This window comes from Sarcophilus harrisii, chromosome 2 (genome assembly GCF_902635505.1).
Source record: "Sarcophilus harrisii chromosome 2, mSarHar1.11, whole genome shotgun sequence".
In the NCBI taxonomy this organism is placed as follows: domain Eukaryota; kingdom Metazoa; phylum Chordata; class Mammalia; order Dasyuromorphia; family Dasyuridae; genus Sarcophilus; species Sarcophilus harrisii.
Window position 1 is genome coordinate 242,284,953 of NC_045427.1, and position 144,179 is coordinate 242,429,131.

At 36.0% G+C, this 144,179-nt stretch overlaps 1 protein-coding gene across 4 annotated transcripts; it reads left to right on the forward strand.

Moving 5' to 3' along the window:
- Positions 1-36,176: 36,176 nt before the first annotated feature.
- Positions 36,177-109,329, forward strand: SLCO4A1 (solute carrier organic anion transporter family member 4A1). 4 transcript variants are annotated; one of them, XM_031951729.1, is made up of 13 exons: positions 36,177-36,279; positions 47,993-48,041; positions 69,790-70,761; positions 74,828-74,918; positions 82,979-83,100; positions 84,070-84,181; positions 97,578-97,732; positions 100,249-100,444; positions 102,151-102,316; positions 102,423-102,595; positions 103,142-103,206; positions 104,318-104,466; positions 107,734-109,329. In XM_031951729.1, exons 3-13 carry the CDS (start codon positions 69,942-69,944, stop codon positions 107,896-107,898), a joined length of 2,214 nt encoding a protein of 737 aa, XP_031807589.1. In that variant the 5' UTR covers positions 36,177-36,279; positions 47,993-48,041; positions 69,790-69,941; the 3' UTR covers positions 107,899-109,329. The 4 variants fall into 4 exon arrangements, with proteins under 4 accessions (XP_031807589.1, XP_023350233.2, XP_031807592.1 ...); XM_023494465.2 differs by lacking the exon at positions 47,993-48,041; XM_031951732.1 differs by lacking the exons at positions 36,177-36,279; positions 47,993-48,041 and adding an exon at positions 51,320-51,651.
- The last annotated feature ends 34,850 nt before the right edge of the window (positions 109,330-144,179 follow it).

Sequence of the window (144,179 nt, forward strand, 5' to 3'; positions counted from 1 at the left end):
TTTTACAACACCATGTTGATTCATATTGTTTGTTATATCACTACTCACATGTATAATTCATGTTTGTTATACTACGTTGAGCCTGCACTGGTTGTGGGGAGGGTCGGCACTAATAGCCTCTGTGTTATTGCTTTGTGCTTATGTAATACCTCCCATGCTGATGGGTTTGTGCATACCTGTTTCTAGTAAGACCCTTCAGCCCAGAAACCTGCTAGCAATCCCCACTTCCCTTTGATGCTTTTCATCTCCCTTCCTGAGAAGTCAGGATGGCATAACCACCTGTGTTCTAAAACAAAAGAAAGCAGGAGTGTAAAGGGTTGAAACTCTTGAGTCAATGCACTGAGGTTGGACCCATGAATACTTAAGGCTAACTACTGTTTGGACAATACTCTAGGGGCATATGCTTGGAAAATGGCCCTTCCCACTATCCTGTGCTAGCTCTATAATAGGTGTATACAGAGAATGGTAGGAAGGACTAGGGGATGGAGTAAGACTAGCCAGAGTCAATTCTGGGTGGGAGACGAAGAAGGAAGGTTGCAGAGATTCTGCTTCCATCCAATTCAATCCTACCTCTAAAGACCAAGAATAAAAACCAAGGACTTGCTTATCCTGGCTCTGGCTGATTCTAAGGTATCCAGGGTGCTAATGCGGTCATCACAATCTTTGCCTATAAAAGAAGAAAAATAAATTGAAGGAATAAGAAGAGACAACAAGGAAACAAAAATTTCATTTTCTGCAAATGATAGTATAACTAGAGAACCTTAGAAAGTCAAATATGAAAAAAGTAGTTAAAACAATGAATTACTTTAGCAAAATTATAAGATATAAAATAAACCCTCACAAATCATTAGCCTTCATATATATTGTCAATGAACCCCAGCAGGGAAGGATAAAGAAATTCTATTTAAAATAACTGCTTGAGAATCTACTTGCTAAGATACATGTAGAAGCTATATGAACACAATCGTAAAACACTTCATACAAATAAAGACAGTAAACAAGGGGAAAAATATTCATTGCTTATGGGCAGGCTGAGCCAACACGATTAAAAGGACAATATCACCTAAATTAATTTATTTATTTAGAGCCATGCTAATTAAATTACCAAAGGATTATTTTATAGAGCTGAAAAAACATAATTTATTTGGAGGAACAAAGGTAAAGAATGACAAGGGAATCGATGGTGGGGAGGGGAGGAAGTGAAGGAAGGAGGTAGTAGTACCAGATCTCATATCATACTACAAAGCAACCATCACCAAAACAATCTAGTATGCCTAACCTAAATAGTGGTTGATCAATGAAAAAGCTTAGGTGTACAAACTATAAAAGTAAATGACCAGAGTGACCTGATAAAAACCCCAAAATCCAAGTGATTGGGGCAAGAATTCACTATTTAACAAAAATTACTGGAAAAAAAGAAGTTTAGTGGTAGTTGCAAGAAGTCTTTTGTAAGAAAATATTTATAGTAGTCCTGAAAAGCCAAGTTCTTGATGATTAGAGAATGCTTAAAAAATTGCGAATGTAACAAAATATTATTGGTCCATAAGGAATGATAGATATGAAAAATGCAATGAAATGTAAATTAAGTAGGAGAGAAAAAGAGAGGCAGAAGCAAAAAAAGATTACTATGTCATAATTTTATCTATATAATGGAAGAGAAATTCAAACAACGAAATTCATAGTAAATATATGGAGCAATATTGGTGCTACTTTATTAAAAAAAAAACAATGTATATGGTCTTCATTTCTTTTATCAACTGGTAAATTTTTAAAGGGTATAGTTGAATTAACACTCATTCACAACTTGCTTAGGTTGTATTTATGAAGTATAAGTTTATATTGTTTATTTGTTTTGTTCCTTCTTTTATTGATTTTTGGAGGGAACATGGATGTGTATGTGAGGGAGGGGAGGTAAAAATAGAGATATATGTATACATGTTAAGGTCTTTGCTCTTCTTATATTTTCACAGAGATTATCTTTAATAATGTGCATAGACCATGTACCTAAAATGTTATAAAGATTATAAAGTAAGCATTTAATTTAATATTTTCTCAAATAAAACTTTTTGGTAATAATGCCATCCATGATTTTTTTCCATTCTTTTGGAATCTTCCTTTTTGAAATTCCTTGAAAACCAATCTCTGGGAAGCTTTAAAATTTTATTTCTTTCTAATGGAATAGTATTGTTTTATTAAAAAAAAAAATAATGAACAAGGTAATTTTAGAAAGACCTGGAAAGATTTATACAAACTGATGCTGAGCAAAACAAACAGAACCAGCAATACACTGTACACAGCAACAACAAAATTATACAATGATCAACTATGACAGACTTGGTTCTTCTCAGTGGTTCAGTGATCCAAAGCAAACCCAATAAACTTTGGATAGAAAATGCCATTTGTATCCAGAGAGAGAACTATAGAGACTGAATGTAAATCAACACATGCTGTGTTCATTTCTCTCCCCCTTTTTTCTTGTTTTTTTTCTCTTGTGGTTTATCCCTTTTGTCCTCATTTTTCTCTTCCAACAGGATTCATAAAGAAATATGCATTTAAAAATTAATGTACAGATAAAATAAAACAATATAAAAATTATTACTTACCCTGTTAAATTTTTTTTGCTTTATGTATAATTGTTCAAATCTAGTCATTTTTCCAGAATTAATCCCCATTAAGTACTGTTACTCATTATTTCCTCACATAGGCACTGGATACTCAGATGACTAAGCACTATTGAATTGGTTCTGACTATGATTGCTGATAATATGTTACATACAATACTACTAAATCTTTTTTCATCTCATTTCCATTGGTTGCTGCTTCTAATTTAAAAAAAAAAAATTCTTCTTCTTCTTCTTCTTCTTCTTCTTTCCTCTCTCTCTCTCTCTCTCTCTCTCTCTCTCTCTCTCTCTCTCATATCAAGTGTTGGCTGACTGAGATATTTTGGTTTCATCATTTTTTTCAGTTGTTATTCAAATAGTTTAATTTTGAGAAATGGTGAGAATAGCAGTCAATGTCTTTATTTTTGTTCATTTCCTATTTTTAAGTCAATAGTTTTTTTTCTGTTTTTAAAAATCTATTTTATCTATTGCTCCTTTAATTTTGCATTATACTTTGCATATGCCCAGGCACATGATAGTTTATTATGGATAGCTAGGGGGCACAATGGATAAAGTGCCAGAACTGCAGTCTGGAAGACCTAAATTCAAATTCGAACTCAAGACACTAGCTGTGTAATCTTGGACAAGTCACTCAATTTCTTTCTATCTCAATTTCTTTATCTGTAAAATGGGGATAAAAATAGCACCTATTTCCCAAGGTTCTTCTGAGGATCAAATGAAATAATAATTGTAAAGTGCTTAGTAAAGCGGCACTATTATAAAGGTTTGCTGATTCTCAATTTAACATCATGAAATAAAAATAAAGTGAATTACTATTTAATGCCTCCCCCCAAAAAAATATAACGACAGAGCTGTGATCTCTTGGATTTTTTTTCTTTTGACCTCTCCCCTTTAGAATGATAGCCTTACCAGCTTACTACTGAAGCCATAAGGAATGGTTCAAGAGAAGATAAACACAATAAAAATTAAGTCAAAATAACAGTTACTCAATGGCCTACAGAATTCAAAAGTAAATTAGCTGAAATATTACAATTTGGGGGTTTCATTTTGTTTTAACCTGATAGTTGTTGTGTATACAGAATTGATATTCATAAGTATCTTTAAAATACCATATTCATTCAAAATAAAATACTTAACATTTATTAAACAAATACATTTGCTATTATCACCTAATATGGGATGTCACCCCCAACTTGTCTCTCATATGGGAAATGTCATAATGCTCTCAGGAGAAGACATTCTACATTCCTCTACCATGTGGGTATGAACAATCCTTTTCCTCTTTAAAATAACCACACTGAGAAAGTCTATCTCTATTTCTACTAGCATCCAAAGGGCAAAGGTGCTACTCATGAAGCTGGGTGAGAAGCAACTTTTATTTTCCTTTTTAGACTCTATGGCCCTGAGAAATAGGCTGGAGGGTTTGTTCTATTTTGCTTGTCCTTTTCAGTTTTAGGTTCAGACGGTATATACCCAGATTCAGATCATGATAATCTTGAAGGCAAAGTGCCAGGAAGGATGTGGCAGGCAGCCCAACAGGGAAGCCCTGAAAAGTTAAGAGTACACAGGTTTCAAGTTCAGGAAGGGCTTGGGAGTTGGGACTTGGTGGGACTAAGTGATGTGGGGACTGAGTTAAACTATGAACCTAAAACCCTCCTCTCCCCAGAGACCAGAGGTAGAGTGGGGGAGAAGGAAGGAGTAGGTTATCTTCCCTACAACTTGGGGCAAGGATCTCTATGTGTGTTCTTGCTACAATTTTGAAGTAAATGTTTCTTTGTAAAAATGAATTTTTTAAATATTGGAACTGGAATATAGGAAATCCCTAAAATTGGGGGAATATAATTGTAGTGGTCTATAGTAAATGGCAAAGACCATTAATTTTTAAATAATAATATCTTGGGCAAAACCAGCTGACCTCTCTGAGTTTCTTTTCCTTTATCTATAAAATAGAAAGGGTTGGAACTTTAAGGCACTTTCAAGCTCTCAATCCTATGATCAAAAAGATATAGTTTCTATCCCCATGGAGCTTACTGCATAGGAAGAAGGTACACAGATAACAAGGTAGAATAGGAAAAGTACCATAAGAAAAGAATAGGGTGCAATAAGATATCAGAAGAGGGAGACAGTGTTGGGGGTATCATTAAGACTATGATAAACTGAATCTTGAAGATTGGGCAGAATTCCAGGTAAAGATCAGGAGTGGGGGAAAGAAGGAATTCCACTCCAAGAAAACCATGTACATAAAGGTAAGAGCTAAGAGGACAAGAGCACCGGAAAATTATAGAGATCCTAGGATAATTCCAAATCCCATTTTCCCATACATGATGGGGAAGATGTGATATTCCCATACACAAGTTTGAACCACTTACAAGAAACCACAGATTAACTGAGCTCTTTCTGTTTGTAACTGCCCAAGTGTCATTGCCAACAAAGAACTCTTGAAAGAATTCACTTCTAGAGGCCATGGCCCAAGTATTTTTGGATAATCTTTACACATTTTGCAGGCATTGGTTAGTATGAATAGACAAAAACTTTTATAAACTGTGGTGACTTAGTGGTCTTAGAACAATGATGACTCAGACAGTTCAGTTGCTGCAAGGAAATTAAAACCAGAGGCACAGGGGTGGGGAGAAGGAGAGGGAGAGGAAGCTATTTAATTGAATGATCAATAGCTGAATAGAAATGACTCTTTGATTTAAGCCCTGCCCCAGGCCCTGCCTGAACACTAAAGCCAAAGATAGATCCTCTGAGGTCAAGTTTGCCTCTCATATATTCAGTTTATTCAGTCGATGAGAAAATCTACATTACAATTTCCCGGCTTGAAGTCCTCTATCTTCAAAAGTGCTGAAGCAGTTGAGCTTATGTGAATACAAGAATCTTTCACTAGGACAATCCAATGAACTACATTGTACAAGTAAACAGCTGTTCTTATTTCAATAAGAGTTGAAAGGGAATATTAGTTCAATCAAAATCAAAATAGGTAAATAAAATCCATACAAGCTACAGAACCAAGGAACTTGAAGAAATCAAGAATTAGAAAGGAGTTCAAAGATTGTCTAATTGAATCTGAACAGAGTACAGTAGAAAAAATTAATGATCTAGGGTCAAAGGGCTTGGATTCAGCTTCTACTGATTATACTATTCAGATGATCTTGAGCAAGTAAAATACGTCTCTAGGTTTTCATTTCTCCTTCTGTAAAACCAAAGATGGCCTCTGTTCCTTCTGGTTTTGGGGCTGTGATCTTATAACATAACTGGCAAATAATATTTCAATCTTTGTTCAAAGATCTTCAGTGACTGAAAACTCATTTGTGACAGCTCATGTTGCTTTGGGATAGCCTTAATTTTTAAGCATTGTTACTTCATGCTAAAATTATTTTTAAGATCATATATAATGGTTGATGCAATTCTACAAACTTGTATTAAGCATTTTTAAGCTTGTAATACACTCTGGAATGTGCTAAAGATTCAATTGTATGTTCCCACAATGAATTCACATTTCATTGCCCAAACACAATTTTTATTCTATAGAGAGTCACAGTTCTCTAATCACTGCAAAGTACTGACCTTCCCCACCTCCTTAACATGTGAGTAGTTTGGCTGATAAAAGGGGCAAAGAAACTTTAATAAATATTGTTTTAAAATCCACATATAAACATGGTTTTCAGATAAGATTTGAGCACTCTCAAAAGAGGCAGAAAATGGGTTTCTGTATAAATAAAAAGATTTAAATAATCTTGTAAAAAATAAGTTCCCTTTGAATGTAAAAAGTTTGGAGACTCAAAAGGGGCAGAAAAAAGAACTTTTATATACGAATAACATAAAATGAAAATCTGAAGAAACCCAGTGTTCAGAGGTATAGAGCATTAAAAAGTCCTGCTTAAGAACTAAGAAAGCAGTGTCTACAAGGCATTTGGTTCTTTGTTCATTTGCATGTAACTGTTCTTTAGACTTAAGAGAATGATGTTTACAAAATGATAAAACAAATAACTCACTCCGAGCAGGGGCCCTCAAACTTTTTAAATAGGGGACCCGTTAACTGTCCCTCAGTTTGTTGGAGGCCCGGATTATAGTAAAAACAAAAACTTTTGTTTTGTGGGCCTTTAAAGAAAGAAACTTCATAGCCTTGGATGAGGGGATAATCGTCCTCAGCTGCCGCATCTGGTAGTTTGAGGATCCCTATAATAGGTGATGACAATATAACATCCTCACTCTTTTTCTTGTTGTTCACTTGCAATTGTTTTCTTACTCATTTTCTTTCCTTTTTGATCTGATTTTCCTTATGTAGCAAGATAATTGTATAAATATGTTTACATATATTAGATTTAATATATATTTTAACATGTATAACATATATTGGATTGTTTACCATCTAGAAGACAGGATTAGGAGGAAGGAGGGGAAAATTTGGAACACAATGTTATGCAAGGGTCAATGTTGAAAAATTATCTGAATATATGTTTTGAAAATAAAAAGCTTTAATAAAAATAAATAAAAAGAGATTATAGGGTGATGAAATAAGGACTTTGGAGTTTATGACTAACTATAAATAAAAAACAAAAAAAAACTTTACTATACTTACCCAAGTTTCCCACAGGTAGTGCTATTTTCTCTCTAAGTTTTTGTAATTCAATTTTCTCCTGATTCTCTTCCTGTCTATCTGACCACTACTTGGAGTCTCTGGCTGGATCTTCAACCAGCTCACACTCACTAACTATGGCTATTTCACACTGCTCTGTCTTGGATTCTTTTCTCTTCTCCCTTTTTATTATTTCACGTGTAATCTTATCAGCAACCAAGAATTCAATTTCTCATCTCTATGCTGATGATTCTCAAATCTATTTAAACTCCCAACCAATCTCCAGCTTCTCATCTTCATCTGCCTATTTAGACATCACAAATTCAATATCTAGTAGATATATTAAACACAATATAAATCCTTCTTCCTTCTTAACTTCTCTATTACCACTGAGTGCACCATCATCCTCGGAATCCCTTAGGATCACAACCTAAATATGATCCTCAATTCCTTACTCTCTTTCTCACCCTCCAGATCCAATTCCTTGCCAAAATCTGACAATTTTATCTCTATAATCTCTCTTGAGTACATCCCTATTTCTCTTCAGAAATCTTAATCACCACCTTGAAATAGATTTCATCACTTAAAGTCTCTCCCTACTCCACTTAGCCTTTTTTCGACTCAATTCTAAAGTGATCTTCCTAAAGCACAGGTCTGACTATGTCTGTCACCTTCTTACAAAACTCCAGAAACTATTTATCACCTTCAGTATCAAGTAAAAAAATCCTTTTTTTAGCATTCAAAGTCTTTTAATAATGTAGGTATACAACCACTTACCCACCTTTCCAGTCTTCTTACTTCTTATATCCTTCCATATAATTTTGATTCAGTAACAATGGCCTCTTGGATATTCATCAAACTGGAGACTCCATTTCCCAACTGAGTATCTGGAATGTTTTTCCCCTCATCTCTTCTTCCTGTCTTCCTTCAAATCTCAGCTAATGTCTTATCTTCTATAAGAAATCTTTCCTAATTTATCTTAATTCTAATGCTTTTTCTTTGTCGTTTATTTCTAATTGATTCTGTATTTCTAATTTTTCTTACTTCATTATTTATGTTATCTCCTCCATTACACTAAGAGGTCCCCAAGACTAGGGATTATCTTTTACCTTTCATGTCCCTAGCACTTAGCACAGTTCCTGGTACATAATAGGCACTTAATAATGTTTTCAGCAGAGGCAAGAGTCACTCTGCTAACTCCAAATCCAGCATTCTTTCTTTTTTTAAAAAAAAAATTATTACTATTATAGATTTTTATTTACAAAACATATGCATGGGTAATTTTTCAACATTGACTCTTCCAAAACTTTCTGTTCCAACTTTTCCCCTCCTTCCCTCTACCCCCTTCCCTAGATGGCAGGTAGTCCATATATGTTAAATATGTTAAAATATATGTTAAATCCAATATGTGTATACATATTTATATAGTTATCTTGCTGCACCAGAAAAATCGGATCTAGAAAGAAAGAAAAAACCTAAGAAGGAAAACAAAAATGCAAGCAAACAATAACAGAAAGAGTGGAAATGCTATGTTGTGGTCCACACTCATTTCCATAGTTCTCTCTCTGGGTGTAGCTGGTTCTCTTCATTACTGGACAACTGGAACTGGTCTGAATCATCTCATTGTTGAAAAGAGCCACGTCCATCAGAACTGATCATCATCTAGTTTTGTTGTTGCCACAGATAATGTTCTTCTGACTCTGCTCATTTCACTCAGCATCAGTTCATGTAAGTCTCTCCAGGCCTCTCTGAAATCATCCTGTTGGTCATTTCTTACAGGACAACAATATTCTATAACTTTCATATATCATAATTCATTCAGCCATTCTCCAATTGATGGGCATCCAAACAGTTTCCAGTTTCTTGCCACTACAAACAGGGCCACCACAAACATTTTGGCACATACAGGTCCCTTTCCCTCCTTTAAGATCTCTTTGGGATATAAGCCCAATAGTAACATTACTGGATCAAAAGCTATGCATAGTTTGATAACTTTTTGAGCAAAAGCATCGTTCCAAACTGCTCTCTAGAATGGTTGGATCCTTTCACAATTCCGCCAATAATGCATCAGTATCCCACTTTTCCCACATCCCCTCCCACATTTGTCATTATTTTTTCCTGTCATCTTAGCCAATCTGACAGGTGTGTAGTGATTTCTCAGAGTTGTCTTAATTTGCATTTCTCTGATCAATAGTGATTTGGAGCACCTTTTCATACCAGCATTCCTTCTTAATGTATCCAAAACTTTTTGCAAATCTTCAAGCAATACAAAAATACAGTTTTTATTTTTCTTATTGTTATTGTGGAACATTGCTATCTCATGCTATTAAATCTATAAATTATTAGGAATACCCTCTTAATTTTGAAAATGTAATGTTTTAATGGCCACTATAAGATAACATATATAAAGTATTTCATACATTGAAAAGTTGTGTATAGATTAAGAAATTGTTATTGGATTGTTATTTGTATTTTATAAAAGATCATAGATCCAGAATCAAACAAGACTTCGTATATCATTAAGTTCCCACCCATTTATAGGAAATAGAAGCCCACATTGGTTAAGTAATTTGTCCAAGTTCACATTGGTGGGAAATAGTAAAGGAAGGATTGAAACCCAGGAAAAAAATACAATTTTCTGTGCTAATATATATATAAAGCACTTTGTAATCTTTTTTTTTTTTTTTTTTTTTTTTTTCCTGAGGTAATTGGGGTTAAGTGACTTGCCCAAGGTCACACAGCTAGGAAGTGTTAACTGTTTGAGACCAGGTCCTCCTGACTTCAGGGCTGGTGCTCTATCCACTGCACCACCTAGCTCCTCCCACCCCCAGCACTTTGTTAATCTTTAAAGTATTGTGCAAATGCAAAATTCTACTTATTATTATTGTTAAAGAAAAATATTATCCCATTTTCTAAACCTATGAATCATTAAAAAATAAAATTTCTATATGGCCCTTTGAATTAAAAAAAAAAAAATCACAAACTTGAAAAGCTGAATCTCTACTGGCCTCACATTTTATAAGCATTTACCTGTGGCTATTCTCTTATGCCAGTGCAGGCCTGTTAAGCTGGTTTGGGTTGTTCTTTGTTCCACCAATTAAGTCTTATGCATTTTATCCAGTACAGAACTGTGTGTGATTTTCTGAATGATTTCTCAGTTGAAACACTTCCTGACCTTTTCAGGTACTAATAATATGTAAAAATATCTCTGTGTGCTTGTTAATGCTAATATTGAGAATTTCCAAACCAGTAACTTCATTAATCCATAAAGAAGTATTTGTATCTATTTTCTATAGTTAGGATAAGGATGCTGAGATAAAAGAAATAAGTAGTTAAACCAAAAAATGGGTTAGGGTTTCATTGTTTTTTATTTTACAACTTTGATTTCTATGTTTCTTAACAGATTTTTTTTTAATTTGCAACTAAATTTTATTGTTTTCACTTACCAAGCATTCATTTTTAATCCTGCCCATTTCTCTCATCTCCCCCCACCCCCAGAAAACAAATAAGGATAGTCAACCAAAATAAATTCTCATATTAGCCATTAAAAAAAATGAATGTTTTATTGCTCATATTTATTCAACCACCTCTATGTCAGGAGATAGGTATCAATCTTAATCATTGTTTCCCCAGAATCTTACATGATTATTAGGTTGATTAGAGTTCTTAAGTCTCAAAAATTGTTCATTTTTACAATATTATAATATTAATTATTCCTCTAGTTCTGTTATTTTATTCTGCATCCACTTAAATAAGTGTTCCAAGATTTCTTTGAATCCATCCCTTTCATCATTTCTTATATCACAATAGTATTACATTACATTCATATCATAATTTCTTCTGTCATTCCCCAATTTATGGGCATACCCTTAGTTTCTCATTCTTTGTCAATACAAAAAGAACTGATACAAATATTTTTGAATGCATAAGAGGTTTTCTCCTTTCTTGAATTTCTTAAAAGAATATTTAACTTGAATGTGAGTATTTAACAAAATAGACTTAATTATGAAGGTGACTTTTTCTAAAGGATTTTTGGTTACTTTACATTTGTCTTTCAGACTAGATATGGTCTGCAAGAATAGTCTTCCTATTTCACACATTTAATCACATCATTTATCTTTTTAAAAAAATAAAATAAAAGTGATGCTCCCCTGCCTATAGATGAAAGTACAGATCCTTAGCCTGCCAGTTCAAGCTCTGTCCAAACTGATTTCCACTTAGCTTTCCAGGCCCACTCCCCACATATACCCAGCTGGCATTTCATTTTGCTGTTCCTCCACTGTGCCTTTCTAGGTCCATCCCCTGTATTTGGAATACATGCTTATTTTCTAATCTCTGCCTATATTACTTCTCTTCCCAAACCTTAACAACCGACACAAGAACTATCTCCTCCATAACATCTTTCCTGAATATACCAGCTACAAATGAAATCTCTTCCTTTCAATCTATCAGCCTGTTCTGTTTGACCTCTCCTATATCTAATCACTTTCAACCTGCATTATAGATACTCAAGTAAAAAGTCTTACTTTTCTAATTAGATTGTAAGCTCTAAGGCCATTTTTTTCATCTTTGTATCACCTAACACAGATCAGGTACATAAAAAATATTTGAATGAAATTGAATTCTTAGTTCATAAATGGTCTTGTCCAGTATCACCTAAGTGTAGCATTTTCCTTTAGGGTTCAGTTTTTTTCTCAGTAAAATGGGAGTAATAACACCCACCTCACAAAGTTAGTCTAACTCTTTTATTTTATCATTGAGAAAACTGAAACACAGGTAGGTTAACTGAATTGTTTAAGATCACACAGTAGACATCAGAGGTGAAATTAAGACCCAAATCTTTGGCTCCAGAGCCACTTAATACAAAGTACTTAGCACAAAGCACAAGCACTATTCTATAAATGTATTGTTATAATTTGCTGTTCTTTATTTGTTGTCTAATGTTTGGTTGGTTGTTTTTCGGGTTTTTTGGTTTTTGGTGTTTGTTGTTATAGCAATGCTCTTTGGGGGCAAAGTGTTCTTGTTGAATCATTTCAATTATGAATCATTCAATATTAGTCTTCATGATTCCATTTGGTTTTTTTTTTGGAAAAGATTGGAAGATCAGAAAAGCGAACATAAAGTTCACTTTTACAATGTCAGTGTGCATTTTAGAGCAGACCCTAGTCCACAGAGTTTTAAATTGGGAAGATAAATGATTTAAATAACCATTTTTGCAGGCCTACTATTTCCTCCCAAAGATCAGGAAATTTAATGCTTACCATGCCCGAGGATAGGCATTTTATTGACTTTGTAATTTTCCAAAGTAGAACTTCCCTAAATGGCATGAGGAATATTCAGGTGTGCCAGCTCAACCATAATGTTTTCTGTTGAACAAACAGTCATTACCCCAATCCATTACAATATTCTACTGAATATTGGGAGGCAGCATTTCACAGTAAAAAGAATAATAGATTGGGACTAAGAAAACCTGGATTCTCTCACTAGCTGCATTACTATTAATTTAGTCTTTCTGAGGTTTTGTGTTCCCATCTATAAAACAGGAATAATAGCACTTGTATTACTTAATCACTGAGGCAGTGTTGCATAGAGAATAGGGAACCAATCAAAAAGACTTCAGTTCAACCAGTCTTTAACAAAGCTTGCCAACTCTTGACAAATAACTTTATCTCTCACTGTGAAGGTCGAATTGAGAAGGCCTAACAACTAGTTGGATAAGGAAGATGAGAGAGAGGGAAGAATAAAATATGCTTCAGAATTTGTGAACCTGTGTTATTGGATGGTAATGGTTCTAAAGAGGAAATTTTGGAGTTATGGATTTAGGGAAGAGGATAATGAACTGTGTTTTGAACACAATGATTTTAAGATACCTACATGTAGTAAAGAGGTCAGTTAGGCACTTTGAGATGCGAGGGAAGAAAGGACATATCTTTGTTGATTGAAAAAAGAATAAAGTTTAATTTTTAAAAATATGAAATAATACTGTAGAAAAATAACATATGGAAACAGTTATTTATCTCTTAAATTAAGGACTAATTATTGAACTAGGACCAAGGTTTTCCTCTTTTTTCTACTTCCTCATTCAGATATCAAGTTGTGTGATCTTTCTTAAAGATTTACCCAAGCCAAGAGCTACTCAGACAGTAAATTCTAAGAAATTCTAAGTTTAAGCTAATGAGATGATTCCTGCTCATTATGTTTACTCAGACAGGTTTGAGGAAATGTTGCTTCTCCTTTTTGTCAGACAAGTGATATAGAAATTGATATCCTTTGACAATATATGGATGATCTAAGTCACATACCCCAAGACCCTCACTGTAATATAGTCCACCCTCTTGTTGTAATATCCATCTTCTCATTGTTTCCCAGTCAGAGTTGATTGCCACCCTCAGGAACATCTACCTTTTTTCTACTAATAGCTTTTTAATTTCAAAATATGTGCAAAGATAATTTTCAGCAATCATTCTTGCAATCTTGTGTTCCAAACTTTCTCCCTCCCTTCCTTCCCCCTTCCCTAGACAGTAAGTCATCCAAAATATGTTAAACATGTGCAGTTCTTCTATACATATTTTCATATTTATCATGCTGCACAAGAAAAATCAGATCAAAAAGAAAAAAAAGGGAAAAAAAAAAACAAGCAAACAACAACAAAAAAGGTGAAAATACTATGTTGTGATCCATGTTCAGTCCCCACATTATTCTTTCTGAATGCAGATGGTTCTCTGGAACATCTATTTTTCCCAAGGCATATAAACTGAACTCTCTACCACAAGGGTCTTTGGTCTAAGAGATATGGCCAAATGACCATTCTTTTATTAACAAATATGCTGGCGTTATTAATAAAGTGATTAAATCACTCAGAAATTATGTCTCTTGAACTTTTGAAAACACCACAAAACTTATCCCTCCTTATACATGTCTAACTCTGCAGTCTTCAGTTCCACAAGAATTACACTTCCATGTTGAATGATCAATATTTTGGTCAACTAATTGGCACAAACATTTTCTCAGCAGCTATAAAGAAAGAATCTGCTCTACTATGTACTACCAGCATTCCTAAAGGATATTTTCCTTTGATCTGTTTAATATCAACCAAAATCAAAGACAGAGAACATTTTGAGTTTGGCAGATTTCCAATAATTACAAGCTGCACTCCTAGGAACAACAGGAATATCATTATCATCACTGTTCAAACCTGTGCCAGGGGTGTGGTTAGAACAACCTGGTGTTAGTGCCAGGAAACCAAGAAGGGAAAGAAAGTCACATGCTGTTTTCTATATGAAGCAGGTTGGATTTTGAGAATACTAAATATTCATGGGTACAAAAAAAAGACAGGAAAAATAGGTCAATCACTATAGCACCCAAAGGCCTTATAACAGGTATTTTTTAATTTCATCAAATCAGCAGGAAATGTCATGCTCCATTAGATATATATCTATGCATGAACTGTGGTTTGAATGATGCAATTCTACCAACAGATGAGTTCAAAGATCATATGCTTCTACCAGTTCTCATCTCTTAGTTACAGCAAGAATCTCATGTATCAACTCAAGCCTTGTACTTCTCCAGTAGCACTACCCTCCCCTCCAATTTTGCTAAATCTGGAGTTAAGCATTGTTGGATTTTTGACCTTGGCCAAAGAAACAGCATGCCAGATCTGGTCTTAGTCACTATGGATTCTATTAATTATACCATAGCTAAAGGGCAAAGTTCAATCAACATCATTTTAATGTGTATTAGTAGTGCCTATTTCACAATGCACATGGGTAGCCATTGTCTACCAAATATATCAACTAGAGATGTTGCACAGAGGCAAGTTGCATCACTACTGACAGTTTCCTACTCTGTCTTTTCATTGCCCAATTCCCCAATCTGCTGTTCCTACTTATCTAAATTCTCCAGCAAGTTCCACTGCATCTTTTTGTAATTATCTTAACCCCTTCTTCCACTGCACTCCATTCACTCACTTGTTTTCCCCCCAAAAAAATCCATTAGACCAAAAATCTTTTTTAGAAAAGACCAAAGGAACTCAGAAAATTTAGTGTTTGGCTTTCATCAGGTAATATTAGCTTTAACTCTGAAACAATTGCATTATTTTAGAGATATGGTGATGGAATAAAGTTATAGACAAGCCATTCCCCAATATATATATATATGTATATATATAAATATATATATATATATATATACATATATATATATATTCAAAGAATATGCATATGTAATTCTCAAGGGAAGAAATTCAAGCTCTCTATAGTCATGTAAAAAAATACCCTTATATCACTAATAATTAGAAAAATGTCTATTTAAGCAATGCTGAGTTTCCATCTCATACCTATCAAATTGGCAAAGCTGTTGAAAATGGAAAATGACAAATATTTGAGGAGCTTCAAGCCAGTCTAGAAAGCAAACTGGAACAATGTACAAAAAGCTGCTAATTTACATATATTCTTTGATCCCACAATATAATGACCAGGCCTATACCTTAAGGAGATCAAAGAAAGAGGAAAAGTTCCAAGATGTACCAAGAATATTTGTAGCAGTTCTTTTTGTGGAGGTGAAGAACTGGAAACTAAGGTGATACCCATCAACTGGGGAATGGCTAACAAATTATGGTATAAGTGCAATAGAATAGTGTACTTATAGCATCGGTATCCCATAAGAAAGTAAGAAAAAAAGAGTTGGAAGAATTGTATGGACTGATGCAGAGGGAAGTCATCAAAACCAGGAAAATAATTTATACCATAATATCAAATTTGTAAAAGATAAACAATTTTGACAAACTTAGTCAATCAATCCAGAGAGCATTCATAATTTCAGAGGACCAATGAGAAAGAATGCAATCTGTCTCTTTATAGAAGGGACTTTAATAAAATGAGACACCAGTTTCAGACTTGGCCAATGTGGGAATTGTTATGCTTGACTCTTTTAGAGAAGAAAGATTAATTTTTTCTTCCTTTTTTTTCTTTTTTCCCCAATGGGGAGAGAAGTGAAGGGGATACAAAATAAATGCTTGGGAATTTTTTGAAATAGGCACAGATATCAGAATTTTAAAACATGAAGACTCTTCAAATATCATTTTATCCAATCTCCTCATTTTACAAGTTAGGAAACTGAGACCAAGACAGTTGAACTAATTCTGCCTGAAATTATATAGCTATTTTGCAATTAAGCTAAAACTGACTCTTGTTTAGGTGTTTTTTGTTTGTTTGTTTTTTAGAACTTAAAAGGTTTATTTGAATGGTATAATTCCATGATTTGTAATCTGGTCATTTTAAATGACCAGCACATATGAAAAAAAGGAAAGCATTTCTCTCATGAGACAATAAGCTAAAATGACTTAAAACAGGGTTGTGAGACAAATGAGATAAAAATAATATAAAGGACAATTGGCTCCTCCTAAAATAACTAATGAAGTTTGTGATGAAATATATTAATGTTCTTGGGGTTTTTTCCATTTCCTGGACCTAATAATGCCAGATGTAACTCATTAGTCATTTTTTGTTGTGTTAACCAATACTTACCAGTTTGACTCCATTACTATGCTCAACCATGTAGCAAACTTTAAGTATAGAAACTATGTCTGATAGAATATTCCAGACTGGGTAGTAGGTACACAGTACAGGGACATAAAATGTTCAAAACATCACACTTAGCATCTCTAATTCTGGATTAATATCTTAGAAGCCCATCAATGACAAAATATATTCATTCATTCATCCATGCATTCAAAAAAAAAAACAAAATTTGCTTTTATTACACCTATAACACTGTACAACTTACAACTATAGCACTGAGGGCCAGAAAAAGAAAGCATAAGACATTGAAAAAGTATGGGGAAGTGGTAAGAACTCTGGATTCAGAGATAAAGGGCCTAGGTTTGAATTCTAGATATGCCAAGTGATGTTAGGGGGGAAGTCAGCTAATCACTCTGGTCCCCAATTTCCTTAGTCAATGAAGCAGAAGAATGGACTATATATCTATAATCTCTTTCAGCTAGCTCCAAACCTAGGATCTTATAACACTAGTAGTAAATAAATGTACAAATGGAGCAGATAAAAATGATATTATGTACTAAGGGACTTTGAACTAAAAAGAAAACTTGCATGATGAAAGATGAATTGGATCATTCTTCCTGGACAAAAGCTAATCTGACCAGAATTCCAGAAGAAGATTCGAAGGTAATAGAAGGTTCTGATAAGTGGCCAGAACAGAAAAGAACATTTGCCAGGAAGAGGTAGCATGAGCAAAAGCTTAGAGCTGAAAACAGAAAGAGTGTGTGTGGCGTTCTCTTCTTTTTCTAAAATATATGATGGTTCTCTGGGAGCAAGTTTCTCCGGGAGGTTCTCTGGAGGCAGCCTTAATTTCAGTTCCATGTAATAATCACCTCAAATACAGCCAGCTGTAAAATCCAAACGTTTATTTTCTCCTTCCAAATCTTGTCTCTTTCCTTGGGCCCAAGAGCTCTTGCAGCTTGTCCTTTGTCGCCTCCAGCTCCCTCTGAATCTTGGTTCTGAATCTTCACCACTGTCGCCTCCACTCACTCCTGGCTCTCAATCTCCCAGAGTGCTCTTTGGCCCTGAGAGCTTCTTGCTGATATGCTGTACACTGAGTACACACCAATCATCATATCACTAGGAAACCATAATTTGTTGTAGGACTAAATCAATGCTAAACTAGATTTAACCATTGTCTCCTCCATTCCACTTAGTACCTTTTTTCAAGTTCTGGCCCATAACATCTCCTTGTAGGATTAAATCAATCATACTTAATGAACCATGCTAATTAGATAACTATTGTCTCTATCAATTCTAAGGACAACACTTTGTAAGGATTCCAACAAGTGTGAGGGGAAAATGTCTTGCTTGAAGAGAGAAAACACTGAGAAATGTAGGTGGATAGAGAAGGTGTGGTCAGTGATAACAGTTATATGGCTTAAAGCTGCATTAATATCTTGGAGACACCCTGTTTGGGTGCTTTACAACAACCCTGATGGGAAGTTTCTATTATAATTCTAATTTTACAGATAAGAAATCTGAGATACAAAAAAGCTAAATGACTTGCTCCAGCTTCACATAGCTAGTGAGTGTCTGAGAAATACTGAACTTAGGACTTTCTTGACTTTGTGCCCAGCATTCTATCTACTATGCTATTTCAGCAGAGGAGAACTTGACTTAGAAAATCCAGCTGAAGAGCTTCATCTTTCTCTTTTAGACAATATGAAGCTTGGGAACAAGGGAATGATCTGATGAACATTTACTTCTCTAATGGGGCAGAAAAAACAAATTTTAATATTCTCTACAGATTAAAAAAAAAGTTGATTATATTACCAGGATATTAATTTGTTGCAGAAATCCCTTTTAGGTCTCTATGTTTCTGCTTTGGGATTGTTTTGTTTTGTTTTTTTAAGTAGATGATTCTATGTCCTTTTTCCTAAGGCAAGAGTATCAAGTTTATAGGGGAGAAACTTAGAAAGAATTTTAAAAGAGCTGTGGGCTTGAGGGCATTTGTTCCCTGCTAATTCTGAAAGATGAAAAATTGGGCTCAGATGGGTCAATTGTACTGAAATTTTCACCAGTTTTCTTTTCTTTTAATAGCTCTCATCCAGTAAATCGATATTCATAGAATTGCAGAGTGGAAAGGAACTCTAGAAATAGTCCAATGTATTTACATTTTCTGTAAAACATAATTTCTATTTAAGATGGTTAAATCAGTAAATATATTTAGGCATGTTTCAAGAATAAGACCAGAATGAACCATAGTGCATAACCATAATTTCAGCTACAACAACAAAGGTAGATAGTTCACTTGAGTCCCAGAATTTTGTGCTAAAATAGGGCTAAAGGCCATAAGATGTCCACAAAAATCTAACATCCAAGTGGTCCCTCAAGGTAGGGGACCAGCCTAAGTCAGAGAAAGAGCAGGTTAAAGCTTCCATACCATTCAGCAGTGGGATCTAACCATGGTGAAATAGGAAGACTTGGTTTCAAAATAAAGAAAAAAAGAAAGGAAAAGAGAGAAGGGAGAAAAGGAAATGAGAATAAGACAAGAAGAGAACACCAAGATGATGTGACATAGTAGGTAGTATACTGGACTTGAAATTGGGAAGACCTCAGACCCTTGCTAATGTGTGATTCCAGGCAAGTTACAACTTATCTGAATCTCAGTAGTAAATATGTAAAATAAAGAAGTTGGATCCTGTGAACCAGGTTTGCCATTTGCTATCTGTGTGATTTTAAGTCGATTCTTTAACCTCTATGGGCCTGTTTCCTCATATATAAAATGAGGGCACTGGGTCAGATGACCTAGCTCTAAAGTCTCTTCCAGTTCCAAACTCTATGATCCTGTAAAGTTCTGGGTAGAATGTATCTCATTCAAGATGGTAGAAATACTAGAGACTTTTCTCGAGAGAATCCCAGTGGGAATGAAATATTGCACTCTGAATTAGAGTTTGGGATTAGTTCCTGATTCATTTCAATATTATTTATCACATGATTTTGGTTACTTCCATGATTAAGATGTGTTTTTTTTTAAATAACAACAATTAATTATAACCAGTGCTATATGTGAACTTTCAGTTTTGCTTGAAAGTGAGTTCTCTGAGATCTTTCCTTCCTTTGAAGACCTAATGAACTTTGCACCATTCAAATGTTACCTAGTCTATTCTGCCTTATAGTTATCTCTGTAAGAATCTTATTTCCTCCATTAGACTGCATGTGCCTCTCTCCCCTACCTCAAGACTTCTCACAAAATTCTATACAAGGTATAATAAACATTGATTCATACATTTTTATAGCTGAAAAGGCCCTTTTTAATGTAACTCCATTTTGCAGATAAGAAAACCAAGGCCCAGGAAAGTTTAGTGACTAAGTAACCATGGCAGTAAGCAACAAAGAAAAGATTTGAACCCAGGCCTTTTTTGGCTCCAGAATTAGTATTTTTTATTGTATCATACCACCTCTTATTTGCTGCTCTGAGCCCTGTAATATAAAAGGCAGTAGTGGGTAGCAGATGGAAAACTGATCTCAAAATCCAAAACGTATGAATTAAAGTTTGGCTTCTGACATACTGGCTCTTGTGATCCTGGACAAGTCATTTGACTTCCCTAACCTCTCAATGCCCTCAGGAATCTCTCCCATTCTATAAGTTGCAATTCTGTATTAGTTAAAGAAGAGGGTTTTCTCAGGAGGAGATCCTTATAGCAATAACATCAGTTCTGGACCAAAGCAAAAACACGTAACACATCTTCTATTGACTGCAGTACTGACAGAAACATCACCATTAATAGGGTTTTCCATTTGCTTTTAAAATTTGTTAAAAGTTAAATTTTCAATAGAAAATACTATCTGCATTCAGAAAGAGAATTGTGGAGACAATGTAAATCAATACATACTATGTTCACTTTTTTCTTTTTTTTTTTCTCTTGTGGTTTTTCCCTTTTGTTTTGATTTTTCTCTCCCATAAAGATTCATAAAGAAATGTGTATTAAAAAGTTAATATACAGGTGTAATTGGAATAAAACGATTAATCTAGTTTAAAATCTGTTAAAAGAAAATAATATGCATATGGACCATATTTGAAATCTGTCATGTTCTCTCATACTCAGTGATAGGTACAATGGAATACAATAACTTTTCTGTAAAGGAAAATGCAGAAGCTGCAGAAAATTCACCTAGATTTCCAAAGAGACTTATCTTGCCAAAACACATCAGTTTAGCTTATGCATACTACACCTTTCCCAAGAAGGAATGCAGATAAACCTCTCTGATAGTGGGGAGCCAACTCTACAAGAGAGCAAAGAAGAAAAGTGAGACACAGAAGAAAAGGGATTGGGCTTTGGCAAGGTCTTTTTATGACTGAAAGAAAAAAAAAATGGTTAAACCTATTTGTTTTTATATGATATTCAGTTATAAGTTCTACCTCCTTTGCTTTCTGGGGTCCAATCAGAAAAGTAAGCCTCATCAACCCAATTCACATTAACCAAGTGTACCTTGAGTAACAAAGGTGTTGGGAACTCTGGATTGGGAGTTATAGGAAGGATCCTTCCCTTTAAATGTTTAAAACTCAGTCACTGATGTTTTACAATCTAGCTAGGGAAATAAAACTATTGAAATAGACTTCTGCTTAGTCCCTGCCTTAAGGATATCCCCATGTAATTCTTCCTCCAATTAACTGCCCAAGTAAACTTCCTAAAGCATGGCTAGGACCTGCTTGATGACTCCCTGTTACAATCAGAATTAAATGTAAAATATTCTGTTGGACTTTTAGAGTTCTTTATAACCTGGGTCCCTTCTATCTTTCCAATTTTCTTCTTTGTTGTTTTCTCCATGGGTTCTACACATGATCTATTATCTCCAACTTCATGCCCTCAATCCTGTAGTGCTCTCCTTCCTTATTTCTAGCTTCTTTGGCCTCTTTCAAAACTTTTCTCCATCCTCACAGCTGCAAAAGGTCTTTCCCCATTCCCTACCAAATTAATACTTTGCTTCTGAGATAGCTTTATACTTATATTGTATATATCTTATGTATACTGTTTTTTAAATCTAATCTCCCCCATTAGAATATGAGTTCCTTGAAAGCAAGGATTATGTTTTTGCCATTTTTGGTGTCCAAGTGTCTGACACATAGTAACTACTTAATAAATGTTGTCTAACAAGCCCCACAATAGCTAAATAATCATAAAGGAAATTTTGTTTTACACTTTTTGAAGAGTGGTACAAAATGTCATAAGAACTCAAAGGAAAAAGTCAGTATGATTTGTCCTAGTTCATGAAGCTTTTCATAATAATTACTATTGACATGATCAGGGTTTCTGTGAAAACTTGTTTCTATCAAATTATAACTTTGGAAAAGATAGTTCTTGAAATACTAGAACACATGAATTCAGCCTAATCAACTACTCCAATTAGCCTTATTTTTAAAAAATTAAATTAAAAATAGAATCATTGAGTATCCCTCAAAATGAAATACCTTGGGAATCTGTCTAATAGCACCTCTTGATGGTTATTGCTAAATCTCTGGCACTTTAAACTACCTGCTCCTCCAAATCTAATCAATTGCCAAGTCCATCTGTTATTTCTACCAGTGTAACATTCCTTGTATGTGACTTCTTTTCTCCTCTGACCACTCTGGTTTAGGCCTTCATCACCTTATGCTTGGACTATTGCAATATCTTTCTGGGAGATGTCCTTGCTACAAATCTCTCCCATGACAATCCATCCTCTACTCAGTTCTTAAAGCGATCTTCTTAAATCTCAAATGTGACCATGTGGCCTTACCACCAACTCCATTCAGTAAATTCTAATGGCTCCCTTTTGCCTCCAGGATCAAATATTGAATCTCTTTTATTTCCAAAGCTCTCCATAATCCAATCCCCTTTTATCTTTCCAGTTTTCTCCATCTTACTCCCCTCCATATATTCTGCCAACCAGGGACACTGATCTCCTTGCTGTTCCTCACATTCCATCTTCCAGCTCTAGGAATTTTCACTGTCTCCCATGTTTAGAACTTTCTTCCCCTTTATCTCTGCCTCCTGGATTTCCCTTCAAGTCTCAGCTCACATTCCATCTTCTTTAAGATGTCTTTCCCAATGCCCCTTAATTTACCCCATATCTTATTTGATGTAGTTGTCTACAAGCTGCCCCCAGAATCCCACTTTATACTGTGAGTTTCTTTAGGGTAGGAACTGTCTTTTGCATTTCTTGATATCCTTAGAGCTAAGCAAATACTGGCACATAGATAGATGATTGATAAATGCGCGCTGACAGACTGAACTGAGTGATAATTATCCATGTCAAAAGACAACGTATAAGATTCCATTTCCATTAAATTTCTCCAGCAAAACCAGAAGGACATACATAACATCTTACTAAATAAAAGGACATTTACTTAAAGTGAATTTGAGATAGGAAATGAGTAATCAAATTAAGACTCAAGAACTCTCACAACTTATTTCTCAAGGCTTTCCATCTCTCAAGGCTCCCAGAACTTCAAGGGTTGGAAGGTGAAAGTTAATTCAACCTATATTATTTGATGGTCTTTGACCCAAAAAGAGAAGAACACAAGCAGTTTCACTCATATCTACCTTTTTAAAAAGTGAGCATCCATAAGTGATTCCACTTCTTCCTTTTTCTTTGCTCCTCATTCACTTCTCAGCATAGTATTACAGGCTGGTGAATGGTAATGCTCTGAAGTCCCTGAATTTGCAAAGAACTACTTCCTCAGATGGAAATGTTGAAGTTTTAATGCCTTGCCATATGCAAAGTATCATAAAATGGTGGAACATGGCAGTTAGTGTTGTTTTCTAGGAAAAAGAGCAAAACAAGCCTCTTACAGTTTCTTCTACCAGGGTACCTTGCCCCTATTTTATACTAGGTAATATATACTTAGATGCAGTTCTTATTTTCTTGTCTTTGTATCTAGCTCTGCTATCATCTCTTACATGTCTCATCCCTCCAGGAGAGAATTTCCATGGACTTTTGCTTTTTGTTCGTTTGTTTGTTTTTAACCAGATGCATGAAAAGTATTCATTTCCAATCAGAGTTTATTTTGAACATCATTTCCTGTCAAAGATCCTTGGATGTTTCACTTCCCCCAAAAAGCATACATTTGTGCCTCTTATATAAGGATTTGGATAGGTAAATAGAAAATAGAAAAAATAAGTAGAAAATAGGAATGGGTGATAGGAAAGAAAGGGCATTACAAAAATGGAAAATGACATGATACAAAGGCAGAAAAGTGATCAAAGTTTTATTGATTAATTCATCAACCAGCCAGTTAATTAGTTTTCTAATTAGCAAAATTGAGATTATCTGTGGCACAGTAGAAAACTAACATAGCGGTGCTGAGGATTTAAGTTAGAGAATACAAGGGTGACTTGGATAGAAATAAACTTAGGATAACTTAAGATAAAAATAAGCTTAGCCAAATTGTTGAAGGTCTTAAAATGTCAGTTTCAGAAATCTGAATGATAGTGGGAAGACACAAAAGACTTTTTGGTTTGGTTTTGTTCGTTTTAGTTGGAGAATGAAATGATAAAAAGTAGTCTTTAAGGAAATATAAGTTTTCCTAATAGTTGATAAGGCACATAGGTTTAAATCTCATCTGAGACTTGTATTACCTGTGTGATTCTGGGCAAATTGCTGAGTCTCTCAAGACCTCCTCCTTATCTCTAAAATGAGGGGATTCATCCCAATAGCTTTTAAGACTCCTTCTAGCTCTGACTCTGTGATGTCACTAATCCCTTCTTGTCCTGACTCACCATATTGTGAAACTGGCTCTGGTTATGCCAGTGGAGTCCCAAATCTGGTATTTATCAAGTTGGAAAGGTTGAATATGAGACCAGCAACAAAATGAATATCTATTGATGAAAACAAGCTTGGCTAAATGCAGAGAGGTCCAACACCAAAAAGTTGGCCCTGATGACCATATCTACATATGTGATGATGACCATATCTACATATACATATATATGTAGATATATAAAATTAAATATATCTATATAATTAAATTATATATAATATATAATTATGTATATATTATATGAGCAATTGGCATATACTTAAATAAATATATATTTATATAACCTTATATATTTATACCTATTTGGGTCATAATAATTCATAAGTATCCAGTAAGTTTAGGAGTGATTAATATCTATATTGGCAGAGCACCTACACTGATGAAATCAGTTTTTGAAACACAGAGGCAGTGTTGAAGATAAGAGGTAGGGTATATTTGAGGGAACTCAACAATGCCTTAGGAGCCCAGGGGTCCTCAAACTATGGCTGCGGGCCAGATGCAGCAGCTGAGGACGTTTATCCCCCTCACCCAGGGCTATGAAGTTTCTTTATTTAAAGGCCCACAAAACAAAGTTTTTGTTTTTACTACAGTCTGACCTCCAACTGTCTGAGGGACAGTGAGTGAACTGGCCCCCTATTTAAAAAGTTTGAGGATCTCTGCTAAGGCATTTGGAACAACTCCCCCACCTCCAAACATTGATCCAACTTGAAAAGCACATTTTGCAGTAAGAATCTTTGTACCTGTTGTCCACTCATTCTCAGTAATTACCTCATCTTTTTAGTATTTCCTTTTCTTCTTCTTTGTTTGTTCTGTTTACTGCAGCAGGAGAAACAAGTAACCTCATTGAGTAAGCAGAGGCCAGGCAAGAGATACACAGAATTGTACTGGAACCCAATGAGGTTTGTTGGGAAGGCAGAACAGGTATTTGGCCAACTTTGGAAACTGTGTCACTAGTAATGCAAGATCAAAGCTATGAGGTAGCTGCCATGAAATCAGGAAAATATAAAAAAGAATAAATAAATGAGACAAATGAAAACTGAAATTGGAATGAACTTTGTCTAGTCAGTCAACAAGTATTTATTAAGCACCTTATATGTCAAACACTGCTAAGCATTGGAGATACAAAGACAAAATGAAAGTCCCTACCGTTAAGGACTTATATTCTAATGGAGTATACAATGTGTACATAAATAGTAAATACATATATATATATATATATATATATATGTGTGTGTGTGTGTAATCAATATAAGTACTACATATCCTACAATTACACATAATTATATGGAAAGGAGAGTGGAGAAGAAAAAGAGGAAGAGAGTAGAGGGAGAAGAAATGGAGAGGAGAGAGGGAATGAAAATATAGTTTGAAGGAAAAGTACAATAACATCTAAGGGGAATCATAAAAGGCTAAGATGAAGGTGGTCCTTAAACTGAGTCTTGAAGGAAACTAAGAACAAAAATGAATGGTGAACATATTCTAGGTGTTCAGTGCAAAGACATGAAAGTAGGAAATAAGACATAGCCTTTCCTATGTATAAAACAGCATATGTAGCTCCATATGGCTTGATGGCAAAATGTAAAGAAGGTAATCAAGGTATAAGAAGAGTGGAAAGAAAGAGGATAAATTATTAAGATCTTTAAATAATAAATGGAAGTTTATATTTAATCCTCAAGGCAATAGGGAGCTACTGGAGTTTGTTGTTCAGGAAAAATTGATATGATCAGACTAGCACTTCAGGAAAATTAGTTTTTCAGTCCTGTGGAATATGGATTTGAGTAGCAAAAGATCTGAGGAAGGGAGACCAACTGTTATTTTTTCTAATGTACTCCAATTCCAAATATAGTGGAAATTCATTATAATGTAAAACTTTCTGCTATACATAAATTCTACCAGGTTAAATCATACATCTGAGAGGTATAGTGCAGTGTACATATTTGTCTATAATACAGAAAATACGAGAAGAGAAGAGAAGAGAAGAGAGCAGGAAAATCCAGGCTTTTCTCAAAGGGAAGCCTTTAAGGACAAATGGGACATGGGATAGATCTTGAAGGACAAGTAAATTTGGTACTAATAGGAGTGAGGAAAGCATTTCCAGAAGTAGAAGTAAATAGAAATAAGTATCATATGTGTGTGAAATGATGAGGAACTCGGCATATATGGATGTGTCGATTAGAGAATAATGTGAAATACACAGTAGTGTAAAATATTATACCCTGTTCAGTAAGCCTCAGCTACCTTCTTCTGGCAACTCTGTGTACCTCTAGTTAAATCACAGCACAACATCAAGAGACATCTGAATAGATGAGGAAATATGGACAACTAACCTATTTTTTTTTCCTACTTAAAAGCCTTATCTCTATCATCAGGTTCTTGAGATTGAGGGAGTTGGTTTCACAACAGTTTCAAAGGCAAGACTACTCTGCTCCCTTTCTGATTGAGTTCTGAGATGTCCTCCATGAAGTACTCTACAAATTTACTTCTTAGCTCTAGATTTTCAGTGAATTAAGGTTTTCATTCATTCACAGTGTCTCCATAGTGAGAGTTGAATGATCACTTTCAAAAGTTACTTTAATTTGTGCAGTTGATACTTTGTTCTTGCACAGCTGTATCAACAGAGGGCCCACTTTCCTCTAACAAAAAGCTCTAGCCATTTCATTTAAAAAGAACACAAATGCTCTGATTAAGATCAAATCATGAGTTCTCCTAAAGCCAACAGGTGAATATAAGGAATTATATAGAGAGAATAAGATTTGTGTTTATTTTTTACATCTACATCTACAAAGAGTACTAAATTTAGATTAAGAGATATAAATTTAAATCTATACTCTGACCTTGACTGTATGACTTTGAACAACTCAATTCATTATTATAAGTTTGTTTAGTGGAAAGGATGCTAAATTTTGAGTCAGATCACCTGAGTTCTTGATATCCTGACAGAGTACATCAGAGTTCAGGTTTGGGCTTTGCCATTTTCTTATTGTGTGACTACACATAACTCATTTTATTTCTTTAGGCCTCAATTTTTTTTTATCTGTAATATGGATAGTTGTGAGAAAAGCACTTTTGGGGGTCTTTTTAAGGCAATTATGCACAGACATGCACTGCTATTCTTACTTTTTTTTTTACTTGAAAAGATTAGCTCCCACACTCACAGAGTTGACAATCCAATGGGAAAAAAAAGACACAACTGCAAATGATATAATATAACATAATATAATATAATATAATGTCTTATGATAAGTACATTAAAGAAGTGCAAGAAAATCATTTTGTAACATCTAGGAGTAAGAATGTTACCAATGAGATTTAGAAGAGAATGTAAGAATTTTTGGAGAAGATGATGTTTAAGCTGAGCTTGTAAAAACAAGTAAGGATTCAATAGGCAAAGAAAGGAAGAACAATCTAAACAGACTGACTAGTAAAAATTATTAATATATATAAAGCAGAGACCTTTACATTCATTTTTCCATTGAAGCCTCACAAGTTTGTGAGAAAGGTATTATAGACAAGAAAACTAGTGTTTAACAAAGTTATTAGCTTTCCAAAGCTCTCACAGATTTAAGAGGAAGGCTTCAAATCCAGGTATTTCTGAGTCAAAACTCATTTACTTATGCCTTTTGTCAGGCTACTTCTCTAACGATGGAATAAAGGCATGAATATAAGTATCATTGTTCATATATGTGTTTATGCACAAATATATATACATATATACACTTACATATAACTACATATACGTATCTACATACATACAACGTGTGTCACTCTGACTCATTGATTGGCCAACAGTAGGTCCCAGGCCAAGCCCCAATTGGTCATTGTTTGGGTCCTGATTGACTAAAAGTGAATGTAAATAGCAGTCATTTCTGTTTTGGCCAGAAACACTTGCGGGTCTTCCCCTTCCTAACTTATTTATTTAGATTTTTGTGGGGGGCCATTCTTTGCTTCAGTTACTACCTATCCTTAATCCTGAATGGCTGTGACTTCATTCAAACTGTGAATGAAGACCTTAGTTTAAAAAGGCCAAGGTCTCCCATTTCATTCAGGGTCATCTCCAGTCATCCTGATCTATATCCGGCCACTGGATCCAGAGGGCTTCGGAAGGAAAAATGGAGCAAGGTGACTGTGGACAGAGCCTTCCTTTCTTAAATCCAGTTCACTTCCATGTCATGGCATCATCTCCCTGATGTAATGGTTCTCTTCAAAAACAAAGGACAAACAACAATGCAGACACTACACAATATACATGTATATACATGTATGCATGTGTAATAAATATGTGTGTTGGTTACATAAGGAATATGAAGTAGTTTGGGGAAGGAGGGCACTAGTAGCTGGGGGAAATGAGAAAAGGCTTCATATAAAAAGTGGCAGAGTATTCTAGGAACAAAGGTGAGAAAGGGATGTATCTTAGCATGAGTAACAGCAAGAGAGAAAGAGTATGGTTGGATAAGACTGGAGAGTACATGGAAGAGAGTGTAAAAAGACTAGAAAAACATGAAGGAAATAAGTTGTTAAAAGTTTAAAATGTTAAACCGAGGAGTTTATTGTTGATCCAAAGTAGACGATGCCTGGCATATAATAAGCCATTAATAAAGACTTGTCAACTTGACTCAATTCAACATATGAGGAAAGGGAGGTTTAGAGAGGTGAAATTATTTACATGAGGTCAAAACTAATGAATGCCTCAGCTAGAAGTCAAACCTATGTTTTCTCAAGTTCAATTTCAGTATTCTAATCATCCTCTCACATAGGTCAGATTTAAATTTTAGCAAAATAATATTTTAAGCCTGAGTGGGGCATGATTGTAAGGGGTAGAGATTTAAGACAGAAAGACCAAATAGATGGGTATTATGATAGTCCAAATGGGAGGTAATGAGGGCCTGAATGAAAGTAGAAAATGTGTGAATGGAGAGAGGTGAATATATGTAAGAAATATTGTAAAGATAGAGATGATAAGATTAAAATTCAAAAAGAAATAGAAATGTGGATTGAGCCAGAGTACAGAGTGAAGGATGAGAATGAGGTTGAGAATTTCAGTCACTGGAAGGATGGTAGGGCAAAAGTAAGAGAACTAAAAAGATGTGGGTTTGGAGGGGAAGAACGAGTTCTGCTTTGGATATGTTGAGTTTGAGAGGCCTATAAGGAAACCAGTTTGAAATGTCTAGCTGGCAGTTGTGATATATGATTGGAACTTGGGTTAGATCAAAAAGTTGGATCAACTAAGATTGGATCAAAGAGTCATCTGCACAGAGATGGCAATATGCGATATGTTTGAGAAAGTATATTGGGTTCAACAGAGACACTTAAATATCAGGTGAAAGAATTAGGGATAATAATGGTTGCTACTGTCTTTAGAATAGAATGCTACATTGTGAGAAGAAAATATATTGTCCTTCCCTGAATGTTTTCTAGCTAATCCCATTTCACTTAGGAGTGTTGGTAAATCCTTAACAACTGGCTCATAGTAGGGAATGTACACTAGACTAAACATACCTTTACATTGAATCTACACTAACATTTTCGCCATCATTTTATTAGATCTGGATAATCCAAAAACAATAAATTAAGCCCCAGTTTGTAGCATTTGACAATTCCCAAGATGTAGCTACACTACAAATTTAACAATTGGCTCTTGGGTTCAGCTAAGAAACTTTCTCATAGTCATGAACAAACTAAGATCAAAGACAGGAATGGGACACTACTGATTTAATGGAACTCTGTATTGGTTCCAGAATAACATGTCTTAATTTCTTTCATACCTGATAGCTACTAGATCTCTGTAGAATGAGAGATTTGAATGAATCCTAATTGGGTCAATCATTCATACAGACTAATTCTTTTTTTTTTTAATTTTAATTTTAATTTTTTTATTTAATAGCCTTTTATTTACAGTATATATGCATGGGTAACTTTACAGCATTAACAATTGCCAAACCTCTTGTTCCAATTTTTCACCTCTTACCCCCCACCCCCTCCCCTAGATGGCAGGATGACCAGTAGATGTTAAATATATTAAAATATAAATTAGATACACAATAAGTATACATGACCAAAACATTATTTTGCTGCAAAACATTATTTGCTACAAAAAGAATCAGACTCTGAAATATTGTACAATTAGCTTGTGAAGGAAATCAAAAATGCAGGTGTGCATAAATATAGGGATTGGGAATTCAATGTAATGGTTTTTAGTCATCTCCCAGAGTTCTTTTTCTGGGCATAGCTGGTTCAGTTCATTACTGCTCCATTGGAAATGATTTGGTTGATCTCGTTGCCTGAGGATGGCCTGGTCCATCAGAACTGGTCATCATATAGTATTGTTGTTGAAGTATATAATGATCTCCTGGTCCTGCTCATTTCACTCAGCATCAGTTCGTGCAAGTCCCTCCAGGCCTTTCTGAAATCATCCCATACAGACTAATTCTTAACTAACATATCTCTTATTTGGTCATCTGTGCACTGTTTACCCATCCATAAATCATTGATTTTTACTTTTTTATTGCATATACAAAGCAGGGATTGGCTTAATCTCACATGCCTTCTAGACCTTTTCATTGTCTCCAGTCCAAATTCCACTTTATCTCATATCATCATGTCATTTACTCTCTATGTCAGGAGAAATATGACATTGTGGACAGAGAGCTGGCTTCAAAATCAGAAATGAATTAATGGGAAAAAAAAGTATTTATTAAGCACTTATTATGTGCAAAGAATTGTAATAAGCAGTGAGGATGCAGATAGAGAAATAAAAAGCCCCTCCTCTTAAGAAGGTTATGTTCTAATAGAGATAGTTAACTACATGTTTCAGCTACAAGTCAAAGGAAAGATACGATGGTCCTTAGAGTGAAGTAGCAAGGCTTGTTTCTTTTACTTCATTCACATTAATAAAAACAATTATTCAGTTCTCTCACATTGAGCCATTTGACAATACCAAAGACTTTGGTAATGAATATTTTCTCTTCTAGGTTCAAGAAAGACCTAGTTTCAAGATCCACCTCCAATACACTGTGTGACCCTGAGCAGATCACTTAATTTCTCAGTAACCCTCTAATACCACAGGGTTTATAGAATGTGCAAATTTGCATTAAGTAGAGGAAGTTTCCTCATGTGGAAATCTCCTTTATCAATGATTTCACAGTCTAGTCCCTATCTCCTTCAATTACATAACAGCCAGAATAAGACCATTTAATAACTGTCCCCACTAGAGCTTGAAAGGACCACATATTGAAAACAAAACAGGTATTTTTTCCAAGTACATATACCAGCAAAGGCATTTCTCAGTCCATGAATGCGATTGATATATTTGCAGAGTTCTATTAAATCAGGAGTATCCCATTCCTGGCTTTGACCTTAGTTTGTTCATGACTATGAGAAAGTTTCTTAGCTGTAATGTTCTCTTCTCTACTGTTCTCTGGGAGCAGGTTTCTTAGGGAGCTTCTGAAGCAGCCTTCCTTTCAGTTCAGTATAATAATCACCTCAAATGCAGCCAGGAGTTAAAGTCTAGTCCTTTATTGTCTCTTCCAAAATAGCCTGGTTAGCTTTCTTAGAGGCCTATCTCTCTCCTTGGTTCCAAGAGCTCTTGCCACTAGTCTTTTGCCTCTGCCAGCTTCAGTCTCTCATCCTCCCAATGTCTCCAGCCAACACAAAGGTGGAAATTGGAATGAATCTGACTCCGCCTCCCAGAGAGTGGGTTTGTGGGTTTTTGACTTGTGAATCCTCCAAAGTCTCTAATGGACTTGTCCTTTAAGGTGTGAATTCTAATGTGTGAACTCTTAAAGGTGTGAACACTAAAGGTGTGAACTAAGTACGTAAGTATTCTATCAATTCCAGTAACTTAGCACCTTGTTTCAAGTTCTGGCCCATAACACTTAGCCCATACTTCTTTTCCTAATTGAAAAAAAATCTATCCATATAGATAAAATTCACACAGATTACTGAGAGAGGGAGAAGAGAACTACTAAAAACATAATCTTGCTTCTTTTCTTCAGGCTTCTCCAAATGTTACATAGGAAAACTGAAATTGTACTTAAAGTTGTCAAACACTGGTAACAAATTCCATGTCAATGCCTGAACATGGAAGGATTCCCCTTAACAGCTGTCCTAGGGGAAAATTGAACTTGGTCTTCTGTATCCTCCTTTGTTATTTTTCTCTCATAAATAATATTTGAGAATACAATATAAATAAACTATTATTCCATAATGCTACTGGGTTCCAGTCCATCAGGTTTGCAGTGCTATGTCCTTCTGACCTGCATTTCTCTATTGCCTCAGATGATTTTCTTACATTGTGGTAGAGTTAGCTTTTAGAATATGCCATGGCATTACACAATGTACTGAAATAACAGGACTCACCTCCCACCTGGTGCTTCAGAGGAGATCTGAGGAACCACAAAAAGCAAAAGAATATTCTTTTAATGATGCAGTATTCCAAAGAATAAAACTGAAGGTTGAATTTGGACAATTTAAATTAATGGCTGTAATGACTGAAACATTGGAGTCCCCCATTTAATTATTATATAATGTTTTTAAAGCAATCTGCTAACTCTCTGGGCAAGGTTTCAATCACTAAAGGAAATGGGTGAATTATAGTGATTGCTCAGGTTATACAGGTGAAGCTTGGGTTCTTGATAAAGCAGCTATGGAGCCTCCACAAGCATTTTCCAGTTATTATGACTATGATTACTTGCTAAAGAAGCAACAGCAATAAAGAGTGGGAAAAATATGAACAGGCCTGAGTTCATTGCTCTGGGTCTCAGTTTCCTCATCTGTAAAATGATGACTGGATTATCTTTAAAATACCTTCTATATCTATAATCCTGTTTTTCCTCTGTCTGAAGCATTTCTTTGTTTGAGGAAACAAATTGCTGTTGGGAAACCCACTTAAGAGAAATCCCAGTTGAGAAAAATTACTCCCTTTCTCTCATATTATTAACAAATTATTGAATTAGGATTAAAGTTTGTCCTTTCTATTTTCTTAGAAAGCCCAGTCTCTCAAAAACAATTCTGACCTTGCACAAAAATTTATACCACCAAGACCATTTTTTCTAAATGGAATTCTTATCCCACCATCTTTCATTGTTCACTGACTGGGTAGAGGATAGATCCTTTTGTATAAACTGCCCAGAGAGTGGTTTGGCTTGACATAAGGAGGAGTGACATAATAAATGTCATGTCCCCCAGTCTCTCATTAAAATAAGACCGCCTCCCAGTACTCTATTCATTCTCTCAATTATTAAATAATCAGAGTTGATTTTTACCTGTCCTGAATACCCACTCTTCCAAGTATATAAATGCACCAGTGGCCTCTATGATTCTTCTTTGGTTTATGAGAGAAAGCCAAATGACTATCTTTTTATTAATAATTTGCTAACTGTAATTAATAAAATGATTGATAATTACCCAGAAATAATGTCTCTCAGATTTTTTATTTGTCATACAGTGCGTAGAGTTTCCATATTATCCTTGATCTCATTTCCTTTTCCCTGTTTTGGAGTCCTAAAACCAGAATACACACTCTCCTCCTCCTCAACAATAACCTTACTCTTTTCTCATCCTTTTCCCATTTATTGTCCTGAACTGCCTTATCAGATTTCAATGGTTCATGACTGCTTTTGATAGAAACATGCTACCCATTAGAAAATAGAAAGAACAAACTTTAATCCTAATTTAATAATCGGTTAATAATATAAGAGAAAGGGAGTAATTGATTGGAGCAAGTATCAGATAAGTATTAGGTTGAAGAAGTAGGATGGGTCCCTAACAAGGAAAGATATTTCAGCTTTCTGATACTTGCTCACCCCTGCTACCTGATTCCCAGAGATGATCTTCCATCTTTCACCTCTGTATCATAGGAGAAATGGTTCCTCATATCTTAAATGAACTACCTTTTCCCTTGAATCTTTTAGAGTTCCTTGCTTCCTTCAAATCATAGGTTGAGTCATTTCCTGCTTCTTCCTCAGTTATTAGTATTCTTTCCTTCTTGAAATTTACTCACTTGAATATTTACTTACTTGTGTACATGGTCCTTCCCCATCTGCCAAGGTGTGAATGCAGGATACTGGAGAGCATGGATTGTTTCATTTTTGTCTTTATATTTTCATTACCCAGCATGGTATCTTATATATAGTAGAAACTTAATAAATATGTGTTGTAAATTTCATTGAAATCAATTGCTCCAACTCCTTGGATAGGCCATTGGTACTTCATGATAGGCCGTCCTTTTTTGAGTAAAATATAGATAATCTTTAAACAATTAAGTACAAGGCATTATGCTAAGTGCTAGATGCACAGAAATGAAAACACAGTCCCTAGCTTTAAGGAATTAGCAATCTAAGGGGAGAGATAGGCTATAATTAAGTACAATGTGAAGGGGTAAAGGTGAAACCTAAATAAATTGCTCTGGGAAAAACACGGAAGAGGGGAAAATCACTTTCAAGAATGGGTGGAAGTTGCAAAGAGAAAGTGTTCTTTGAGCAGAACCTTGAAGGAAGAGATGGATTTTGAAAGGCTAAAAACCTTCTAAGAATAGAGAACAGCCTATATAAAAGGGAGTTGGGGGGTGGGAGAGAGGAAAAGACCACATGGGGTGCAGCTAACAGTACAATTTCATTAAAATTGGGGTAGAGTAGTAATATAAAGTAAGACTCTGGAGGCAGATTATGGAGGGCTATAAAATGACAGAATTAAAATTTCATCCTAAAATTTTTCAGTTTATTGGCTTAAACAAGTATTGATGAAAAGAATGAATAATCTTGACATAGATGTGGTGGGTTTTAATTTGACAAGGGCTCCTGAAATTAAACCAAACAGTTCAAATAGTTTCCCCAGGAAATTTTACTTAGCAGAACTCTAGGGATCTTAGCACCTAGGTGTAGTCCTCATATCCACATTCCGTCCCTTGGACTACTCTTCCTTCCAATTTGTCCCATTTCCCCATTATTCCAATAATGCCTTTCCTTTCTCTCTTCTATGACCTTCCCTTTCCCTCTAAAACTGGAGTGAAAAATATGGAAGTAGTCACCCCTCAATAAAGTTGGTACCCTATGGCAGTTATTTTCGGTAAGGCAGGAAATAGTTGTTTAATTTCATTTCCTCCACACCCAGTTTTTCTGCCCCCCTCCTTCCATTTCCCCCCTAAAAACAATTATTCCTCTGCTAACTCTCCTACTTCTGCCACTCCAGGCTGATGACTTCGGGCAAACCTTGGTTTCTTCATCTGTAAAAGTGAGAAGGCTGACCTAGAATGATCTTCAAGGTCTCTTCCAGCTTAATTTTCTATAGCTGTTTCAACATCCAGAACTAATCTCTCGTGTTTCCTTATAACCTTCCCCCCCCTTTACTTCGATCTGCCCCCAGCAAGTTCTGACTATTTGTCGAAGAAATTAATATTTTCCTTTTCTATTGCACGCCTTTTCGAAGATCCATGCAGTCCTGCAGACTTTCCTTGACTCAAATCTGCCAACCTCTCGTTACAAGCCCTCTCCTACTGTCAATTTCAGGTGCTCCAACTGGGGCCAGCTGGGGTGGGAGGGATGTGTGTGTGTGTCTGTGGGAGGGGGAAACGGAGGATCCTGAACCAGCACTGCAATTGGCCACTGTCAGTAAGGCCATAGACCTGTGCCCTGTCCGATTGGAGGCCGTGACAGCCACTCGAAAATAGGGGCGGAGTCTCGGTGAAAGGGGATGAATGAAGTCAAAGTGGGCAAAGGAGGAGCCGGTCAGAACGTGTAGTAGCAGCCTTGCAGCTGGTGCCTGGAGAGATAGGCTACGGATGCGGTAAGTGAGGAGGACTAGGGATTCTGGTGGGGAGGACTACCAGATTAATTAGGATCCATCTTGTCCCCCTCTTATAATGAACTTGAGCAGGTAACTATGTGAAATAGGTCGGGGACTGAGAAGGGGACACTTTGCTGCCCCCTGAGATTATCTCTCCCGAGAACAAAACAGCCCCGATTATAGGAGGGGAGGAGAGAGATGGGGTCTGCGGGTCTGCCAGGGTTGGAGTGCCACGTGAAATTGAGAGGCACTTAGAGATGTGCAAATCTTTCTGCTTCGGGGGAAGTGTGTCAATTCTAGGGACTTTTAGGGGGAATACCCGAGTAACGTCTCTCATCTCATTCTCAGTCCACGGAAAATTGTGAAATTCAGCGTCTCTTATTTCCTTCATATAACTCAACTCTGGAGGTTTTCTGTGATTATCGTTATCCTCTGTCGGGGGGGGGGGTGTAAAAGAGGGGGGCGGGGGGGGGGGAATTAGAAGCTGGGAGGATTGTCGGAAACTGACCCGAGTTTACTGTTCTTTTCCAAGATTGGGTTTTGCTGGGGTTGGGGTGGACCAGGAAATGACCTGCGAGGGAGAAGCAGCCTTAGAAGGTGAGACTGAGCTCAGGAAGCATCAGTTCTATCTAAGAGATGGGAAAGGAGGAAGCTTTCCCATGATGGGAGAACCTGGAGGAGATGGTTTGTTGCTGAGGCTGGAGGCTTCCTGACAGTCTCTTGCGTGGGAGCTAGAGACAAGGGGTGGGGATGAGGGGAAGAATAAGAGAAAAGAAGCTCGCCCCTCCGTAGGGCAGCTGGGGTTTCTGGTACAAGAGATGTCCGGTATATTTGAATCGGGAATGGGAAGGGATGGGGGGCATCGGTTAACGGAGAGGCGCCAGGCGTGTGCTGCAGCCGAATTGTAAATGATGAGATTATTCGCTCTCTCATCCCCAGCCCTCTCTGAAATAGGTTGCCAGAGGAAGCACGAACCTTATTCTTATTATTATTAGCTACAGCTGTGCTTCCGCTGGTCTGCTCCCTCCTCGATCTTGGCGAGGACAGAGGGGGCTGGGGTCACGGACCTCAGCCGTTGCTTGCTCCCCCAAACTGGCTGCAGCGCTTCGGGCTGGGCGCTGAGCTGCTCTGCGATGCGGCTCTTTTGTGCTAAGGAGGCGGGAGGGTGGTTGCCGCTGACTGAGGCTACGCAGAGGTTACTCGCGGTCATCCACCTGCCAGCAGAGGTTGGGTGGCTGGGGCTGCTGATTCAGTCCGGAAATCGGCATTTACCACACGAAAGAAAGAGGGGAAAAAAAAAAAAAAAAAGTTTTATGATTGGTTTCCATCTCGCTGTCCAATCATTTTACTCTGGAAATCTGCTCTCCTTACAGAAAGACCTTATGAGTCACTCCCTCGCTTGTCGGAGAATACTGGGAGGAGGGAGAGGGACTTTACCTCCTTACGCAAAGTAGGCACAAAGACCTTTCCTGCCCAGCTGGCTGCCCGCCCCTAGGTTTCTTGGGCCTTCGGGGCTTGCGGTTTAATGGAAAGGACTTAGTCTCGGCATTTTCCGATCTACGGGAAAGGTTCCAAGCAAGGCACGCTTAACTGGAATACACAATGTTACTTGGCTCTCGGTGCCGGAGCCGAATCAGTGAACTAACTATGAGGGTGATTTTCTAAACTTTCTCCTTGTGGCCCTGGCATAATGCTGTAGGAGGCCCTGACTTGTCTGGGTAAATGATCTACGTGAGAGCCTGAAATCAAAAGGCAGAGTAAAATTCTGACCTGCCACTTATTACCTGGATAATGTGGGGCCATTTCTCATGGCCTTGGTGCCCATTTTTATCAAATGAGGCTTTTGGGTTAGATGAGGGAGTCAGGCATCTTGGTGGAGAGACCTTAGACAAGTCAATTAGCCTTTGGAACCTCAATTGCCTCATCTGTAAAATGCCGGGGCTAGATGGACTTTGAGGTCTTTTTCCAGCACTGTATTCTGAGGTGAATCTACTGCAAACCTTATAACTGTGTCCCCAAAGTCACTAGGTCACTTTCATCTTTCAAACCCATAAACCACTTACATACTCTGAGGACCCCAGAGGATAGATTTACTAATGTCTAATTTGATGTCATTATTTCACCCTTAATCAGTAATTAAATAACGAGTTGTTAAAATTCATCGGACTTTGAGCTCACTTCCCTGGCTTTATTGGAATTGGAACTGTACTTTACCTCTAGAAAAATCTATGGAATTGTGTTGTTTAAAGAGATCACTCTCTCCCCTTAACATTTTTATGGACGTGGAAGGAGAGGATAAAAACACTTTGTGGAAACAATTCTAAAACAGTAATTTCATCAAAATGTCATTTAATTAATTTCAAATTTGAGATCAAATTATAATCTGGTTATTCATCTATTTATATACTCTATTGTTTAAAAAAGTTGTCTTCTTTCAAAAAAGACACCTTTAGATTGTGGAATCTCCATAGTCCCCAAAATGCAAAGCCGTATTTTCCCTTAGCACTCACTGTGACCTGGAAGATAACAAGCACTTAAAAAAGGCTCCCTGGTTGATTGTTTCTCTGCTATGAGATGAGGAGGGTTTCTTTCAAGTTGCATAGGGAGAAATCTGGCCCTCTTTGGATCCTGGGGTATTCAGTAAAATTGTAAGCTTTTCCATAACAAGCAATTACAAGGTACAAGAACTTAAGCTGGGATTATAGTAGATTTTTATGCAGTTCAAAAATGTATATATGGGGGTGGAAATGGGGAGGACTTACAGCTACATAGGGAAGCATAATAATTTATAAGCCACTCATTCCCCTACTTTGTATATATTAATAAATAATATATTGGGGGACCTCAAAAAGGCTGAACTGCTTAGTTCCAACATTTTAAGCAGATGTTTTAGATGATGATTATCTAAAGTACCAATTTAACTTCCCTTTTCAAAAATCTCAATCTAATCATGCATTCATTGATCCTCTAATTAGAAGCGATATTTTCACATGCTTTCATATAGAGGGAAGATGATTAATAATTTTATTTGGATTTGAAACATCTGAATTAAGGAGCAGATGTGAACATTATGTCTGAAGAAAAGCTAAGAATAGCAGTATTTTTCCACAGTTATTGTACCTGATTTTTTTCAATGTCCAAATTGCTCCAGGAAACATCTTTGAGAACAGCATTACCTTTTTCAGGACCCTAGGGTACAGCTCAATAAATTACCCCTTAGACCAGTGAATGTTCCTCTACCCTCACCATACCAAAGCTTGAATGGAATAATACCTTTCCCAGAGTACTTAATGTCCTGGTATTCACAGGGAGTATTCATTGGGTCCACATGAAGGATCTGACTCTTTTTTAAAGGAGTTATCACTGTTACAAATGTCCACTAGTTACAACATATAAATAAACTTATTATAAGTAAAATTGGAAGAGATAATTTAAGATGAAAAGAAATAAAAATACATTGTTCAAATATGTTTTAATTGATACAATCCATTAGTCTATTTTTATTAAATATATCATTTCTTATATAACTGTATTCCAAAAATAAAGATACTCAAATAAGAACAAGACAATTTTTAGAGATCTTTCTTTGCACAGTAATAGGATGTAGAAAAATTTTGTTTATAATTTTTTTTTTTTGTGGAGAGGGGTAAGACTTGTGATTTTATTGATATAAATTGTTCTTGTTATACCAATGAGGTGAGGTGAAGGAACTCCTTCAACCAATGCAAGTCAGCACCAGCACTGTAATTTATAGAAAGTTCTCTAGGTGCATTGTGAAGTATGCAGTGTGAAAATCATTATAATGATTTTCCTGGGCTCACTCAGTGTGTGTAAGAGGCAGGACTTAAGACTAGATCTTCCTGACTCAAAAGCATCTCTGTATCCACAGTGCATACCTAAATTTAGAATAGTTAGATAAAATAATAACGGGAGTGTGGTTAAGTGGATATTGTACTCATCCATGGAGTTCATAAGACATGGGTTCACAACTTACTTCTGATACTAGCTGTATGATCCTGAGCTAGTTACTCGAACTCTTTATCCCTCAAGAACTCTTTAAGATGTATATTAAGTCATAACGGGTTCTAATTGTACCTCAGTAGAGGGCTTTCCACTCTGGGAGTTCTATACAACCAAAACCAAAGATCTACTTTGTATTTTACTTTGTTTTCAAAATACACATGGAGAATTATTTAAAAAAAAAAAAAAGATTCTGTTGCAAGGTCATGTAAAAAAAAAATAGTCAATGTTTCATTTCTCTATGTCTAATTGATTCATTGACCATGAAATACTCATTTCATTTTTTGTTTAGAGATGGATCAAGCAATCCCAACTTTCCAAGTCTGTTGAAAGGTTAGGGTTAAAAGAATGGAAGAATCTAGAGAAGCACCTTGTCTAACCACCTGTCTCTAAGAAATAGTGACCATCATTAAGAGAGCATGTGTGCTAATTGGTATCAATGATGTCTAAGAATGAGGACCTTATCACATTCCTGACAGAATCCTAAAGTAGCCTTAAGATCAATGACTTTAAAGACCACTTATTATTTTACACCCCTCTTAGAAAAGTCTTGAAGATAGTAAATTCCATTGCCTGAAAAACAATATGATTTAACTTGGAATTGGAATAAAAGATCAAAACCCTTTTCTGACAATTAGCGGGGTTTCTCAGCCCTCTTAAAGTAATGATTCTGAATGAAAGGCAATAGTGGTTTAATTGACCTTGGAATACCCATTTCATTTTCTCTTCAATGATGGATTGAGCAAATCTAACTTTCCAAGTCTGTTGGAAAGTTAGCATTAAAACTGAAGAATCTAGAGAGGATTCTTGTCTAGCCATCTACCTCTAAGACCTATCTTCTTACATTATGGGTCTTGATCCCATATGGGATCTCATGATTGAATGTGGAGGTCATGAAATTATGATTTATTATCGTAAATGTTTGATTTTAATACCAATTTTATATACCTATATATCCAGGTCATGTAAAACATTCTCAAATGAAGTGGGAAAAGTTAAAGAAGCTTTACTCTAGGAGACAGTAACTGTCATCCGAGAGTACTTGGATACTAGTTGGTATCAATTGAGAAAGGGAACCTTTCTTCCTGTAAGTCAAGATTGATAGATAATAGTTTTGGAAGTACTTCCTCTTGATGATACTGTTCATTATGTCTGTCTAGGTTGATTTATGCTGAATTTGGCAATTTTATGAGAGCTTGGAATGAAGTTCATTTCACAGTTTATTTGTTTGCCCACTCCCTAACCTCAAAGACAAAAGTCCAGAGGAGGTAAATAAGCTGAAAAGTCCTAGTGATAAGAAGGATGGGCATGTGCAGATCTGGAGAGGACAGTACTATTGCTGATAATACTGTTTTCAGTGCAAAAATGGCCAAATATATTTCTGGAAAGAGATCTTGGAGTATATGCCCTGACTATATGGCAATTGGAAAATGGCTAGTTTTCGGCAGCCCTCCAATCCAAATCTATTGACTTTCATCAAGTTAGCTGAATTACAAAATGTTGTAAGGGTAGAACTATATCAGAATAAATAAGTTATTTTGGGGTTTCCTTCTTAATCAGTTTTGAAAAATAAGTTGTAGTCTCTTTTATAGTTCGCTAAGAAGAAAATATCTGCACTTTTCAATAGGTAGTAATTATTATTTGGTTAAACTTTTTCTTAAAAAAATATATCAGTTAGTTGTGTTTAATCACCGACTATTTGCCAGGTACTATGCTGTAGACACAAAGAAAGCAAAAAAAAAAAAAAAAACCAAAACAAAACAAAAAACAGGTGCTTGCTCTTCAAGAGCACATGGTCTAATAGGAAAGACAACATGTCAATAATTATCCCAAAGGAAAAATTAAGGATAATATCAAAGGGAAATCACTAAGATTAAAGAATCCTTGGAAAAACTTCTTGCAGAAGATTTGATGGAAGCCAGTTAAACCAGAAAACAGACATGAGGATGGGGAATCACATTGATGGCGTATTTGGATAAAAGGGCTATCCCTAGAGTAAGGAAGACTCATCTTTGTGAATTCTAACAGTTACTATCTGTGTGACTCTGGACAAGTTACTCTATCGTGTTTACTGTAAAATGAGTTGGAGAAGAAAAATGGCAAACCACTTCAACATCTTTGCTAAGAAAACCCCAAATGGGGTCACAAAGAGTCAGACACAACTGAAAATAACTGATGAGAGAGAAAATTCCAGGAATGGGGAACATCCAGTTAAATTCTTGGAATCAGGAGGTGTAATGTCATGTGTAAGGAGCAACAAGAAGGTCAGGAATACTGAATTTCAAAATGTGTGGAGGAAAATAAGGTATAGAAAGACAGGAAAGGAGAAAGGGACCAGGTTAGGGGAGTTACAGAAGGCTTTAAAAGTAAAGCCGGGATTTGATATTAGATTTTGGTGGCAATAGGGAGCTATTGGATTTTATTTAAAGGACTAATGATATATAGTCAGACCTGTGTTTTAAGAAATCAATCTGATAGAAAATCCTGGAAAGAGAACATTGTACACAGTAATAACAAGGTATTTGATGATCAACTATGATAGACTTGGGTCCTCTCAACAATTTAGTGACCCAAAACAATTGCAATAGACTTGTGCCATCCATATCCAGAGAAAGGACTGTGGAGACTGAAGTGGATTAATGTATAGTATTTTCATCTTTTTTTTTGTTGCTGTGTTTATTTGTTTGCTTGCTTGCTTTTTCCCCTTTTGATCTGATTATTCTTTTTTTTTTAATTAAAGCTTTTTACAGCTACACCCAAAGAAAGAACACTGGGAAATGAATTTAAACTGTTTGCATTTTTGTTTTTCTTCCCGGCTTATTTTTACCTTCTGAATCCAATTCTTCCTGTGCAACAAGAAAACTGTTTGGTTCTGCACACATATATTGTATCTAGGATATACCACGACATATTCAACATATATAGGACTGCTTGCCATCTAGGAGAGGGGATGGAGAAAGAGAGGGGAAAAATCAGAACAGAAGTGAGTGCAAGGGATAATGTAAAAAATTACCCTGGCATGGGTTCTGTCAATAAAAAGTTATTATAATAATAAATAAATAAATAAAAATTAAAGCTTTTTTATTTTCAAAAGATATACATGGCTAATTTTCAACATTCACCTCTACAAGACCCCGCGTTCTAGTTTTTTCCCTCCCTTCTCCCACCCCCTCTCCATTATACATTATACATTAAACATGTACAATATCTCTATACATATTTCCACAAATATCATGATCTGATTATTCTTGTGCAGCATGATAAATATGATATGTTTAAAAGGGTTGCACATGTTTAACCTATATCAGATTGCTTGCTGTCTTGGGAGGGGAGAAAAATTTGGAACATCATAAGGTTTTGCAAAGATGAAGGTTGAAAAATATCTTTGCATGTATTTGTTTTTTTTTTAATAATAGCTTTTTATTTTCAAAATATATGCAAAGATAGTTTTCAACATTCGTTCTTGCAAGACCTTGTGTTCCAGATTTTTTTTCTTCCCTTCCCCTCACCTCCTCTCCTACACAGCATGTAATCCAATATATGTTAAACATGTTTTTCATGTATTTGAAAAAATACAATCAATGTTGTTCTGAGGATTGACTGTGTATATACAGGATGTCCCCAAAGTTATGATGCAATTTTAAGCTATTATAACTTTAAAAGAGCACTAAAGCAATGTATTGGGACACCTTTTACGTTTGAACTCCTTTATAAATTTTAAAGTAACAGAAAGAAGTTAACTGTAACTATCACTATTATTTCTACCATCTTTCCAGGCATGGGGGACAGCTAATACAAAGGCACAAAGCTGGAAGATGCAATAGTGTATATGAAGGACAACAAGAAAATCAATTTGACTTCATTGTGTATGATTGAAGGAGAAAAATGTCTAATAAGACTAGAAAAGTCAATAAACATTTAAGTGACTACTATATGCTAAATGCTGGGCAAAAAGAAATTGTGGCTGGCCCAAGAAGGGCTTTAAATGCAAAAGAAAGTTATATTTTTAATTTTTTTCTACCTAATAACATTTTATTTTTTCCAATTATGTGCAAAGGTAGTTTTCAACATTCACTTCTGTAAAATTTTGAGTTTGAAATTTTTTTCTTCACTCCCCAAGACAGCAAAAAATCTGATATAGGCTTTTTATGTATAATCATTTTAATCATAGAAGTTATATTTTCTCCTAGTAGAAAACCACTGGAGTATATTGAGTAGGGGAAGAGTGTGACTTGACCTGGGCTTTAGAAAAATCACTGCCATATGGCGAATGTATTGGAAAGGGAATAAACTGAAGGCAGGGATTCCTCATAAATTGTTATTTTTGTTTAATCATGTCAGTCATGTCCAATTCTTTGTGACCCCATTTGGAGTTTTCTTGGAAGAAATACTGGAGTGGTTTGCCATTTCCTTCTCTAGCTCACAGATGAAGAAGCTGAGGCAAATAGGGCTGTGACTTGCCCAGGATCACACAGCTAGTGAGTGTCTGAGGATGAATTTGAACTCGGGTCCTCCTTAGTCCAGATTTTGCGCATTATCTATTGAACCACCTAGCTGACATTGCTTCTCACACATAGAAATGTCCAAAAAAAGCATGAACTTCTTCATGAAGGGATAGGTTCACTAGCTTTTTGAGCAGAGATTAAATGAGCATAGGGATATCATACAGAAGGATGATATCCTACCCTATTTAACTGTGGATTGGATTCTGGGACTTTCAGCTCTCTCTCATCTCTGAGATCATATGATTCTAAAGGAGTTCGACTCTCTTCTTCCAAATTAAATTGCCAAAATACTAACAGGGCTCCTACCAAAAGCCTCAAGTTGCATGTAAAGGTCTTTTTGAAGATAATATTTTATTGTTGTTAAAGACCTATTGGGAGGAAAATAAAAAGGAACCATTTTTTGTGAGCATTTCATGTGTAGGGGGTAGGAAAAAATGAAGGGGTGTGAAAGCCATGCAAATCACATCCTTGTTTTCTTTCCTTGTTTGCCCTATCCTGCACGCTTCTGCCAAGTATCAGGATGGGGAGGTCCCCAAAATATTCCATCTGGACCCATGTGATCTGAAAATTCTCAAGCATGGAATAGGACATATTGTTCTCTGAAGGAGGGGAAATGGAAAAAATATCAAAAATGAGAAGAATGCTATTGTTTTAGGGCAAGTGGAGATGGTTGACGGACTTTTTAGAATTGAGAAATCTATCTTTAAACAGCTGCTGGGCAGGCATTGTCATACTCACTGAGTGTGGGAGATCCTAGCAGATAGAACTCTAGGCCTGGGAATGTGTCTGAGCAAAGTATTCAAATTCTAGCAGATGTTTGATTTCAAGCACAATGGGCACCTACTATAGCTTCTTTTAGTCCTTTATCAGTAGGGAAACCCCAGAGCTGATAAAACATATATGGACGACTCTAGTATAAGTTATAAACCTGGCCAATGCACTGAGAGAGTAACTAAGAGAAAAGATGGAGAATCATTTGGTTTTTATGGACTTCAGAAGCCTTTGTTATTTGGGGAACTATGACCAAATCTGTTTGTATTCATTTCTACTCTGGGCTGCCCTGCTCCAAAATAATTAATAAAACAAAACACTATCCTGCAATATTTAGTTTGAAAAATAAGAAGGCATAATTCCCTGAGCCCCTTAGAAAAACTTTATCTCTCTGGAGGTCAGGACCATTTTACTTTCTGATTCTCTGAATTTGCATTAAACTGTGGAGAAGTATGTCACTCTGCAAACTTTCTTCTACAGATGACAAAACTTCTGGTAGGGTGATTGCTTCAGGATTTCTTTTTAAAATGCAGTGATTCTTTCAGCTAGATATAAAAAAGTTTCCTTTAGAATATTATTGGCATAGTATTTGCAGATAATATCAATTGTCCTCAGTTAATAGATATTGTGATTCAGAAGAAGAATAATAGCTAATACTTACTTAGAATTTAATAGGTGACAATTCTTTATGATTATCTCATTTGATCCTCACCATAACTTTGGGCTGTAGTATTATTTTTAATTCTATTTTATTGAAAAGAAAACGGACAAACAGAGGTTAAGTCACTCAGAGCAACACAGCCAGAAAATGTCTGAGGCAACATTTGAACTCCGATCTTCCTGTTTCTATAGAGTAGAGGCAGTTGGACTGGAAAGAAGTTTTAGTTTCTCTCACTTAATATGCATACAATCCTAGTTGAAGAAGGGATCCGAGTTGAGTTGCATTGGGAAATTTAGGTTTAAATTTCTAGAATGAAACTGAAAGGAGTTCCCATATGCATACCTTTGTATTATATTTTCAGATTCCTACTTGGCTCCCATCTTAACTCAGAAATATTTTTTCTTTCATCTACTTTATGGCATTTTTTTTTTTTTTTTTTTGGAGGCAATCAGGGCTAAGTGATTTTCCCAGGGTCATACAGCCGGCAAATTCTGGGACGGGCTTTGAATTCAGGTTCTTCTGACATTGGGTCCATCTATTGTATGGCTCTTCTTAAAACTCATTTTTCCCTAGTGGATCATATCCTAGCAGTCTTTCTTGGCAGACTACTTAGGAAATGGACTGCTCACCAGTACTAAGACTGGTCAAACCATATTTTCCTATGAGGCAGAAACTTTTTTCACAGATACTGCTTTTATGTATGAGCCCATCAGTATCTATTATATGTATATGTGTGTGTATGTGTGTGTGTGTATATATATATATATATATATATATATATATATATATATATATATAATAAATGTCAATCACCAAATTCTAAATCAACCTACAGAACATTGAGTTGATGGTTGCCTATCACCATCAGAGGAAGTATAGAACTTTAGAGTGGGAAATTTTCAAACTTTTTTATCTTCAGAAACCTTTTTGACTATTGAATGTTGAATATCCTCCCCTGTCTCCTCCCCCCCCCATCCAATTTATTTATATGTCATGACATTGCTTCCCAGACATCTCAATCATTCAGCAAGAAGGACAAAGAATAACAACCCCTGCTCCAAGAGATTTTGTTTATGTAGGCTATACCAATGTGATTTACCAAATTAGAAAGTAAAATGTTTCAGTATTATGATAATAGTTTTGACTTCTCACCCCCCCCCCCAGATCCTTAGGAATCCCTGGGCCACATTTTGTTCTATGAATAACAAACTTTTCTCAAGTCTCTATCTTATAGCATCATTGTATTTGTTTCCTGGCATTTTGATTCACCATTTGTCCTTGGGGTACAGTTGAGAAGACAGCTAATTATTCAAGATCTCTTAGACTGGTGGAACCATAAAAGCATTCTGTGAATGTTTGTTAAATGCTGATTGTTTAGCCTCAGGCAGCTAGACAATAGGTAGAGAGCCCAGTCCTAGAGTCAGGAAGATTCATTTTTGCGAGTTCAAAACCAGCTTCAGACACTTACTATCTATATTGACCTTGGGCAAGTAACATAACCCTATTTACCTCAGTTTCTTCATCCATCAAATGGAGTCAAGAAGAGCTCGACAGGATTGAACCCATGTTCTAAACATTGTTCTAGGAAGACAAAGAGACAGATAAAACCCTTAAAGAGTTTTCATTATTTTGGTGGAAACAGCATTGTGCATATGTAAGGAAAGAAATGGCACACTTACTATGTGCCAGATACTGTGCTAAACTCTGTATAAAAGAGATTATAAAGGTAGGTTCTTTTATTCTCTTTGTTTTACAGTTGAGAAAGCTGAGACAAACAGATTAAGTGACTTACCCAGGATCACACAGTAAGTATTTGGGATTGGATTTGAACTCAGTTCTTCTTGATTCTTGGCCTAATGCTCTTAACTATTGCTCTGTTTAGCTTCCTCCTATGTGTATAAATACAAGGCAGGGTAATGGTTCAAGGAAGTTACTAACAAATGCAGTTGGGAATGGGAGATCTGGAAATGTTGATATATAAGGAAAAACTTGTTTTGGAAAAAACAAACGATTTCAAGGATGACTCTTATTTAGTCTTTGTTTTGTGTGTTAGTTTTTGTTTGTTTTGTTAGTTTGTTTTGTTTTGTTTTACATTATGCATAGGTAATTCACAAAAGAATTTCACTGGTAATAATTTTTTTTAAAAAATCAGATTCTCAAATATTGTTATTAGTCTCTCCTTGGAGAATTGTAGTTGGTTTGTTGTCAGTATCAGAAGCAGCTCCATTTAAAACTAGAGACCTTGGCACATAAGACAGAAGTCTGAAAGTTACAACAGCAATCAGAAAGCTTGCCAAATGGCTAATTTCAGTGTTTTCTTTGAGAGTGATCTCTAGGATTTCATATTTGCCATTGTTTGGCTATATTCCAAAGGCAAAGCCCTAAGGGAGCTGGGAAGCATCATTGAAAGCTTAATAAGATACATCACCAGATTTGTACTCCAGGGAGGTTGGGGGCATGTTTTCAGTAAGTATCCTTTCTGTTTTTCCTAGATTTTGGTCCAGGAACAGATGGATAATGATAGGAGAACATATGGTACTTGGGGTTCCTCTCTACATACCTTGCTGGTATCTTCCTTGAACTTTTTCTTCTATCTACTTTCATAGCTTCTTGAAGGAACTTGCTCACCCCCACTCCCATTTAAGTCACTTTTCCCTGAACTTCTGCCTGCAGTTATATGCTACTATAGCCACCACAAGCATGCAGGAGTCCCTGTCTTTGGTTAAATGAAAGAGTTTCCCTGGCTCTGACTAACCATCACTTCCTCTTTGTCATGTTCTTCTTTGGGGTAAAGAAATGTAGCTAACCACATTCTCATGGCTATTGTATAGACTAAGACATGAGGGCTGCCCTTAGGTTTTCCCCATTTGTGTCCTTTTTCTTTCTCTGATTAATTATATTCCTCCATATTGATTTTATATTGCCTGGATGACCTTTTTCTGTTTATTCCCTTGAAAGAAAAGACAAAAACAGTGATCATTTTCTTCCCTTTTAATTGCTAAATTGCTAATTGCTAAAAGAATAAATAAATAAATAAAATACAATTAGTTCTATTAGTCCCATCCATTCCATCAGGTGAAAAAAATTCTACAATCAAAAATGATCTACAATCTTCTTTTTGCTACATCACCTTCTTACTGTTGGCTGAGAGGCGAACAATAGAATGAACATTGGACCTGAAATCAGAAGAATTGGCTTTCAATCTTCTGTCTGATAGCTATGGACAAGTCACTTAATCTTTATGTACCTCGGTTTCCTCATTTGTCAAATAGGGATAATATTTAGAGTGCTGCCTCATGGGGTTGTTGTGAAATTCAAATGAGAATAATGTTTGTAAAAGATTGTCAATTTTGAAACATATTAAAAATGTCAGTTATTAATATCCTTAATGATTATATCATTATCATTGTTGAGAGCTATTGTGAAATATTTGAAGAAGAGTTCTTGACTTTAATATACACTTTCCAATGACACAGGAATGTTTTTTTTTTTTTTTTAAGTAGAATCATAGATCATTTAGATCTGAAAGAAACCTCGAGTCCAACTCTTACATTTTACATTGAAGACCAGGATAAAAGGATCTTAAATGACTTGTTCAAACTCTCAGAGCTAGTAAATATGTGATATCTGAGTCAAACATTGCGAATCAAAAAGTAAGAAAGGCAACATGCTGGCTCATCCTGTTATCTTTAAATAGTTCAGTACCGGAATGCAAATCTGTAAAAGTATCATCGTATATAGAAACTGCGAGTGATTCAAGATGAGCACTTTTTCCCCTACTAGGTCAGAAAAGCATCAGCATGGATTCCCCCTTTTCGCACTACAGGATTCTGGGCAGTTACATCCTCAGAGTGAATTATAAAGGGAAACATGACTTCTTGTTTAAAAAAAAAAAAAAAAGTTAGCTTTGCTCATCCCTTCTTCATAAGTCCTACTCTCTTATACAATCCTTTATTGTAGGCAGCCTCCAAGCAAAACTTGTATTATTCTCATTTCATAGAAAACTAACTCAGCCTTCATGTAGAAGTGCTTTCTTACATATGGTAATTATATATGCAAATTGGAAGCCCTCATGACTTGCCTGCTGAGTGTTCATCTCCCAAACTGTGGGGGGCATATGGTTTCTGTTTTATTGCTTTTGTCTTTTATTGTAAAAGAGTAAGAAGTAAAAAGTGGCACTGTAGTAATACAGATGAGTCTAAATTTATGAAGAGGGAAGGAAAAGAACCCAATTAGGGCATTTGGCAGCAGCATGAGGAGAAAAAACAGAAGTGTACCTGAGTGATTTCATTGTGAAAGAACATTCTGAAGGGACAAAACCAAAACCCAAGAGAGTGACAGGAAACCTGAGGCTATGGGGAGAGAATGAGCAAGCCTGCTTATCTGAGACATGCGGGTGGCAATTGGACACAAATGGCAGGAGGACAAAGCAAGACTAATGAGGTTTTATAGGCTAAATGTCTTGATTAAAAATAGGAGAAATTAAACTGACAATTCTCAAACATTTTCCACTTTCTAAGTAGATTATAGCTAAAAAAGGACTTGAGGATCTCTCTTCCCACCCTTGCTAAAATTGCCTTTAGACTACTAGTAGTCAGCTCTTAGCTCTGTTTCTCCCATGAGGATTTAGCTTAGTCCTTCCTGGCTAGCTTGTTCCAGCTAGCCACCAAATGGAAATATGGACAAATGACCTGGCTATTTGAAGGATTAAAATGTTATTCTGAGATAATCCTAGGTACAGACTGAATGGCCGCTTTGCAAGATTAACTCTGTGAAGACAGAAATCTTAAAGTACATGTGTTTGATGCTCTAAACTGGTAAACTACCAGACAAGCATTCTTAACCTGGAGTCTACAGACTGTTGAGGGGTGTGGGGATAAATTTCAGAGGCTCTGTAAACTTGGTTGGGAAAGAGGAAAAATTACCTCTTTATTTTATTATATTTGGTTTTCTTTGTAACTCCTTCTATTTTATTTTGTGTGTTTTCAGACATTTCAGGAAGGGTTCTCTACGCTTCACTAACTTCCAAAGGAGTTCATATTACAGAAAAGGGTTAAGAGCCCTCATCTAGAGTCTCTTAAAACCCTTTCTGAGAAACGAGGGATAAATTTTCCAGAGATTAAAAAATATATTTATATTCTGTCTATATATCTATCTAGTCATAGCTTTCCTTGTGATGCCCATCCCTAGCTTATATAAGGTTTGTACTTCACACATACCAACTTTGGTAAGCAAGAAAAACTTCAGTGTAAAAGGGCAGAAGGAAAAGGGGAACCAGCCTAACAATGGGAGCTGTCCAAAAGAGAAATGGACTACTTTGAGGAGGTATTGGGATCTCTCTCTCCTTTTCTTCAGGCTGAAGAATGAATGATCACTTGACCAGAGTTCTGAAAAAGGATTCTTGTTGAAGTATGGGTAAGACCTCCAAGTCCTGTTTCAGCTTATGAGATTCTGTCTAATTCATATCACAACCTCTCGGTGCCTTAATAGGCAGCTTCACAGATCTCTGTTTGTGTCTGTTTGTCTCTTTCTCTCTCTCCCCCATTTGTCTGTCTGTGACTCTTTCTCTCACACATACATAAACATTATTTCTCTATGCCTCTCTATCTCTTTCTGTCTGTTTCTGTCTGTCTCTGTCTCTCTGTCTCTCTCTTTGTCTCTCTCTCTTTCTCTCTCTCTCTCTCTCTCTCTCTCTCTCTCTCTCTCTCTCACACACACACACACACACATCACCTAGTGGCTAATCATCAATTGAATTTATTGGTCTTTAACATTAGATGAATAGAATACTTTCCAACTTGGGAAAAATCTCCCAGAGCTTATAAAATAGGAGTTCATCAGAGAAGGATTTTATTGGAAGACCTACAAGGGTCTTACTTCAGTGCTTTATTATAATTTAGGAATTTCCCTGAGGGTCTTAAAGGTTGTGTTAATAGAGGATATAGGTTCTGACTGGCCATCCCAAGCTAAAAATGTTTCAAACTTGAACCAAGAACCAGCTTAGCTAAACTAAGAGAGACCTATCATCAGAAAAGTGGCTCTCAGGTGATGAATATTTTTAGCCCTAGTAACTCATGAACCTGTGTGAAGAGAAGCTGTGGAGAGACTTTGCATCCTGAGGGCTTTTGGAAATACTGAAGACTAGCTGAGTTAAGTGCCTAATATTTGCGGGGGCCCATGTTTAGGTTATGCAGTGGGGAAGGTACAGCAAGGGATTGACCATCTCATTAGGAAAATTAAGACAAGTACAAAAATAACTCTAATAGCAGGCACAGAGCGATAAGTCTGAAAAAAATTTATTGTGGTTATGTTCTAAAAACAGCTTGGCTTCAAGTTCTAGCCTGCAACTTGTGCTTTACTAGTCACAGTCTCTTAAAATAACATTTTCTAATAGGACTTTGTATTAGTGAATGAAAAAAATAAATAGATATAAAATATCTACTATGTGCAGACCACTAGGCTGAGAGAAATTGAAAGATAATTAAGATCCTGTCCTTCTTCTCCTTCTAGTTTAAGTGAGAGGATAAGACAGATAACACTGATAGTCATAATTCAATGACTATCTGACTATATCAGTCAGAACAGATATGTGTTTGAAGGTACAGTTGGTCATTTCTGAATGGACAGATCATAAAAAGTCTCATGGAGGGTCAAAGGATCATAGACTGATCTGGAAGAAATCTTAAATGTCACCTAGTCTATCTCTTTCATTTTAGAGATGAAGAAACTGAAGGCCAGGGAGATTAACAGACTTCCCCAAGAGGTATCATTTAGATCTATCATGACATATGAACTGGGTCTTTATGACCTAGCTGTTAACCTGACCTTTGTCTTTGTGTATCCTGAAGACTCCCCATCTACCTTGCTGCCCATTCACCATCTTCCTCCCAGCTTTGCTTAGAAAATGATAATCAAATGAATAGCAATCTAGTCCTGGGCTCCATTCAGAATCCTTCTGACTCAGTTGTAGGCTGCCTCGATAGAAGTTCCTTTCTCTGGGTACTACTCCCTGATCTCTCATACCCATTAAGGTCAGTCCCATCCCTGCTCTGCTCCTAGCAACTCAACTCTCCCCCTCTATTGATTCTATGAAGCCCCCATTCTATTTGTAACAAAATTTTCTTCATGTTAGACTTGTTCCTTTTGTCTCCTTGCAATCACAGAAGCCTGGACCTTCCCAGAAGACTGCATCTGTGGCTACCCTTTCTAACTGTAGATGCAGATTCATTCCTCCCTGACCCCTCACACACACACATTTTGGGCCAAGAGGAGGAATATGTATGCTTTTTGCTCCTTATTGCTGCTTTCAGATTCTCTGTTCGCACCTTCTTTGAGGTATACTTCATCCTAATATAGCATCTTATCCAGACCTTGGTGGTTATTATCTATCAGCTTCAGGGCATTCTTTCTCCTTTCTCAAGGAGTTCAGTATCTGATTCAGTTATTCTCTCCTTTGCAACTCCAATCTTATAATTGAGAACTTCAGTTACATGCTGATAACCCATTATGGCCTAACAATTTATCAGTCTCCTTGGTTCCAATGATCTTCACCTTCATTTCACCACTACAACTCACAGGGATGACATCATAGGGATGACCCTATACATCTCAACCCATCTAAACCTATTTTTGGTCTCACCTATTCCATACAGTCACTATATCATCCCTTCTTTTCCTGGCTACAACCCCTGCTCTGACTTCACTTTCTTGCCTTCAAAATCTTGACCCTTTCTTGCTTTCAAAATCTTGATCTTATAATTAATCAGTCTAACTTTACATTGTCTTTTAACTTTGAGTCCCTTAACTCACTGTTAAATTGCCTTCATTCTTTTCCAAATCCCAAATCATCTGGATGATGGTAATAGACTCTTAATTGACTTCTGTTTCTAGTCCAGGGATTCTTAAACTTTTATATATGGACCCTTTTGCAAGTCTGGTGAAAGCTATGGTTCCCTTCTCAAAATATTTTTAAATTCATAAAATAAAACACACAGGACTACAAATGAAACCAATTAAGTCAAAATTATCTATATATAGATATATGTGTATCTATATATCTATCTATACATATAACCAAATAGATATTACCAAAGCAGAAGGAAGACTATACCATTTCCCTGCTGTGAAATTTCAATAGTACTCTTGCCTATAGGACAAAATATAAAGCTTAACTCGCTTTAGATTTAAAGTCTTTTTTTATCTGGCTCCAATCTACCTGCCTAGACTTATTACAAATCCCTTTACCTCTATACATTCTATTTTTCAGCCACAGTGGCTTACTTGTTCCTCATGTACCATATTACAATTCAGTCTTTCCCCCATGCCTAGAGGAAACTCCTTCCTCACCTCTGCTTCCTTAGAATCCCTAACTTTATTTAAAGAACAGCTAAAATGCCACATGCAAAAGTAAACAACAGGATCCTTACAGTTGCCAGAGTGCCCCCCCTCCACTCCATTACGTTGTATATATTTTATATCTATTTTCTGTATGTGTTGGTTTACTGTAGCAGAATGTACTTGAAGGCAAAGACTATTTCATTTTTGTTTGTATACTTAGAGCCTGGCACACAGTAGATATTTAACAAAGATTGAATGAATCAGTGGGATTTTAATAGGTTGAAATGGGAAGCAGAAAGGAATTAGGTCAATGAAAATATTCTCCTTAGCAATTTGTCCAAGATAATTGGCATGGCTTAAAAAAATTCTAAAGAATGGGAGTGGGAAAAAAAATGCAAGAAGATTCAAGTTGAACCTATGACCCCAAGATAACTGATTAGGGACTAGATCACTTCTTGTCATTTAACAATTAAAATGGCTTCTATCTTTATATAATTTGTAATTGTATGAGTAGACCCATTCACTTGTAGAGGAAGAGGGAAGATGAAAAAAAATTGGATAAAAGTAAAGCAGAATTCTTGTAAATGAAAACAAATAATTATTTTTTTCTCCTCAGAACTATTTGATTTTTAATTATTATTATTATTTAGCACAAGACAGAGATCAGGGGAATATAAAGATTTTTGTTGTTTTTGTTGCTCATATTAATATTGGGTGCCATTTGTACATGAGTGAATGGGGCTTCTTCTGGAGGCTTTAGTTTTCTTCCTTATTAAAAAGTGCCATAACTATATATGGGAAAGGAATTTTTAATAACTTTTTTTATTATGAGTAACCCACAGGACTTCTCAATAGATTATACAAGAGAGGTATATTTTCAGTTTCTACCATACATAGTCTGACGTTACAAATGAGGAGACTAATATACAAAGAGAGGGAAGCAAGGACAATATTACCACAGTTGCATTCATTCTAAATGCCTAAAAATGAAAGTGAGGTCAGATATTTTATATTAAACTATTACAATAAGTTGCCTAGATTTTCTATGTCTGAGAGTTTATGAATATCAAGTATTTCTTGTAAATGCTTTAAATAAAACTGCTTGACTGAGGAGTAAAATACCAGAAAGATTGGCATTTAGCTGGTCTCAGTCATATAGCTTTCATCCCTGACAGCTGAGGTAGGACAATGAAAGAATTTTCCTAAATAAACCTTTCATAGCAATGTAGGAAAGGGTTGCTTTAAAACATAAACATTTTATAAATGCTTGGAGATTGATTGGGACATTAGGAAGGTTATGAGACCAAAATTTGTACTGTATATTTTTCAGTTCTGTCTGGTTTTTTGGTTGACCCCATTTGGAGTTTTCTTGGCAGAGATAGTGGCTGGGTTTGCCATTTTCTTCTCTAGCTCATTTTATATATGAGAAACTGAGGCAAACAGGGTTAAGTGACTTTCCAGGGTCACACAGATATGAAATGTCAGAGGCTGAATTTGAACTCAAAACATAAATTTTTCTGACTTCAGGCACTCATCTGTGCCATTTAGTTACCCTTAACCAGTATTAGTCACCTGGAATAAACTAAATAATTGCTTCTCAGTCTTTAAAGTATTAACTCTTATAAGATACTTCCTGAAATGGCATATACCCTGTACAAATATCCCTTTTTTTTTTAATAGCAATCGCCTGAGGAGAGACTAGCCTTATATTTAGGAATATTAAGCAAATGAAGGTAGGAGTTGATGCCAAAATGATCAGAGTGGAATCTGTGCTTAGATAAGAATTTATAAGTATCTACTTGCCTAAAAAGAGATCTGATCTAGAAAGAAACTGCCATATAGCAAAATTAAACTAAATTTAAAAAGTGATTCTAGAATGGGTAGATAAGAAAAGACTTCTGAGTTCACTCTGCTCTCTAGTATTTCCACTAGTATCTAGTATTTTCTTGTAAGAATATAGAACCGTTGATAAGAATGTTAGAATGTAAATTAAATTTAATGGGAATCAATGTAAAGTCCTACATTTGAGTTTAAAAAGTCAACTGTCCAAATAGAAGTTGGAGAAATTAGCTATACAACATTTCCTGTGGAAAAAGCCAAAGGGTTGAGGGAGAGGGAGGAGGAAGTATGTGGTATTTTAGGGCAAGTTCAACATGAGTCAATGATATGACATGTCAGCCACAAGCTAATATGATACCAGGCAATAATGATTGAAATCTAATTCCCAGAAGGAGGGAAATTACATTTCTACTGCATTCTATCCTGGTCATATTAGGTGGAGTATTTTGCTTATTTCTGGGCACTGCATTTTAAAGAGGATATTGCTAAGCTAAAGTAGATCTATAGGAGGATAACCAGGAAGGTAAGAGAATTTGCCATAAGAGGAATTGAGGAAACAGCTGAGTATTTTAGCCTGGTGGAGACTGTGTCCTAAAGGATTCCAAGGGCCCCCATGTGGAAGAAGCCTTAAATTTTTTTTTTTTTGGACTCCAAGAGGCAGAATGAGGGGCAGTTAGTTGAAATCACAATTCCAAACAAAAAATTACAAAATTCTTAATAATTAGAATTGTCCAACAGTAGAAAAGACTGCCTTCAGCTGAAGTAATGAATTTTCTCTTCCCCCAAATCCCTCAGGCAGGGATGCTAAAGAAGGAATTCCTAACACATTGGGCCTTTATGTTTAAAAACTGAAAAGTGATCATCTGGTGTAGTACAAGTGACTAATAACTAGTCATGGTCTCATTGCCTTCCTAATCATAATCAACAAGAGATTTTTCGTGTTAGAATAGTGGCTCTTGAGGTTCTTTCCAAGACCATTATGGTGTCATTTTATGATCAGCTGCCACTGTTTGCGGGGAGAGGAAGGGAATCTTCCTATGTGCCATCCATAGTATACCAGTTTACCTGAATTTGGCCCTGTGACCTAGAAGTAAAAGATACTATGCCCTATAGCTAACAGATTTAAGGTGGATAATCTCCCAGATAATCCAAATATCACATCATCTCATTTAATCAAATTACTATGTATGGGAGAACAAATGACTGCACTTATATGAGATGGCCTAAAGTTATTATTTGGTGCTATTTCATAAAGGCCCTCAACATTAGGAGAATTAAGGGCTAAAAGATCAAGAGAAAAGATATCTACCATTTCCTGATACTATTTCATGTATTTATTATATCCAAGTGTGGTGGATTTTGTTGGATTAGTTATGCTAATGGTATAAAGGGAGGCTGACCTGGGTTTTGAGATACCCTTGACCAAATGAGTTAAGTCCTGCCAAATAGGCTGTTCTTGCTGCTTCTCATACAAAACACACTCACCCCCTTTTCTATGCCTTTGTATGAACTGTCACCCATGCTTGCAATATACTTCCTCACCTCTGCCTCTTAAAATTCTTATTTACCTTCAAAGCTCAGTTCATGAAATCTTTCTTGACATTTGTTTCTCCAGGGACTACCTGTTTTCTACACACACACACACACAAAAAAAAAAAAAAATTACTCATCCCCAATAAAAAGTCAAGAAAAGAGAGTCTTTGAAACAGTTTCAAAAACAGAGCAGAAATAAGTTCAGAAGGAAACAAATACAACCATTTTGAAAGTAGCATATAAAATTCATTCTATACTTTTTTTTTTTTAAAGCAGCTATGTATAAGAGAATTGGGTTTCCCATATAATCCTCTTTTCTATTCTGCTTCATATGTTTGGGCTGGGGAGGGGACCAGTTTTTATGAAGTTCAAAATTAAAAATACAATAAATATGTGAATTGTTTATTTACATGTAATGTCAGTATTAATTATAAGCCTATCCTATCCAGGAAATAATATTTGCATCACAGTCATTAGATTCTTCTTTCTGTGTGAAATGAAATAATTTATGTAAGATGCTTTGCAAGCCTTCAAGTGCTTTATAAATGTGAGCTATTATTATTATTGTGTAACCAGCCTTTTGCTATTTGCTATTTTTTGAAGTCACTAAACTTCATAGATTTTAAAATTGGCAACTTAAGGATGCTAACAAATACATTGCACAAGTTCTGGGTTCTAGCTTTGATTTCCCCAGGTCCTTGCTTCAGGGAAGTAACTGTAATTTTCCAAGGGTCCTCAAACTACATCCCTCGGGCCAGATGCAACAGCTAAGGATGTTTATCCCCTCACCCAGGGCTATGAAGTTTCTTTATTTAAAGGCCCACAAAAGAAAGTTTTTGTTTTTACTATAGTCTGGCCCTCCAACAGTCTGAGGGACAGTGAACTTGACCCCCTATTTAAAAAGTTTGAGGACCCCTGCGTAGACCTTGTTTTCCTCAAGATTTAAGATAGATTATTTTTTTTACTCTCTCTTCTATCTCTTAACAGTTTGTGCTTGATTCGTTTATAGCTTAAAATATATTTTAAAAATTATTTCTTGCTATGTTAAGGCAGTAAAATGTAGGCAAAATGTATTTAAATGTTCATGGGGAAAAAAATCTACTTTAACATCTGTATAGAAAGTAGAAAATATATTATTTTGAAAATCCAGAAAATTATCCTATTATATTTGAAACATTCTAGGGTCTTCTACTTGAAACAATATAACTGCATTCTGGTGACCAAAATGGTGGCTTCAGAGTCTATGATAACGGAGCTACAAATACTAGCTAAATAATACTTTTTGCGTTGTTTGCACATTTGGCATGTTTTCTGACTGACAGATCAACCTCAGAGGCCTAAAAGTACTATCAAATGGAAACTTTTATTTTATAGTAGATAAGAGGGAAAGTTATAAAAAATAGTCTATACTAGTTTACATACTTTTTTCATTTCTCTGCCAGCTCCTTGAGGGCAAGGAGGGTAAACTCGGTAAGTTCCTTGAGAGCAATAATTGTCATTTCTCACCTTTGTAGCATCAATACCTCGTATGAATTAAGCATTTGAGAGTTTAAATTGAATTGAATTGAAAATACACAGAAAGAGAGAACCTTGCTTTTTCAACACAATAATAGTTTGTACTATAAATCCCATAATATTGTAAACTCACAGAATCTCAGAACTAAAAGGGATTTTCAAAAGTCATCTAGTTCAAAATGCAATGAATATAAACTCTCTTCAAACTTCCTGAGAAGTTATCATTCAAACTTGTGCTTGAAAGCTGTCAATGACGAGAAATCCAAAGATTCTTTTGGACGGCCTATTCTGCTTCTCCAATTCTCTAATTATGAAACTTTTCTTTAAATTGAGTTGAAATAAAGTACTAAAAGGTTCTTGTTTTATGTATTTAATTGTTCTATTTTTAAAAATAATGTTTTAAATGCCAAGTAAAAACAATAAATTATTTTAAAAGACAACGTAAAAGTTTCTTTTGGAAAGTGATGGCTAATCATAATTGGACTTGTTTTACAAATAATCCTGTCCACTCAAAAAAATGTCAAATTGATAGCTATTTGATTCCTCAAAGCCAGCACTTATATAACTGATGTCTTGGTACAGTGGTTTGGAAAATGTTTTGGAAGATCTATGAATCAAATAACATTGAATGAGATTTAAAAATAAAAAAAACTATACTGATTCCATTTAGAGATAGGTGGCAGTTTTTGATTAAATGAAGGCAAAAGCCTACCCAAATTAAATATATTCTTTCTAAGTGCTAATAAATATGTTTATTAGAATGACATTATTTTCAAGTTAACTTTCTAGTTTAATTCTTAAAAACTAATGCTTGCCTATTAGCTTCATATCTTCAAGACTAATTGTATGTACTCATATGTACATAATTAAAGGAAATGTTCCTAGTCATTTAATTTGTAAGGGATTCTCTATTCCCTTAAGTATTAAAAAAAAAATTTCTTAAAAAGGCAATACATAAATATACCTCCATGTGATATTTAGATGATGCTGACCACTGTAAAGTATAAATAAGGGCATAAACTTAGAACTAGAAGGTCACCAACTCTAATGATTTACAGATGAAGAAACTTTGGGTCAGAGAGATTAAGTAGCTTGTCCAAGTTCACACAGCTAGAACACACCAAAAGCAGGTTTTGAAAATAGTTTTTCTGACTTTCCAACCAGCATTTTAAGTAGTCTTACCAATTACCCAAGCATTTATTAATTATCTGTTTATGTGCCAGGTACTATACTAGGCACTGGTCATTACAAACACAAAGAATAAAACAATCTCAACTCTGAAGGAGCTTGTTTTTCAATGGGAGAGTTATGCCTAATAATAGGGTATTCTTTCTGAGCTCTTTATTCAAATTATTTGCATATAGAGACCCAACTTCCTAGTGAGAAGCAAGCTTCAGCTTTCTTTTAGAACTTGTAGAATGTGCCATGTTCACTTTCTTCCCCCCCCCCCTTTTTCTTCTGTTTTTTTTCTCTTGTGCTTTTTCCCTTTTGTTTTCATTTTCCCTTCCCAATGTGATTCATAAGGAAATATTTTTTTTTAAATAGACCTCGTATGATGTCATTTAAAAAAATATTTTTATTATTTAATGCAAAAAGTAATTGTATAGACAGTGCTCACTTTAGGATACTTGCCACCCCACTCTACCCCCTTAAAAGGTTGCCTTATTACTAACAGCATAAAATGTAAAAATAAGAGCTTTTCTCAAAAAAACATTTTTCGATGTTTCACTATATATTTGATTTGACATAATCCTCCATATATATATATATATATATATGGTACTATATTATGCACTGGGTTAAAATATAGGCTCCTTGCAGTTCAGGTTTCTTTGTTATGATTAAATGAGGGTATAGATGCATGTTTGTCAAATCTGCAAGCAATTAAAAAAAAAAGCTGAGCAGCACAATTAGCCCCTTAAATAATATGCTCTGTACCTGATATAATAAACTGAATTTGCTTGAATAAACAAAAGATCTTTTTTAAGGGGTTACTATGTGCCAATGGACTTGCTACATGCTATGGATACAAATAAAAGAATAAGATAATTCCTGCCCTCAAGAGTGTTTATAGTTAGATATAAATGATGGCCAGTAAAGTTTTGGGTTTTTTTGGGTTTTGTTTTGTTTTGTTTTGTCAGAAAAGTGACCTGGATAGTAAGTGAAGTTAAAGACAGTTGATTGGAAAACCTTTTTTCAGATTCAAGAAATAGAAAAGAGAAAGGGGGGGGGGGGAGATAATTTTTTCATCACTCAGACCACATTCCCTATCTCATTTAGGAAGATGGTCTTTGGTGGGTTTTTAGTTTTAGGTTTTTGGTTTTGTTTTTTGATTTTGTAACAGCATCTCTTATCCTGTGGTTAATTTGGTAATGAATTTTTCCAATTGAACTAAGTTGATCCTTAGGAGGCATAAGTTGCTAAATAGTTTTTCTTAGTTTGGCAGAATTTATTGGAGCTGATCCTCCACTGGATCTATGCCATAATGAAGTATTAAGAACAAAATTTTTGTAAAAGAAAATAACATTTCATAAGGTTAAACAAGATTGGATCCAAAGAAGAGATAGAAGTTACTTCTTCTACCTTCTTTGCAGGGGTAGCAAAATATGGGTGTGCTATACTTTCTCCAACATATTGGCTAATTTTAATGAATTGTTGGGGTTTTCTCTCTCTTTTATTTTTGGTTAAAAAGGATGCTTTCCTGAAAGGGAGAGTGTGTTGGGAAATGTAAGTGATTAAAGATAGATAAATAATTTTTATTTTTAACAATTTATTTTAGCTAAAGGTGAAGTCCTATATTATTTGTTTTGTTTGTTGTTGTTGTTTTAATTAACAGCATCTGTCTAAGATGAGAAAGGCATGGCTAAAAGTTTTCATGTGGAGAATGTCTGGAGGATTTAGTGGACCCTTATTATAATAATGTAAGTCAACAGTGTGATAAGGTTGATAAAAGAAGCCAATGCAATATTAGGCCATTTTAGTAAAGATTTAGGATTTAGAATGAAGGAGATGACAGACCCACTGTACACCACACTGTATTCTGTATACAGAATATTGCCTTTAGTTCTGGGCATCATGTCACAAAAAGATTTTTACAAATTAGAACATACCCAAAGGAGGACAGTCAGGATGATGAATGGATTGAAAATCATGACTTAAAGCATATTGTTAAGAAAAAAAAAATGAGGCTCTTCAACATAATAGATTATAGACTAAGGGTAGAGACATGATAACTGCCTTCACATATCTTAAGAGATTCCATTCTGCTTGGTCCAGAAAACAGAACTGAAAATAATGAATGGAAGCTGTGGAGAAGAAGATTTCACCATTTAAGGAATAATAATTATAACAACAGGGCATGTTTACTTGCTTTAAAGTTCACAAAGCACTTTGTGTACCTTTTAAAGCCTTTCAAAACCTGCCCTTCCTTTTTAGCTTCCTTTGAATTATCTTACTTCATTAGAATTAAATTTCCATGAGGTGAGGGATAATATTTCTTTTTCGCTTATATTTGTATTCCCAGCACTTAGCATGGGGTCTAGTACATAATAAGCACGTAGGGAATGTTCGTTGATTGCCTGACCCTGCACTCTACAATCCAGACAAATGGGCTTTCTCTCAGTTCCCCATTCTCAAAAGCATCTGTATGCCTTTGCACTGGCCATCTCTGATCCCTGGCTTGCACCTCCTTTTCACCTGTGATAAACTTCTTTCATCCTTCTAAATGCCATTTAGATACTCCCAATTCAAAACCTGTCCTGATCTCTCCCCACTAATAATACTATCTTATTCTAAATCACTACACTTAAACTTTCACTATCCGATATTAAACTTATTCTATTCACATGTATTCATATATGATATATATTCATATATGTATCTGATATTTCCTCTACAGTACATAAAGTTACTGAAGATAGAGATGATTTCATTCTTTGCTTAACACATAGTAAGGACTTAATAAATGCTTATTGATTTGGTTATCCCGTTTGACCATTTGTTAAAGGAAGGAAAAGGCTTCCCAACAAAAGTGTTCCTGGTGAGATCATCTCTGTGACACTTAAAACATAGATAATTTGGGAGATTTGTCTTTCAGAGAAGAACTTGTGGAACATTATAAACATCTGACATAGGCTTTAGACTCTATGGCTCCAGGGGGGAGAGAGGAAAGTGGGCAGGATCATGGAGAGACACAAATGTGTTAACTTATGCATGATTCTGCATGTTTAGAATGCTAAACCTACCTATGGACAGATGATTTTTTTTTAACATCATGGTTTTATACATTTTCTTAAATAAGCAATAAGATAGACCTCCCTACATTCGGTTCATTAATCTATAGCCAGCTGCTGTGGTCTGTATGGTATCTGTAGGTTCCAGGCCAGTTAACATATGCAGATAAAGGAACAGATAGCAGGTAAAGAAATAGGTGACTCAAAGGCCCAACGAAAATTCCTTGCCAAGTAGCACTACTTCAAATTAGATCCACCTGTTTCTACCCTCCAGCTGTCTCTGGGAAATGGTCTCACCCAATCAACCTAATTAGTTAGAATGAAGGGATTTTACAGACTACCTGCAAATGCTTCTGAGGCTTTGAAATTTAATCAGTCCAAAAGAGGAAACTTCTTGTGTGGACTTGAAGCTGTTTTTGAACCAAGGCTTAAAAACATTAACAGGAGAAAGTGCTCTGCCAAATTTCCCAAAAGGCTAAAATTAGGGCTGCCCTATATATTCACACTGTGAAAAAATAATGATACTTCTTTCTTGTTAAACCATATGGTTGCTGAAGGTCTCATCCACCTTGGTTACCATGCTAGTTCTTACTTTGGTTACAGATATTTTACAAACTGGAAAGCAAAACATCACAAGATAAATTAGCTCTAGATATAAATGTATTTTTTCCCTTGGAGGGGAAACTACATTGAAACTCACAAAGAAGCTTGCCCAGAGTGTTGTATTTAGACTTTTCCTACCTTAATTCGCTAAGACCATGCTCTATTTGCTGATCCACCATTGGGAATCTTTGAAATACTGTCAATCAATCATTAGTCAATAAGCATTTATTAAGCACCTACTAAGTGCCAGACACAATGCTAATTGTAGAGACAAAATGACCAACAAATAACTATAATGAACAAGAAGTTTGGTCCTAGAAAAGAGATTAGAAAATTTACCTCCCTCCATTCTTTTCAGAGGATGGGTGACTATGAGTATAAAATATTATATAAGTTTTAGACTCAGTTGATGTTTTAGTTGGTTTTGCTAATTTTTTCTCTTTTTTAAAATTCTCTTCCTCCTGCTGCTCTTCCCTTTCTTCCTTTCCTTTTTTTCTTTCTCCTTTACAAGGTAAAGCTCTTTAGGTAAGGAGGAGACAGAAATATTCAGAAGTGATAATGAAATGAAAATAACTCAATAAAATGTTGTGGTTTTTTTCCAAAAGAAACATTGTGGAGGCCACAAAAGATAACATAAGTCTAAAGAAAGCCAAATGTTCCAATCTTCAAAAAATGAGAGAATAATTGAGAAATTATAGACCAGTGAACTGAACTTTGATTCCTAGAAAAATTCTAGTATGTATTATTAAAGTGATAGTGTATATCTAAAAAGGAATCAATGATTACAAAAATTCAGGTTAACATTTTTTTCTCTGATGGGGTTATTTAAACTCAGAGATTCAGGGGAATACCATAGTTATAGTTTGCTGATTTTTTTGTTGTTGTTGTTAAACCATTTGACAAATCTTATTCCATCATTGTATAAAAGATTGGATAATAATCCAGATTATTAATTTTAATAATAAATTTAGGTGATAATAAAATTTAGGTGAATATGAAACTAGCTGAATGGCTGGATCCAAAGGAGATGGCAGTTCCACTACTTTCTATCTTGGTCCAATCATGTCTACATTGTTGATTAGAGAAATCAACATTGCATTACAGATCGCTGAATTCAGAATTAAGAAAGAAATTGGTTCTGATTCTGACTCATATTTACTAGCTCTGGAAAAGTAATTTTACTTCTCTGAACTTGTCACCCATCTCTAAAATGGGGATAATATGTACTTTGAATAATGATAAAGATCAACTGAGCTAGTTAATAATGTATGTGGTATATTACACTATGAAAGCTTTAAGGTGCTATAACAATGTGAATTATTGTTATTATGGCCAGGACATCTTAAGAACAATACAGCTAAGCTGTAGAGTGCCCAGAGGAAAGCAGTCAAAATAGTAATAGTACAGGTATTCCTGTTAATAGGGAGATGGAGTTGAAGGAAATGAATGTTTAACCCAGAAAAGGAGGAGTCTTATTGGGAAGAGATAGTCATCTTCAAATATCTGAGTGATTCATGTGTAGAAAAGGGATTGAATTTGTTCTTTGTGATACCTAAATAGAGCTAGGAGCAACAGGAGAAAGTTGCTAGAGGAGAGGAAAAAATTAACAATTTGCTGCCCCAATGTGGAATAGGCTGTTTGGGAGTCTAATAGGTTCTTTCTCATTAAGGAAAGGCTATTGATCACATTCAGTCATGTTGTAGGGAAGACTTCCTTTCAGTTGCAACTTAGACTATGACCTCTGAGGTCATTTGAAATTTGAAAGATTTGTCATTGTTTGTACTTAATTATCATATTGAGATTTTTCTCATATTTTTTATATTCATTTTTATCATATTGATTTCTTTTTCCTGTTTGCCTTAATCCCCTATCGAACGTAAGTTCCACAAGAGTTAAGACTTGTTTTTTTTTTTTAATCTTTATATTCCCAATGCCTACTTAAGTACCTGTAATAGTTATTAAATATGTATTTGAGTTGAATGGACCAGTTATAATAGGTAATATATAATAAAGATGCCTGAATCTTTACTGATTAAAAATATACATATATATGTACACTTAGATTCCTAAATCAATTAAAAAGTATTAAACATTATGGGTCACATACTGTGCTTGATCTTGGGAGTACTAAAATAATGATAGATGCTATGTAAGCTCCTAAGAAGACAGAAACTATCAGGGGAAATAACACATATGTATAAACATATTTAAGAATATAGAAGGTCATTTTATGGGGGATGCCCTAGCATATGTGGGAAAGTTACTCATGTACATTTTAAGCCTTGGAACTTGGAGGTTCCAAGACGTGGAATCAAGGAGAGGAGGGCATTGCAGAGCTCAGTGAGCAAAAGTGGAAGGTGAAATGATGATGCAGGAAGAACAGTAAGAAGGCTAATGTAGTGGACTCTAGTAAACCTAAAAAAATTGGTTAGAATATGAGTTTGCATTTGATTGTAAATATGAGAGGGAGCTATTAGAATTTTTTTAACAGGGCAGTGACATGATAAGGAAGAAGAGACTTGATGATAAGGAAATGAGTGAGAGTGAATGCATTTTCAGAACCCAGAAACCATATGAAAGGATTCTGGAAGGACTCAATGCCCTTTCTTGAAACAGCCTTGAAATGTATAACCAATAAACGTAAAATATGCATTGTCTCCTTTTACTGTGAAAGCAAATATGATTATGATTTCCTTCAAATTTCACTTTTTTCAATTCTATAATTTACTTGAAATATCCTATTGAAAATTAGGATCAGAGAATGTGGCCAGAAATTACCTTAAGAGATTATCTAGTTCAAAACATTTAGCTTAAGGGTGAAGAAAATGAGGAAAATGAGATGGGGTTTCCCCAGGGTCATAAAAAAGAGTAAAGAGCAGAGTCAGATTCAAAATCATGCTTTTTGACTCCAAACTTAAGCTTTTGGGTTTTAGCTTCCCCGCTAGACTAGAAACTCCACGAGGGCAAGGATCTTATCTAAACTTTGTCTCTCTGAGGACCTAGCACAATGTGGTTTATTCGTTTGATAGATATATTAAATGTTTAGAAATTTTCAGAAGGCAGTTACCATTACAGTTAGTATTTCATGTATTTATTAATTGCTTAAACATCTGCTTTAAAAAAAAAAAAAAAAAAAAAAAAAAAAGCTTCTATCGTGAATCTCCAAACATTATTGAACAATTTTTCTGTGATAAAGTAGAAAAGACGTGGTTCAGGGTCAGAGGAATTATGTCGAAATCCCATTCTGCTAATTATATTTCTCATGTGGCTTTGTATAAATTACTTCATACCTCTGGACCTCAGTTTCTTTATCTATCAAAGAGAGAGGAGGACTACATGACTGAACTCTAAATGCTTTAATCCTATCATGAGATAATTAGCTGATTATTCATTCTATAAAATTATTGCTAATATTAATAATTAATAAAATAATAATTAATAATAGGTAATATCACTTTAAGGTAAAAAAGCAATCAATATTTTTAAAAGCATGTTTAAGGCTACAATGGAGCTTTAACCCCAGCAATCTTATGAGGGATATATTATATTTATGTGGGTATGTTTATAACATACACCTTCAGTAATTATTGAATTTTCCCTGTGTTAAATATACATAAAGCAGGAAGAAATCTGCCATTCTCATATTGCTTATTAATTCCATGCGTCATCCTAAGATAAAGCTTTCCTCTTTTGGTATCTTTGTTTTTGAGTGGAAAAATAAGCATACAAGTGTAGCAATTGTCTTATGAAAGCTGAAGTCACAGGGGTGGAGTAAAAAGGGGAATTGGTAAGTAGAGGTGGGGCTGTGGAAAAATTTTCAGGAAGGTGGAATATTTTAGGCTCTCCCCATCAGGCTTGAATTTATTCATGAAGTTGTTTTTAGAAGACGTTGTTTGGATCCTTTTAACTGTGTGGAAATTCATTGCATATTAAGGCTGAGTCTGCATCTGCAGTAGTGATTTCCTTAGCACAGATAAGTCACTTTTATTAGTGAGTGAATTATTTGGGGCCTGTTAGTAAATTTTGGTTGTCCGTGTCTTTAAAAGCACAGAGTAGATGAACTGACCTGGCAGTTTGGCTGATTGACATAATTTGGCCAAAGATGACCACACATAGAATTCCAAACTATCTGCCTCTGTGATCTTGGGTTCTGTGATCTCTTGGATGCTTTGATATTTCAGAGACCTGTGATTTTCATCCATGAAGAAAATCCTTTCATCTTTTCAGATCTTTACACCTCCATACAAGGAGATAAGTTTTAAAGATATTAAGCAGAATTGGCTTATTGTGCTTTGCCCCCCTTCTTTATATCCTACTGTCTAGCCAAACTGACCTTGCTATTAATCACATGAAACATTCCATCTGTCGCCTCCTTCCCTTTTCTTGTAGGATCCTGCACATATCCCTCTCCCACTTTGCTCCATGCTCCCAATGTACCCTTTCTCACCTTCCTCCTGAATCTTTAACTCTCTTTAAAGCTCAAGTCCCACATGAGGGTTTTGCTGATACCTCTAGCTACTGGTATCTCACCACCTCTTACCCTATGACCAGCTGATCTTTTATTTATTTTGTGTAATTTTAATAGACTTAAACATATACATGTTGTTTTTTCAAAGAATATAGATTCCTTCATGCTAGAGATGGCCTTTTTTTTTTTTTTTTCTTAACTTTGTGTCTCCAGACCTAGCACAGTCCTGGGCCCACAGTGGATGCGTAATTGTTGATTGATGAACTATGGCCAGTTTCACTTCAACTTTTTATCCTTGGATAATATACATGCATAGTGTGTGATTAGACCTGTGGCTGAAGATCTTCCAGCTTAGAGTGGAGTAGGATTTGTTAGAGCTCTTGGCCTTTATGACCCTAGTAGCATCATCATGATGAGTCCCCATTTCATCATGATGAATCATCAGAAGGAGACTTTACTGGAAAATGATATTCAAGAGGTCCCAAAAGACTCCAGCCAAACACTGTTGTTTATGCAAATGGAAACTTTTTAAAGATCCATGCTCATTTCCAGGAGTAGGAGGATGTACCAACATCCTGCTGAAATTCTACCTTTTCATTAGGGAAATTGCTTCCATGTCCTTAGTGGCAGCACATTTTGTGCTTCACAGAGTGTTTGGTGTTTTCAAACTGATTGATAATGAAGAATCAAGAAGGTACTTTGTTCATTTTCTGTGATTCAGAACATATGGATTATTCTTCAGAAAATAAGCTGAAGGATTCCACGTATCAGCTAAATTCAAAAGATTTCTTTCCCTTGTTTCCTTTTTCCATCTCTCTTTTTGTTTCTATCCCAAAGGTAACAGAAACAACAGAGTTGATGAAATTTAAGGGCCAAGCAGGACTCCTCAGTTGGCTTAATGGTTTAGCCACCTATTATAGCATTTCAGCAAGAAGGGCCATTAGTTGGAGATTTAAGTTTCTCTTAGATAGGGGGGAATGACTGAAATATAGAGCCACACCCACTAATTCAATATTTTTATTACAGGATGAAGCACATTCAGAAATACACGGATCAGTTACTCAAAGCTTAAACCCTCCTCTTATCATCATCACCGTTCTTTGTTTTTTACTTGAAATTCTGGAAACCAAATAATTTTCAGACTATTGTGAACACTGAAAGCTAGATTCCCCTTGTTGATGGAAATGCCACAAAATCCAAGAGGAGAAAACACTTTGATTTCTACCCAGCCATTTGTTTTTTCTAGCGTATCCCCTTCAGTTGAGAATGGATTTGACATCAACTCCCCAGGCACAAAAGAGAGATGTCACACACCCTTGAGCAATGGCACTGTACTTTCAAATACTAACAGTCCCTTGGACTCCTGCATGCAACCCCTCTGCAATGTCACATCTGGTAAATCTAGCCCCTGTAGTGAAGAAGTCAAATATGTGTCTGCAGAGGGAGAAAACATTTCCTGCGGCTGGGGGGCTTTCGCCCCCGATTGTTTACAATTTTTCAACACGCCCAAAGGAATACTCTTTTTCCTCTGCATGGCTTCCTTTCTGCAGGGAATGACAGTGAATGGCTTCATCAACACCATCATTACCTCCATCGAACGTCGCTATGATCTCCACAGTTACCAGAGTGGGCTTATTGCCAGCTCCTATGACATAGCAGCTTGTGTCTGTCTGACCTTTGTCAGCTACTTTGGAGGCACGGGACACAAACCTCGGTGGCTTGGGTTGGGGGTACTGGTGATGGGGCTTGGCTCCTTTCTCTTTGCCTTGCCTCAGTTTACCACTGGTCATTATGAAGTGAACTTCTCAGAAGAGTTTGGAACGTGTGGCTCAAGTCAAAATGTGTCCTGTACGGAAGGTACCTCGAGTCTCTCCAACTACATGTTTGTCTTCATGCTTGGACAATTCCTTCACGGGATTGGTGCAACCCCACTGTACACTCTGGGAGTGACTTACCTTGATGAAAATGTCAAGTCAAACTATTCTCCAGTCTATATTGGTAAGTATAATAGCCTATTGATGCATTTTTTTCTTTTGGTTATTAAATATACATAGTGGTTATAAATATTGTCTCTCTTAGAATGGAAAATAAACTCTCCCAAATGGGATGCTATGACTGTGTGTGTGTGTGTGTGTGTGTGTGTGTGTGTGTTGAAGGGGATAGGTACAGTGAAATCTAAAATACAATTCTTTAGCTAAGATTTCCTATATAATAGGAAAAAAATGTAATTGGTTTGAAATAGGGTCCTATTCTTTTTTAGGTTTTTATATGGACAGGAAATCTGCATTGCATAGTGTAGAAGTCTTAACCATTTTGTGTCAGGAATGCTCTGGTACAATGTGGTGAAAACTTTAGACACCTTCTCAAAATGGTTTTAAATAAATAAAGGAAACTCTCAATATTGGTTGGAGGTGAGTGAATATAAAGATGTCATTATTTTATTTTTTTCTTTCAATAGTATTTTATTTTTCCAAATATACACAGATAGCTTTCAATATTGACCTTTGCGAAACCTTGTGTTCCAAATTTTTCTTCCTCTACTTTCCCCCCTCCCCAAGACAGCAAGCAATCCAATGTAGGTTATGCATGTGCAATTCTTCTAAACATATTTCCATATTCATCATGCTGCACAAAAATATTTAGGGAAAAAAAAACGTGAGAAAGGGGAAAAAAACCAAGCAAACAACCAAAGACGATATCAAAAAGGTGAAAATACTATGCTTTGGTTCACATTCCGTTTCCACAGTTCCCTCTCTGGATATGGATGGCACTTTCCATCACAAATCTCTTGTAATTACCTTGAATCATCTCATTTTTAGAAAGAGCCAAGTCCATCACAGTTGATCATCATATAATCTTGTTATTATGTACAATATTCTGCTCTCTTCACTTAGCCTCAGTTCATATAAGTCTTACCAAGACTTTTCTGAAATTAGCTGGCTCTTCAATAGTATTCTATGTAATTATTTTCTTATCCAGGATCATGAACCCCCTGAAATCTATTATGATACAGCAATTTGTGTCTGTTTGGCCTTTGTTAGCTACTTTGAGGCATGGGACACAAATCTAGTGGCTTGGGTGGTGGGTATTCGTAATGGACTTCTTGAGGGTTCATGGATCTCAGGTCAAGAACCAACAGCTTGGGATTCAAAAAGTTCTAGGTTCAAGTCCTTTCGTTGCCATATACTAGCTAAGAGATCATGGGTAAGTTACTGGGGCACTCTTGGAAATGTTCTAAAAGCATACATGGATATAGAGAGTTTTTATATTGGAAATTCTAGTGTTCTATTCTCTCTACCCAAGCAAATCAGAACTCTATGTATTTGAATCTGATTTATGAATAAATGGATATAAGGAACTCCCTTTAAAGAAACTCCCTCTACTACTGCAGGTTACTTTTAGAAGCTGTTTGGGTTTAATTGAGAAATAAAATTATTTGCCCATGGTCACACCACCTATATGTATATATCAAGGGAAGACTTGAACTCAGGTTGTCCTGCCTTTGAGTCTATCTCGCTCTCCATTGTGTTACACTTGCCTCTTATCTATAAATAAGTCTGTATGTATATGTGTAACATATATAAGAACAGCATGACATACATATGTATATACACATATACATATATGCAGATATGTTTGAGTAAGCTTGTATTGGTTCTTGAGAGACGATTATTAAATTTTCAATGTGAAGATTTATTTATGTCTCAGAAATTGATTAAAAAACTTTAAATCAGGATTTAATTTTTATCATTTTGTTGATTTCTAGACTTAAGAAAGTGATGGAGAAAATGTTAGAAATGCAAATTAAACTTTTAAATGTGGCAAACATGCTATTTTTTTGTCAACTATTCAGCATTTACTTGCACACTTGTGTATGTGTGCACATGTGTGTGTGTGTGTGTGTGTGTGTGTGTAATCATCTCTATTCATAGTTCCAATTGGAACTGGTTTGAATCTTCAATTGTTCAGTAATAAAGAGAATCAGCTACACCTAGAGAGAGAACTATGGGAAATGAGTATGGACTACAACATAGCATTTCCACTCTTTTTGTTATTGTTTGCTTGCATTTTTGTTTTCCTTCTCAGGTTTTTTTTTCTTTCTTTCTAGATCCGATTTCTCTTGTGCAGCAAGATAACTGTATAAATATGTATACATATAATTGTATTTAACATATACTTTAACATTTAACATGTATTGGACTATCTGCTATTTGGGGAGGAGGTTGGGGGGGAAGGAGGGGAAAAGTGGGAACAGAAGGTGTTGCAAGGGTCAATGTTGAAAAATTATCCATGCATATGTTTTATAAATAAAAAGCTATAATAATAATGAAAATAAGTCAGCTAAACAGTTCTCTCCCTTGCCCCCCAAAATACATAATTTGAAAAGAGCACATCATAGTCACTAGGACTAAACAAAGTTCAAAACGATCACCATTAAAGAAATAATGCAGAGAATGTGTTCCAAGTAACTTTATAATTTCATTTTTATTTAGAAAGTAGTGTCTCACTAGTAAATTTGAAAGAACTTTTGAAACTTCTTTCCAAAGAGTTAACTAGGGATGTTATTGGAATTTTTATTTTCAAACACAGCTGAATCCAACTTCAGATTAATTGAGTCTTTGATATGCCAGATACAGAAGAATCCCAATCTAGCATTTCTCTTAGATTTCCAGTTATACAATGCTCAACTGAGCAACTTAGATACATTCATTTCAGGAGGTGGGAAAGTGTCAGTAGAAAATTCATAATGCCATTCAGGAAAAATTGCAAAGTTAATTCATGAGACCAGAGACAAGTGTTATTGGTGAATTTTGGCCCTCCATCATTGACTTAAAGGATGTTAATTGGTCTCTTGTGATTTAATGACCCCTTTTGATTAGTGGGTATGTCTGTCTGTCCATCATCTGAGAGGTGATAAATAAACCTATTTCATCATTATGCTTCTATAAAACTATTTCTGGACCTAACACAGATCAGAAAAGTATTGAGATATTTATGATCCAGTTTTGCACTCAGAAGATCATAGATTAAGAGACAGAAGAGACCTTTGAAGTCATCTTATTTAACTCACTTCATTGTTGAGTTGAAGAAAATGAAACCTAAAGAAATTAAGTTACTTTCTTAGGATTATACAAGGAGTGTAATATAGAGCAAAATCTGGAGCTTAGATCATTAAATTCCAAATCCTGAATTGCACTATGCAACTCTTTTCCCAGAAAATGCTTACTAGAACAACATTGTCATGGGGAGAATATCCCAAATGAAGTTCAAATTTGATCTTTTTATATTATTGCCAATACCAAGAAAATATCTTTGGAAAATATACCCCCATAAAAAGCTTTCATAAAGCCTCAGAGACCATCTGACCTAACCTGTATCCAAATCAGAGTCTCCCCTTTCATATTCAACAAATTATCATCTAGACTTTGTTTGAAGACTTTAATTAAGTGGGGAGTCCACTAACTCTTGAAATATCTTTTGTTATTCACAAAACAAAGGGAAGGAAGGAAGGAAATAGCTGCAACAAGTGGATGATTTTGAGATCCCTTTCTACATCTAAAAATATATGATCCTGAGCCCAGGTCTCCCAACTCTCCATTCGATGACCTATCTCCTGCATCATATATGTCAACTCTTCCCTCATCCCTTCCTCCCAAAGCACTTCTAGTGGCTAAGTAAGAAAGAGACTGTACCTTAGACCTGTCAGAAATACGACATCCAGGATCTCAGTGGGGAACAATTTAACTTACTTTGTGATGACAAAGCAGATCTATCTAGTACAATCTAGAACCAGTGGTTTTCAAAGTATGGTCTAGAGAATCCTGGGGATCTCTGAAACCCTTTTAGAGGGTCTACAAATTCAAAAATAGTTTTGATTTCCAATATGGTAAATGTCTATAAATATAACCCAGAAAAACAAAAACGCTTTGGAGAGATCCTCAATAATTTTTAATAGGATAAAGATACTGAAAACAAAAGTTTGAGAACCACTAATCTAGACAATTTGGTAAGGAAAATATGTGGCCCTCAATTACAGTGATCTGTTTTGTTTGTTTGTTAACAGCAATTTTCTATACAGCTGCAATTCTTGGCCCTGCGGCAGGTTACCTGACTGGAGGTGCACTGCTGAACATTTACACTGAAATTGACAGACCGTAAGTAGACATAAATTATTTTGTTCTGTTTGGGCTCAAAGATATATTTTACTAATTATGTGGAAGGATCCTTTTTTTTTGGGGGGGGGGATTGTACCTGTTATTTCTTTGGTATAAAGAACTCAGTGGGAAACTCCCTCTGCCAATGAAAATTGGTATTTTCCTTGTAACTAATAGTCTTAGAAACTGGCTAGGGATGCTTCCAAAGTTAGGTGGTTTGCCCTGGATTATGTAAACAGTATGTGTCAGAGGAGGGAGAATTTGAACCCAGATGCTCTTGTTTACAAGGCTAGATCTTTTCCCACATCATGGTGATTCTAATGGGAAAAAAACAAAAAACAAAACACATGATAGCTCATTATATGTGGCACCAGATTTACTTGCATACTTTTGTTGAAGGTGATTTCCAATCCTAATTCTGATCACATGGAGAGTATCTGTAATAACTCTGACAAATACTCCACAGGAAACTTGGAATCATAGGACCACAGAGTCCCATAGAAGGGCCTTCAAAAGTCACCTTGTTTAGGTCCTCCCAAAGCAGTTCTACAACCAGGGATGAAGGGATGCATCTTGCACATGAGATAGGCCCATCTAGTTCTCTCCCCACAAAGAGTGGAAGCATGGTACAGTGGCAAGAATTAAAAGACCTAAATTTTAATCCTTGCCCTACCACTTGATATCCTTGTGGTCTTGAGCAAAATTCATCGTTTTAATTATTAGTATTTATAATATTAATCCTCTCAACTGCTATTAACTTCTCTCTCCTTTATATAAATGATTAATTTAATATTAAGATTTTATTAATAATAGCTATCTTTTAATTATTGATACATCAATAATATAAATATATGTAATATATTATAACATGATATATTATAATAATATAAAATAACAAGCAGTTATATAGCACTTGAAAATTTGCAGAAATATGTATGTATATTACATATATACAAATATGTGTGTGTATGTTCTCATTTTATCCTCACAACATTTATGGTATGTGCCATTTTGATCTCTATTTTGCAAGTTAAGAAGCTTGAGTCTGGGAAAAGTAAATTGGTTTGTCCAGGGTCACACAGTTTCTCACAGATTCACACAGAATTTGAACTCAGGTCTTGGAACTCCAAGTCTGTACTCTATCCCCTGTGCTCTTTAGCTGACTTAATAAAATCAGGAGGTTGGTCTCTTTCTAAAGTCCCTTTCATCTTAGATATGTGATTCTCTGTGTGAACAAGAAAGGGCTCTTATCAAACCATGTACACACTTACTAGGTAGTGCTGAGAAAGGAAAGACTGTCAGAGACACTTTGGATTCTGGAAAAATGCAGTCAGCTAGGCAGATCGTTTCAGTCATATCCTGCTGTGCTTCACAAATCAGCTAGAAGGATTTAGAGAAAATATTTATGGATTTTAGGGACCTCAGAGATTGTGTAGTCCAGTCTGTGATGTTCTGCTAAATGTTTAATAATTGACTCTGCAAAAAAATGTGCCTGCAACACACTTGAAAGTTTAATCAACATTATTGCTATTTTCTCCATCACCTTCTTAAGTGTAGACAATTAACAGAATAGTAACTCAATCCTTGATTTATAATAGTTGCTATCTCTCAGGTGTAAATGCTCACACTGAAAACTAAACAATCAGTTCCAAGAGCCAACCTGAACTTGCTTTGGCATGCTCCCAGGTCAAATCCATACCTGAACTAGAATCTCCCTTGTAACATAGCCAATATATGGCCATCTAGTAATTACATGACCCCTAATGAAGAGGAGAACCCACTTCCTATCAAACTCCTATTGGACAGATCCAATAGTCAGAAAAATGGTGTCTCTTTGCATCTTGTACTCATTACTCCTACTTCTGTCCTGTGGGACCAAGCTGGATGATCTTTACCTTCTGTCATGTGACAATCCCTCTCATATTTGAGGATGACTTTCCAATTTACTCTTCTCCAATTTCTCCATTTCTTTCAGAAGATCCTTATCTAATACAGTCTCAATTATCCTGGTTGCCCTTCATGGGATAATTTCTAATTTTTCAATAAAATTGTTGTTTTATTTGTGTCATTTCTGTTGTCTCTGATTTTTTGTGACCCCATCTAGAGTTTTCTTGGCAAAGATTCTGGAGTGGTTTGCCATTTCCTAAATGCTATACTTCTTTCCACTTGGCAATTAAAAACTGACCACATCTTTTCTCACAAAATTCCCCTTCTTCCACACTTGCCTGTTTCTGTCGATGGGACCACCAATGAAAAAGAAATTAAAGTAATACTTAAGAGCTATTTTGGTCAACTGTATGCCAACAAATCTGCCAATCTAGCTGAAATGGATGAATATTTATAAAAGCCCTTTCCAAACTTTCACCAACCAATCATTTCAATCACATATATCACATCCCTTCTCACACTATGATTTAGTCAAATTGAATTAATCTCAGCACTACCTTTCCTATCTCTTTGCCTTTGTATTGGTTCTATTTTCTGCATGGAATGCATACCATCTTGACTTCTACTTCATAGAATCTCTCACTTTCGGCAATAAATTGGGAAAACATTTTTACATTCAAAGGTTCTGATAAAGGCCTCATTTCTAAAATATACAGAGAATTGACTCAAATTTATAAAAATTCAAGCCATTACCCAACTGATAAATGATCAAAAGATATTGACACAATTTACAAATGAAAAAATTAAAACCATTGCTAGTCATATGAAAAGGTACTCTAAATCATTATTGATCAGAGACATGTAAATTAAGACAACTCTGAGATACTACTACACACTTCTCAGATAGGCTATGACAGGAAAAGATAATGACAGATGTTTGAAGGGATGTGGGAAAACTGGGACACTAATATATTGTTGGTGGAGTTGTGAAGTGATCCAACCATTCTAGAGAACAATTTGGAACTATGCCCCAAAGTTATCAAACTGTGCATATCCTTTGATCCAGCAGTGTTTCTACTGGGCTTATATCCCAAAGAGATCTTAAAGGAAGAAAAGGGACCTACATGTGCAAAAATGTTTGTGGCAGCCCTTTTTGTAATGGCTAGAAACTGGAAACTGATGAATGCCCCCCAATTGGAGAATGGCTGAATAAGTTATGGCATATGAATGTTATGAAATATTATTGTTCTATAAGAAACGATCAGCAGGATGATTTCAGAGAGTTCTGGAGAGACTTACATGAACTGATGGTAAAAGAAATGAGCAGAACCAAGAGATCATTGTACATGGCAACAAGATTATACAATAATAAGTTCTGATGGATGTGGCTCTTTTCAACAATGAAATGATCCAGGCCAGCTCCAATGATCTTGTAATGAAGAGAGTCATCTTCATCAGTTAGAGGTGTGTGGGAACTGAGTGTGGATTACAACATGACGTTCTTGCTCTTTTTGTTCTTGTTCACTTGCGTTTTGTTTTCTCATTTTCTTTCCTTTTTGATCTGATTTTTCTTATGCAGTAAGATAATTGTATAAATGTTTACATATGTTGGATTTAATGTATATTTTAACACGTTATTGGATTGCTTGCCATCTAGGGGAAGGAGTAGGGTGAAGGAGGGGAAATTTTTTAACATAAAGCTATGCAAGGATCAATGTTGAAAAATTATCTGTGCATATGTTTTGACAATAAAAAGCTTTAATAAAAAAAACACACAAAACCTCTGTAAACAGTAAAGAATAAAAAAGAACCTCACTTTCTTTAAGATGAAATTTAAACACCAACTTCTATGGAAAACTTTTTCTGATTTCCCCCAACTACTGGTAACCTCTTTCACCCTAACTGCTTATAATTTAAATACCCTTCATTTATTTTTTATTTATTTTGTTTACCCTTATATCTGTACTTGTTCTCTCAATATAATGTAAACTTCCTGAAATCAGGAATGATTTCTTTCTTTACTTTTTTCCTTTATCTTCTCTTTTTCTTTTTTTTTTTGTCTTTTTTTTTTTTATCATTTTCTATCTCAAGATCTTGTAAAGTGTCTGAAATATTATAGCCACTTAATAAACAATTGGTTGATTTTCACAAATGTTATTGGCAACAAGTTGGTACAATGGAAGTGCTGAACCTGAAGCCAAATATACCCAGGTTCAAATCCTGTCTTATTTTCTATTTGCATGAGCTTGGGCAAATCAATTTACTATTATCTGCCTCAGTTTTCTCATCAGCATATTGGGAATGATTATAATATCCATTTCCCAGTGTTAGTGTGAAGAAAAATGAGATAGTATTTGTAAACACTTGCTATTATTTTGGCTAGAAAATGACACTATAGACTGAGATTGAGTTTACAGTATATTAATACTTCTACATCTTTTTTTTTTCATGTTTTTTTCCTTTTTTCTAGTTATACTTTCCCTAAATTTTTTAAGCTTTGAAAAAAGTTTTTAATTGTATTTTATTTTTCCCAATTACATGTAAAGATAATTTTAACATTCATTTAAAAAAAAAAAACTTTTGACTTTCAAATTTTTCTCTATTCCCTTCCCTAAAATGGTAAGCAATTTGATATGTTAAATTTGCGCAATCATATAAAATAAATTCTCATATTTGTCTTGTTGTTAAAGAAGAAACAGACGAAAAGCACATACCCACATACAAACAAAAGTAAAAATAGTATGCTTCAGTCTGCATTCAGATTCTATCAATTCTTTCTCTGGATGTGGATAGCATTTTTCATTATGAGTCCTTTAGAATTGTCTTGGATCATTGTATTGCTGAGAAGATCTAAGTCATTATGTTGCTGTTATTGTGCATAATGTTCTCCTAAATTCTGCTCATTTCACTTTGCATCAATTCATGATGGTAAAGCTTTCTTTACATGCTGTTTTCCAGGAAGTTCTAGTTCCATTAATTGTGTCCTTTTTTGTAGTAACAAAACAGGTAATTGCTAAGATTCACATTTGCTTGTGATAGGGCATTATGAATGGGAGCTAGAGGGTAAAATGTTTTCTCAATAGTGGTACTGGAGCACAATCTAAAAGTTCTTTGGAAAGAGAGATTCTGCTAATAAAATTTTTAGTAGGCAATTGACATTCGAATTTTTTACTTGAAATTCAGATTTCATTTTCTTTTACACTCTTCTCTTGTTAACTAGTTGGCTTGTTTTTAGCTGTGTGGAGGATTGGGAGAAAAGTGCAGGAAAATCCTAACCAGAAAAAAAGAGGTAGCATGGTATGGCAATTGGGTATCTGTTTTGGAATTGGGAAGACCTGGATTCAAATCCTGCCTTTGACATCTACTAGCTATGTGACCATGGGCAAATCTCTTAACCTTTAAGTTCCATAAGCCACATTTCAAGACCATTGATTGCAGGCAATTACATAACAGCATCAGTCAATCAACAAAAATCAGCTGACTTTCCACAGCAAGAATTCTTAATTATATAAGACCCAAAAAATTAGGGATGGGAGAAGCCTTTTTTATAAAGGTTGAAATTTTATAACCTTTAATAAAAAGGTTGAAATTTTGAAATTTTCCTTAAATTGATTTTATTGTTGCTTATTATTTACAATTATCATACTCCATTCCTTTTCAATGAGCAACTAACATTTTCTGTCATTATATTTATTAGACTTTCTTTTCCAAACTGTCTAGTTGGATTTATTTTATTTTTATGAGCTTCATCTCAGGCATTTCCATACCTTGAAATCTTTCCACAGATGGACTTCTTGTCTTTGGTCTTTCTAAAGCTTTACAGCTGTTACAAATTCCAATATCTTGCAACATATTGAAGAATAGGTGTATCAAATGTTGCTATTACAATATGCACCAAAAATGTATGGTGAATGCCTTGCAAAATCCTTGCTGCAACTGAAACTTCCTTTCTCCTTTACTCTTTTCTCATTCTTTTGGAAACAGTAAAACAGAAGGCATTATAGTAATGTTCTAGGTCTAGAAAGATTGTAAATGTCCTTAAAAGCTATACAAGAAATGCTCTCATCCTGCCCATGTTAGACCATTTCTTTCTTCAAAAGTTTTTTAATCTGCTCCATTTTCCCAAATCTCTTTTAGGGGATTCCAGTAAATTGCATGTGTATGTGAGCAGTCCGGCATATTTAAGGGGGTCATGGAAAATGATTCTTAAAGTCCTTTCTATCTCTAAGGACTCTCCAGTTTTCCTCATGGAAAATGATTCTTAAAATTTTTTCTATCTCTAAAGATCTGGTACTCTATGTCATTAGTCATTCCTCTCCAGTTTTCCTCTTCTATAACAGACCTGGAGCTCTTCTGTTATCTTATCTGGTGACTCCAAGTGGAAAAATCAACCTTGGGGGTTCTGGTCAGGTCAGAACCTGGAAATAGAGGCAGTGTGGTATAGATAGACCGCTATTGTAGAATCAAGAAGACCTGAGTTCAATTACTTTACTAGCTCTGTAATCTGGAGTCAGGAAGATCTGAGTTAAAATCTGCAATGGCAAATCACATCAGCCTCTCTAGCAAGAAAACCCCAAATGGGGTCAGACAAAGAGTCGGACACAACTGACTGAATGACTGAACAACAGTAAACCTGGGGCAAGTCATTTAGTCTTTTTGGACTTCAGTTTCTTCATCTAGAAAATGGAATAAAAGAAGATGACCTCTAAAGTCCCTTCCAGTTCTAACTCTGATATTATGAATAGTTTCCACAGTAGGTTTGAACTGACAATTACACTAAAATTCTCCCAAATCATTTTCTTCTTATTTAGATTTTTAGCTAGAAAAAAATTTTTTATATGTTAGTTACAACAAAACTTGTGAAGATCCTTTTGCTGCAGGCTTCCAGCTGGTCCTAGTTGAACTTCTCTGCTCCCACTTAGAAAATTTTATGAGGCCCCAGATATGCAATCTGTTCATCTCATTTCAACTGCTTTAGTTTTAATGGCTGGGGGATAGAATACACTGCATTTGCTCTTCCATGGAACGCCTGCTGATCCTAGACCTCAAAATAGGAAGCCTGGTATCTGTGGGCCTCATTATGATTATTTTGGAGAGAGATCAGCTTACTGTAGTTCCTCACACTAATCCTTAGAAGTGGGCACATTAGTCAGAAAGCATGGTGCCTAAATCCATCATTAGAATTGCTTGAGAGGCCACATGATGTGGTAGAAAGAGTGAAGGCATTGCAATACTGAGTTTAAAACCCAGCTTAGATCCCTTAATAGCAATGTGACCTTGGGCAAATCCTGTATCTCTCCAAGCCATGCCCCTGCACAGAGCTCCCTTCATTCCAGATCCCCTTTGTGTGGAGTCTTTTTTCCCATTAGAATATAAGCTTCTTGAGGTCAGGGATTATTTTGCCATGCCTAAAATGTACTAATCACTTAATTGATGCTTTCTCTCTGTGTCTCTCTGTCTGTCTGTTTACTTAAATATCCATCTACCTATATCTATGCAATCAATCTTTCTTCTGTATGAATTTCCTAATTTATAAAATGGAGATGATATTACTTACACAGCCTATCTCATAATGTTGTGAAAAGGACTTTACAAATTGTACTATAACAAAGAGGCAGTGGGATTCCCCAGAAAGAGCAGTGACTTTGGAATCAGTGGATCTGGAGTCATATTCCACCATTTTCTATCAATATGACCTTAGAAAATCAATTACATTCTCTGAGCCTCAGTTTCCTTATTATCAAAATGACAAGAGTTGGGGGACAGCTAGGTGGTACAGGGGATAGAACACCAGCCAGAAATCAGGAGGACCCGAGTTCAAATCTGGTATCAGACACTTAACATGTCCTGGCTGTGTGACCTTGGGCTTAACTTAACCCCAATTGCCTCAAAAAAAAAAAAAAAAAAAAAGAAATGACAGTTAGACTAGACAGCTTTATGATACTTCCCATTGTTAGCCTGTGATCCACAGGTATCATGGGAATGAGAGCAGGACTTAGGTTTGCATCAGAATAAAGAGCATATTTATCAGTATCATATGCTGACCTAGAATAATCAGAACCATTAGACAATTATGTGAAGAAAGCACAGAGTTAAGGTGAGTCCACTTCTGTCTGTATTTATGATAAACAATTATTTGAGAAATCACTTTCTTTTCTTCTCTCCTTTCTCAGGACTGAGCTAACTACAGAAAACCCTTTGTGGGTGGGAGCTTGGTGGATCGGGTTCCTGGGGGCTGGAGCATCTGCTTTCCTCATTTCTATCCCCATCCTTGGCTACCCTCGTCAACTGCCAGGTAGGTACTTCCTTTTCCCAGTCCTTCCATGCAGTAAGACATCTTGGGGCAGGAATAAGAATCCTGTGCAGGGACAAGCAATTCACACCTTCCATCTTATCTTCTTCTTTGTTATGAGAACAATTGTTCTCTGAAAACCTCAAATCTTCATTTCTAACTTGATTGTTCTGGATAAATCAAGTGTGTGAAGGAGACATAATTGAATACTTCAGTTCAGTTATTAATTGTGTGTGGAGGGAGTTTAAACCTTTGTTGCTTGTGCCTAGTTTCTGTTTTCCAAGTTAGCAAACCTCAGCTTTATGTTCTTTTATGATATATTGATTTATAAGCACATACAGATAAGGAAGAGAATACAGTTGTGACTGTGGAATTAGTGTCTGGTTAAATAATTTTGCTTTCCTCCATGCCCTCATCTCTTAAGCTGCTCATCTGTCCTCCATCTCCTATTCTCATTTATCAGACAGGCCCCCTGGTGGCTGCTGGACATACATGGGAATAATTTCTTTCTTCCCCACATACCCTCCTCCAAAAAAATCTCACATTTTGCCCCTAAAATAAATTGCTCAAAGCTCTGCTGTCTCTGCAGAATCTGAGTAGCCCCTCAAAGATGATGAACCGAGGGGAAGTTAGACCTTGCAAAAATCTCATCCAAATTTGATTTTCACAGTCCTGTCTTCCTTGTCTCATAATAATATATGTGGAAAAAATCCAAATCAACAAATATTGCCAGGACTTTCTGCCTTCAAGTCGCCCAGTCTTAGCCATCCTATAATCATCATATAAAATAGTCTCAGTGTTCTTAGTAAGGGAGTGAATGGGTTTGGGATGTTCAAGTAGGATTTTTAACTGGAGGTGTTAGAAATATAGCTTGCCTAACTGAGCATTGTGGATATTCTCTACAAATGGATTTACAGAATACTACCCATTCTTACCATTTGCCTTTAAATTTTTCCTTTCATCTTCTTCCAGGATCGCAGCGCTATGTGGTAATGAGGGTGTCTGAAACTCATCAGTTAAAGAATGGGAGCCAAAAGACAGCATCTGATCCAGACTTTGGGAAAACAGTCAAAGATCTTCCTCTGTAAGGACCTGTCTCATCAGTCTTTTGAAAACACTGCTGCTGATGAGACTGTTATTTGTAACAAACCTCTCTTAAACTGTGCCTTTCCTATCCTCATTCCCTTTATCCCTCAAGGACTGAAGTTTTCATTATATTTCCCATAATACCCTTGCTGGAAAAGGTTTATTTTTATATCTTCAAGATATATTAGAGACTGGTTAAATGATTTAAAAAAAAAAAGTTATGTAATGAACAAATGATTGATTTCTGAAACCTTTCTTAAAGTTTGGATATCACAGAAGTGTCTTTTTTCCCCCTGATACTCAGGCTAGGAAGTGGAAGAACAACATCTCCAGATCTTTAGGATTAGACTTCCCTTTTCTGAATCACTGACTTAACAAATGGGTTTTGCCCTTAAAGAAAGGAGCGCCTTGAAGAAGGGTAGCTTACCTTTGTTAGAATCAGTCTGGGCACCAGTTGCTAGTTAAATGTATCTTGCCCTGCTCAGCAGCCTTAATGTTATCGATGTTAACAATCTCCCCAAGTGCTTGGCATCTGGCAGCCCTAACCCACCCTAACCCACAGTGGTCCTTTATCTTCACAAATCAGATCTCACTCACATAAATGGAATCATGGGAAATTAATTATCAAATTAGCTTCCTCTAGATCAGAAGGAGGGAATGCCAGCAGGATTTGCCAGCACCAGGATGATGCAATTTGACCCCCAAAGAAAATTTCTGAGGATTATGAGTTTCAAGTGTTTCCAACAAGCTGAATTCTATGCTGGCTATGTCCTCGGCACAGGAGGGTAATGTCAGGCTCAGACCATTATCTCATAGGGCATTTAAAGGATTAGAGCAAGAAAATATTGTCTATCTTCCATTTCTTTCTCATTTACCTCCCCTTTATTGGATATGACGTGCATTCCTTGTTATTTTCTTTGTTTCCAAATATTCCTCTCTTTTTGTTTCATGTCATAGTGATTTCATCTTTTTCTCCTCTTAACTTTAGCTTGATTTGACTCTGTGCCATTTTCCTTCAGAGTTACTTAATGTATAGTCTCTGGTCACTCCCATAGTGACAGTTTAATTCAAAATGAGGTTTCCAGTAGACCACAGCTGGTGCCCCGACCTTCTTTTAGACCCTTTGGAGATAGAATTCAGTTTCACAGAATTTGACAGCTCTGAAAAGATTTGTTTTTTCTGAATCCATTAGTAAATCTAATTGGCCACATTAGACTGAGTAAGGCACTGTTCACTGTGGGAATTGATTACACCACTGCAGGAGGCTAAAAGATGTTGTTAGGGTTACTGCCTTGTTTTCACTATTAGACAGAAAAGATAAGAATAAGTGACAGGTACAGAATGATGTATCCCTGCAAAGGCATGCATTGTCTCCCTATGCTCTTTCTTCTCAGCTCTGCTTGTGAGGGAGACAATAGAGGCAGGAGAGAAATAGAAAAAAAAATGCAATGAGTCATATAAGAGCTTTAGATCATCAACTTCTTGTTAGAATTCAATTTAAAAAAAATTTCTTTTTGCCATTCTCATGTTTTTGCTTATTCCTTTGCAAATAACTTCAGAATATCAAGAACACTATTTGTCATTCTTAGAAGTAGTCATATTAGTAGCACTGTTTGTTAAGTAGTATAGAACAAAGCTTCTTAAACTGTGAGTTGCCACACCATATAGGGCCAAAAAAAAATGAATATGGGGGTCATATAGTTATAGTTTATTATCAGTAAATGTTTTATTTGTATACCTGTTTTATTTACTCAAGAGTCCAAAAAAAAGGGGGTCATGAGTAGAAAAAGTTTAGGAAGCCCTGACATAGAATAAAAGCTTCACTTGGCCTCTGTTTCAAGATAAGATTTAACAGGACTCATGGAAGATTATACATTTGGATTTAAAAATTATAAACTACAAAAGTATAGGGTATAGGATCCATAGGGCAGCTACATGATGCAAAGGACTTGGCTTGGAATCAGTAAGACATCCTGATACATTCTACTTATCTCTTCAAATCTGGCCTCAGACAAATACTAGCTGTGTGATCTTGGGCAAGCCACTTCACCCTGCTTGCCTCAGTTTCCTTATCTGTAAAATGAGCTGGAGAAGGAAAAGGCAAATCACTCTAATATCTTTACCAAAAAAAAAACTCCAAATGGGGTCACGAAGAGTCAGACATGACTGAAAGATGACTGAACAACAAAACACAAATATAAGATAAAGAAAACAGACATGGCTAAAAAACCACTGAAAAAGAGGGATGGGAAAAAATCTAGAGGTTCTAGTGAATTGCAAGCTAAATACAAACCAAAATAAGATGTGATAGCCAAAAAGCGGAAGCAGTCATAGATTGTATTAATAAAGGCAACATTTCCAGAATGAGGGAAGAAACTATCTCTTTTATATACTTGGCTGTGTTTAGACAATAACAGAAGAGCCACATTCAGTTCCCTGGGCCACTGTATAGGAAGGACATTGATGAACTGAAGAGAATCCAAAAGGAGGTAGCAGGTAGGGACAGAAAACAACCAAGATGACCAGAGAATCCTGCCATATAAAGATTGACAAAAGGGGGTGGGGAAGTATAGCTCTTCAAAAGTCAAATACAGAGACTGGGTGACTACTTGTAGGCTCTGTACTAGGGAGACTTTCTTTTCTATTGTGGGATGGGTGAGATTCTATAAGGTTTAACAAACTCTTGTCAAAGTTCAATTGCCCTGATAAATCTTAAGATCAGCTTGTCTTTTTCCTAGGATGGTAAAGATTGTTTCTGAATGTGAAATTTGGATTCGAGTTATCAGAAATTATCCTTCAACCCTATTATTTTGAAAAGAAAGAAACTGAGACCTGACTGGAGAAAATATTCTGTCTAGATTTCTTCTGGCTGTGTCCATCAGTATTCTCACTACAATTTAGAGAAAAATATGAAACTAATACTAAGCGTATTTGAATATTTAGGAAATAATAGAGATAAAAATAAAAAGAAAGATGGTTTCAGAGCAAGGAATATCTAGCTTTAAGACAACCCTCTGACACATACTGGCTGAGTGACCCTAGTTCTCAGTGCCTCAGACAACTCTTAGTCTTTAAGGGACAGAGGAAACATTGATCTGCTTTACTAAAAGGTTTTGTTTTTGTCTCTGGGTAACTTCCTACATTAATGAAATTATTTATTAGTTTTTCTTACATACACACATCCTCCAAAAATGAAACCACAGATTTCAATCATGTCTTCCTATTTAGTTGGCCTTGGACTAAATTATTTGCTCCATCAAAAGTTAAATTTGTGAGTATTTCACTGAACCAGCTGCTGTCAATGAGATAAATTCCAGAAGAAAAATGCCACTTCTTAGGATCATAACTCATCCTCTAGGGAAATTAAATCTGATAATTATAGTTGAGAAAATGCAGATAATAATAAAAGCCAAGGAAACTTTCAATGCAACCTCATACATCTTTTTTATCTCTATTTGTTAATGAGCCTTCCCTAAAACACCCTATTATTTCCTTACATGAGTATTTAGGTAGGAAGAGAGAATTCTTTTCCAAACCCATTGCCTAAGTGCCCATAGCTCAACAGTACCGATTTTACCAGATGGCCTTGACCTTAAGAGAACATTAGCTGAGAGTTTTTATTAGGTTGGAATAGGAAGTGATGGTGCTGTTCTTACCAGAGCACAATTATTAACCTGTTAAAGAATACAGAACCATAACTAAAACTTTTGACTGCCTGGAGAGTGCACCATAAAAGATGCCTGGCACAAACTCTACAAATATACTCTTAAAGTCGTAATTTTTAAAACTTCTTAAGTTGGGGAGGGGGGGGGAAATAATTGGGAAGGGACCTTAAACCTTGAAACATGAGGAGGGAATCTGTACACTACTCATTGGGGGAGAGTCAGGAGAGAAGAGATGGAAATCTTAGCACAAAGATGCTGGATGGATGCTGGGAGAACAAGCAAGAGAGAAGAACCATTCACACCATCTGGTATCTTTCTATTTTAACTCTTACTGTCAAGTAGGTGCTTAGTTGTTTTTTAATGCTGAAAGAGTACAAAGTGCTCTCCACACCCTGTACATTTTTATGCTCTTAATCAAAGTTTTAATCCCCCTTCCTTAGGATGACCCTCTAATTTGGACCCAAATACTCAAACTTAGCAGCTGTGTGACTCTGGGCAAGTCACTTCACCCCACTTGGCTCAGTTTCCTTATCTGTAAAATGAGCTGGCAAAGAAAATGGCAAACCACTTCAATATCTTTACTAAGAAAACTCCAAATGGAGTCATGAACAAGTGCCTCCTTTCACTCAGTCTTGCTCTGATGCTTTCTTGTGGTGCTGAGGTAAGCCTTAAAAATTGTGTTATCAGAGAACAAACCCAGGTACTATAAGGTCTACGGAGTAGGAAGGACTTTGAAATCAGACCCAGTGAAGGACTGGAATGATTTTTTTTTCTGCCACAGCAAATTTCAAAGATCATTGTCTTTACTAAAATTATTCAGGTTTTGTAATCTGCACCAGGGAAGGGAATATTCACACTTACAAAATTACAGATCATTAAATTGACTTCCTGATACTGAAGAGGAGGATACTTCCCTACTCCCCACCCCCATCGAGGGAGAGATCAATTGGTTAACTAGAATGGAACTATCCCAGATTTCAAAAATAAACTTCTAGAAAACTAGGTTAGCTCATTTTAACGTGTACAGGGAGCAGCAAAAAGAATCTTCCTGTTGTTTCCAGCAATTACACAGCACTGACCTAGAATCGAGGGCACCCCAATTCTAGTTTTAATCCTCTTATAGAAGAGTCATATGACCTTGACAAGCCTTTCCCCTTCTCTTGACCTCAGTTTATTCCCCTATAGAAGAAGGAAGGGAACAAATTGCCAAGTTCAAAACTCCCTTCTTGCTCCAAAAGTCTGTGATGTTGACTGACTTGAAGAGCCAATTTAGATCAGAGTGAGAAGATGCCATTTCAGTGCTATCACCTACAGAGGGTTAGGTTCTTAGAATTTTTATTTCAATCATTTTTGGAGAATGATGAAGACATTTTAGAAATAATGTTTTATTTGTAAGATAATTACTGTATCTTACAGGATAATTGAGTTGGATTCCTTATTGTAGTGTTGTGTTTTTTTAAGGGGGGGTGATGTATTATTTCAAAGATAAAGTAAAGAGATATTTATACACCATTATCAGACCAAGAGAAGGTCAAGATATTTCAAAAGGCTCAGTTGAGACTTAAATTGAAAAAGCAGCATCGTACAATAGACAACTCTTGGAATTGGAAATGAGATCCAGGTTGAAATTCCAGTTCTAATACTAGATTTGTGACCCTTTTAAATTTAGCTCATCTTTCTAGTCTGTTCATTATTTTTTCTTTTTTGTATTCTTGACATATGTCACCTTATCTGGGCTTCAATTTCCTTATCAGTAAAATTTATCATAGACATGTATATATATAAATATATATAATCTTATTTTATATATGTACATATATAATATATATGTATACATTATATATATTCATATATATTTATCCACATATACAATAATAATCAATTTAAAGATTATATGTGATTTTATACATATACATGCACACACATATAATCATATTTAAGCTTCATAAGCATCCTGGGAAGTAATTGCTTTTATTATCATCCTTTTACATATGAGCAAACTGAGACACAGAGGCTTGGTGATTTTCTCAGGTTTACATGACCTGTTAGAACTGAGGCAGAATTTGAACTAAGGTTTTTCTGACTCAAAGCCAACACTCTGAGGACTGTGTGCACCTAGCTGCCTCACACTCCTTGCCTTAAGATCCTTTTGTGAACAAAGCGCTTTAAGAATTAAGAATCTTAGCACTTTGGGACCCACAATCTTGTCATTATAGATATATAACACAATCTTCCCATGCTTTCTCTTTCTGAGTCATTCTTGAACATGTTTATCTATAAACCTTCATTGAAGGTTGAGGTGCTAATAGAAGTAGTAAATAGATGGAGGAGGTGTGGCCATTCATACCACACATACTTAAGTCTCTCATTTGTGTTGTGAAAGTCAGTAGTATATACCCTTATTCTGACCTGGTTTATAAACCACTTTATTCCCCCAAATTCAGAGACCAGAAGATGTGTTTATTTCATTGTCATTTGAAAGACCATGATTATATGGCTTTAGAAAATTGTAATTTCACAAAGCATTCAAAAGTCTTCTTTCTAATGAAAAATTATATATATATTTTTAGATCTGAGGACATGAGAATGAATATATTAATTCTTTGAGCCATGACTTGGGGATTTTTTTCCCAGCACCAAATGAGTAATTACTTTATTCATATATTCCTAAGTGAAACTGCAAATACAAGCAGAGAACAGTGATATGCACTCAATTATTCCATTCTGTTGGAATGTGAATTAGTTAGACTAGAAATATTGATGTGCAGGAACCCTTGGATATAAAGCCCAAGGGAATGGAAAGGAATTAAAGCGTCTAGATTGGGTATGCTGTAATGGAAAGAGTTTTTTTGTCTTGGAATCCAAATGCCTGAGATGTATACCTGGATCTGCTATTTATTAACTGGGTGACATTGGCTAAGTGACTTGCAGCTCAACACTTTGGTATCTTCATCTGTAAAATGGAGAAATTGGATAAGATGATTTCTAAGGGAAAGAAGATGACAATAGAGGAAGAGGAAAAAAGCATTAAACATCTACTGTGATCCAAGAGCTATGCTTTGAACTTCACCAGCAACTCTGAGAAGATGAGAGTATTATTTGCATTTTACAGTTGTGAAAAGTGAGGCAGACAAGGTTAAATAACTTACTTAGCTAGTAAATGTCTGAGACTATATTTGAACTCGGGTTTTCTTGGTGACTGACACAGAGCCCAGTATTCTATCCACAGCTATTCCATTCTACTCCTCCCTTTTGCTGAATAAGAACTCCTTTCTAGGAGACGTAACTTTGTATTCCTTTCTCAGAGATAACTGCACTAATGCTTAGAGTTCTTGCAACTCCTGGCTTGTTACCAGAACTCTTCATACTTTTCTGTCATGGCTTCCAGCAGTAGCCATCTCTGGGACCACTGGATTTTCCTGAAAGAACCTCACATATACATAGCCTTCCCTTGCAAGGAATAGAGTCTGATTTGCTGTGTTTCCCCACTAAATCTCTCAGCTTTGATTCTCTCCCTTTCCCCCTCTCCCTCTTCTTCTCTCCCTTCTGTCTCTCATTCCTTTCCTTTTTCTCCTTTTTCTCTCTCCCTATTCTCCCTCTTCCTCCTCTTTTCTTTCTCCTACTTCCTTTCCCTTTTCTCCTTTTCTTTTCTCTATCTCTCTTTTCTCTCTCCCTCTTTCCTTCTCTGTCTCTTTGCTCTCCATCTTCTTCTCTTCTTTTCCTTCCTTTCCCCCTTTTCTATCTTTCTTTCCTTCTCCTTTTCCTTCCTCTCTCTTCTCTTCCCTTTCCTTCTCCTTTCTTTCCTTTTTCTCCTTTTCCTCTTTCCATTTACCTTTATTCTCTCTTCCTCTCCTCTTCCTTTTCCTTCTTCTTTTTTCTCTTCCCTCCTTTTCCTTTTCTCTCTCCCTTTCTTCTCTTCCCTCTCTTATTTCCTTTTTCTCTCACTCTATTCCATTTTCTTCTCTCTCTTTTCCCTTTCCCCCCTTTTCTCTTGTCTCTGTTCCTTTCCGTCTCTTCCTTCTTTCCCCCTCCCCCCACTTTTCAAGGCTAAGCCTAAGAATGTAGCTCAGGTTTCTTTCTAACCATGACTTAATCATTCTCAAATATGGTTTTACTAGGAATGCTTATGTTTTATATGTGGAAACATTGTTAATGACACAACAAAAGCTCCACTAATGGTTAGTTAAGACCAATGATAATAATGTCTGAAAGCATGTCTCTTGCAAATCTCATCTTTGTTCTCCATAGCAATACTTCATATATTTGAGGAAAGTGATCACATTCATCTTTTTTCCGAGTCTCTTCCTCTTCACGCTAAACCACCTCAAATGGTGTCCATTAATCTTCAATTAAATCCAATAAACACTTCCTAAGCACTGGGACTACAAAGCCAAAAATACAAGACAAAATAAAACCAGTTCTTGCCCTTAAGGAGCTTACCTTTTATTGGGTTATATTTAAAAAAAAAAGTAAATAAAAGATTTTTTTTAGAATAGAGCATCAGCAACTATAAGAATTAAGAAACATTTCCTATAAGAGGTGGTCCCTTAGGTAAGCCTGGAAGTTTCTAAGGTGAAGGGAGAAAGACAATCTGCCTTACAAACAATCTAAAGAGAACCATGTTGAGTATAAGGAATAATAAGGCTGATCTGCCTAGATCCTCAGTTGCTATCGTCTATAGTAGGTCAACAAACTTTTATAACTTGTTGTACCTGAACTAATAATATTCCAGGTATGGTCTAACCAGGTATGGCACAATGAGACTCTTGCCTCTTGTGTTTTCTACATGAAATCTCTTTCATTATATCCAAGATTGCATGAGGTTTTTTTTTTTAAATGTTGTTTTGGATCGGATTTTTTTTGGCTGCTATGTCATACTTTGGACTTATTGAGTTTTCAATGCAATGAAATCACCACGTCTGTTTTCATACAGACTGTTAACCCTATCTCACCCATCTTGTCCTAGCAAAGTTGGCATTTCTGATAAAAGGAGAAGACTTCTATTTCTCTCCTTTAAAGTCCATGTTCAATTAATCTCACTATGATTGTCCATCTTTTTATGTCCTGTTACTCAACATCTTAGCTTGTCATACCAACTGCATTTATTAGCAGATTTGACATAACTCCTATGATTTGCCTAGAGTGCTGATACAATATTAACCAGATTACTGGGCACTGTTCTAAGCTGGCATTAACATATTAATTATTATTTTGGGGGTATAGTCATTATTCAGTTAGTTCAATTAGCCACCTAACTGTGCTCTTATCTAGCCTCTCTTTCTCAAATAGAATAAAAATTTTGGTCAAGTTCTTTGCTGCAATCTAGGAAAAATTGTGCCTATCGTTTCCCTGATTGATCAGAATAGCTGGCAAAAAGGAAATGAGTTTGATCTGGCATGACTTGTTCTAGATGAAGCCTTAATGGCTCTTCTTGAACAGTTTCTCCTTTCTAGATGTTCACAAATTATCCTGTTATCATATTCTAAAGTTTTTGACAGTCATTTCAGTCAAGCTCATTAGCCTATAGTTGGTAGACTATTCTCTTCCATTCTTAGGTAATAAGGACACTTGAAATTTCTAAGGTCTGAAGCATCACTCACCACCTCCACAATCTTTGAAAAATCACTGACAAAGGGACCATCTATTGCCAGTTCTTTTGGTACCTGAAAGTGTTATTTCTTCATCTGGGTTTAGTGACTTAAATCATTTTAGAACACTGTTATTTTTAGCTTCCTCATTCTTTATAATCAAAGTTGCACTGTTTTCTATATAAAGCCTCTTCCAGTGTTAATATTCTATGATTTTGAGCAATGAAAGAATTTCTGGGTGATTTCCATCTTTCTTTTTCAGTCCTCATCAAAGATTGGTGTGTTTATGAGTTTGGATACAATATTATACATCAAACTTCCAATGTATATAACGTCTTAATAAGAGCATTTTTGCTATTTTTTTTTTTTACTTTTTGAATTCAAGTTTTAGTTATTTGTTGGAGTTAGTTCTAAGCAGTTCTCTAATATTGCTTTATCTGAGTGTACTTTCCAGGATAGCATTTTAGCTTGTCTCTCCTCTAGCTTCTCAGGCTTCCTAGTCACTTTCTTTTCTTCAATATGGCTCAATCTTTGAAATTACTTATATCATTGAATGATGTTATTGTAAAGATGTCCTTGCGCATACAAAAAAATAGCACGCAGTCACCTGATACAGAAGGGAAGTTGTAGAACCTTATTTAGAATGAACTTTAATTTTGCTGTAAGTTTATCTGTGCAGGGAACTCCTTGTGAGGAAGCTTACTCTGGCAACTGTTCTTTGTCTTAGAGGATTGTTTTGGGATACCAAGAGGCTAAGCAATTTGTCCAATGTTACACAGCCAACTTTGTGTCAGAAGCAGTGCTCCCCACAGGTCATCCTGACTCTTGGTTGGTATCCTGGTCATTATAGTGACCATCACACCATCCCTCAATTAGACTTTATGATTTGAAAAGCTCCCTTTTTACCTTTATGTCAAGTTGTGTCAAATTGTTTGGCTTCAGCAGCTATTGTTGATTAAGCAAAGTGAGCTTCATCCAATGATATGTGTGAGCTATATACAAAGATATGAAACAGGCCCTCTTCTCAGAGAGGTTATACTCTTAATAGGTAATAAATGAGGAAGAAAGAAAATCACATAAATATCTATGATACAAAGGAGACTGTGACACATCCAAAAGAGATGTCATGAGAAATTCAAGGGAGGAGAAATTGCCATCCCTCCAACAGAGTGTGGGGATGAGTTGGGTGTATGTGTCAAGGATGACTTCTATTTCTGGAATTTATAGGAACCCTTCCCTTCCATAGCTATAACTAGCTTTTTGTCCTTTGGACTAATTCAGGTTGGGGAGAGAGAGAAGTAGTACAATGGTAAATCTGGCTGTCACAAAACTATTTCTGGGAAAGCATCAATAAAACTCGGACCATGAACAATCTCACTTAGAATGTGCTATGGAACAAGAGGACCATGTGAAAGTTTTCTCTTTCATTATTTTTGCTTATTTGGTCCTAATCTCAGTTGTATCTAAGCTGTAGAAGGAGTGCAAAAGTTGTCACCATCTACATTTCAGCCCCCTAGGATAAAACTGTGGTTGTTCTACCTAGTTATGGCCCTGAGAAACCTTTTCCTTCCCCACACAACAAGTAATGATATAATAATAATATCTAGCATTGATGTAGTATGTTATGGTTGGCAAATTCATATAAATTATCTTGTTTTTCAACTATCCTCATGGAGCAAGTATTATTAGTGTTCCCATTTCATGGATGAGAAAGGTAAAGTGATTTGCCCAGAATAAAGCAGCTAGTAAATATCTGATTTAAACTCAGGGCTTCCTGACTCTAAAGCCAGCACTTTATCCCTTATACTACCTAGCTTCCTATAATTTAATTTTAATATAAATTCTTTGAGATGCATCATGAGAATAGAAAGTCTCCAAGACTATAGGTCAAAGGGCTGGCACTCATCTGCCTTGGTAGAGGGATTATTTTTAACCAGAACTTCCCCATAGGGATGAAATCATAGTCTGGTTTAAATATATATATATTACAAATATAATATATATATGTATTTCCTCATTAAAACTTGGCTTGCTACTGCACACATTTGCATATATGATGACTCCATTCAATCTCCCACCACCCTAGCAACCAGTCCTTTGAAAAAAAATCTAACAAAACATGTTGCGTCTATAGCTTAAGTGTTAAGCAGAGGTCCCTTCATTAGGGTTAGACAGGGTACTGTTTTAAACGAATAAAGGAGAACAGCTCTTCATATTGACTTGTTGTAGGTCTCTGAGAGGAACTCTCTGCAAAAGGCTATTTCCCTGGGCTGCCCTGATTGGTCTCATTATGAGGAAACAGCATCCTCCTCAATTCATTTTTCAGCTTTACAGCCATACCCCCTGCCAGTGTCATCTAAGATGAGTGCTAGGGTATTACTCAAAGGGGGCTCTGTTGGAAGCCAGGCCCTGTTGACCCACCAGCTAAATGCCCGCCTTTCCTTCCAAGTCAGCGAACTTTCACAAGCTTCCTTTCTAGTCATCTCAGTGACAGAGTGCCTTGGGAATGTGACCTTTTTTCTCTTTCTATGACCCAGAAACTCTTCTTCAGGGTCTTCTGCCCTCAGACCTTACAAATGCTCCCTAGGGTCTAAACTCACTGCTTAGTATCCCCAGATAAGTCACAGCACCAGCAGATTTCTTGTCTTTCTTTGTTCTCTCTTTTGTTAGCAGAAGAGAAATTAGTTCCTCAGTTTTCAAGCCTGTGAAACTGAAGGTTATTACTTCTGTTTCCTCTTACTGTCTGTATATGTGGCATTTGGTTGATAGAAACTATAATGGCTGGCCTGGGAATTAACAGATTTGAAAGTAAATCCTAGCTCCATTGCCCTTGAGTGGGACAATAATAAATTATTTCCCCCCTGATTCACTCTTGAAAATGGCTGAGAAACATCAGGACAATGTAAATCACTTTTTGCAATGGGTTAGTACACCACAAGCAAGCCAGATGCATCATCATCTCCGAATCAAGAATTAAAGCAAACCTCACAGTCATGTTCCTGCCAGTATTTTGACTTCCCCAGACTAAATTTGTTAGATCCTGTGACCTAATCATAAGCAAGGGAGGGTTCCTCTATCTCTTTTTAGGGAACTCCTTTGTGCTCTGGTGAGGAGAGGCCAATAAATCAAAAATCTCCAGAAGAAAAGGTGGAAACAAGACTTCTTTGTGGATCTTTCTCTCTTAAAATAGAGCATCTCAGGGGCCAAAAACCTACTTGAGACACTGGAAAGAGCATTTTACTTGGGAATGAAAAGACTTGGATTTGAGATTGTAATCTTCTGCTTCTTTGCTGTGCAGCTTTGGGCAAATAATTTTTTTCTGCACCTCAATCTCGATCTCTATAATAAAAAAAGTCGGAGGGAGATGGATTCAAAAGATGTTTAAATGTCTTCTGCCTCTAATGCCTTATGATTTTTCCTCCATCTACTCCAATCCGTCTTCCACACAGCTGCGACCCAGGCATGTCACTCCCTATTCAAGAACCCTTGGTTGTTCCCTATTACCTCTAGGGTAAAATGCAGACTCCTCTCTTAGCCATTTAAAGTCTTTTACCACCTGTCTCTGAGTTGGATTTCCAGATTGATTATGCCTTCATGTAATACTTGTTCCAGGCAAATTAGCCTACATGTTACTGCCTTGTATATGATATTCTCCCATTTCTGTCTTTGTACCAGATCTTTTCCATTCCTGGAATACTATCCAATCCTAACCTCCCCTCTTAGAATTCTCTAACATCCTTTAAGAGTCTTAGCTCACAAAATTATTCTGTATTTAATTTGTATTTATTTTGTATGTGTGCATTAAGTGTGTGCATATATGTATACATATATACACATGTCTATATAATATATATGTATTAATATTATATTTATTTGCATATATCTCATCCATAACATTCTGTTTCAGCAAATTAGACTCTTTACAGGTTGGAACTATGATTCCCAGTGCCTAGTATAGTGTCTGGCACCTAACAAATGTTTCCTGGAATCATCTGAAATCTATGATACAATCACTTTATTACATAATTTTTTAGTCAATTATGATTTCCTCCAAGTAAAAATGAAAAATACCAGCTCAGGACTAGCCATTTGACTACGATTTGCATTTTTCTTTTCTGGTTTGTTCTGACCTGCTCTCCAGCTCAATCTGGCTGCTGCTACGGAACCCTACATTCATCCTGCTCTGCTTAGCTGGAGCAACGGAGGCCACCCTCATTGCTGGCATGTCAACTTTTGGGCCCAAGTTCCTCGAGTCGCAGTTCAGTTTAAGTGCTTCTGAAGCTGCTACCTTATTCGGTAAGAACAGAATGTGTGAGTTTTTCTTGGGATCTCTCTGTAGAGATTATGCCTTTGCGTAATTCGACCAGATGTCTAACAAACCGTTAGGATTGTTTAGGAAACTTTTTTCACAGTGAACTGTGATTCCCGATTGGCTCAGTATGAATATGAATGTAATCTTTAACCAGTAGAAATTTTGAGGCTTTGGGGAGATTTGAGTTTAATACTCGCAGTTAGCCAATCTCCCTAGCACATGAATACTGACTTTTTGCCAGTTCAAATTCTTTCCTTCCCCTCATTATATGTGAGGTATCCTAGCCTTCATTTGGTAGGGCAGTAACTAGGTTTTCATGGTACCATATTGTTGTTTTATTGTTTAATAATTTTCCAATCATGACCCCAGAGATACTGGGCAGAGATACTGCAAGGGTTTGCCTTTACTTTCTCCAACTCATTTTACAGATGAGGAAACTGAGGCAAACAGGGTAAAGTGACTTACTGAGGGTCACACAGCTAAGAAATACATGAGGCCATATTTGCCTTCCTAACTCCAAGTCCAGCACTCTATTCACTGCAGCATCTAGCTATATATGTTGCTGTTAAATGGGAATTTTTCCATTCCTTTTTGGCATTAAGCATCCTTAGAATGGGAGACCCAATCTTAAAACAAAGTGATTCTCCCAAACAATCCCAAACAAGTTCTCGAAGTTATATAGCAACAACTTTTATTGTTCCAATTTTCAAATGCTTAAATGAGTGTGTCATTATGACCACACTAGGCACAGGGCTGGCAACATATAATTTTCAAAATATAGCATTAGTTGGTCTGCCTTGCTGGCAGCAGGTATCCTTTCTCCAGAATATTGTGAAACTTCCTTCCCTACCAAACACAGAGGATCTTTCTTTCATATCTAGGGCCCAACTAGTAGACACAATTAGTACAATACTGGATGATTTGTTAGAAAGAGCTACATTCAAATTCTGTCCAGGATACTTACTCTCTCATTAGCAGCTAGATAGAAAAATTGATTTAATTCTGAATTTAGTATCTGAAAGATTTGTGTTCAAATCCTTCTTCAGACCTTTAGCTTAGTAACTTTATAATCTTAAACCTTATCATTGTCATTTTTGTTGTTTTTATTTTTATTTACATCCATTTTAACTGTGAGTGTGATTATTCCATGTGGTCAGAAGTCATCACCTCCTACATGGCACTATACTTCCCTGTGTCCTCCTCAACCCCTCATACATGCACATATACACACTCCTTCGCAAAACCTGTGAAATTTGAGCTATTTTCAGCACTGATGTGAGAATTTAATATTTAGAAGATCTTATCCCAGTCTCAAATAATAGGTTAGATTTCATGTCAAGACAGAAATTTAGGGCCCTTTGTCAGTACTCATATTTTTCTTATGATTTGCAACTACCTTTCTTGGGTCAAATTCAGATTAGCCATTCAAATTAGCAAAGTTTCTTATTCCTTCTGAAATCCTGCATTCTGTCCAAGCAATCAGCAAGTGCTTATTAAGCGTATACTCTGTGCCAGGAACTATGTTATGTACTGGGATTACAAAAACAAAAATGAAATAGAGCCTGCCCTCAAGGAACTTACATTTCTATTTCTGAATTCTCTTCCAGTTCTGAATCTTTGCTCCTTCATAAATAATATCCTCAGAATGAAACAGATTAAATACCTTACTTCATTTAAATAATATGTTTTAAATATCCTTTGGTGCAGAAAGTTATCCCCAGATCCAACAATGTTCTAGTCCTTGAATTGTAATAATAATCATTCCTATTTTGTCACCTGAATTAGAGTAAACTTTTGGAGGGCAGAAATTTTTTTATGGTATTTTACTTTTGTCCTGATTACCTGTAAATATTTTAATATTATTTTTAAAAATTTGAGTTCCAAAAATTTTCTGCCTCCCTGCCTTACTACCCTCTCCCTAAAATAGTAAGCAATTTGATATAATTCTATATGCTCAACCATGTAATACATATTTCCATATTTTTGTTATGAAAGAAGAAATGGATCAAAAGAAAAGGATGAAAAAATAAAATAAAAATAGCATATTTGATCTGCATTCAGATGCCTCCAATTCATTCTCTGGATATGGATAGCATTTTCCATCATACGTCCTTTGGAAGTGTCTTGGATCGTTATATTGCTGAGAAGAGCTAAGTCATTCACAGTTAATCATTGCACAATGCTGGTCTTACTGTGTACAATGTGCATTAATTCATATAAGCCTTTCCAGGTTTTTCTGAAAGCTGGAGTGCAGAAATTCTTTGTTTTCCTTTTGTTTTTATATCCCCAGTGCATAGCATAGTATCTGGCTCAGAGTAGTTAATAAGGGCTCGAATAACTGGTTTACATAGTGCTTCACATTTTTCAGAGCCCTTTACTTGCACTATATCATTTGACCCTGAAGCTTACGCAATCTAGTGAGGAGGAAGGGACTCAAAGCCAACCCTCAGCAGTCTCCTTTTCCTTTATAGACATATCAATGAAATTCTCTTTTTTGTAGGTTACCTGGTGGTACCAGCAGGGGGAGGAGGTACATTCCTGGGTGGATTCTTCGTGAACAAATTTAAGCTCCGCTGCTCAGGGATTATCAAGTTCTGCCTTTTTTGCACATTGATAAGCCTGTTCGCCGTATTCATATTTTTCATGCACTGTCCAAACATGCCTGTGGCTGGTGTGACACTTAAATATAACGGGAGGTAAGAGCACAGAGCTTATGTTTTGGTTACACAGTGATTGCATCCATGAAAAACAAAAGTGGGGTGGTGAGTTTCCAGAGAGATCTGAGGAGGGGGTTCAGGTAGAATTAGATTCTCTAGCCTTTCATAGATTTTTAATGTTCCCATAAAGTGAAAAATGGATTTTTAGGTACTTGTAAAAAAAAAATTGTTGATTGAGAAGACAATCAGTTATAAAGGGTAGGTCATTGAATTAAGAGACAGAAGCCCGGACTGAAGTCTGCTACTGTCACTATTTTTGCAAACCTAAGCAAGTTGCTTCTCTTTTCAGATAGGGAGGCAGGTCATCTGGAGTTCTAGAAGTAGCATATGACAGTGGGCAAGCTATCTAAATTCTGGGAACCTCAATTTCCTCATCTCTAAAATGAGGATAGAAATTCAGGCAATACCTACCTTGCAAGGATATTGTGAAGCTCAAAGCTCTACAGACTTTGGACAAAATGTTCATTTTGTCTGTTATTCTTGGGAAAATCTCACTTTTCTCCTATGAGAAACTGAAGTAGAATAGACGAGCTCTAAGATCCCTCCAGGCTCTAAATCTTATGATTCTATAGCTACTTTTCAGATCTAAAAAATTAAATTGAATGTCTCCATTCCTCTAAAATCATAGGTGATGAGACAGCATAGGGGAAGCAATAGATTAATTGGTCACATTCTTTACTTGGGAGAATTTAAATTAAAAATTTTTGTGTCCCCCCCCTCCATATTTTCCATCAATCTTTTCAGTGTGTTTTTTCATTAATTTCTTCGTCATATATTTAAGGATCCTACCCCATCCCATGATTTGGCTCCAACCTACATTAGCAGGCTTATTTTACAATATCTGTTTCCATGTTCCATCTGTTTCTAAACTAACTACTAGATACCCTTTGAACTTGTGCTGCCAAATCCCAGCTCTAGCTTTGTGCAGGCATCTCACATACTTGGGTTGCACTCATCCCTCAATCTCCTTTGAAGAGTTCCTTTCTTTTTTTCAAGGCTCTGCTTATGTGCCTCCTTCCTCTGAAGCCTTCCCTTATTTCTCCCAACTATATGAAAATATTTTTCCACCTTGAATTTCTAAATGCATTTTGTTTGGGTCTCTCTTTCCCATCTCATTCTCTACCTTATAGTATAAGGTACCATTTCTCTGTGTGAATGAGGTCAAAGCTATAACCAGCCCATGACAAGCAGTCTTCATCCCTGGAAGGCAGCATACATAGATTTTCATGCTTGGTAGTTTTTCTGTGGCTTTATATCCCCAGATGTGATCTTCTCCTGCTCTTTTTCCCAGACAGTCACCCCTAATGATGCCTTTGCTTTTATCTACCCCTCTCAGGCCCTGCCCTGTCTGACTGCCTACATGCTAGGACAATTATATCCACCCCAGGGGGGTTCTTGCACTATGATGCAAGACCCAGATACCTGTGCCACATGAGATCAGTGGCACTGGCAGGAATGCCAGTCTCTCCAGCAGCTGCTTTGAGGTCTGGGTCTTCTCTGACCCCCCAATCAACTCTATTCCAGGTGCCAGAAGTCTTAGTTATGGCTCCTTGTGTCACATATTCCTTCCTACCCCCAGCTGGATATAAATTCCTTGAGGATAGGGAATATATCATTTTTATGTGCCCGTCACATAATAGCTACTTAATAAATATTCACTGAACTGAATCTCCTGTTTTCTCTAGCATCCTGCCAGAAGGCAGTATACAGCTGTTGGCTTCCTGCAATGAGAAATGTGGATGTCTGAGGGAGATCTACAGTCCAGTGTGTGGTACAGACAATGTGATGTACTACTCTCCTTGCCATGCTGGGTGCTCCACAGTGTCCATCCTTCCAAAGGGGGGCAAGAAGGTAGGTGATGCTGTCTCTGCTGACTTACTTCTATGAAAAACTTTAACGTGATCCATTCCTTCCACTGGGTAATTGGTAATTGGTCTGATGTTGTTGGGCTTTCCAGGTTTACCGTAACTGTAGCTGTATTCCTCAGCATTTCCCCTATCGTTTGGGTCATGCTACAGCAGGGAAATGCACTTCATCTTGTCAGAGAAAGTCCCTTCTTCTGGTTTTCGTATTCGTTGTAATTTTATTTACATTCCTAAGCAGCATTCCTGCTTTAACTGCAACTTTACGGTAAGAAACCGGGTTGGGTTTTTGATCTGTACTAAAGCCTTGCTTTCAGCAAGTTAAACTCTGGAACATCATGAGCCCAGCTACCAAGTAGCTGGGATTCTGCCCATGACTTCTTGAATAGTTTTTTTCTAAAGGGGTCAATTTTGTATAATATTCAGTGATTATAGAATCCTACCTAGATTTAAAGCTGCAAGAGACTTCAGAGGTCACCCAAATCCAAACCCCTCATTTTACAGATGAAGAATTCAAATCCCCAAGAAAAGAATTGACCTAGACCCAGTTAAGTAGCAGAGTCATGAATTCAAATCCAGGCCTACTGATTGGAAATCTGGTTTCTTCATCATTGAGCCATATGACTGCCAAATGAGTCAAATGCTATACATATCATATTCATGAAATAAACTAAGAACCCCAAAAAGGGATGTTGATAACTAGTGTATGTGCCACTCTTGCAGTGTGTTCTGAAATAGTCATGCTCTAACTGGGTCTGTAGTCAAAAAATATCATTTTTGTATGCTCTTTTAACTCCAATTCTTTGTATTATAGGTGTGTCTCTGACCGGCAGAGATCCTTTGCACTAGGAATTCAATGGATTGTTGTACGCACTCTAGGTACAGTATAGTATAAAAAGGGAGCTGATATTTTGGAGCTTCCATGTGCTTTCTTCTGCTAAAACCATTAGAAGAAGTCAGAAGTACAATTCAAGAATGTTATTTACTAATTCTAAGTAATGAATTTCACTTTTTCCAAAAACCTATCTCATGGAATTTAATGCTCCATATCACGAAGACATTGGATATACCAAAACATCTCTCTTTCAAAATCTTCTTCTTTTCCAGATTCCCCTATTACTATCAGAGGCACTACCATCCTTCCAATCACCCACGGCTGGCAGTTATGGTTTTATCCTTCCTCCTCTGTCTCATAACAGAGCATGACAAATATTGTCATTCTACCTTAATAGCATCTCTCATCTATGTCCCCTTCTCTCTATCTACACAGCCATGACCCTGATGCTAGCACTCATCACTTCTTGCCTGGGCTATTGTGACAATTGCATTCAAATCTCAAGACTCTTCCCATTTCAATAGAGCCTCCATTCAATTACCAAATAATACATTTTCCTAAAGCACAGATGATCATGTCAATCCTCTACTAAATGAGTTCTTTGTTACCTCCAGAATCAAATTTTTAAAAAATCCTTGCTTAGTATTAAAAAATCTTTTCTAACATGGCTCCTTCCTATTTTTCTAGTCTTATTAGAGTTTTTATTCCCCTACATACTCTATAATAAAACTACACTATTCTGCATGCAATTTCTGGCACAGAGCAATCCATCACCCAGTTCCATGTCTTTGCCTTGTCTATATTTCTTTTACTCTTCATCTCCCCCTCTTAGCTTTCCTGACTTCCTTTATGATTCTGCTCATATTTCACTTTCTGCATGGTCCTCTTACCTACTAATACCTTGCTCAGAGATTTTCTCTTATCTGCTCTGTGTATCTTGCATTTACCTAGTGAATTACTTATTGTCTCCCCCATTAAAATGTGAGCTTTTTGAAGTTAGGGCCATTTTTCATAGTCTCTTTTCTTTACTACTTAGAGCACTACCTAGATTATAAGAAGCACTTAATAAATATTTGATGACTGACTGTGGGACTAACATCAAGACCCAGCTTATAGAAATTCTGTTCATATAAAATGCTATTTCTTTCCCTACAGGTGGAATTCCAGGCCCAATTGCCTTTGGCTGGGTGATTGATAAAGCTTGCTTACTCTGGCAGAACCAATGTGGAGATCAGGGATCCTGCTACATTTATCAGAACTCTGCTATGAGCCACTATATTCTTATTGCTGGAATTGTTTACAAGGTGAGTTAGGGACATATCTTCTTTCCTTCGTTCATGTCATGTTAGAAATTAGGAGCCCTGCAAGGAACATTTCAAGAGTCTGTTTGAATTTGAAAAAATATCTTTTGCACTTATAGTAAGATTTGCCAAAAAAAAAAAAAAAATCAGCAGATTCAGTATATTTTTTAAACTTGAACTAGGATCTTCAACCAGGAGATTCTGTCTTCTGATTAGTGCTGCCATGTTCTTTTCTCTACTTCACTCCCTAACCCCTGGAAAAAAGCCTAGATAATAGCAACATTTCCTTTTAATTTACCTAGGAACTGTAGCTGTCAATATACACAATCATCTACCCTTAGCAATCTTAAGGAATCAAGAAAATGAGTAGTTCTTCCTCACTAAAAAATGGGGAACCCCAAAGTTGCATATTTAATTCTAAGTATTAATATTTTGATTAATGTGCTAATGTTGGTGTAATTCTTTTCCATGATAATCAACCAAGTATACAAAGTATACAAGGGTAACCTTCATCCTGGCTCTCTTCAATTAGCATTGGAAAACATGAATTCTAATTCCTTAGATAGTTTTATGTTGACTTACTCAATAATTGGTACAACTCAAGAAAGATTAGAAAAAATACTGACTTTGGAGTCATGAGACCTATATTCAAAAATCTAACACTGACATTTACCATCAGTAGGACCTTAACCATATAAATAAACAAACAAATAAATGAAGGAACGAATGAATGAATGAATAAGCAAACAAGTAAATAAGAAGTAAATAAATAAATCACTTAATTTCCCTGGCTCTTAGTTTTCTCATCTGTATAATTAGGGTTGAATGCCATGACCTTTAAGGTTTCTTTCACCTCTGTGATCCCATAAGGCAGTATTAGAAGGCTACCAAAAGGCCTGCTTATTCAGAATGCCATAAAGATTGCTAAGGTACATAATGGAATGATGGATTTGGAGGCAAGAAGACTTGATTTTATATCCTCCTTAGAAAAACCAATCTCCCGGACCCAGCTTCCCCATTTGAGGAAGGAAGATTTGGATTGGTTTACAGCTCTAAGTCTATGATTCCATGACAATTACAGCTCATATTTTTTCTTATTGAGAAAGAAGAAAGAAGCTCAATTAAAATTTTAAATATGAAATCTTTGGATTTCATCTTTTTCTCTGGAAAGGTTTTTCAGGAATTCTATCAAATTAGCTTAATACAGTCCTTAATTTAGGTCATAATATCCTTTTCTACGAATAAGAAAATTTTAGGGTTGGCCAATGATGTCTTTTGATTTTCTTTTATCACTGATATTATTTAACATAAAATTAGATATGTGCATTACAATATTTTAGGATCACATTGAAAACTGTAAGAAACCTCAGAGAATTTCTTGGCTTTTTTTGCATGCCATAATCTCCTTTTGTAAGCTGATTTAAAGCCCATGGGCCTCTTCTCAGGAAAACATTTTTAAATATGTGAAATAAAATACATAGAATTACAGATAGAACTGTGCTGGCAAATATTTAACAATTGGTTATCTAGAAGGAAAATTTATTCACTACACACTTTTAAATTTAATCTCCATATTAACATTTTTTCCATTCCCCTATTAAGTCTAGACATCTAAGAAAACAATAAATCAAATCCTGATTCATAGCATTTGCTCATTTCTGAAGTGTAAATGTTCATGCTGAATATTTCACAATTGGGTCCTGGGGCTGGTACAAACTGGCTTCATCCTACTCAGGAGACTTAACAAAGGAAATCACTTATACTGAAATATTGCTATTAAAATATTTTACAAAAATAAGTTCATAGACTCAAGGTTAAGAACACCAATTCTAGCCTAATCTGGTAGTGTTAATAGGGGTAAGCTTTTAATATAAAACTGTAAAGTTGTATAACATATCCAAGAACTAGTTGCTAAGCCTCCTTTCAATTATCAATAGAAAGGGTAGCTATGTATCATACATAGATTATATTTCAGAACAATGACTTACATTAACTGAAGCCTTCCAACACTATTGCAAATGGTCAAAAGAAGTTAAGATGAAGGATATAGGAACATAATGTGTGAACTTAATATTTAAAATGAGACTACACCATTTTACCTTCTATAGGACAGGCACTGGACATGAAATTTCACTGGCATAGGGAACTATGCTTATTCATACAAAACCCATATGGGTGAGTTTTCCTGGTTTTCAGAACAGCACTATCCATAATGCAATACTGTCTCTCATTGCCCTCTCTATCTAAAGTAAATTTAATTATTCTAAATTATGTAAAGTCAATGCATATATTCCAATATGCATTGGACTTCTATTTTTTTTTTTTAGAAACCTTCAATTCATAATATTGTTTTAATGTTCATTGGCAAGTTGAAATATACCCACCAAAAGTTCTTCTGAAAAATAACAATAATACCTAACTTTTATGTTATACCTACTATGTGCCAGACACTATGCTAAGAATTTTACAAATATTATCTTATTTGATTGATCTTCACAACAACTCTGAGAAGTAGGGCTCTTATCTCCATTTTACAGATAAGGAAACCAAACCAAAATATTATCTTGCCTAGGATCACACAGCTAGTATGAGTGTGTATAAGGCCAGATCTGAATGTAGGCCTTCCTGACCTAAATCCAGAGTTTTATTAGGTCTGAATTAACAGTTGTACTTTTTAGAACTGATATAGACTTTTACATGCAACTTAGACATTTGTTGAGTGAATTTATTCATATTTAAGTTTTAACTCAGTGATCATTCAACAAATATTGAATTCATTCATTCAGATATGGAAGAGGGAGTAAACTGATTTTATTGGTGAAGGGAACTCACAGGTGAGGGAAGTACCTTTACTAATGCAGGTTGGTACTTTCTAGCACAAATTATAATCTTACAGAGTTGTTTGAATATTAAGAAGTAAATGATTGGCAGATTGTCTTTATCATCATGATCATGTATTCAGCATCAAAGATGCTGGGGATGGAATTCTGTATTCTCTAGCTCTGTTTCCAGAATGACCTAGAGTAGAACACCACACTAAGGTTGCTTGGACATTCTGACAAGAGTCCGGGATTTATACCCGTATAAATTTAAACCTAGAATATTTGAAGGGGATTATTATCTTTAAGAGAAAAATAACAGTTCTAGTTGTAAATTCTGACTTTGACTTTCTAGAATACTATTTCTTTTCTGAAACCCTGCTAGGCTTTTACTCTCTTAATATATCAGTAAAGAACAAAACCAAACCCAGCTCTTTCTCTTTTTTCATAGGTGCTTGGGATCATTTTCTTTGGCTCGGCCTGTTTGCTGTATAAGCCACCAAGAGGGTCCCCAGACTCTGCAGTAGCATCTCCTCCTAGCAGTTCAAGTGCTTCTGAAAACACCACTGACCTCCAAGAGCATGGCTCTGCCCTACAAACCCAGAACAGCGTTTAAATATCACACTGTCACTCCATCTCAGCCCCATATCCCACTGTATTATTGAAATTCCCACTTAATTTCATCACTTACATCTGTAACCAATAGCTTTGGGTTTCCTTGGAAGGGCTAACTAAACACTTAACCTGTTCTTAACAAAACTGATTAACCAATCTGATGTGCTCCAATCTATTTTAAAAAGCACATATTGGATGCTCGTGTTTCAGAGTAACTTGAGACAACAATATTGAGACAACTGATGGTTTGGATTTCCTCAGTGAAGAAAACAAAAGTTGTCCTAATCATTTGCAAGCATGAAGTGAGACGGAAGGGAAGGATGAGTCCAGTTCTGGACGTAGAAGAAAAAGCACAAAGTTCCTCTGTTCTAACTCTGCCTCCTCAAAAGAAAAGGTGGTAACAGCAGGAAGAGACTAAACAGAGGAGACAGGAAGGAAAAAAACCACCTGGACTTCATAGGAAGGCAAGAAGAGCCTGTCTGAATCCAGCATCACCATCGCCATGCATGACTTCCTAGTGGATATTCAATGTATGTCATGGATGGATTCCTATTTGACTTTGGGAGCAGCAGAAGGCTCAGCCAAGTCAGCACAAGGAATAGCAGACTCCAATTTGGTCTTCCTTACATTCTGCCACTGCCAAAGCCTCCGATCCTGTACCTTTTCCTAAACTCCTTAGGTTCCTCAACTGTGGTTTCTGTTTCAAAAATTTGAAATAGGTCATCTTGAAAGACATCTAAGGATCTATTTAGAGGCATTGATAGCTTTTTTTAAAAAAAATAGAGACACAAAACAAGGATCTATGCAATTTTAGATTAGTTTTTTTTTTTTTTTTTTTTTTTAGTATCAAATGGCTGAGTTTGCTTGAGAGTTATGTGTGAATTTTAGAATTTGTTGTTGGAATATTTTTTTCAGAGAAGAGGAAGACTTAGTTTGGTGGTTTCCTCATATGCTCTTTGATATGTAGACTTTTTAAAATTGTGTTTTTTTTATTGAATCTTATTGGTGAATGTATGAAATTATTATTCTCTCTTGGAAAAAAACTACTGATGAGATATGTAGTAAGAAGATAGAGCCAAATTCTACTCTCCTTTGTCTCTGTTTCTCTGTATCTCTGTGTCTTTCTGTCTCTGTCTCTCTCTGTCTCATCTTTCTGTCTCTGTCTCCCTCAGATTTGTACGCATAAGCACAATTTATATTTATTTGTGAAGATATTACCCATTATGACTTCAATCCCATGTGTGACGAAGGAAACTTTTCTACATACAGATAGACCCTCTGAATGCCCCTTTAAAAAAATCAGACCATTGAATCAAGTAACAATCCATTATAGCTTCAGTTATCTGTATAGATTGCCTGCCCTTTGATTTTATGTGTATGTTCTAACAAAGAAAGGCTTAAAGCAGTTAAATACAGCACCATGAAAAAAGTTTTCCTTTGTGTATACCTTTTTTTTCTTTTTGTTGACCATTGCAATGTAGAGCTGCTCTGTAACCACATTGTCCTCACTCAAGCACTTATTGGGCCTGTTGTTGACCATTTAAAGTCTGCAGTGACTTCTTAACTTGGACCATTGAGGAGGAGCCTTTGAGAAGGGGGCCATTCACATAAATAAAATGGGACTTGTTTTAAGTAAATAACTATTAAGCTACAGCTTTTAGGCCTAATAAATAGCATATACAAAGTGTGACTAAACTATGCTCAGATGTGAAGCTCAAGCTATGTCTTGAAAAATTTGTGTGTATTTACCATGTTCAAGCTGAAACTGTATATATGTACAGATACTGTATTTTTTTAAAGATTTTCACACCTGTTGTAACAAAATCCTATATTTCTATGACTTCAGAATTGACTATTTTTTTTTGGTTTATTTGCTTTTTTTTTTTTTAAACAATGTCTTTGTATAAACTTTATTAGCTCTAAACTTGGTTAAAGAACGAAGAGCACCTCTGATCTCATAGATAACACAGCTGAAATGTCGAGTGCCATCCTAGGTCTTTTGTTTTCCTGTGGCCCACGGAATGATGTTTTGTTTGCCTGAAATCCATTGAGTCCCAGGGACTCGAGACCTTTGGGATCAAGGGTAAATGTGTTCCTCTTCATAGCACAAGTACTTCCTGCTGGATTAGGACCAGGTAGCATAATTGGATGAAATCATTATGTTTGGGAAAACCAGAATAAAAGTTGTCAACCACTTCCCTTCCTGGTGGCTCTGGTGTTGCAAGTGTGTGTGTGTGTGTGTGTGTGTGTGTGTGTGTGTGTGTGTGTGTTTGGGGAGAAATAGACAAATTATATCCTCACTTCCAGCTTTAAAAGTCATATTCTCTTAATGTAGCCTAAATCTAATATGAATGTGGGTGGCAAGGAGATTAGATTTACTGATCCATTTCTGGGGCTCCTCCTGCTGTTCCTCGTACATAGGTAATTCCTATTTATGGAGGGATGGTTTCATGGAGAAGAAATCCCCAAGCTTGGGCCTGAGATTTTCTCAGGTAGTCATTAAGATGCTGAGCTTTGATACCTGTGAGAACAAAAAAAAAAAAGTGTGTGTGTGTGGGTGAAGGGAGAAAACCTGAAACTCTGGCAAGAAAAGGCTTCTGTTGAGTAGCCCTAGATGCTGCCCGGCTTTCTGCTCTTTGATGTCCTGACCTGAATTCTTAGAGGAGACATGATCCTTTGGAATTAGACTAATGGGCCTGGGATAGGGAGAGGGAGGAAGGAAAAGGAGCATTAATGCCAAGTTCATGATAAACTTGTGAACCTGAAACAAAGCCATCAGACTGACAGAAGTCTGTAAGCAGGAACTTTGCAGAGATCAGGACATTGTATTTCCATTTATCTATTTGGATTAATTGAGAGAAAAAAATAAAGTGGATGCTTTAATGTACAAATAAATAAGTTGAGAAAATGTAAATTTATAATATTTATCTTAGAGTCCCAACCCAACTGTTTTGGTTAACCAAATTGCTTGACAATTAATTGTATGAAAGACCTTTTTTTTTTTTTTTTTTTTTTTTTTTTTTTTTTTTTTTAAATAAACACAAATTTAAAAGATTGCTCTTTAGAGAAAGAGGAAGCTTGTGGTAAATCACGAAGCAGTAAACAACAGTGTGTGAAGAATTGTCTCCATGGCTTCTCTATATAAAGGACTGGTGTTCGCCAAGCCACGACAATGAACTTGTCATCCCAGGCTAGCATCTCTGAGCTCCATAGCTCTCAGTTCTTTCTCCATGGCAGCCAGACAGCATGCTGACTGATTTTCTATGTCCTCTCAGTTCCTGGATGGGGACAGTGAACCAGGGTCAAGGCTGCGTACTTGAAAAGTTTTAGAGGCAATGGAAGTCTACATGTCTTTTTATGGCTATGTGTTGTCCATTGTGGTACAGTGAATAAAGTACAAAAATTAAATCTCCTGGGAAGATTTTGTGATATTTGGTTTGAGGGGGAGGGAGTGGAGGAAAAGGGGGTTATAGAAATGGAAACAAGAGGGCAGGGGGTGGAGATAAAAATGTGTTTGAGGATAGAGAGCTCATTTTTTTCTCCTTTATGAATTTTAGATTTCTTATGCTATCATGCTTGGATGGCAGCAGCAATTCAGCTTAATGCCTGAGTCCTAAATAAATTATATTTATTTCTCCTTGGTATACATGAGATAGGAAAGAGCAAAGATCAGATAGTAGGCAGCATGGAGCAGTGGAATGAAAGCCATATTTGGAGTAAGGCCCTAGTTTGGATTCCAGCCCTGCCACAGATTAATTCTGATTTGGTGCAAGTCCCTAACACTTTCTAGGCCTCTTATCCAATCCAATCAAAACAACATTTTTTAAGCACCTACTCTATGCCAGCACTGGGCCTAGTTCATTCCTTACCTACAAAATGAAGGTGTTGGACCAGATGACCTCTTGTGTTCCTTTCTAGTTCTTAGTCTTTTAAAAAGTTATTTTAATAATAGCGTTTTATTTTTCCAAATATATGCAAAGATAGTTTTCAACATTTGCCTTTGCAAAACCTTGTGTTCCAAAATTTTCTCCCTCCCTTCTACCTTCCCTGTTGCCCTAGATAGCAAGCAATCTGATATAGGTAAAATGTGCAATTTTTCTAACCATATTTCCATATTCATCATGCTGGACAAGAAAAATCAGATCAAAATAAAAAAAAAAAAGCAAACAACGAAAAGGTAGAAATACTATGCTTTGATCCACATTCAATCTCCATAATTCTCTCTCTGGGTGAGGATGACTCTTTCCATCACAAACAACATTCATTTTAAAAGTGTTATATTCCAGGCATTAGACTAAGTATAGGGGATAAAAAAAATATGGATTATTTATTGCTTGAAGAAATCCTGAAATCATGAATGTGGTCACTCTTCACAATGAGATATTGAGGCTGTAGATCATATAATAGAAATAGTAAGAGTAATAAAAAAGGGGAAAAAAAGGAACTTAGAAATAGAAATATGTATAGAATGATTTTACATATATACATATTTGTGTCTAATGGTAGCCATCTCTAGGGTAGAATAGTAAGTTGTACATACTAGATTTTCAATTTCATGTGCAATCATCTTTTATTATACTATGTTATGGAAATGTTTGTTTTATTCCACAAATTAAAAAGAAAAATAAATCATCACACTCACCTCTCAGCTAAATCTATAGTGTTTATGAAAAGTACAACATGGTTTACTGAGTAAGTGGCTGACATGGTTATATCTTTAACTTAAGAAAACCATTTTGGCAACTACGTTGAAGGATCATTACAAAGACTTAAGACAGTAATATCACCTAAGGTTATTGCAATAGTCTATGTATAAGGTGCTAAAAGCCAGTACCAAGATGGTGGCTATGTGAGTGGAGAAAAGCAGAAATACATGAGAAATATTAAAAAGGTCAAAAAGGGGGGCATTTGGATGGGTATGGTGGATAGAGCACCAGCCCTAGAGTTAGGAGAACTTCAGTTCAAATCTTATCTCAGACACTTAACACTTCCTATCTGTGTGACCCTAAGCAAAACATTTGCCTCCAAAAAAAGAAAAAATAAATAACATCTAATGGATGACATTCATGATGGAAGCATCTCTTCGTTTCTCTCATTATAATTTAATTATTGTAAGGAAAAAATTAAGTTGAATCTGAAAAAAAAAAACCTGAAAACAGAGGCCTGAAAGATATAGTACAGTGGAAAAAAATATTCACTATGTTGGAGTTAGAAGAATTGGGTTCAAAATCTTCTTTCTATTATTTAATAGCTAAGTGATCCAGACCAAATCAATTTGGGGAAAGTATTAGACTAGATGTCCCTTCTACTTCAAAATTAATTATCCTATCGGCACAATTGGAAAACATTTTCCTGAATGACAACCTGAATATAATGTCATTCGCCTTATATAATTATTATTGGGATCAAAAGATATAACATGTGTAAGGTGCTTTGTGAACCTAAAACACTATATAAATGGTAGGTATAGGTATTAAGATATAGAATGTTCAGAATGGGATTATTTCTTAGCTCACCAATAGTAAATCTAGTTTTTAAATGGAATAACCTACAACTGCAACAAAGTAAAATTGTGAATGCCTTGGATGACTTAAATGGGGTCCAAAATGACCTCATCAAGTTAGAACAAAGGGTTAAATTTACTAAAAATGAAGTTTAACATGGAAAAAAATGTAAAACCAGTATTTAAATTCATAACAACATGAGTACAAGATAAAGGGGTTACTAGACAACAATGTATTTAGAAAAGACCCATGGTTTTAGTTCACTGCCAGATCAGTGGACAACCTAATCCAGTCCCCCCAAAATAATATCTTGGACTACATTAATAGAAGAATCATGCATAAAAATAAAGAAGCAATAGCTCTACTTTCTTCTGTTCTTGTCCAACCACAGCTAAAGTACTGTGTTCAGTTTTGGAAGCCATACTTTAGGAGGGACAGTGACAATCTGAAGAGCATCCCAAAGATAATTCAAGAATAGAAAAGGGACTAGAATACTTGGCATATGAGAACTAATTCAAGGATATTTAAGCTGGAAAAGAGAAGACTTGATGGTAGGAAGAAACACACTTGATGGCTTTCAATTTTTGAAGAGTTATTACATAAAAGAGAGATTCAATGTGTTTTTCTCTGTCCTAGAAGTAAATTTTGGCCCCACGTGAGGATAAACTTTCTAATAATTGAATTGTCCAAACAAAGAATGAGCTGTCTTGAGGAACAGGGCAGTCAGAGTCCGGAGCCTAAATGACCAGTTGTCAGGAACATTGTAGAGACGATTTCTACTCAGGCACAAGGTAGTGTCCGAGGTTTACTCCAGGTATGATGTTACATTCCAATCACTATCTGCTAAAGCTGCTTCATGGAAATGCTGTTTTTATATTTGAAAAAGATTATCCACTAAAAAATGCACAATGATATGAAATCTGCTGCTGAAAGGATATGCTAGCAAGGTTAATGATCTACTTTTAACAATAAATAAAAACAATAATAAAATTCGAAAATAAACAAAAACTCATTAGTGTGAGTTGGAATGAGAGTTCCTCAGAGTTTATGTGGACATATCTTTTGATCCCCACTTATAATTTTGGTAGGACATATAATTTCATTCAGTATAAGACTGATGTAGCACTAAATGAATAAATCAGGCACACTCCGTCACCACAGGCTGCATCAAAGAGCCAAATGAATCATGGAACCCAGAGGAAGAGGAAAGACATTAAACCTTCTCTCACCATGTGGTTTATCATTCAGAATAGGGTCAAGGACTCTTGATCCCTGGAAAATGAGCAGAGTTTTCCCCAAAGGTAAGGTTTTTAGTTCATGTTGTTGGATGGTATCCAACTCTTCATATCTCCATTTGGAGTTTTCTTGGCTAAGATTCTGGAGCGATTGGCCATTTCCCTCTCCAGCTCATTTTACAGATAAGGAAACTATGGCAAAGAGTTAAGTGATTTGCCCAGGGTCACACAGTTGAGTAAGTGTTTGAGGGTGGATTTAAACTGAGGTCTCTCTGACTCCAGGCCAGGTACTTTATCTACGGCACCACCTAGGTCCTAATTAATGGCTGTTTTCTAAATGATATCACAAAGTATGAGAGTGGGAAGAGACCTCAGTGGCCATACACAGTCCAACCTAAATCCAAAAACATCCCCAAGGTTTCATACTTGACTGGTGGTTAGATACGTGACCCACCTATGAAAGTTCTCCTCACATCCAGACCAATCTGGATTCTTTTTAGCTTATGCCCAGTTGTCCCTGGTTTTCTACATCAATAATGTAATAGATACAATTAATCCCTTTTCCATACTGTAACACTTCAAATAATTGAATATAACAATTCCTCTTGAATCTTCTCTTCTTCAAGCAAAATATTTACTTTTTCTTTCACCAATCTCCATTTAACATGGATTCAAGCTCCTCTACCATCATAGCTGCCTTTCTCTAAAAGTTCTCTAGTTTATCAGTGTCCTTCATGGAAAACTGTGACCCTCAAAACATAACACAGTCCTGCCAAAGTAGTCTATTCAGGACAAAATTAAAAAAAAAAAAAACAACCTATTTCTAGAAACCTTGCCTCTCAAAATGGCCCATGAATACATTAGCTTTTGGGGGCTGGTATTATCTCATAATTAACTCATAATGGTTAAATATAGCTATTTAGTCCAGTCAACTAAAACCTTTTTTTTTCTTTTTGGGAGGGGATGAAATAATTTTTATTTGGCACAACCTTAAAAAAGCCAGAAAATATTTTTGGCATGAAAGAGATTTAGAAGAACAATTTATATCATATACCATAAGTTTCAAAAGAACAAGACATTGAAATATGAAAACATATCCTAAAGAATGAGAATAGATATAATTCAATTAAATAAACATGGAAACTTTTTCTTTTTCCTTCATATTTATTTTATTTTTAATTTATGGAATAGAACAAGCATTTATATAACACTATATTTTTAAAAAGATGAAACATATGAAACTATAAATTTATTATGTACAACTTGCTATTCTTTTAAAAAATATGTTAAAGTTGGGGCAGTTAGATGGTACTGTGGATAGAGCATCATCCCTGGAGAACCTGAGTTCAAATTTGGCATTAGACACTTAACACTTATTAGTTGTGTGACCTTGGGTAACTCACTAAATTCTGATTGCTTCACAAAAATAAATAAGCAAATAATAAATCCTCATTTACATTTCTTTTTTTCTTCCCTCCCCCTCCAATGTGGCTATCATTAGATATAAATAGATATGTGTGTGTAAAATTATTTTGTACAAATTTCCTTTTACCAGTTTTTCTCTGAATATAAATCATGTTTTTCTTCATATGTCCTTTATAGTTAATTTGGATATTTGTAATAATCAAAATGACTTATTTACTCACATTTTTTTCAAACAACTCTATCTAACCAATATTTCTCCCTCATCCTGTACATATGAAATTGTTATTTTTTAAAATTCAGGTGTATGAATCCATTTTTCCTTATTGAATTTAATCTTATTAGATTCCTACCAATCTTCTAGACCAGATTTCTGAGGATTTTTCTGTGATTTTTTTTTATTCTTGACAAGAGGGGTCATTGGAATGGAGACATAATAAAAGCTTAAATATACAGTTGCCTTTTTGTAGAGTTCTAGACATAAGCAATATAAAGATATTGCCAAGGAAGACCCTATTACTTACTGGACAACAGATAAGAGAATTATTTGTAAGAACTCTCTTTTCTCTCTCTCTCTCCCACCAGAATGGACCCAGTCTCTGTATATTCAGAGCTAGGTTTCTGGTCCATATAAGAGTGAACAATTTAGTCAACTGGCAAAATCACATAAATCTATTGGAATGGGAGCTCTCTGCTTATTCCCTGGCAGAGGTCTCTAAGGCTGTAGAGAAGCCAAATTTCCATCTGCAGTTCTGAAATACTATCACTAGATGGAAGCACAGACAGCCTCTTCTCACTTGTTGCTGTATTTGAGAAAGATTTGCTCTTTTGGTCTTGGAATCCATAAACCAAGAAATCAATGGTTTTCTAATAGACATCAAGCATTGCATTAGCTGCCAGGGGTCCAAACGCTAAAATTAAACAGTCTGAGCTCATCCTTCTCTTAATTACAGTGTAAGCATTGAAAAAAAGCTAACCTGGTTTCATTATATCATGAAATCAAAATGACATAATCTAGCTTGACTTCCTCTTTTTCCTGAAAATTAATTTTCTTCCTCCAATAAACATAACATCCAATCCCACAAGATCAATATAGACCTGATTGTACCATCCGTCATTCTGGTGGCATTACTGTAAACAAACAATGACTTTGTATTTTAATGGCAAAATATAAATGGATGAATATTTGGATGGATGGATGGATGGATGGATGGTTGGATGGAGGGAGGGAGGGATAGATGGAGGATGGATGGAGGGAGGAAGGGAGGGAGGTAGGGAGGGATAGACTGATGAATGAATTTTTTAAAATGATTAAGTCTTTTATATGCCAAACATTGTGTTAAACATTGGGGATACAAATATAGACAAGCAAGACACCCCCGTCTCATAAAACTTACATTCTAATAAGTAGGGAAGACAACACATATAGTGAAACAGAAATATAGTAAATAAAGGAGTAGGAATCAGAGTTTGGTAGGTGGGAGCCAAGAAGGAAGGTTGGATTGCAGGTGATTCAATGAATAAATGAATAAAGCAATTGATAATTACTTACTATGTACAAACCACTGGGGCTACAAATAGAAAAATAAAACTGCTCTAAGCTCATGTTTGATTAGGAGAGACAACACATTTGGAAGGTTTCCACTGCAAGTTAGACATAAAGGTCCTATGGTCCTTAGACTGCAGGAGAAAAGGAATGTCAGTTTTCAAAGAGATGTGATTTTGTCAGTGTGGGAGTTCTCTCCACTAGGGAAGATTGCAATCTGTTTATAACTTAATAGATTTATTACATATATATATATATATATATATATATATATATATATATATATATACTTATATATAATGAGAAAAGCAAATTGACCACAATAGAGATTCACAGTTTTATGTACGGTCCTTCTTTTCTCTTCTACCACATAACTGAAGTATTCCTTTCATGTAGTGTTTGTTAAGTTCAGAATTTTTTTAAGTAAATGATCATCATATCTTTCCTGCCTTTCTCACCAAAGTCCTCTCCATATGCTCATATGCTGCCTTTGCTTTTTCATTGTTTCTTAGCAAATTGAACTCTGATTCCTAACATCACAACTCTAATGAAAACTGGTCTCCCACACCAGAGATCTCTTACCTGTCAAATGTATTGTCTTTTCTCAGTTTTAATCCTCCTTGACTTCTCTAAAGTTTTTTCACATCACCTCTCTTGGGCTTTTAAATATTCTATCCTTCAGAGTAATTTTCCCTCTATTAATTATAGATTAGGTAGTGGGATCATAGATTTAAAACTGGAAGAAACCTTAGAGGTTACCTAGCCCAACCTCCTCATTTTACACATGAGGAAACTGAGACACAGAGGGATTAAGTAAATTCCCAAAGTCTTGAAGAATGTAAAAGAGACAAGATTAAAACCTAGGTTCTCTGGCAGCTAAATGGTGCAATAGTGCACAGAATGATGGAATCAGGAAGACTCATCTTCCTGAGTTCAAATCTGGTCTCAGGCACTTAGTAGCTGTGTGACACTGGGCAAGCCACTTAACCCTGTTTGCCTCAGTTTCTTCATCTGTAAAATTAACTGCAGAAGGAAATGGCAAACCATTCCAAGAAAACTCCAAATGAGGGCATGAAGAGTTAGGGTTAGTGGCTGAGCAATAAATAACTTCTGACTCCATGTTCATCTAACTTTTTTTTTTAAATAAGGCAATTGGGGCTAAGTGACTTGCCCAGGGTCACACAGCTAGGAAATATTAAGTGTCTAAGACCAGATTTGAACTCAGGTCCTCCTGTTTCCCTGGCTGGTGCTCTATCCACTGCACGATCTAGCTACCTCCCCCCTTGCTTTCTGCAACACTGCCACAAGACTTAGAACATTTTTCTTAGTTTCTCTAAATGAACATTTCTTCTCAAACTCTTTGCCTGAATCATCCTTCTTCTATCCCCTAAGCAATGGTGCTGTCTCTGTTTCCCATTATGGGCTAACTAGGATCTTCATTGGATATAGTATCAAACCTAGAGTAAGCAAGGCTTGAGTTCAAATCTAGATCCTGACATTTACTAGACTGTGACCTTAGGCAAGCCATTTAACTGCTTTGTGGCTCACTTTAGTCATATGTAAAAATGAGGGTAATTTCTTCCTTTTCAGGGCTTTTGTAAAGATCAAATAAAATAATATTTATAAAGTATTTTGCAAGCCCCAAATAAATATATGAATATGTATTGTTATTATTTCTGTTGTTATTATTGTTATTATGTACTCCTTCCCTTGAAGATCTCTTCTGCTTTCATGAGTTCAATATGACCACTATATATATTATTCCCAAATCTATAATTTAACTCTCATTTTTCATTCTAACTCCACCCCCACAATGCTAACTATTTACTAGTCATTTTCCAGCCAAATATAAAATAAAACTTGAATTTTTTTTGAATGCAAGGATTATTTCATTATTGTCTTCATATTTCTGGAGTCTAACACAATGAACAATAGTCTCTTCAAGGAAATTCTTTTAGTATTTGATTGAATCTCAAACTCAGTATGTCCAAAATAGAAGTCATCATCTGGCCTGAAGCAACCCCTCTTCTAAATTTCCCTATAAAATATACACAGGTACTTCCAACTTTTAAAAATCTATTTTTGTTTCTGCTCTGCTCAAACTACACACACACATCCCTGCTGTCTCTCTTCCACTCTGGATCGCCTCCTGAAAAAAAAAAAACAAACCCATTTTGCTATTAATTATATGACATCATATTGTGGGAGAAAAAAGGACAATTTACTAAAAACTCAGGATAAAATTAGAAAACACATTAACAATAATCAGACCCTACGCTTGGCATTAGTTTTAGTGCATCAGCTCCCAACATCTAACCAAAGTGGTAAGAAGATGGAAAGGGAAAAAAAGAAGAGTAAAAATTTCATGACCTTCCAAACTTTCCTTCCATTTCTTGCTGAATTGTTGCCAGGGCATAACCCAGTGAGCTTTCTAGAGCTGTCGCTCCTTCTTTTCATTATCCTAGGTATTTGAGGCTCTAGGGAGAATTGGAAAAGGTCATTGTTACTGCAAATGGCCAAGACTTGAGAAAGCTTTCATGATGCTGGTCAGTTCCAGTAATCAATCAGGAGTGTCACTCATTCACTGACTTTTATGCTCAGCCTGTTATGGGAAACAGCCTGTCAGTGCTTCAGTCTTTAATATGGTAGACTTCCTTAAGGGATAAAATTAGAACTACAGAATTACATACTGTTTCCTTTCCAGTAAGACTTTCTGGATCTTAGACTCCAAACTCTTGCTGAGATCCTCTTTCTGCCTCCTTTTTTGTCCCTATTGCCCATTTCCTCTTGCCCTTAATATTGACCTATCCATCCTCAATAAATATTTGCTAAACAAAAGAATTAGGTATTGGTCTCATGAGACATTTTTTCATTTAGCTTAGTTTTATTTATGTTTGTTATTCATTTGAAATTTAAAAATATCTGTTTCTGTCTAGCCTGTAATTTTGACTCCCCTAGACTTTCTCTATAATTTATTCATGGAGACACCTCCATTTCTCCTTACTGCTTCTATTTTATGTAATGTCTTCCCTTATGAGAAGGAAGCTCCTTGAGAGCAGAGACTATCTTTCTGCTTATATTTACATGCCCAGCACTCAACATTGTTACATAATAAATGTTTGTTGATAACTTGAAATCAAATTTCAGTCTCTTCTCTGAGTTAAACCAGATGCTTAAAGATACAAAGATTATTTAACCAAATTTATGAAAATAAAATCTTTCGCTTTTGGTCAAAAAGTAGATGAGAATTTTTTAAGTTCACTCTGATCTAGAATTTCCATGAGTCACATAAATAAATAAGTAGGCATTAGGAGATTCAAGGATTGTTGTGCAAGCATCCTAAGCATTATCAATTTTCCCCTTCATGGAATGAATATAATACTTAACATATTAAACATACAGCATTATTTTAATTATAAAATAGGTTAGTATAGTTCTTTAAGTATTCCTTGTACCAAGAAAATTCCTTTGCACACAGTAGGTGCTTAATAAATGTTTGTTGGATTGAATTTGGAAGAAGGAAAAGGCTGAAAGTATACAGAGGGTGGGGGGTAATGAGAATGAAGATGTTTGTAAATTGCTAGCATATTCATGAGAAACAAAAGTTATGTAAATACTAAGTGAAGGTCAATATTCACCAGTTGGATTATTAGGAACCTTTCTTTTTAAATCATTTATGTTTGCATCCTTTGCTCTCATATAGAAATAAACTTCACAGAGGTCGAGACCATGTCTCATATAAGTTTTGGCTCTTCTTTACTGCCTAGCACAATGCACTGCACATAGTACGTACTTTAAAATGTTTCTTGAATCAACATAATTAATTAATTTTACATTTTTTTTCCTATATTTTTTGTGATGGTCGAAATGTTCAACATCTCGGACCACCCTGTCATTCTTGCAGTACATTGTCAGAGAAGCATTTATGCAGCTAAGAGAGCTTGATTGACACTTTTCATGTACCTCCTGCCCCTTGAGGTTCTTCACTAATGATGATTCTCATTTGAAAGGGCAGATACAGATGGAGCAGGGCAAGGATTAGGATGAGCCTATCTGTGGTTAATTCAGTCTCATTTCTTCCCACAGCAAGTTTCATGGCTATATCTTAGGATGCCTTTCATTATCTTCTTCCATTATCTTTGGAAAATGAATTTCACTACAAGCAATGACACAAAGACAAGTTACTGCCTGCAGGCTATTGAAAAATACTGCAGCCTTGGTAGGCTCTCCAATTTTCATTCCTACCTTTTATATTTCCTACTATTTAATATGAACCATCCTGTGTCGTCCTCAGCACCATTGCTACTCCAGGAAATATTCTTAGTAGAAAATTCCAAAGTGCCTGAAGCTACAACATCAAGTCTTCAAAGCTGTTTATTCCCTATCCACCTTTAAAGGCTCCTTAACCTCTCTCAACTAGAATGAGGGCTGAAATCCATCTGTTCTACACCTCATATGACTCCTCAAGCAAAACACCTCTGCATCCCAGAGCTGTTGTCAGAACTTTCATGGTTAAAGAGGCATGTTTAGGCTCATTTATAGTGAATCTATTAGATACTCATAGACCTAAAGACAGAGGGCTGGATAGGAAGGAAGGAAGGAAGGAAGGAAGGAAGGAAGGAAGGAAGGGAGGGAGGGAGGAAGGAAGGGAAAAAGGGAAGAAGGAAGGAAGGACGAAAGGGAGGAAGGAAGGAAGGGAAAAAGGGAAAAAGGAAGGAAGGACGAAAGGGAGGAAGGGAGGGAGGAAGGAAAAAAAGAAGGAAGGAAGGATGGAAGGGAGGGAGGAAGGAAAAAAGGAAAGAAGGATGGAAGGGAGGGAAGGAGGGAGGGAGAGAGGAAGGGAAGAAGGAAGGGAGGAAGGAAGAGAGGGAGGGAGGAGGTGTAATGCCGGAGAAGGCAATGAGGCAAGATAAAGATTAGAGTATTTAATATTTTATTTATAAGGGAGAGATTTACTGGGACCAAATGGATCCATGGTTTGATCCCAGGACTAAATGAGACTATCATCTCCAAGAATACAGCAAACAATGTGAGTTCTCAATGACATATATACAAGTGGCTCAGCTACAGGAGTAGACTGAGGCAGAGGTGGGGTCAGAGCACTGAGAACAGGAACGGGACTATTAATCTGGTTTTGACAGGGTAGGGGGAGGCACCAGACATTCTGGGATGGGGAGAGGCATTCTGATAAATAGGAAAGGTTTGGGGTCATGATATCTAATATAGAAGGTCTTTTTCCTTATCTGCATCATCATGATTAGGAGGAAGGGGTGGTGGTGCAGTATTGAGCAGAACAATTAGAAATTGAGAAAGAACAATTCAGGGAAACCAAGGCAGAACAATTTAGGGAAACTGAGTCAGGACAATTAGGGAAACTGAGTCAGGACAATAAAAGAGAACTGTGGCACAACAGAAGGAAGGAAGGAAGGAAGGAAGGAGAAAAAAACTATAAATAAGCAATTAGATCAGAGCTCAAGGAAATATACTGCTAAGAATACCAGATTTGGAGTCAGAGGACCTGTATAACTTTGGGCTTGTCACCTAATCTCTCTCATTTTACTTTTCTCCTCTTTATAATGAGGAAGTGTCATCTCCAGTCTATTAATGTCTCTATCTTGAGAAACCTGGATTACTCCTATTATCTGTCTCCTCTACTCTGATTTAGATTGTATTCAGTCATTTCAATCATATCCTACTTTCTGTGACCCTCATTTGGGGATTTTTTGGCAGAGACAAGGGAGTAATTTGCCAATTCCTTCTCATTTTGCAAAAGAGAGATAAATGACTTGCCCAGGATCACACAACTAGTAAGTTTCTGAGCCCGAATTTGAACTCAGTAAGATGTTTTGACTTCAGGCCTGACACTCATTGCACCACCTACTTGTCCTCTGACTTAGAGAAGTGCAGCTAAACAGCTGAAAACCATCCAGTAACCAAGTCAACTGGGTCTATTCCAAATTTATGTTATCTAATCTCAACCAGGTTCTCATGAAAATAAGACATTTTAATTTCTCCTTAATTGAGTTTCTACTACTTATCTAGGTTATTCTAAAGTATCTCTTCTGTTCCTAAGCTTCCCATACCTTTACCACCTTCCTATCTGTGGATATAGGCTCATACTTAATTGACAAAATAGAGAATAAATAACATTTATCAATTTAACACTTTTTATTTTTTTTCTCTGTGGTACTACTTCACACAAATTCTTGTACTAAGAACTAAGAAACAGATTTTGGAAGCCAAGATGGCAGAGTAAAGGAAAGAACTTGCCCAAACTTTCCCCCAAATTACTCCAAATTCCTTCAAATACTGACTAAACAAATTTTATAATGTCAAAGCATCCAAAAAGATGGAGTAGAACATTTTCCATCTGAAGACAACTTAGAAGCTCAGAAGAAAAGATCTGTGATTCCAGAATAGGATCCTAGTGTGCAATTCCCTTGCAGGGATGCCAATGCAGCCCCAGCCAGCACACTGGGTCTTTTAACTACTGTGGGACAGGGATACTTCTAACAGCTCCAGGGCAGAAAAAAGTGCTTGTGGTCGGATTCCTAGAGGAATCTCTGAAAACAGCTGCACAAAAGTCCTAGAGCTTGGGACAGTGCACTCCCCACCCTGGAAACAGAGCCCTACTTTAACAGAGTTAAAAGCAGAATAATAGGTTAGGAAAATGAGCAGATAAAAAATTAATATTTGATTCTTGGAAGTTATCATGGAACAAAGAAGATCAAAACACAGTAAGTCAGAAGATGATAACAAAATCAAAGCTCCTATATCCAAAAGTTCTAAGAAAAATAAAAATTGGGCTCAGGCCATGTAAGAGCTCAGAAGGGACTTTGAAAATCAAATAAGAGAGACAGAGGAAAAATAAGGGAAAGAATTCAGAGAGGTGCAAAAGGAAATACAAAAAACTAATGAGGAGAAAAATGCCTTAAAAAGGCAAAATTGACCAATTGGAAAAGTAGATACAAAAATTTACTGAAGAAAATAATTCCTTAAAAAATATAATTGAGCAAATGGAAGCTAATGACTTTATGAGAAATCAAAATACAATAAAGCAAAACTTCAAAAATAGGAAAAATGTAAAATATCTCACTAGAAAAACAGCTGATTCGGAAAATAAATCCAGAAAAAATCATTTAAAAATTATTGAACTACCTGAAAATCATGATTTAAAAAAGAGCTTTTCAAAAAATTATCAAAGAAAACTGATCTGATATTCTAGAACCAAAGGGTAAAATAGAAATTGAAAGAATCCATCAATCACCGCCTGAAAGAGATCCCAAAAGGAAAACTCCCAGGAATATTATAGCCAAATTCTGGAACTCCCAGATCAAGGAGAAAATATTGCAAGTATACAGAAAGAAACAATTCAAGTATAGTGGAGCCAGTCAGGATAACACAAGATTTAGCAACTTCTGCATTAAAGGACCAGAAGGCTTGGAATATGATATTCCAGAGAGCAATAGAGCTAGGATTGCAACCAAGAATCACCTACTCAGCAAAACTGAGTGCAATTCTTCAGAGGAAAAAGTAGTAATTTGGTGAAACCGAGAATTTCCAAGCATTCATGATGAAAAGGTCAGAGCTTAATGGAAAATTTGATTTCTAAAAACAGGACTCTGGAGAAGCATAAGGAGGTAATCAGGAAAGTGATATCATAAGGGACTTAATTAGGTTTATCTGTTTACCTTCCTACATGGGAGGATGATACTTATAACTCATTAGAACTTTTTCATTATTATGGCAGTTAAGAGTATATATAGACAGAGGGAATGGGTGTGAATGGAATATGAAGGGATAATATCTTTTTTTAATGATGCAATTAAAGAGTGAGAGTGGAATGTATAGGAAGAAAGGGAAATGGAATAGTGGAATGGTGCAAATTATCTGCCATAAAAAAAAAGTAAGAAAAAGCTTTTACAGTGGAGGGGAAGTAAGGGAGGGGAGGGGGGAATGAATGATGCTTGCTCTCATCAGAATTGACCCAAATAGGAAATAACATACATACTCAATAGGGGTATAGAAATCTGTTTTACCCTGCAGGAAAATAAAAGGGGAATGGGAGAGAGGATGATAAAAGAAAGGGCATATAGGGGAAGGGAGTGGTCAGTAGCAAAACACTTCTGAGGAGGAACAGGGTGAAAGGAGAGAAAGAATAAATAAAATACAATTAGCAATAGTAATTGTAAAAAAAAAACTTTTCAAAGCAACATTCTCTGTTAAAGTCTCATTTCTCAAACATAAAGGGAACTAAGTCAAATTTATTTTAAAAAAAAATAAGAACCATGCTCCAATTGATAAATAATCAAAAGAAATGGTCTGTACCCAAAGGGCTAAAAATTCATGAATATTCTTTGACCTACATCACTACTAGACATGAATACCAAAAGATATTCAGGGGGGAATAATGTACAAAAAATATTCATAGCAGCTCTCTTCTCAGGATAAAAAAAAATTGGAAATTGAGGGGCTGCCCATCAATTGAGGAATGGCTCGATAAACTGTGTTATGCATTTGCGATGCAATATTATCTTTCTCTGGGAAATGATGAGCAGGATGCTCTCAGGAAAAAAATCTGGAAAGTCCTCCATGAACAAAATGAAATATACTCTATACAAAGTAATAGCAAAGTTCTAGAATGATCAGCTGTAAATGACTTTGCTATATTCCATAGTACAATCATCCATGACTACTCTGAAGCACGTATGAGGAAATCTTATCCATACACAGAGAAGGAACTGTTTGTGCCTGAATAAAGAATGAAGCATTCTCTTTCTCTCTTTATCTCTCTCTTTCTAACTTAATTTTCCTCTAGGGTTTTTATTTTTTTAAAGTGTGAAATCTATGTTTTCCTTCCCAATTTGACTTTTAAGGAAATGTTTTGTATAAGTTTACATGCGGTTTCTTAATTGTAGGTGTAGATAAGGGAGAGAAACTAGAACTCAAAAATCTTAAAAAACAAACATAGAAAAATTTGTTTTAAATGTAATTGGGGAAAAGTATTAAATAAAAAAATAAAATTTAAGGAAAATTAAAAAAGAACTAAAAAACAAATTCAAACAAACAACACAGTTTCTACCTCCAAGAAGTTTACATTCTAATAATGGGAAAAAAGCAGAGAATTTTTAAGGGAGAAGTATTTTTGTGGTGGTGATTTTGATTTCTGTTCTCATAGCCAGGGAAGGAAAGCAAAGGGAAATGGGGATGGAAGATTATTCTTGTGGTAGCATGAAATGAGCTTGGAATGTATCTAAGGGAAACCCTGAAACATAAGCTAGGAATGGGGTAAGATTGAAATCAGTCTAAATATGATGAATTCACCAGTCAAAAGCTAAGGGTACCAGGTTAGGAACTTGGATAAATCACAATTGGAGACTGGTAAATTGGTCTTCTAATCCTAAATTCAATGCTCTTACAAATATACTATAGTTACTCTTCATCACCACCCTTAACATTTTTTATGAATCTACTATATTCAAGATCCTATGCTAGAAGCCATAAAAGCTACAGATTAATTTAAACAACCTTATTAAATATTTTTCTCTGTGATGAGACTCTATGGGAAGTTAGAATGTATATTAGAGAAGTTCTAAATTTCATTTATCAAACTGAGCTTATATTTCGACTTTAGATTTTATCTTTCTATAAAAATTATAAAAATAACCCTTGTAACTTCATAGAGGACTGGTCTCAGTCCTGGATATTGAATTTGTTATTCAGAATATGATAGACTATTATGAGAAGCGTTGTCCCCTTTGTGATGGTCTTCAACCAAAGACTTGGGACTTTTCCCTTTTCCCTTCCAATTTTGAAAGCTACATCAGAGAACTGAAAAGTAGAAGGAATTTATGTCCAGGAGCCACTAATTATCTTTTACAGGCAGAGACTCACATCCATTTAACTATGTGCTCCAGAAGAGAAGAACCATAGGCTAGATCATGAGATTTCCTGAATCTTAACCTGTTGGAGGGAGGAGAGAAAATTTCAGCCTTAGCCTGACTTCACCAAGAATTCCAAATTGGAGGGTTCTGAGTACTAACCTTCTAGAGAGAGAAGGGGGATTACTGGGCACTGCCAATTTGTGGAAGAAGGAGCACGCATATGGCCCCCAAAGCTGGAAGAGCCAGAGAGAACTCCAGGCAAGAGGGAAGCCCAAGTTTTCTCAAGCTTTTTGCCTGCCTTCTCTGATATAATTAGTATTCAGTCTGCATGTCACTATCTCCCAGATCTTTTTCAATGGGAACTATTTCCTCTGCCCAATCTCCCAGCACAGTGTTTGGCATTTAGCTGCCTAATATCTTTTTGTTGAATTACTGACCCTAAGCTTTCACAGGTGATATTTTTAACTCTAGAACAGAGCTCTAAATCCAAAGACTTCTATAACATCCTTAGTAATAAAGGAAAAAGTTTCTTTTTGTGATTGGATACTCACTTCTTGTCTGGCCATGGGTCAGATCCAAAGAAGGTGAAAGGAAGCAAGTGATTTATTTTTTTCATAATGCTAGCTTTTTATTTTTCAAAATATATGGGAATGATAGTTTTCAACATTCATCCTTGCAAAATCTTGTGTTTCAAATTTTTCTCCCTCCCTCTTCTATCCCTCAAACAGCAATTAATCCAATGTAAGTTAAACATGTGGAATTCTTCCAAATATATTTTCCCATTTGTTGTACTTCTCAAGAAAAATTAGACCAAAGGGAGAAAAACATGAGAAAGAAAAAAAGTAAACAAATAATTGTTTGTTTGAAAATACCATGTTTTGATCCACATTGAGTTTCTGTGGTTCTCTCTCTGGATGTGTATGGCTTTTTTCATCACAAGTTTATTGAAATTGCCTAGAATCACCTCATTATTAAAAAGAGCTAAGTCCATCATATAATCTTGCTGTTACCATGTACAATGTTCTCTTGGTTCTACTCACTTCACTCAGCACCAATTCATGTCTCTCAAAGTTTCTCTGAATTCACCTTTCTTATAGAATAATAATATCCCATAACATTCATTTACCACAACTTATTCAGCCATTCCCCAACTGATGGACATCTGCTCAGTTTCCAGTTCCTTGTCACTACAAAAAGGGCTGCTACAAACATTTTTGCACATGTGGATTTTTCCCCTTTTTATGATCTTTTTGAGATAGTCTCAGTAGAGATACCACTGGATCAAAGACTATGCCCAATGTCATAGTCCTTTGGGCATAGTTCCAAATAAGCAGGTGATTTAAAAAAAAAAGAAAGGGAAAAAAGTGTGGAGGAAGGAAAGGAGAACAGAAAAACAAAACAATTGACAGCACCCACAGGATTTTAGTGACTCACTATGTGACTCAGTATGATGTGCTGGGCTCTTGCCCTTTGCCTCCACTGCTATAATTGCATCAGTTTTTGCAAAAAAAAAAAAAAGTCCATCAACTAATTATGGAAAATGTAGCATAAATGGGTCTTGATGACATCTGCACCCTGTAGTGTCAGGTGGGCAGGCAGTACCAGCAGTACCTGCCTGCAAAATTTAAGGAATAGGCAGCTCTATGTGAAGAGACAAATGCAAACTCTTCCTATGTAAAACATACAAGAAAGAATAGTTTTTAGAAAATACCTCTTTGGGATGCTATTTCACTGAAAATTGTGGAGTATCTAGGTGGAGCCAGCCAGAGTCAAGTTGACCAGCACAGTTGGGTTGTAGAGATTTGGTCCTGGGTGAGAAGGAGCCAGCACAGCCGATAAGTGCAGAAGCAGCAGGGAAGAAACCTGGCTGGGGACACTTGCAAGAGGGGGAAGCTCTTAGCTTGGGGTTCTAGGTCAGAGGGGAGAGCTGAAGTGAAGCTAGAGGCACCATCTCTCCACTCCATGGTTAGAAGTGTTTACACTAATACTTCTCATTAAAAATAAATGAACTGGTAAAGAAGAAAAAATCCTACCATAGAAACTTACTGTGGGAACAAGGAAAACCAGGGTTCATTTTCAAAGGAAAACACTGAAGTAAAAATAAATAAAAAATTTCTTCTACCTCAAAGAATAACAAAAAAGTCTCCCTGCCCAGAGAGAATTCATGGACAAATACATAAAAAATTTAAAAATTAAATGAGAGACATTAAAGGAAAATAAATTAAAATAAAAATCACCTAAGAAAAACAAGAAGATTGTGGGGGGGGGGAGGGGAAGTTAGCCAACTAAAAAAGGAGATAGAGTCTTAAAGATGAAAATAACTCTTTGAAGGTTAAAATTTGGCAAGGGGAAGAGACCAAGATATAACAAAATAGATTATAAGGAATGAAAAAGTAGAATAGAATGTGAAATATAAGAAAAACAACAGCTCTGGAAAACAGGTCAAAAAGAGAAAATTTGAGAATAATTGGATTATCTGAAAGCTGTGACCAAAGTGCAAGAAATAATTCAAGAAAATTGTCCTGGAGTGATAGAACATGAGGGGAAAGTAGAAATAGAAAAAAATCTACCAATCACTACCTCAGTGAGATCCTTTGGGGAAGGCACATGGGAATATTATAGCAAAATTTCAAAACCTCCAGATCAAAGAGAAAATTTTACAAGAAATAAGAAAAAAGCAATTCAAATATTCTGGAACTATGATTAGAATTATACAGAACTTACCAGCAGTCACGATAATAGACTACAGGTTCTGGAATTATATACATCAGTAATGAAAAGAATTAGGCCTTCAACCAGAAATCATATCCAGAAAAATTATCCATAATATTGAATGGAAAAAATTGTCTTTCAATGAACTTGCAGATTTTCAGTACTTTCAAACAAACCTGAATTTAATAGAAAATTTAGCATCTAAAACCCAATATTAAAGATCAGTTTCAAGAAACTTAATGTAGATAAATTGTTTATATTTTTACATGAAAATGTATACCATATGTTTAAGATTGGCATCAATAATTGTGCAGGTCAAAAAAAAACTGGGCAGAGTTGAGTATGATCTGACTAAAAAGCAAAACTGCCTAAAAATGATAAAAATAGTAATTATGTTATACAAATGAGCTACAGAGGAAGAACAGATATAGAGGCATTAGATGGAGAAGGAGGGCTCTTAGTTCTGAAAACCTCCTCACATCAGGAATGGGTTAAATAGGCAATACCATGAAAGGTTTAGCACCTTTCAAAATCTATAAAGAAATAAAGGAGGAAGGATAAGTGGAGGGAGAACAAAGTGTGGGGATCAAAGACAAAGGAGAGATTCATGGGGGCAGATTAAGTAATAACAAGGCAAAGTTAAAGAACAGAATAAAAGCAGAAGAGTGAGCAGGGATAGGAAAGATGAAATATACACAAATACTACAACAAGAATCAAGAGTATAATTTACTAGGGGAAAAAAAGTATGACTAGTAATCACTGATCTTAGACAAAGTCAAACTTAAAGATTCAGTCAAGAGAGAAATCTACATTATATGTCACTCATACCAATATTGTTTTAGATGCATATTACATATAGTTAATGCTTATATATATGTGTGTGTGTATTTGTCCGAGTATATATAAATATGTATGCATGTTGCTGTAAGTATGTATATGTGAGTGGGTATATGTGTGGGTGTAAATATATATGTGTATATATATGTGTGTGTGTGTTTATGTATGTATGTATGTATGCAGCAGGGATGTGTGGGGGTACACATGTATATGTATCTATCTATATATGTATACGTAAATATATCCTTGCTCTACTATAGCCTGCTTGGGGGAAGTGAGTGGATAAAAGGGTAAAAAAAAGAATAAAGTAAAAAAAAAAACAAAAGAACAACCTACAAGGAAGCAAATTTGGATAGTCATTAACATAATTTCTTCTCCTATTATATATCATATTTTGAACTGTTATTTATTATTATATATTTTGAATCTTCTCTGATATTCTACTGAGCACATGACAATGATCTGTTTTGTTTTGTTTTTATTTTCCTTTTCTGGTGTTTTTCTGTTCTTTTTTTATAAAATAATTTTTTTAAATTTTGTAAAAAGGTATTGGGCTAAATGAATTTTAAATTCTTACAGAAGGGATTTTTATTATAGTTTATCCAATAAGTGACTATACATCTTCAGATTGAAAACCTCTAAGGAAGAAAATGGGAAGCTAAGTAATATAGTGGGCAGCATGTAGAACTGGAGTCAGAAAGACTCCTTTTAAGGAGTTCAAATCTGACCTCAGACTTTTACTTGCTGTGTGACTGGATAAGTCACTTTATCCTGTTTGCCTCATTTGTAAAATGAGATGGAGAAAGAAATGGCAACTCACTCTAGTATCTTTGCCAAGAAAACCCCAAGTGAGGTCTGGAAGAATTGGACATGAGTGAAATGACTGAACAATACCAAAGGAAGAAAAATGCAATAATTCTTTTTTTTTTTTTTTTGCACTAACACAGTTTAATCACCTTCAAACAGATAAAAGGCCTGGGTTAACATTCTCCCCATTAAAGTCATCTCCACAGGATCCCAAAGGGAGGGGAGAACATAGATTCTTCAGAAACAGTTACATTTGATACATAAATCCTTATCCCTGAAGCTCAGCTGAGGGCCAGAAAAAACTGGTCCCTCAAATACTGGATGGAGGAGTCAGCCCATCACTGAAGGGTAGCTAGGTGGTAGGAGTGGGGATCATCCTAGACCTCTGCATTTACAGAGACCAGGTGAGGTGCTATGAGAATTAGCCCTAAGGGAAGAGGGAGAAGAACACTGGTCAAGACCTGTAAGCTAACAGGCAGAAGTTTCCTCTTCTCACCCGGTTCTCAAGCCCTTCTTTTGTGCCTCAATTTACTCATTTGTGCATTTGAGGCTACTGGAGGCCTCATGGACTGACCTTGAAGTGGGCAGTAAAAGAGACAGAATTTATAAATACTTGCAAACCCCTTGCAGAAAAAAGGCACCAAAGTGAAGGATTTTAACTGTTGTTACTGATCCCAAATGGAGCAAGGCTCTAAAAGGGTATTAGAAAAGGGGAGGTAAAGAGACAGAGAAAACAGCTAATGCACCAGTTCTTAAAGGAAAACATTCCACCATTCCAGCTCCACTTTTCTGGACTTTTTCCTCCCATAAAGCTTCAGTCTATCTCTGCAACTTCCACGCTGGTTCTTCTTGCTGGGATTAAGCACAATGTGTTCATCCTTGTCCCACATAACAGTGCTTCAAATACAGTGTCCTGCCTCCCACACCCCTCAGCCCTCTAGCCTTCTCTTATCCAAATTAAATATTCTTAGTTCCTTCAACTGATCCCTAACATAAATTCAAGTCCCTTCACTATCACTTTTGGTTGCCTCTTCCTGGAAATGCTCCACATTATTAATGAACTTGCTAAACTATGATGTCAAGAACAGAGAATACTCGAGATGTGGCCTGCTAAAAGCAGAGGACATTGGGATGTCACTTTTATATTTCTGGGAGCAATGTCCTGACTACCGAGTCTGAAGAAAGAGAAAGAGAGAGAAGGGGGGAGAAAGAGAGAGAGAGAGAGAGAGAGAGAGAGAGAGAGAGAGAGAGAGAGAGAGAGGGGGAGAGAGAGAGAGAGAGAGAGAGAGAGAGAGAGAGAGAGAGAGAGAGAGAGAGAGAGAGAGAGAAAGAGCAGTTAGAGAAGGAGGAGGGAGGGGGAGAGAGAAAAGGAGAGGGAGAAGAGAGACAAAGAGAAGAGAGGCAGAGAGAGAAGGAGAGACAGAGACAGACAGACACAGAGAGAGAGAGAGAGAGAGAGAGAGAGAGAGAGAGAGAGAGAGAGAGAGAGAGAGAAAGACAGAGCTATCAATAGAGACAGAGAGATAAAGAGACAGAAGACAGAGAGAGACAGAGAGACAGTGAGATAAAGAGATAGAAGACAGAGAGGAAAAGAGACAGAGAGAGACAGAGAGAGAGAGAGAGAGAGACAGGGAGACAGAGAGACAGAGAGAGACAGAGACAGAGAAAGACAGAGACAAAGACAGAGAGAGATGTAAGATTTGTGTGGACAAAAACACATAGGTGAGGGGTTGGAGGGGGAGGAATGTGGTTCTCAAATACAGGAATATGACTGTTTTAACTTGCCTAGAACACACAGATTCCTTGCCTGAGGGGCACATTTTTTAGAATCTCCTCAATTGTCCCATTTTTTCTCAGTACTGTAATTTGATTTAATCATTTTTTAAATAATATGAAGATTTTCAAAGGCATGGAAATGAAAATGAGTGGGTTTTTATGTGAAGAACAGGGAGCAGATTGCTTTGAAGGTGTCATTTTGAAGGTCTAATGGAGAGTGTCATCACAATCAAGAAAATGAACAAATGAAGGTATATGGTCAAGAAGGCAACATGGTAGTCCTAAGAAGATGTCAGCCTCCCTGCTGGTCTGATGCTACTTATGGACATTCATTATGGATTCTCTAGATTCCATCTTCTGTCTCCTAGCTACCCTTTTGCTACTTAGAAGAACCTCTCTCTGAGGCTCAATTCTACTGATTTGTAACTCTTTCAAAGGAATCATTATTTTAAGAACTCTCATCACACGTCACTTAATGAATGCTTGGATTCTCTCTTACTAGACACTTATTCTCACCTGCCACTTTGCCCACCTACAGATACCCTTCTTCCCCCACCACCCTATCTCTATTTCCCTTTATATGTTGTCTTCCCCCATTAGAATAGAAGCTCTTTTAGGATAGGTATGTTTGGGTTTTTTTATTTATTTGTTTTTAAGTGCTTGGCTTTGTGACTTGTACATTGAAAGCCCTTTATAATTTTTAAGGTTTTTCTATCCATTAATCCATCAATCTGCATGTTTATCCATCCATTCACCTATCCACAATCAATCCATCTAGCTATCCATATATTTATCTGCCTGTTTGTCTGTCTTTCTATCTATCTATCCATCCACTCACCTAGCTCATCATCTATATAATTATTTATCCATCACAGAGAGTCAAGTCTAAAGAAATGAATATATTTAAGAGGGAAAACAAGAGAGAAAAAGAGAGGGAGATGGGACCATTTTATGACAAAGCATTGTGGTTTTGAAGAGTTTGGGTGCCTGAGTAGGTTCTCTAAATGTCTGGTTTTTTGCCCTCTTATGTTGCATATACTTCTGAGAAAGTATTGTGCTTTGAGATATGCAATAAGCTACCTAAGATCTTAGCTACAAAGAACATTGGAAGACTAGGCATAAAGTCAGCAAAATCCATATTCTGAGCAATACTTTTAAAACTTTCCTATTTTCTAAAGAGGGATTCTTAATCTTTTTTTCATGGGCTCCTTTGGCATCCTGATGAAGTTTTTCCCAGAATGTTTTTTCCCCTAAATGCATAAAATACTTATAAAACTAATCATATTGAAATATAGTTATCAAAAATTTGCTTCAAAAATTATTTAAGATTCCATATTGTGGATTCCTATTTTAGAGAATGTTTAAAAAAAATCAATACTCTGGGGAAGCTAATTGGTGTAGTGGATAGAGCACCAGCCCTGAAATTAGAAGGACCTAAGTTCAAATCCGCCCCAGACACTTAACCCTTCCTAGCTGTGTGACCCTGGGCAAGTCACTTAACCCCAATTGCCTCAGGGGGAAAAAATCAATGACTGTATTCAATCATACAGAGCAAAGTTGACTTTATTTCTAAATGTATCCCTAAGGAGTTGGGATTGGTTGCCCCATTTTGTCCTTTTCAACACTGAGAGCCTGCATCATCAGCTTGTGTTCCATCTGATAACACCAGCCTTAACAATCAGTGATTAAGTTCTCCACATTCATCTAATTGACTTAACCAATTCATCAATTAGTTACTGGCCATCACTAACGGACTGATTTTGCTGATTAACATCAATTAGTGTATACAAAGAGATATTTACTTTCAGAAGATATAGGAAAAACAAGTTACATTTTGCCTCAATATCTGGGGATTCACTCCCCTTTTTGCCCCTCCTATCCTAGAGAGAATGTGCTCAAACTTAGGGCAATTTCTACAAAAAATTCTCCCTCAGGTCCAAATGCAGCGTGTCTGATGGTTGGATGAGTCTGTCTGCATCTCTGTGATTGCTAGACTGGGCTGGACAGCTTGCTGGATGTTTTGCTCCAGGATAAATCAGTACGTGGGCTCTGACTCATCTGGTTCTAATAGTTTATTTACTCCCTTAATCTTTTGACGCTCCCGATGTAATAGCCATCTCCTTTTAGGTGAATCACCTTTACCTTAAAAACAGGAGGAAATAGCCCCAACAGACAAAAGTGCCCACAGTTGTGATCCCACTGGGGAGATAAGGGCTTAAGCTCTCCCTCCTTCCTGAGGACTTAGAATGCTTCATCATTTGAACATAGCCAGGCAAGACAAAACAGATGCTATCTTTTTGCCTGACTATGGCCTTCTCAGTGTTTTCTGGCTACAGTCATTCAATAGTCTGCTTCTTCATCGCATAGAACTAGTTAGGGAAGGTCTGTATTGGGAATGGGGAAGCTGAGCATCTCCCTTATACAGCACTGTGCCCTTCCAGCAGCAGGATATCCAGCCTCTCTTAAGTATTGTATGCAATGCCTATTCACCAGCTTCTACCAATCCCTGCGTCTTTTAGAGTGTGAGCTCCTCAATTAAGACACGAAGAGCAGAGACTGAATTTTCTATTTGTATCCCTGTATCACTGGCATTTAGCACAGTACTTGCACACAATAAGTGTTTAATAAATGTTTTTTAAAGTTTTTTTTTAATTCACTCATTTATCTATGCTATTGGCCAATGTTTCCAAAATTCTTACATTTTGGTACATTATTAAAATAATCCGCTCTGGTCTCTGTGGTACTAGGTACTTCCTGGAACACTGCACTCAGAGGTCTTAGAAACAGTCTGAGACAGGGCAGTTCAAGCATAGTGATGAATTCACTGTGTAAAGGTTATTCCAAAGAGCTCCAGGAAAAAGCAATAGTCCAGACTTTATTATTATTTCTTCTAGAAACAGTCAGCATGAACCTCAGGGGGAAGGCTGACATTTGCTTGATAGTAACTCTCTCCTTCCTGGCAACAAGTCCTGTCTTTGCCAACCTCAAAGGATTGCTCACTGGCACTGAGGTCGCTTCTATTTTCCTATTGTCTGTCTTTCCCTTTGCATGGAAAGTCATCCCTATAGCAACCTGGCATGTATGTCACTTAGGAGGACAGGTAAGCTCATAGCATCAACATCCTTCCTTCAAAAAGCAGGGGAGTGGGATGCAAACCCACTTTAGCTTCCTTGCCTACTAGTGGTATGTGTGATGAATCTCTCCGTGTCCCAGTTTCCCCACCTCTAAAATGGGGAAGATAGATGGTGATCTTTAAGGTCCTTTCTGGCTCTGACATAATGTGCTGTAGATTAATATCTTTCATTTATTTAGTGTTTATCCTATATGAATGTGCTTTGTATATATTTTATAGAACTAGTTCTTAGAACTGCAGACTCTCAGTGTTGAAAGGGATAATAGAGAGCATCCAATCCAACCTACATCTAAAAAGAAATCCTCTTACTAACATTCCTAACAAGTGATCCTCCAACTTCCACTTGAAGTTCTCTGGAGATAGGGAATTAACTACTTCCTGAGGCAATTCATTTCATTTTTGAATACTTTTTTTAGAATGATCCCAACTCTGCCTGAATGAAACTTTCAGTCATTCTTCCTAGTTCTATCAAAAATCAACCAATTACAAATCTAATCCATTTTTCACATATTGTTGTTGTTGTTCAGTTGTTTCGATCATGTCTGACTCTCTGTGACTCCATTTGAAGTTTTCTTGGCAAAAACACAGGGGTGGTTTGCCATTTCCTTCTCCAGCTCATTTTCAGATGAGGAACCTAAGGCAAAAATGGTTAAGAGACTTGACCAGAGTCATTCTGTAAGTCTGGATTTGAACTCAGATCCTCTTGGTTCCTAGCCCAATCGTTTATCCACTGTGTCACTTATTTGCCTTCCAAATGTTTGAAGACAGTTATCCTGTCATTTTCCCTACCCTAGACCTCTTTTTTCTAATCTAGATATTTACCTATCTCCAGTTCCTTCATCAGGTATTTATGTAATATGGTTTCAAGTCCCCCATAATTCTTACTTTCATCATCCAGTTTATCAATCTTTTTCCTAAAATGTGCTCTTCAGAAGTAAATACAGTGGTCCAGATGTGAGTTATTCAACACATCATTAAAGAAGTATATTACCTTTTCTTATGAAACATAGCTTTCTTGGTTGTCTTTTCATGAGCCTGACTGAATTTTCAGTTTATTGTATCTTCTAAAACTTTTTTGAATAAATTGCTTTCTGCCCATGTCTACTCCATCATTTACTAAAGATTTTTTAAAATTCAAGTATGAATCTTTACATTATTCCTATTAAAAGTTGCCTCCTTATTAGATTAACCAAAATTCATGCTAGTATATTTTGTAATCTCAACCAAACCATGACCTCTTTAAGGAAGAAGCCTGTACATTTGGTTTTCTTAAGACACTGGACACAGAATAGAACAAACAATAGTAAATACTTGAATATTTGTTGATTGATTTTTCTTCGAGTTTTTTCTAAGATTGTTCTGTTCCTGAAATATAAGGATATCAGCATGGAAATAAGAGATTCTCTCTAAGTCAAAACATTCCTGTCACACTGATATTTTAAAATAAGATTTCATAGCTTATTTTTTTAACAGAAACATGAAAAATAGCAAAATGAAAACGGAAGAAAATTCTTTAGTATTCATAACATATTGCGCTTTTACAGCTCTGCTTTTTATCTCTGATGAGCTCTTCAGATCTCTTATCCTCTCTCCAACACATCTGTTAGGTCAGCAGGCAATGTAGGTATGAAAAAGAACTCAGTAAAAAATGATTGAGGTCATGAAGAGGAAGTAGAATACCAAAAAATAAGTTGTTTGTCCCTTCGAAGAGAACACTGGGGTGGAAATGATGGGATGTGGATCTCTTGCCTCAAGTCTAAATAGAGTCTTTGAAAGAGAAATGTATACATTGCTGCCCTTGTTACAGAATACCCAGCCAAAGGAAGTGAGTAGGTCACTTCAATCTCTGGACCTCATTTCCATATCTATAAAATGAGTAGATGAAGAGATAGTTTCTGAAGTTCCTATAAACTCTAACATTCGATGGTTCTGTGAATGGCTCATGGCAGTCAAAACTAAATTCTTTTTTTTTTCTTTTCAGTTCTGTACTACCCTCCTATATATTGTAAGGGAAGCAAGTATAGGAGATAACAATCTCTATCCTGGAGGAATTTCTTTAGGGATATGGCACACGCAGTTTGATTCCAGTTTCTCTTTCCATAAGAATGGTGGGGAGTCCCCCACTTCATTGACTTGGTGTTCAGGTACTTGGGCACTCCCATTTTATTCTAGAATCTCAGTGTTAGATTGGAAACTCAGATCATTTATACTTGAACAAAGTCCCCTTTACTGCAACCTCAATAGATCCTTATACTACAATTTACTTAAAGATTTCTACTAATGGGAAACTCAATAACTTCTGAAGTAGCCCATCACACTTTTAGAAAGACTGTGATCTCACTCCAAGGATGCAAAGATAAAAGACTTAGTCACTGCACAAGACAATTAGTGACAGAGAACTAACTGTCTCCCAAGGCAGTGATTCCACTTGGAAAAAATGTATTCATTGGTGATTTTTTTTTTTTTTTGCACAGAAGTGAAATTTGTCCCTCTAAAAATTCTATTTCTCCTACTTTTACCCCTTGGCCCAGCAGCAAAACAAGGCTAATCTCATTTCCACAAGGTCATTTTTGAAATATTTGAGGACAGCTGTCATGACCTACACTAAACCTTTTCCTCTTCAGGGTATATATCTCAAGTTCATTTAACCAAACAACTGCACGTCATGATTTGGTGATTGATTTTTCTCCATTCTGATTATTTTCTGTATTTTCCCCAGTGTTTCAATCATACCAATATGCTGCAAAATGTGTTCACTAATATCCTATGAAATAATGCTTCTTGTTGCCTTTGGTTACACAATAAAATATTCACCAATTCCATTCTTCACTTCCCCAAGTAGGACCTTTAAGTCATCTTTCCATTTAGCTGCAATATCCTTCTTTCTTTTGGGGGGTGAGGGGAGAAACAAAACACATGTATTAATCACTTACTAAATGCAAAACACCATGCTGAGCAGTGGGGATACAAATAGAAAAGTAAATCAATTCCTGCTCTCAAGAAGCTTTACATTTTAATAATGGAGAAGACACACAGAGAAATTTTCAGCCTGCAGTTACCGTTATCTTTTTTTTAATAGCTTTTTATTGACAAAACATATGCATGGGTAATTTTTCAACACTGACCCTTGCAAAAACTTTTGTTCCAACTTTTCCCCTCCTTCCCTCCACTCCGTCCCCTAGATGGCAGGTAGTCCCATACATATTAAATATGTTAAAGTATATGTTAAATACAATGTGTGTATACATATTTATACAGTTGTCTTGCTACACAAGAAAAATCGGAATATCTTTCTTTCTTTAGGTTTAATTTATACCAATATTTCTTAATTTTTTGTCTGTCATTGATTCCTTTGACAACCCAGTAAAACCTATATGTTCCTTCTCAAAACAATGTTTTTAAAACGCAGAGTTTAAAATATATAGATCTGCAAAAGAAACTAATTACACAGAAATACAGTTATCATGTAAATTTCTTTTTCCCCTTCCCTCCTCCCACTCTAGAGCTGGCTACCATTAGAAACAAATATGTGTATATACAGACAAAATTATTCTATAAATACTATACATACTATTTATGACAGCCAAAATAACTTATTTGTTCAAAGTTGTTCTTAAAATAATTTTGCTATTACCACACTAAGCATTCTCTTGCTTTTGTTCATTTTGTTCTTAATTATTTGGTGTAAGCCTATATATGTTATTCTAAGATCATCCAACCCACCATTTTTATTGCACAATAATATTTTATCACAATTATGTACCCCAACTTGTTCAGCCATTCCCCAACTGATGAGCATCCCTGCAATTTCTAGTTCTTTGCTACCACAAAGAGAGCTGCTATGAATACTTTAGAACATATAGGTTCTTTTCCTTTTCCCCCAATCATCTTGGGAAATAGACCTAGTAGTGGTATAAACATAGCAGTAGTATTGCCAGATCAAAGGATATAGACAGTTTAATAATTCTTTGAGCATAATTGCAGATTGTTCCTCAGAATGGTTGGATCACTTCACAATTCCACCAACAATGAATTAGTATCCCAATTTTTCTACATTCCCTCCAACATTTGTTATTTCTCCCTTTAGTCATTTTGGTCAATCTGATAGGTATACAAAAATAAAATAAATGAGAAATGTTTTAAAAGAAAAGAAATGCAATTATCAGTTTAAAAAATTTTATGAACTTAAAGGTTAAGAACCCCTTGGGCATCAAGAATTTAATGATTAATATGATTCAACTATTCTAGCAAACATGCTCTGACCATTGGTCTTTGAATAGGAATTTTATATTTAAAATATCACCAATCACATTAAAGTTTATTCACAATCTAAAAACTATGTGGCTCTTAGCCTCTCTTCCCCTTTTCCCAATACTCTGCCACCATTCCTGCAAAAGTAGAAAGGGCACAAGAGAACAAAACATTAGGAATTTTTTTCAACAAGATGTCTCCCAATCATATAGCAAGATCCTTAAAGATTCATTGGAACCTAGAATAGCAGAAATATTCCTGTTCAATGACTTTCTAATAATAAAACATCAGTAGAGACATAAAGCAGAGAGATTATGTTCATGAAAGGTTATTGTCATTAGGATAGGGTGATTAGGGTTTCTTAAATTTTTTCCACTCACAATTCCTTTTCATTCAAAAAAACTTTTTGTGATCCTGGGTATATAGGTATATAAAATACATATATAAATCAACATATACTGATAATAAATCATAATTTCATCACCCTCACATTCAATTACAATCTTAAGCCTCAGTTTAAGAAGTTTTGTTCTAGATGAAAGAGAGATTATTTTGTGAAGCATGAAATTCTCTGGATGTTCTTTTTTGTGGATGATCAATTTGGGTGCTATTGGGATCTATATGACTACATTGGGAGCTAATATTTTTGCAGAGTCTCTAGGAGATATCTGTAATAATCCTAAAGATCTGGCTTACCCATCCATGTAGGGAAGATTAGAGAGCTTATTTAAAGTGTTTATGCCTGTGCTAGATGGTACATATGAACAATGGACAGCATTGCTTTCAAGAAATGATAAAGCATTTTGTACTAACTTTAAGCTTCTCATAATAGCATAGTATAGAATATTAAGCCCGGAATCAGGAAAATCTGAGTTGAAATCTAACCTCAGATACTTCCTAATTGTGTGATCCTGGGCAAGTCACTTAACCTTAATCCACTGGAGAAGGAAATGTCTTTGTCCAGTGTCTTTGTCAAGAAAGTCCTATGGACAGTATGGTTTGTGGGGTCAGGAAGAGTTGGACACAATTGAATGTTTTAACAATAATTCCCTTCTATAGATAATTCTCTGAAAACCTAGAATATAGAAAAATCTCTGAATATAACTCCTTAACTAAAGTAATCACAGTCACGGCCCTAAATTACTTAGAATGAAAGGTAAAGTTACAAATACAAAATGAGGGAACTGTGATTACTCTAGAATCCAGCTGAGAACAAAATAGATTATACATAAAATGCTTGTTATCACATTTGCTTTCATAAATATACTGTTTATTAAACTAAATGTTAGTGCAAATTATCATTAAAAAGAAGTTTTTATCAAGAATCCACTCTGACATCCTGAAAGTAGCTGATATTCTGGAGAGAAAGACATATAAATAGAGAGAAGCAGTGTGATATCCTAGATTGATCTCTGGCCCTGGAGACAAGAGATCTGTTTTCAAATTCCGTTGCCAATTCTTACTATAACACAGGTTACTGTGGCCCTTACAGCTTGGAAGGCCAAGAAAGATTTTACCACTCCTCCATAGTTGACTGATTTCCCGACAGAGATTGGGAGTTGCTAGGCTCTTTGCAAATGGCTCCAGTTCTCACTGATATTCTCTCAATTATAGGGAATGTGTCCTGCATCCTAGTTCCATTAAACTACAGATAGAGTAACTCTTATGCTACAGTATGTTTCTACATCCACCTCAGAAGGTATAATCACAAACATATGAATTTAGTCTAGTAACACGTGGGGCTTAATCCCCTTCCCTCTTTGTTCTCTGGGGAAGTGAAGATTAGATTTATAGTTTTGTACATTTTTTATACAGCACAAACCCAGTTCCAAGCCCCCAGTCCTCCTCAGGTTGGAGCCCCTGGTTTCTCAAGGCTTCCAAACTGGGCTGGCTGACTGTACCATCCTTCCTGAAATCCTGGCCCAAGGTAGATGTTGCTCAAATTGTTGGGTTCCACCAGAATCATCTCTGGCACCTGAAACTGAGAAGGACAAAACACAGAAAGCAGAAAGAACCACCCCAGTACTCCAGGAAACATTTTCAGTCCCTCCTATTAATATCATATTCTGGCAAAAGTGATTTGTAAAGACACTCACCATTAATTACAGTAGCAGAAACAGCCTGAGCAAGCAATTACAATGACAAGTAGCTAATTACCGGCCTGATTAGCCCCCTATCCTCAATTTGTCATCCCAATGGGCCAATAGTGAATATAGTTTACAACAAAAGAGAAACATCCCCAAGTCAGTCACATAACCAGCGATCATGACAGCATCAGTATGAATCATAGCACATCAAAACCTTTTTGACTTCCCTAGCACCTGTTGGGGGCTGCCTGTTAATCACTATGTCCCTTTCTAAAAGAATAGAGTGGTCAAGCACCATGACACCCTTTTAAGAGATAGGGACAAATAGTCACAGAGAAGTTTATGATATATACAACGACTTCTATCACAACCTTTAAAATATAATTATAATATGTAATAAGTATATAAATAAAATAAATATAAATATGAAAATATGTAATAAAATAATATAATATATAATTAGAAATTATTACTATCTCTAGTGATCTGTACACTGTAGAAAGAACCCTAAATTTGGAGTCAAAGGACACAGGTTCAAATAATACCTTTTCATTATCTCTGTGAGTTTGGACAAGCATCTATCTTTCCTCTGACTATAAAGTCTAGCTTTTAAACTATGGATTGTGACCCAGTATAGGGCTGTGTAACTGAATTGGGGTTTGTGAAATTATGATTTATTATGAGCAAATACTTGCTTTATATACCTATTTTATGTACCTGCATACCTGGGATCATGTAAACATTTCTTAGGCAAAAAGGGGTGGTGAGGGGAAAAAGTTTAAGAAGTCCTTCTATAAAAGGCAAAGTCATCCTCCCAGTTTCTCAGGCTCATAAGGTAGAAGTCATCTTCCACTCTTCACTATCTCACACCCTCTCCCCAATCTGTTATGAAAACCAGTTGATTTTACCTTTGCAACATCCCTCAAATATAGCTCCTTCTCTTCTCTGATACTTCCTCCCCTAAAGTATGGACCATCTTACTTCGCATCTGGACAGTCATGGACTGCCTGCTTCAATTTTCTCCCCACTTCAAATCATTCTCCATTCAGCCCCTAAAGTGATTTCTTTAAAGTACAGGTTTGACCGT

Excerpts from the sequence above, each read along its gene's own strand:
- SLCO4A1 (XM_031951729.1), top strand. The coding sequence starts at position 69,942 with ATGGAAATGCCACAAAATCCAAGAGGAGAAAACACTTTGATTTCTACC. Across the intron at positions 84,182-97,577 it reads ACAGTCAAAGATCTTCCTCT|CTCAATCTGGCTGCTGCTAC; the intron begins GTAAGGACCTGT and ends CCTGCTCTCCAG. Across the intron at positions 102,596-103,141 it reads GCTTTAACTGCAACTTTACG|GTGTGTCTCTGACCGGCAGA; the intron begins GTAAGAAACCGG and ends TTTGTATTATAG.